Here is a 144,179-nt window from a genome sequence, read left to right on the forward strand (position 1 = left end):
TAACAATCTGTTATGAATCACACTTCACAATAGAACATGTGGTAGAACCCCTCGACGTTTTACCTCAGCAATGGCGGTTGCCCACAAGTGTTGTCTAATAACTTGTCCACAACTGGCGGATGAACATGTGTCCTCTGGTGTTGGCTGAAGCTTACGAATTTTGATTTCCAGACCTGCATTTAACTCATTACCTGTTACAAGTGTCAGGCCTTTTCCTGAGGGCCTACCTCACTTACATATCTCCAGCGTGTTCAAAACAGCAACGTAGGCGGCACGTCTTTAGACATCAGTTGGGGGAATCCCGGTTTGCAGAGCTGCAGGATGATGTGAATCCTTTGCAGCAGTCTCTCTAGGTGGAGTCCCTGCAGCTTTGTTCTCTCAGCGAGTCGGTTCTTGTCCGTTATGGAGCTGCACTTCTCAAACACGGGCTGCCTGCTTTTTTGTCCTAATGTTCCTCTCTAAAAGGCACAGATTCTCCTGGGCTCGTCCTCCACGGCTCCCCAAGCCAACTCCTCACTCCTCTGGCAGCTCTCTCTCCCAGCAATGCAGTCTCTCTAGGGTTCATTATGACTGGAATTGTTCTCCAACTTGCAGCTCTCTATGATCTCAAGTCCTCCAGATTTCTGCAGCCAATGGGAAATCACATACAACACTTCATAAAGACATACACAAACAGCAGTAATGTATGACAGCCAGTAGAGGTCCTTCTACCATCCAGATTACCATAACCATAACAGAGCTCATTACAGCACTAACTCGAACCTGGGCTCCCTCCTTACACAGCATCAGTCGTCACCTCCCATTCATGATGCCCGTTGAGTCCTGTGATTGATGAGCATTCATATGAATGATGAATGGCACCGGAGCACAGTAGTCTCTTCCAGGATTGGATTGGCAAGGACTAGAGAGACAGCGCTGGACTAGGAGGTCATTTTACAGGTTTGCCTTTTTTAAATTTATTTTACATCCTCTTCTTCCTGACAGTTTTTTTTAAATCTTGGAAAACCTCTTTATCAGAGCCAGCACTGCATGCGAACTAACAGTAAAAAGTCATAAAGTTAGTGCCGCTTCTCTGAAGAGTCACATTGTCAGGTCATTAATACAGTCTTCAGAGGAGTGGCATTAATACACCCTTTCTGACTTGATGGTCATCCCTCAGGCCAGGACACATTCTTTCATCCCTGTGGTGAGTCAACTCATCACTGAACACCGTGACAGCGCTGTCACAGTGTTCAGTGATTAGAGGACCTTTGTGGAGCCGCTGCTCCAATGAATGGGCAAAGTTTCATTCACTGTGCATATGAAACTTTGCCCATTCACGTGTTTTCAGCTTATGCGAGGAGCATATTTTTTTTTGCGCACATAGGCACGCAAAACAACACGCTCATCTGACCGCAGCCTAAGGGCGCCTACCCACTTGCGTTGCCGATTTTCGCGCGTGAAAAACGCAGCGTTTTAGCGCGGTTTTTGCGCATTTTCCACGGCGGTTTTTGCGCGTTTTTTGTGGCGTTTTTTGCAGCCCTCCATTGACAATCATGGGTGCACTAAGAGAAAAATAAGGAGACATATGCAACTGACAGTTCCTATCTGAAAAAACCCCACAAAACGGAGAAAAAAACCCAGATGGACAAGAACACATTCTATACTAATTGCTCTTGAGAAAAAACGCAAAACATCACAGAAAATAAAATCGCAAGTGGGTAGGCGCCCTAAGACTGCATAATGCCAGTGTATAAGAAGCAAGAGTCAGTAAAATATGTTAAATAGTAGAGATGAGCGAACCTACTCGGCCACGCCCCTTTTTCGCCCGAGCACCGCGATTTTCGAGTACTTCCGTACTCAGGCGAAAAGATTCGGGGGGCGCCGTGGGTGAGTGGGGGGTTGCAGCCGGGAGTGGGGGGGGAGAGGGAGAGAGGGCTCCCCCCTGTTCCCCGCTGCTACCCCCCGCTCCGCGCCACACCTCCCCCCGGCGCCCCCGAATCTTTTCACCCGAGTACAGAAGTACTCGAAAATCGCGGTGCTCGATCGAGTAATTACTCGAAACGAGTATATTTGCTCATCTCTATTAACTAGTCATATGAGTAAAGTAATAAAATAAACAAAAGCGAAGCTGAAGTCTGGTGCCCCAGATGCACGTATCGCCTTGTGCTCTTTCAAGGGATGTTCATACTGGGATTCATGCTTTGGTGTAGTGTGTTCAATTGATTCACAGCTTCTTGTTACTTACAGTCTACTTATAGGTCTATAAAACTTCATGAAAACAGTTTTTTTTTGTACGTTTATTTAGTCCTCACAGGGGACTTGAACTTGTAATCATTTGATCACCTGTACTATATACTGCAGTACTTCAGTATCGCAGTATATAGTACATATGATCAAATCACAGTATATAGCAATTTTTTGATGTTGCCACAAGCAGGGCTTGATAGGCATCTGTACATGGCAGCCCTGGCAGCCTTCAGTAGGGCTTGGGCTGCCATGTTAGCTTATCGGCACCCCCAATTGCTCTGTGGGGGGTGTAGCATGGGTGTGGGTGTGGGCGCCCTCCTGCCACTGACTGTTTAGATGCACGATCAGCTCTGACTGCGGCATCTAAGCAGTTAACTGTTGTGATCAGAGATAACTACCATCATGGCAGTTACTGGCCGCTGTCAGAAGCAGCTGATAGCTGTTGGGTGTGGAGCAGACTCCGCCCCGAGTGCCTCCATACACCCTTCAGGACCGCAGGATGTCTATATGCGTTTGGCAGTCCTGAAGTGGTTAACCAAGTCACATGCACAACAAATATAAAGCCTTTTACATAAAGTGTGGTGATGGATGGCTGATCTCACATAATCCTCTGCAATATGTTAACAAGCTACATTTTATAGAGAAATTTGTGAATTGCGAATATAATCATTATGTGAAATTGAGATAAATGGCTGACTTTCCGCGGGAGTGACAAGCGACTTTATAACAGTAGATTAAAAGAAAATAAAGTGTTGAATCTATCAGTAACAAGTTATGATAAAAGCCATTTTAATACTGCAGAAAATCAAAGCTCCCTTTCAGCGCGGGATGTTTACATATTATACCTGTCTCCTCGTTATCAGCCGCCATCCTGTAACATTAGACACTTTGCTACCTTATAAAATCTAATGTTCTGCTGTTCTCTTATCACGGTGCATCGTATCTCAGTGAGGTGATGGCTGCTGTCAGAAAGTAATAATTCAGTGACAGCATTGTGACACGACAGCAAACAAAAGTCGGAATGCTCTATTTGCATGTCATACAGGCCTTGATTCCATCAGTATTTCTTCAGGCTCTTCAGATGGATCTTCGGAAGGAGCTCCGATTCTTGCTTATTATTGACGAGGCTTTGGGAAGACTTTCAGAGAAGGTGAAGTGGACCTGACCATCAGCTTTGACCCGTCGTCTGCACTATCAGTGGCATCCTTGTATTGTTTATTCATAGAGAGATATACATCCTCATTCGAAAACCGGCCTTCAGAGAGCACTGACCTCCAACGCGTCAGACTTCTGAGAGGCGAATCGTAAAGTGGAGAACGGAGTCACAAGATGGACGGAGCAAAGTATGACCGGGGTCATACTTTAGGGTTAATTTAAGGGTTATTATTTTGGAAGGGTTGGCTTACCAGAGTAGGGTTGGGTGGTCGGAGGGAGCCTTTATTTGTAGTGGGTGTAGCATCAGGGGGCTATCTCCTGCCAGGAGCCCAAAGTGAAGCTTCCCACCCTATTTGGTCCATAGTATATTGCTGTTTATGTGTCATGGCAGCGGACAGAGAGATGTGCTGGTCATGAGAGGGATGGAGAAGTGGAAGTGGATGGTGGAAAGTGGATGGTGTCCTCTGAGCTGAGCCCAAAGGGCAGCTGAATCCATTATTGTCAGACGTATACTATATGGACAAAAGTATTTAGACGCTGCATGTTTTTCAGTAAAAATGCTTTATTCTTCTATTTAGTAAGGTGTCGGCCGTCCTTCTGCTTGTATTGCAGCGGCCACACAGTGAGGCAGACTCTCCACAAGTTCCCTGTAAGTCTGAGCAGGAATAGCCGCCATTCCTCGTGCAAAGCTGTGAGAAGAGATTGTTGTGAGGTTGGGCATGGGTGGCGATGTCATACCCGTCGCTCCAGTTCATCCCATGAGCACCCGATCAGATGGAAGGTCATTACAAAATGAGTGTTGTAACCGGGCACAGGCCTCACCATGTGGGGGAGACAGCGGGGAAGAAAGACAACTCCACTCATTAGGTTGGCTGCAGCCTGGCTCAGTTACTCGCTGGTTGCAGTTGGACATAGTCAGTAGGTCGTGACGCCAATACCCTTTTACTTAAATATATTGATAACGATGATAGAATCAGTCCAGACTGAGAATTATATGGTAAACCAAGGGGATAAAGTTTACTTAACTCTTCAACAAAGTCCATAACATTTCCAAACATTACCAGGCAAGCTTTGATCAATACAGCAAATAATAATTACTGATACCTTCTTAGGCAGAGGATACTTTACACATTTCTCTCTTGCTATCCTGAGAACGTTATTTGCAGTGGAATGAAGGGAAACTAGCGGGCACTCCCATGGACACTATCCTTCTGCTTGATCACAGGTAGCCTACTCATGCTTGACAATTGGCAGCTTTCTATTTCTCCAGGGTATCCGCGAGGTCTTGCCCAAACTTGGAATGCTTCCTCCTAGTGGGAAGGAAATTGACTCTCTGTTCCCGGGGCTCTGTATTGTTTCTCTTTACTCGTGGAATTCCTTGACTGACTGATCAACCAACTGACTGACCGACTGATTGACTACTCCCTGCGCTGCTACTTATAACGTTCTCTCCAGCTACCCCGGGGAATTCTGGGTGAAGCCCTCTACCCAATCCCAGGACTGCCTTTGGGAGTGACTCATATGAGGGTAGGGTGTCTCACATCCAGACATACACAAGTTAGATAGACATAACACCAGACAGTGACCTGACAGTGACTCTATACAGTACACAAAACTCCACCTGGCTGCTCCATTACACAAGACACACAAGTAATCACCAATACAATTACACAGACAGGAGGTAATTAAAGGGCCGTCTGGACCTAAGTCTGGGACACTACATGAGCAGCTTTTTATTTTACCCATGCCCTTCCCAGCATACCACTCAGCAAACTCAGTATTTGCATATTTGCTGATTTTCTGCGGTGTCCAAATACTTTTGTCCATGTAGTGTTTGTTGCTCAGGTGCCCTCGAGGCTGTTCAGGTGGCCTCGAGGCGGTGTTGGCGGCTAAGTGTAATAGATGGACGGCTGATATTGGGGACTTCCTCCTGACTGCATCTTTCAATTATGTACAGTTTATGCATTTTGGTTATATGCCATAAATTGTTAATATGTTCAGTTTATAATAAAGGGCTGCTGTGGCCGTTAGACCCGTTTCATGCAATATCGCCATTGCCTTAGTCATGTTGACTGTCGGCCTCATTACTCATCATCAGAGTCTATCTTTACAAATGTTATAGGACTAAATAGATCAGGGCCCGTTCCACGTTTTAACCCCTTCCAATCCACTGTCAGACGTCTAAAGACATTCTAATTGAAGGCTGTACAGCTCCGATGTCGGAAGAAGTCCGGCAGGGTATTCTTACTGTAGATTACTGGCCGCTCTGTTGTCGGGGGCCTCTCCAGCATGTCCCATACCACAGTACAGGCTCTAGCCAGCAGATGGTGCTATTGTATAATGGCAGCAAGAGAAAAACCCCTAGGAAACTCTGAATCCAAAATTGGATTGCAAAGGGTTAATAGGCTCTCGGCTTTCTTAGTGATTCATAGACCCTGCTGTGCCCACTGAGTGATGCATAGGACCTGCTTCGCTCCCTTAGGGCGCTTTCACATGAAAGATTTTGTGTTCAGTTTTTTGTGAGCCAAAACCAGAAGTGGAGAGAAAGTATAATGAAAAGATTTGCAGTGCTTCCATATTTTGGACCCGCTCCTCGTTTTGGCTCACAAAAAACTAAACACAAAACCGTTGTATGAACGCGCCCTTAAGGATTTAAAAGCCTCACTGTGCCCTCTGAGGCATTTCTATGCCATGCTGTACCCCCTTACTCATTTATATGCCTTGCTATGCACCCTTAGTTATTTATAGGCCCTACTGTGCTCCCATAAACATTTACAGGCCCCATTATGTTCACTTAACCGCTTAAGCCCTTTTTTATATTTCTTCTACTTACATTCAAAACTGATGATAACTCTTATTTTCATCATAACTCTTATTTTACTGTCAACACAGCTATCTGACAGATGGTTTTTGGTGGGATGAGTTGTACTTTACAGTGATACTATTTGATGCAGCTTGTACTGTACTGATAAACATTTCTAAGTGGAGTGAAATGGGGAAAAAAATCCAGCAATTTTGCCATCTTTGCGAAAGTCTTGTTTTTATGGAATACACACTACGGGAAATGCGGCTTTATTCTGTGGGTCAGCATGTTTGCAAGTATGACATTTAGTCAGGTCTTTTTATTTAAAAAATAAAATTTCTAAAAAAATAGATGTTTTTTTTCTGACCACCACAGCTTTTTTATCTTTCCATCGATCAGGTTGTGTGAGGCTTGTTTTCTTGCAGGACGACCTGTGGTTTTTGTCGGTACCATTTTGGAGTACATGTGGCTTTTTGATCACTTTTTATTACATTTTTTATCTTGAAAATGGGATAAACAAGAAAAAAAAACAAAAAACACAATTCTGGTGCTGTGTATTCTTTTTCTGCCAAGGTTCACCAGGTGGGATAAAAAGTGGTAGGGTACATCTGACCAGTGCTATACCAATGGTTCTAATATAGACGTGCTTTTTTGGGGCACATAGGCGCGCACAAAAAAACGCTTGTCTGACTGAGCCGTTACAGTATATGATATTACTAGAGATGAGATGAACGATGTTCGAGTTACTTTCACTTTCATCTCTGAGACGTTAGCGCGCTTTTCTGGCCAATAGAAAGACAGGGAAGGCATTACAACTTCCCCCTGCGACGTTCAAGCCCTATACCACCCCCCTGCTGTGAGTGGCTGGCGAGATCAGGTGTCACCCGAGTATATAAATCGGCCTCTCCCGCGGCTCGCCACAGATGCATTCTGACAGAGATCAGGGAAAGTGCTGCTGATGCCGGAGCTGCTATAGGGAGAGCGTTAGGAGTGATTTTAGGCTTCAAGAACCCCAACGGTCCTTCTTAGGGCCACATCTGACCGTGTGCAGTACTGTTGAGGCTGCTTTTTGCAGTGTTGCACCTTTTTTTTTTTTGTATATCGGCTGTGCAGAGCATTGCGTCCTCAGTCTGCAGTAATTTTACATAGTATAGGGCCAGTAGTGCTGAGGCAGGGACAGTGAAAAACGTGAAAGACATATACTGTCTATATAGGCAGTGGGCTTTTCCAAAAAAATTTGGGACAAAAAAATATATTTGGGCTGCCTGTGACCGTCCTGACTGTACTGCGTCTCTGCTGGGGGTAGTAGTCCTAATTAATACACAGCCAGCTAAGTGTTACAGCGGGCTTGCGCAAAATTCTTTCCTGGCTCTGCTGTGCGTTCCGTAAGCGAAGTCAGCCTCCAACCACAGGCCAATAAGCGGCACATTTAATTACAGCGTTCTGTTTTTGCACTACTGGTAATACACCATGCTGAGGGGTAGGAGTAGGCCTAGAGGATGTGGACGCGGGCGAGGACGCGGAAGCCCAAGTCAGGGTGTGGGCACAGGCCGAGCTCCTGATCCAGGTGTATCGCAGCCAACTGCTGCGGGATTAGGAGAAAGGCACGTTTCTGGCATCCCCACATTCATCTCACAATTAATGGGTCCACGCGGTAGACCTTTATTAGAAAATGAGCAGGTCCTGTCGTGGATGGCAGAAAGTGCATCCAGCAATCTATCGACCACCCAGAGTTCTGCGCTATCCACTGCTGTAACTCTGAATCCTCTGGCTGCTGCTCCTCCTTCCTCCCAGCCTCCTCACTCCATTACAATGACACATTCTGAGGAGCAGGCAGACTCCCAGGAACTGTTCTCGGGCCCCTGCCCAGAATGGGCAGCAATGGTTCCTCTCCCACATCGCCAGTGCGGTGGCCAGGGGTAGAGGCAGGGCCAGACCGAATAATCCACCAACTGTTTGCCAAAGCGCCCCCTCGCGCCATGCCACCCTGCAGAGGCCGAGGTGCTCAAAGGTCTGGCAGTTTTTCACTGAGAGTGCAGATGACCGAGGAACAGTGGTGTGCAACCTTTGTCGTGCCAAGATCAGCCGGGGAGCCACCACCACCAGCCTCACCACCACCAGCATGCGCAGACATATGATGGCCAAGCACCCCACAAGGTGGGACGAAGGCCGTTCACCGCCTCCGGTTTGCACCACTGCCTCTCCCCCTGTGCCCCAACCTGCCACTGAGATCCAACCCCCCTCTCAGGACACAGGCACTACCGTCTCCTGGCCTGCACCCACACCCTCACCTCCGCTGTCCTCGGCCCCATCCACCAATGTCTCTCAGCGCACCGTCCAGCCGTCGCTAGCGCAAGTGTTTGAGCGCAAGCGCAAGTACGCCGCCACGCGCCCGCACGCTCAAGCGTTAAACGTGCACATAGCCAAATTTATCAGCCTGGAGATGCTGCCGTATAGGCTTGTGGAAACAGAGGCTTTCAAAAGCATGATGGCGGCGGCGGCCCCGCGCTACTTGGTTCCCAGTCGCCACTACTTTTCCCGATGTGCCGTCCCAGCCCTGCACGACCACGGCTCCCGCAACATTGTACGCGCCCTCACCAACACGGTTACTGCCAAGGTCCACTTAACAACGGACACGTTGACAAGCACAGGCGGGCAGGGCCACTATATCTCCCTGCAGCACATTGGGTGAATTTAGTGGAGGCTGGGACAGAGTCAGAGCCTGGGACCGCTCACGTCCTACCCACCCCCAGAATTGCGGGCCCCAGCTCGGTGGTGGTATCTGCAGCGGTGTATGCTTCCTCCACTAAACCACCCTCCTCCTCCTCCTACGCAACCTCTGTCTCGCAATCAAGATGTGTCAGCAGCAGCACGTCGCCAGCAGTCGGTGTCGCGCGGCATGGCAGCACAGCGGTGGGCAAGCGTCAGCAGGCCGTGCTGAAACTACTCAGCTTGGGAGAGAAGAGGCACACGGCCCACGAACTGCTGCAGGGTCTGACAGAGCAGACCGACCGCGGGCTTGCGCCACTGACCCTTCAACCGGGCATGGTCGTGTGTGACAACGGCCGTAACCTGGTGGCGGCTCTGCAGCTCGGCAGCCTCACGCACATGCCATGCCTGGCCCACGTCTTTAATTTGGTGGTTCAGCACTTTCTGAAAAGCTACCCACGCTTGTCAGACCTGCTTGGAAAGGTGCGCCGGCTCTGCGCACATTTCCGCAAGTCCCACAGGGACGCTGCCACCCTGCGCACCCTGCAACATCGGTTTCATCTGCCAGTGCACCGACTGCTGTGCGACGTGCCCACACGGTGGAACCCTACGCTCCACATGTTGGCCAGGCTCTATGAGCAGCGTAGAGCTATAGTGGAATACCAACTCCAACATGGGCGGTGCAGTGGGAGTCAGCCTCCTCAATTCTTTACAGAAGAGTGGGCCTGGTTGGCAGACATCTGCCAGGTCCTTGGAAACTTTGAGGAGTCTACCGAGATGGTGAGCGGCGATGCTGCAATCATTAGCGTCACCATTCCTCTGCTATGCCTCTTGAGAAGTTCCCTGCAAAGCATAAAGGCAGACACTTTGCGCTCGGAAACGGAGGCGGGGGAAGACAGTATGTCGCTGGATAGTCAGAGCACCCTCCTGTCTATATCTCAGCGCATTGAGGAGGAGGAGGTGGAGGAGCGTAAGGAGGAGGGAGAAGATACAGCTTGGCCCACTGCTGAGGGTACCCATGCTGCTTGCCTGTCATCCTTTCAGCGTGTATGGCCTGAGGAGGAGGAGGAGGAGGAGGAGGAGGATCCTGAAAGTGACCTTCCTAGTCAGGACAGCCATGTGTTGTGTACAGGTACCCTGGCACACATGGTGACTTCATGTTAGGATGCCTTTCTCGTGACCCTCACGTTACATGCATTCTGGCCACTACGGATTACTGGGTGTACAAACTGCTCGACACACGGTATAAGGAGAACCTTTCCACTCTCATACCCGAAGAGGAAAGGGGTTCGAGAGTGATGCTATACCACAGGACCCTGGTGGACAAGCTGATGGTAAAATTCCCATCCGACAGCGCTAGTGGCAGAAGGCGCAGTTCCGAGGGCCAGGTAGCAGGGGAGGCGCGGAGATCAGGCAGCATGTACAGCACAGGCAGGGGAACACTCTCTAAGGCCTTTGACAGCTTTATGGCTCCCCACCAAGACTGTGTCACCGCTCCCCAGTCAAGGCTGAGTCGGCGGGAGCACTGTAAAAGGATGGTGAGGGAGTACGTAGCCGATCGCACGACCGTCCTCCGTGACGCCTCTGCTCCCTACCACTACTGGGTGTCGAAGCTGGACACGTGGCCTGAACTCGCGCTGTATGCCCTGGAGGTGCTTGCTTGTCCTGCGGCTAGCGTCTTGTCAGAGAGTGTGTTTAGTGCGGCTGGGGGAATCATCACAGATAAGCGTAGCCGCTTGTCAACCGACAGTGCCGACAGGCTTACACTCATCAAGATGAACAAAGCCTGGATTTCCCCAGACTTCTCTTCTCCACCAGCGGACAGCAGCGATACCTAAACAATACGTAGGCTGCACCCGCGGATGGAAGCATCTATCTCTATCACCATCAAAAACGGGGACCTTTTAGCTTCATCAATCTGTGTATTATATTCCTCCTCCTCCTCCTGCTCCTCCTCCTGAAACCTCACGTAATCACGCCGAACGGGCAATTTTTCTTAGGCCCACAAGGCTCAGTCATATAACTTTTGTAAACAATTTTTATACGTTTCAATGCTCATTAAAGCGTTGTAACTTTCACCTGAACCAATTTTTATTTTAACTGGGCTGCCTCCAGGCCTAGTTACCAATTAAGCCACATTAACCGAAGCGATTAATGGGTTTCACCTGCCCTCTTGGTTGGACATGGGCAATTTTTCTGAAGTACATTTGTACTGTTGGTACACCAATTTTTTGGGGCCCTCGCCTACAGTGTAATCCAATTAATTTTTAGCCCACCTGCATTAAAGCTGACGTTACCTCAGCTGTGCTGGGCACTGCAATGGGATATATTTATGTACCGCCGGTGGGTTCCAGGGAGCCACCCATGCTGTGTGTCCACAGGGATTTCACATTAGGGATTTGTACCTGCCAGTGTCTATGTATTAAAAACCCCGGTAAGACTGGGGCATGCAGTGTGGGCCGAAGACCACCTGCATTAAAGCTGACGTTACCTCAGCTGTGATGGGCAAAGCATGTAACCCAGGAGAAGTGGCAGCGGAGTGTCATGCAGGCAGTGATTGTGCTTTGTTGGAGGTAGTGTGGTGCTTAGCTAAGGTATGCATTGCTAATGAGGGCTTTTCAGAAGTAAAAGTTGTTGGGAGGGGGGGGGCCACTCTTGCCGCTATTGTGGCTTAATAGTGGGACCTGGGAACTTGAGATGCAGTCCAACATGTAGCCCCTCGCCTGCCCTATCCGTCACTGTGTCGTTCCCATCACTTTCTTGAATTGCCCAGATTTTCACAAATGAAAACCTTAGCGAGCATCGGCGATATACAAAAATGCTCGGGTCGCCCATTGACTTCAATGGGGTTCGTTACTCAAAACGAACCCTCGAGCATCGCGAAAATTTCGTCTCGAGTAACGAGCACCGGAGCATTTTGGTGCTCGCTCATCTCTAGATATTACCATCAGCATTCTCTTAGGACAGGCAAGAGACCCGGCAGCCTACGGGCTTTTGGAAGGTCCTCGTCTGCCATGGCAACTAAATGGCATCTCATGAATTCATCACAGGAGGACCATTCGTCCCCACAAACATTGATCATGGCATATAAAGGGTTAACTGCTGTGCTCACGCTGATCACGGCTGTTGTTGGCGGGTGTCAGCTGTCAGAAACAGCTGGCAGCTGCCTTCTATGTAGCAAGATCGGTTCCTGATCCCTCTCCATACAAACCGCAGTTCTGTGTGGCATACATGTACGTGCAAAAGTGTCAAGAGGTTAACCCCTTAGTCACAGGGCTTTTTTTTTATGGTTTAAGGACCAAGTGGTCGTCAACATCACATTGAAATACCCACAACTCATTGACATAGGCGTATGAGGGCTTGTTTTTTTTGGGACAACTTGTATTCTTTTACGCCTCCACTCTGGGGTACATAGAATGTGTTGCAGAACGTTTATTACATTTTGGGGGGATTTAAGGAAAAAACGTCCAGAAATTCCACCATCGTTTTTGTGTTTTATTTTTACTATTCGGTAAAAATAACATTTTTATATAATAACTTTTATATCTGATCGGCCCGATTACTGCGATAACAAGTTGTATATTTTACTACTTTTACACAATAAAACACATTAAAAACCCAAACAATTGACTCCTCATCGCCGCATTGAGAGATCGATGGCAGTTTTATTTTTCAGTCCTGCTTTTTACGGGAGTTGTAGTTTTTAGCAGCACCATTGTGAGGCACATATGACTTTTGGATTACTGTTTATTGTGTTTTGGGGAGCAAAAGAAAAATAGCGATTCTGGCATTACTTTTAAAAATTATTTGTACGGCGTTCACCGTGCGCGATAAATTACAGGATGCTTGTCATTTTCTGGGTCATTAAAAATACATTTTATGTGTCGCATTTCACACTTTTGGGGGTATTTTATCCATTTAAAAAGGGGTTTTGTTGGAAAAAATGCATATTTTTTTAACCTGGATCTTTTTTCTTTATAATAAACGTTATTGAACTTTGTGACACTATTTTTTAGTCCCTCAAGGGAATTTGAAGATGTGATCGTTCGATCACTGCGATAGCACACTGCATCACTACTGCAGTACATTCTACTGAGCCATGTTTTTCCAACCCCGGAGAACCCCTTTAATTGCATCCCACCCCGGGATAAGGGCAGTTAGACTCCTAGCCTGCTGTATAATGTGAAGAAGGAATTGTTCGGATCATATTTTGCACTTCCGCTATTTTTGCTCACTCAGATATTCTGAGAAAAGGTTGACTATCTGCACTCTAATACAACATCATACGCTGCCATTGAACTAAACAACACGGGCAACAAGAAGGATCTAAGATTATCGAAGGAGTTTATTATCTGTCTGGAAATCCAATTAATTCCAAGAGGTTTTCCCAGGAGACGTGAGGTTGCAGCTGACCATAGATTTAGTCTAAGTGGTTGCTACAAGAAAACTATAGTATTACATGCCAGCCATTCACAGGCCCGATCAATCATGTAATACAGAACATTGATGAGCCGGGTCTGCTGGGGGTACGGGACAGCCATGGGGATGGTAATGGGGACAGCAGCCACGGGGCAAGGAATCAGGGTCAATTGTCCAGTATGCAGATTCTGTCCCAAGTAGGGAAGGTGCAGAGAGGCAGTAATCGGCTGCACTGGTGCTGTCCATGAGATAGTCAATACTAATTCTGGAACACAGTTTATAAGTATTTGTATGTCCGTGTAACATCCATATATGTTATGTGCAACTGTTTTTAAATCTGTGTGCCACCCATGCGCCATCTATTTTTTTGTCACAGGCAAAAGAAAAATACTAAAGGCCAATTTTTTTTCTAGAATTTCTTAGAATTTAAGGCTGCATTCAGACGATCGTATATCGGCTGGGTTTTCGCGCCCAGCTTATATACGGCATCTCTCTCTGCAGGGGGAGGAGGCTGGAAGAGCCGGGATCAGTGCTCTAAGCTCCCACCCCCTCTCTGCCTCCTCTCCACCCCCTGCACTATTTTCAATGAGGAGAGGCGGGATGGGGCGGAGCTAAGTCCCAGAACTTAGCCCCACCTCCTCTCATTGCAAATAGTGCAGAGGGGCGGAGAGGGGGTGGAGAGGAGGCAGAGAGGGGGCGGGAGCTTAGAGCACTGATCCCGACTCTTCCAGCCTTCTCCCCCTGCAGAGAGAGACGCCGTATATCGGCCGGCGTGAATACTCGGCCGATATATGGTCGTCTGAATGCGCCCTAACAATGAAAATGGAGTGCAAATTAGCAGCAGTGCGGGAATCTGAACGATTCTGAACGATAATCATCCCATGTAAAAGGGCCATAAACTCAGCCGCACTCACTTCTCCTTTCACCTTCTTTACTGCTCTGCTCTATCAGCAGGGTGCTAACGATCCTCTGTTTACTTTGGTTTTCAGGGGACCAGCACTCTCCCCAGGTACCAAGGCAAATAGCTTGAATAGAGTAAAATGTTAGAAAACAGTGAATCTAATATACAACAGTGTCATCATCACCATCATCATCATCATCATCACCATCATCACCATCATCACCATCATCATCATCATCATCTGTGCACAAACAGTTACCGTCCTTTATCGTACCCCTTTACACACATGTAGTTTTGCTGCACATATTACCCCTCTTTGGAACCCCCCGTCCCGTCCCGTCCCACACACACACGCATTATATGTGTTCCCGATTGAAGTAACGCTAACTATACAAACACTTCCTTCGCTCGCTGATTGTATTATTGAAATGACTATTTTGACTCAGAAAATACTTGTCGATTCCAGAACTGATTCCCAATTAATTGTTAATGAAGTAACCGTTCTTGGACTGAAGTTAATCTATTGCTGATTCATTTTCTGCTCACATTGAATGATGAATCTGACATGATTCATGAACTGGTGATTCAAATATTGATTACTTTTGTCCCTTTCTTTTATGTCTGTCTGTCAATCAATGAAACTCAGGACTGGGAATCCTGGCGTGCTGACAGAATTCTCATTAGATCCCTTAGAAGTGCAGCTCCATCAATACGGGCACGTATATATATATATACATCTATAGATTGCTGCTGCTGTCTAGCGCAGCCTGATTAGAAGCACGGAGCTCTCTGCCGTCACCATCAGCCGCTGCATATACTTGTCATTGTTCATTACATTGTTTACAGTTGAAGCCTACTGTTCTATTTCTGTCCTTGTAGACACTAAGTTACAAATGCTGCCAAATAGTTGCAGCGATTCTTCATTAGCGGGACACAATGGGGAGGTTTACTAATCTAAGGCCGAATGCCCACGACCGGGTCGGATTCTGACTCTGTGTCCCGGCATTGACCCCCACGTACCTGCCTTGTTTCCTCCTCTCTGCTAAGAGGATATGGTGGCTGGTGCGCCGCCGCACATGCGCAGTGCAGAGAGTTGCCGCGGGACAGGCAGCTTCCATTAACTGCAATTGACTTGCGTGCACTAGAATAAGACATTCTGCGATCCCCCCACTTGTGAGCATGTCCTAAGGGCACTATTTGCTGCAGGATCCGGAGGCGACAGCTCGCTCCAAATCCCGTAGTGCAAATAAGCCCATGTGATTTGGGCCTAAATATGCCAGAAGTCTGTCTAACCCCCTAGCAACCCATGACACAGATGTCTACCCTTACCTTATCCATAATTCAGTTAATGTGGTTGTCCAGTTGTTACCTATTGATGGCCTCTCCTCAGGATAGTCCATCAATAGTAGATCATTGGGGATCAGCTGTTAGCAAGGCTGCTGTGCTCATGCACAGAGCTGATTTCTGCAGGAAGCACACAGCTCCGCTCCTACTGCAGTGGCCAGGTTTGGTATTAAAAGAAAAGTTTACATTCAGTTCAGTGGGAACTTGGGTTGTAATACCAAGCCTGACCACAGCGGAGAGAACAGAGCTATCTATTTCCTGCAGAAATCATTGACCCACTGAACAGCTTATCAGTAGGGAGTTCCTGGCCGTGAACCTCCACCAAATTACTATTTATGACTTCTCCCGAGGATAGTCCATCAATAATTTACAACTGGCCAACCCCTTTAACCCTTTGAGGACCAAGGAACATATTTGTCCCATAGTTTTAAACTGCCTCAAAATGTGATTGAATCAATTAGTTCTAAAACCAATTCCTCATGAAACCAATTCAAAACAATATTTAAGCATGCTAGTGCAGCAAGCAGGAGTTGGCGGGGATAGCTTGGCCTTGTCACGGTGGTTGCTACTCTGCTTCAAATGGTGGCAGTAGGTAGGATTGCAATGGAACTCTGGACGAGTACAATTAGTGTAAATTCGATGTGACGCCAGTGCCTTTGAATAAAGGTGTAGTGGTGACGAAATGAAGAGTCAAGTCCAATGGGCTTTAGTAAAACTGAAGGCACACAGTTTACTTGAATCCTTGGACTGGGTACAATTCACACAATTTAGCAAACAGAAAATGCTCCAATTATTTCCTAACAGTTGCTGTCCCCTAACGAATGGGGTGACCAGTTTAAGTGGCTGCTGCACTTGGAGATGATTTGTGAAGGAATGGAGGGAGTGGTGCTGGCTCTATTGTGGACACTCTGACTTCTGCCTGCGCAAAGACAAGTTACACTCACAACTGAGATGGCCGACGTCATTCCAGCACTTGCAGGGTCTGCCCTGTCTCACGCTCCTTCTGGCAGGGTTGCAAAGGACTACGCTCCCTCTCCAGGCGCTGTCAGATCACGACTCCCGACTCCTGCATTGCTTCAGCTTCTCCCTCTCTCTCCCCAGCTGCAGTCTACCTGCACTCTCTTCTTCCTCTCCGCTGAGTCACCCCAACCCTTACTTCCACTCTCCTCTTCTTCGCGCTACACTCCACTTCTCCCTCGTCACATGGTCAGTTCCCTCCAATCACATAAATCCACTCCAAAGGAGGGAATGGCCAATCAGGAAATTAGCTGACGGCAGCCCATCAGAGGGGGCGCTGTTGCTGGGCAGATACCCTTTTAACCAGAGTTCAGGGAAAGCAGGGCTTTTCCCTAAACGACTGCCTCCTATGTCTCCGAATGACTCATAGCGATGTCCCCAGGACCTATTATCCCTTCCCCTACCCTGTAGGACCCTCCAGGTCACTACACTGGGAAAAGCAGTCAATTCTGCAATCCACAAGACAACCACTAGGTGGCCACAATTGGTCCATGTAGTACAAAGATCTCTTGGCAGAGTGTCTCAAAACCATGTTGTTTTGCAAAGCTAGTCATCTCACGACACACAAATCTGGAAATGTTCATCAAAGAGGAAAAATAAGGAAGGACGCATCGGTATGTATCAATCGTAGGTCGTAAGGAGTATAAAACAGACTTAGGAGCCACTCCCTCTCCATACTCAGCAGCTAACAGCTGTTTCATACAACTGACAGCCACTGTCAATGGCCAAGTTTGGTGCCAGCTTTGATCATGGACATTTAACTGTTTAGATACCACGGTCAATGCTAAATAAGGCATCAGAGCAGCTAGCTGGGGAGGGCACTCCGGTGCCCCTTGGTCCCTCTGCTATGCCATCGTGGAGTGCTAATGCACTGCCTGGCAGCCTTGGGCCTCGGGAAGTTTCTCGGGCCTGTGGCTTAATAGGCTTTCCCAAGTACAATATACTGCAATGTTGAAATATTGCAGTGTATTGTACAAGCTATGAAATGCTTACAAGTTTAAGTTCCCTACGGCATTTTAAAATTTTCAGGATTTTTTTTAAAACATTACAAAAGCAAAAAAATCAACAATTATAAAAAACCTTCCCAGTTTTTGCATAAAAATGAATGTAATTGATGTTGTCACATCAGTAAAAGTCTGAAATATTAAAACATAACATTATTCCTCATAATAACTTTTATGGACACACTGATGCCACTTTTTGCTTTTTCATTTTTTGATGCAAGAACTGAGAAAAGGTCTTTTTTTAGACTTTAAATGTTTTTTTTTGTAATAATGAAAACGTCTTTAGACAAATAATCATGGTGGCCCTTTAGGCCTTCAGAGGGCCCCAGGCTGCCATGACACCTGGACGGCACTCCGGCAGTCTTATTGGGACATTTAATTGCCATGGTCAGAATTAATAGGGTTATCAGCTGTGCTGTGAGTTATCTTCAATCAGGCAGCTGTCGAATGTCAAAGGCAGCCAATGCCCGCTGTGTATGTAGCGGGTTCAGTTTTTGAGCTGCTGCATATATGTCCTAAATGCACAAAGCATATGCAGTTGGGATGTATTTAGCCATATGGCAGTCAGGAATGGGTTACATTTTTTTAAGTAGTAAAGCATATGAAAAACCACATAGATTTGCTATTATTTGAGGCACATCTCAGCTCCCCTGTGCCTTCCACTATACTTTCTGCCAGCCTCTTGCATACATGATAAAAAAGCTGACAACTATTGAGGCCACTCCCCTCCCACTAAGCCACAACCCCTTTTCCCAAAACTTTTCAAAAGTGTTGAGGAAAAGTAATAGTAAAAGTCATAAAACTATCAGCTCCTCTCTGCTCCATCCTTGTACATTTGGTTAGTACAGTGTTTTTCATCTCCTACCCTCAAGTATCCCCAACAGGTCATGATTTGAGGAGACCCTATAGAGACCCTATAGGAGACCCTATAGAGAGAACATATCTGGCTATATTTGAAAATGATTATAGAACCTGGGTAATACTAAGGATATCCTGAAAACATGACCTGTTGTGAGTACTGGTGACCAGAGTCATGCAAACCCTGATAAAAATAATAAAGTTACGGCTTTGGCAAAAAATCCTCAAAAAATTCTCTCATTATTAGGAACAAAATAGTCCGTGTCACTAAGGGGTTAACTATAGGCTAAGGCCAACTAATGTCAAATCTATATTTCTTGGCTCAAACGCAATTCATGGAGGCGGAATATTTAATATCTTGTTGAATTTCAAACGCTTTTCTTACCCTAACCAGTAGAATAAGGTAAGTGGCGCCGTTATTATTATTTGTTATTATGTAGAAATCGCTGCTAAACTTTTGTTTTAGTAATTATTTTATCCTTTCAATAATCACAGTAGAATTTTAAAAAGTAAATTTAGTCTCCTGTAAAAGCTTACACCCACAGCAAATGGAGTAAACAGCAGTATCCATGAAACAAGCCATAAAAGTGGAAAACAAATGTGCTTAAAGTAGTTAAAAAACAAAACAGGAAAATTTGGCAGGAAATTCAGAAAACGGTGTTTTTCGGCTGTAAGACACACCCAGATTCATATAATAAGATACAAATATGTCACACTAATTAAAATTTCCCTGCCGGACTAAAAAAGTGGAGGTTTTAGTTTTAAGTGGATGTGGGTAGCCACAGTGGCCTTATAGTAATTGTGCTCTCTTTCAGTGAGCCCAATAGTAATAGGGGCCCTCAATTATTAATAGTGGCCCCCAGTACTAAAAGTGGCTTCCAGTGGTCCCAGTAGTAATAATGCCCCCAATGGTAACAGTGCCCACAGCAATATTGCTCCCAGTACCTGTAACTGATCATTATTAAAGCAGTCAGAGGGGTAGAGCTGACAACGGGGTCTGGTGGTGGGATGTCTCCAGGTGTAGAGCTGACAACGTCGTCTGTTAGTGGGATGTCATCAGGTGTACAGCTGACAACGGGGTCTGGTGGTGGGATGTCACCAGGTGTAGAGCTGACAATGTCGTCTGTTAGTGGGATGTCATCAGGTGTAGAGCTGACAACGCGGTCTGGTGGTGGGATGTCACCAGGTGTAGAGCTGACAACAGGGTCTGGGGGTGGGATGTCACCAGGTGTAGAGCTGACAACGGGGTCTGGTGGGAGGGATGTCACCAGTTGTAGAGCTGACAATGGAGTGTGGTGGGGGAATGTCACCAGGGGAAGAGCTGACAATGGGGCCTGGTGGTGTGATGTCACCAGGTGTAGAGCTGACAATGGGGTCTGGTGGGGGGATGTCACCAGGTGTAGAGCTGACAACGGGGTCTGGTGGAGGGATGTCACCAGGTGTATAGCTAACAACGGGGTCTGGTGGGGGAATGTCACCAGGTGTAGAGCTGACAATGGGGTCTTGCGGGGGGATGTCACCAGCTGTACAGCTGACAATGGGGTCTGGTGGGGGGATATCACCAACCAATCAGTACAGGACATGGCAGCTTCTGGACCTTCCATAGTCCACTGTTGGCCATGGTTTTGGGGGATGGAAGCCATGCGATGTGTGTGGTTCCGCCACGTTCAGGGAGACCAAATGAACTGATAGAACGTGGACAATGAAACCTTGTAGGAGCTATGAAGACAGCACACACATTGTCTGCCCTCGCTCAGGAGGTCTCACAGGCCATTAGAATATCCCTTAGTACCAGAACCCTCCATAGGGAAGGGCATGTGAATTGTTACCATGGACGAGCAGCTGCACTCAACATCACAGCAGTGACTGCACAGCGGCGCCTGCAATGGTGCTTGAAGCGACAGACTGTAAGTCAGTGGAAACAAGTGTTGTGGACGGCCGAATCACAGTACACCATCTCCATCTTCCAATCGTATGGCAGCACTTCACTTGGGTGTGGCAGTTGCCTCGAGAGCGGTTTCTATGTGACAGCATTGTGCAACAGTGAAGGTTGAATGAGGTTATGTTATGGTGTTTTGGTGTTTCTGCTGGGAAGGACTGGGGCCATTGGTTATAGTGAAGTCCACCCTCAACATCATCGGGCACAGAGACATTCCAGACAATGCAGCATTAAAATTATAGACTGGTAGAGTTGGAAGGGACCTCCAGGGTCATCGGGTCCGACCCCCTGCTCAGTGCAGGATTCACTAAATTATCCCAGACAAATGTTTGTCCAGCCTCTATTTGAAAACTTCCATTGAAGGAATCACCTACATGATCAATCACCATGTCATGAACACGCAGTGTTGACGCTTGGTTTGAGGAGCAGAACATGTGCAAACTTCATTGACCGGCCCAAAGTCCGGATCCCAATCCCAATTGAGCATCTTGAAAATGAACCAGAATGCCATATCTAAAGACACCCAACATGTCCATTGTCTCCTGGAAGGATGCCTAAGAGAGTGCGGTGTTATGTTATTTGGTGCTGCCCTTTATTTTTGTTTGGCTGCTGATCGACTTGTTCCTGGCGTCTGGCTTTATTATTCCAAAATTACCATGATGATTTTTAGACTACTCTATGTACACTGAGCACTGTTGATGTATTTTCTGGTCTAAGGGAGGGGAGGAGGTGAGCTGTGACATCACCTACTGTGGATGGTGGGTCCTGTGTTATCTATATATAGGAGTCACCTCTCAGTGTAATCCTACCTGTGATGATAGTGAGATGACGGCTGGGAAGTTTTCTCTACAGATCAAGAAGTATCAGCGTATTTTTAGGCTTAAGGCCCATTTAGAGACAACGATTATTGCTCAAAATTCGCTCAAAAGACGTATTTTGAGCGATAATCGTTGTGTCTTAATGTGCCCATCTTTCACTGTTTGGCCGGCCGACAGCTGATAAGCACAGCTGCAAGCTGTGCTCTGCCTGATGACATTGTTACAGCTCTTCTCAGTTCTCAGCCCACCAGCATAATAGCTGATAAGCAGGACCACAGGCTGTGTCTGCTGTCCATGGTGCTGAATTCTCCATAGGGAGCCAGTGGCTGAACAATGGAGCTGATTACAGGGCTCAGACCTCCTGTTGAGTTCTGTAACAGCTCCCAGAAGCTCATATACATGCAAATGAAGCTAATAAGGTACTAATAGCAATTAGTGCCTATTAGTACTTTATGCAAAATGATCTCTGATCTTTCAATCTTTTGAAAGATATATGCATCTGTAAATGGGCCTTAAGTAGTCAGTGTGCAGGGAGGGGAGGAGGCCAGCTGTGACATTTCCTATTGTGAATAGAAGATCTGGTGTTATCTAGATGTAGGTGTCACCTCCCAGAGTAATCCTGCAGGTGATGATGAGATGACAGGTGAGATGTTTTCTCTACAGAACAGGAAGTGTCAGACTATTATTAAGCTTAGTAGTCAGTAAAAATTGCTGGATTTTTAAGAAATATAGATTGTGACCAAAAATGCAAAAAGCAAAAATCACCAGAAATTACTTCAATATGTTTAACACATAAATGTGATTTATATAATAGGAGTAAAGGCCTTATTCACACGGGCTACAAAATCGCACGGCTTTGTAGCGCTACAAAAGTGCATGTATGTGAAGCTGATGGTTTCCAGTGGGTTCTTTCACATGAGATGCTTTGTAGCCGGTGTGAATAAGGCCTCATGCAGAGATACAATATATCCGGTGCATGGACATGTATGAAGACAGATTGGACAGCTCACGGATGGATATCTCACCCTGGACCGTTCCCCGGGATGGATATACTTCTGTATGTGATCATATACATGCACACCCTGCTGCTGTCTTGGCGACTCACCCAGTGACGGGAATATGATGGATTCTGAAGTGGATGCCGAATGCATGAGACATGAACTGAATAAATTAAGGTCTATAGAAAGTGTCTGAGGGCATTTATGTACGCCGCTGCTAATGTATTTTTTATCCTCTTTTTCCGTTGAGCACCGATACCACTTTCATCTTTTACTCAGTGTCCTTTTTGTAGTTTTTCCTGTTTTTGTGCTTTTCTCTTAAAAAATGGAGCTTTTATATTATTCGAGAGACAATCATCTATTTTTATATGCAGAAAAACAGGTCACGTCCACTTAAAGCGCAGCTGAAATGAATTGCATAAATGGGAGTGCAGACAAAGTATGAGGTCAGCGCAAATCAAATCAGCAAAAGTGACTGCGGTTTGTTTCCCTTCTCGCCGTATCGCTCTTTTTTCGTCTGCTGTTTACCATATGATATTTAATCATGATTATTGTTTCCATTCTCTTATCTGCTGTTTTCCTCCCTTTAGTTTGACATTTAATAAGTCGCCCCTTCCTAATTCCAGGTTTCTCCTTGCAGTCTCCGTTTTTTTCCTCCTTCCAGCACTTTTGATTTCTTTCTCGCATTCCCTTCATTTCGTTTTATTTGCTTCCTCTTTAACACCCCCCACACATATATTTCTTTTTTCCTTCATGCTCGGAGTTCTGCTGATAAGAAGAAATTGAATCATAATACTAAAAAAAATATATATATATACTCCGTCCCTCTCCGCAAAGCAATGCAGGAGCAAATTTCAATGCTTGGAGATGAGTGGAGGAAAAATAATCATCTCAGCCTGAATAACCCCCTATATTTATTTAAAGAGCGCCATCTGAAGTGCTGAGAAAGATGAAGGCTCTATGTGGATTTTCTGAGGCCCTCCATGTCCTCTATTTTGCTGACATTTAAGATGGAACATTGTAAGTGCCGCGTCTTATGCTTCACTATATATAGAGAGAAGTTTTTTCATTTTTCTTTTTCTTTTCTTTGGCTTTTAAAACATTCTGTGTCTCCAGCACCAATTTGGGAATGGAAGGGAATTTATTATAGAGCAAACAATAATAAATGAAAGGCGAGCTGACATGTCTTGGAAAGCGGAGAACGGCATGACAGCAGTATTAGCGCGAGAGAACAGAGAAAGGTTAAAAACAAAAGAGGTGAAAAATTTAAAAATTGGGGAATTTTATTAGAAATCTAAAATTGAAGTGTAGAGAATATGGAAGGTGTGACAGCAAACACAAGTGCAGATTGGTGGTGGAGATATAGGGATATATGTAAGTCTGTGTACATACAGATAGACAAACAGATAGAAAGTCTCACTGCCAGTAACAGCCCCCCCAGAAGAAGTATATATATATAGATTATTTTTTCATTGAGCTCAGGAATATTTTTGATGAACCCGATCGTGAAGGTTATGCAGTCAGTAAGTTGTGAGCTCTTCGCCAGGGGCGCCAGTTGGCAGAAGAATATTGCTCTAGTTTCAGGCAGTATTCAGGTGAATTTGTATGGAACGACTGTGCGCTCAAGGATTTATTTTTGGTAGGCCTGTCTGACGCAGTAAAAGATCTATTGCTGTCCCATCCATCATCCTCTACTTTGAATCAAGCTATGGAACTGATAATCAGAGCTGATCGTAGACTCAGGTCTAGAAGGGAACCTAAGCTAGAGTACCGTCAAGAACGTGGTGCTAAGTCCCTGGTGACTGCTACAGCTTATACCCAATTGTCAACCTCCAGAGCAGATGGTATGGAAGTAGACCGGTTGAGTCCTGAAGAACGGAGGCGGTTTTTGGCTTCAAACCAACTCTGTTTCTACTGCGGCAAGGCTGCTCATCGTATCGCGTCCTGCCAGAAAAGGCAGCTACGGAAGCAGCAGGAAAACTTCAGCTCCTAGGTGACTATCAGGAGGGTCATCTAGGAGGTCAGGTACTCCTTAAATTACTGGTGCCTTGTAGTGTGTCTTAAAAGGCTTTTCACAGGGTGGGACAGGCATTTATTGATTCTGGGTCGGCTGCAAACCTTATCCATTTGCAGTTTGTAAGACCACTGTTATCAAGTTTTACCGCGTTAGGTTTGCCAATCCACTTTACCAGTATCGATGCAACCCTTCTGTCCTCAGGGGTAGTGCGTTGGACGACACCAGAACTTCGATTAATTGTGGGCGCATTACATTTGGAGGTTATTTCATTTCTGGTCATGGAGAAGACATCCGTGGATATCGTACTGGGATTGCCGTGGCTAAGGACCCACAATCCTCAGTTCGATTGGACTACTCTGGAGCTAGTTCGGTGAGGAGCATTCTGTCATGATCATCTAGTGCCTATTACATTGTGTTCCACCAATACTATCAGTATTCTGGACTTTTCACAGGATTTTCAAGATGTGTTCTCTAAGAAGCTTTCGGAGGTATTACCCCAAACTGCGAATGGGATTGTAGGATTAATCTTGTCCCGGATAGTCCCATCCCTAAGGGGGCCATATTTAATCTGTCGGGTCGGGAGCATGAGGCTCTTAAATCCTATATTTCAGAAGCCTTAGCCAAGGAACATATCAAACCATCAAAGTCACCAGCTGGAGCAGGCCTATTTTTTTGTTAAAAAGAAAGATGGGTTTTTGCGGCCTTGTGTTGACTATCGGGCTTTAAACAAGATCACCAGAAAGAATCAGTGCTTGCTCCCTCTGATCCCTGATCTGTTGAATCGGGTGGTGGGAGCACGCTGGTTCTCTAAGCTTGACCTGTGGGGGGCTTACAATCTTATACGTATTAAGTCTGGTGACGAGTGGAAGACTCTGTTCAACACCCCGTTGGGGCACTTCGAGTGTCTGGTTATGCCCTTTGGGTTATGCAACGCCCCTGCGGTTTTTCAGGGTTTTATGAACGCAGTCTTCCACGATTATCTAAGAGTTTTTATGGACAACATTTTGGTATACTCGTCGGATTGGGACATGCATGTTAGACATCTCCAGTCTTCGGGAGTACCAATTGTATATTAAATTGCAGAAGTGCTCATTTCGGGTTAAACACGTGTCATTCCTGGGGTATATCATTACTCCCACTGATGTGTGTATGGAATCAGACAAGGTTGCGGCAATCACACAATAGGCTAAACCAGATAATTTGAAGGCTCTTCAGCGCTTTCTTGGGTTTGCCAACTTTTACAGAAAATTTATCAGAAATTTTTCAGTAATTGCACAACCATTAACTTATCTCATGTGGTCTTCAGAGCAACTTAAGAGGGCTTTTTCCACTGCGCCGATGCTTGCTCAGCTGAACCCTCAGAAACTCTTTTTTGTGGAGGTAGACGCTTCTGAGGTGGGGGTGGGTACAGTCCTCTCCCAGGTATTGGTGGCTCGTTCAGGGTATAGTCCGGGTGCCTTTTTTTCCCGTAAATTCAGGAGCACCAAGCGCAACTACAATGTTGGGAACAGGGAACTGTTGGCAATAAAATGGGCATTTGCGGAATGGCGTCACCTACTTGAGGGGGCTTGACACCAGGTGACAGTCTTCACCGATCACAAGAACTTAATGTATCTTGAGAATACTAAGCATCTCAATGCGCAGCAAGCCAGGTGGGCGCTTTTCTTCTCAAGATTCAAATCTACTTGCCGGGAGATAAAAATGTGAAAGCTGACGTCCTCTCCCGCAGTTTCGGGACTCCGGAGGTTAAGGACTCTTAAGGCATCAGAAGGCATTCTCCCGCCTGGTGTCATGGTGGCAGCCTGACACGGAACCTTCCGGCTCAGCTTCAGGAATATCAAAAAAGAAGCTCCGGAGCTGGTTCTGGCAGGGAAGTTATTTGTACCAATGTCCCTGCAGTTGTTGGTTCTGGAAGAGTCTCATTCCTCCATTTTTGTAGGGCATCTGGGGGTCCAGGGGACTCTTGAGCTATGTTCCCATTTCTACTGGTGGCCCGACATGGCACGGGAGGTCCGGGAGTTCGTAAATCGGTGTTCAGCTTGTGCACATGGTAAGAGTCGCCGTAAGAGCCCTGAGGGACCGTTAATGCCGTTGTCAGTACCTGGTAGGCCATGGTCACACGTGTCCATAGATTTTGTCACTGACCTTCCCCTGTCACAAGGTTGTTCCACCATTTTGGTGGTTGTCGAGAGGTTCTCGAAAATGGCCCATTTTGTTGCTTTGGAAAAATTACCGTCTGCCGCTGAATTAGTGAGGATTTTTATCAGAGAGATTATAAGATTGCATGGAATAGCAGTCAATATAGTTTCGGATCGAGGGGTGCAATTCATGGCCCAATTTTGGAGGGCCTTCTATAAAAACTTGGGAACATCTCTGTCTTTCTCATCAGCGTTTCATCCACAGACAATTGGGCAAACAGAACATAAAATTCAAGACCTAGTACAATACTGGCGTCTTTTTGTGGGTGAGAGGGTCAGTTGGTGGGTAGAGTTTTTACCTTTGGCCGGATTTGCCATAAATGATTGTATCAGTTCTGCGACGGGGGTTTCACCTTTCTTCTGTGTGTTTCGTCGGCATCCCCGGTTCCTGACTTACATTCCAGTACCTACAGCTTGTCCCGCTGTTGATGTTGTTATGAGCGAGTTGCGGAAGATCTGCAATGGTGTGCACAAGAATCTGGAGGAAACAAGTGGTCGTATGTAACTACATAGTTGTAAAAGGTCCACTGTGTCAGAGGCATTTGAGGTCGGTCAGAAGGTTTATCTGTCCACAAAAAAATTTAAAATTGAAGCTCCCCTCGGCAAAGCTTGCTCCACGTTTTGTTGGTCCCTTTGCCATAACCCGAGTCATTAATCCCCTAGCTTATGAGTTGGATTTATCGGGCTCTTTGAGGCTGCATAGGGTGCTTCATAAATCCCTTTTGAAGTTGTTTATCCCTCCGGTTGTACCCGCCTCCGGGCTTCCTCCACCCACCCTGGTGTAGGGTGAATTAAAGATATTTTTGATTCTCGATTGGTGCAGGGCTCTCTGCAGTACTTGGTTGCTTGGAAGGGCTTTGGTCCTGAGGAACATTCCTGGATGCCCACGCAGGGGGTCCATGCGCCCATGCTCGTTCAGCGTTTTCCCCGACTCAATCCTAGTAAGCCAGCGTCTGGGCCCGAGGGCCTGGAGGTCCCCCATCAGAGGGGGGTAATGTTACCCTGAGGCTGATCAGGCACCCCGGGCGGCAGTGGCGCTGTTCGCCGCGGCATTCTGGGATGGTATTGCGCCCACGTTCGGGTCGGAGAGCCATGGATGTGTGAGACAGAAGGGGCAGAGCTGTGCGTGTGTGACACAAAAAAGCAGGGCTGTGTGTGTGTTAGATGGAGGAGCAGAGCTGTGCGTGAGAGAGACGGAGGAGCAGAGCTATGCGTGTGTGAGACAGAGCAGCATGTGATGAGTCGCCAGGGGGTGATCAGTGTGTGCAGGACTGCTTTGTCGGTTTGTAATTCCTGTTGTATGGGATGAAAAATTTATGCAGCAGAGCTCTGTGTGTGACATGCATGTACCAGATCTGTGTGTGACGTGTGTGTAGCAGAGCTGTGAGTGTGTGTGACGTGTGTAGTAGAGCTGTGTATGTAACGCGCATGCAGCAGAGCAGTGTGTGACATGGGCATGTACCAGAGCTGTGTGTGACGTGTGTGTAGGAAAGCTGTGAGTGTGTGTGACATGTGTAATAGAGCTGTGTGTATGACGTCCACCAGCAGAGCAATGTGTGAAATGCATGTGTAGCAGAACTGTGTGTGCAACATGCTCGTGTAGTAGAGCTGCATGTATGAAAGACACTTGTATCAGAGCTGTGGATGATGTGCATGTAGCAGAGCTGTTTGTGTGACATGTGTGTACCAGAGCTGTGTGTGTGAAATGCGCATGTAGCAGAGCTGTGCATGTGTGACACGCATGTAGCAGAGCTGTGTGTGTTACAGGCAGGTGGCAAAGCTGTGTGTGATGTGCATATAACAAAGCGTATGTATGTGATATGCATGTAACAGAGCCGTGTGTGTGTGAGACGTGCATGTAGCAGAACTGTGTGTGTGACGTGCACATAGCAGAGTTGTCTGACACATTGCACAACCATAAACACTGGTACTTTAATTTATATATATATATATATATATATATATATATATATATAATGTCCTCCAGAGGGAGGGGCGGCAGTAAAGTCCAAGTACAACAGAAAAGTCCTTTCAAAAATAGCAGGGGCACCACGCAGGATGCTCAGAGGCTTCCTCCTCAGGCTGTCAGGCCCTGACTCCCTGGGAGCTGCAGTATTTATGCCCCAGTAAGGGGTCAGTGCCTGCAGTTGAGGTCCCTGAGAACCAGGGTGAAGTTGTGGACTGGACTGCCACCCTGTCCAGGCTAAGAGCCTGGGAGGGTGATATACTCCATCCACAACTTCACCCTTTAATTGCCTACATATCCCCCCCCCCCCCTCTCCTCTTCTCCAGACCGGAGGGCTGGGCCTTTTCGGTGATCAGGCAAAGCACCCTAGACAAGGCATCAGCATTACTTTGTGACTTGTCTGGTCTATATTCGAGGGTGAACTTGAAGTTCTGAAGTGAAAGAAACCATCTCGTCACCATTGCATTATTTTCCTTATTTTGCTTTATCCAGGTCAAGGGGGCATGGTCTGACACCAATTTGAACTCTCTCCCCAAAGTACCTCAAAGTACCTCAACGTTTTTAGTGCTCATTTTACCGCTAAACATTCACGTTCAACAATAGCATAATTCTTTCTCCGAAGGAGATAGTTTCTGCCCCATTTATGGACTGGGACAACACTGCACCCAACCCTACATTAGAAGCATCCGTCTATGGCCCACCCCTCCTGATGCTTGAGATAGCTAAAGCTTCTCTATCCTTCCAGCGTTTTATTAAATTAGCATGGTACACCCGATATGGCATGCTTTTCTCCGGCTGGTGCACTCTATAGTTTACGTCGCCAACTTTCTCAACGATTTCGTAGGGACCCTGCCAATTAGTGAGGAATTTACTCTCTACAGTAGGCACCAAGATGAGAACTCGGTCACCGGGACTAAAAGTTCTCACCCTGGCAGAACGATTGTACACTCTGCTTTGGGCCTCCTGTGCCCTCTGCATGTGTTACCTGACAATGGGCATTACAGTATTAATGCGGTCCTGCATCTGAGCCACGTGCTCTATGACACTCCTATAGGGAGTAGACTCGGTCTCCCAGGTTTCTCTGGCTATATCCAACAACCCTCTGGGGTGCCGACCATATAGCAACTGAAATGACGAGAAGCCTGTGGAAGCCTGTGGTACTTCCCGTATGGCGAACATGAGATAAGGTAACAGACGGTCCCAGTCCTGACCATCTTTCTCTACTACCCGCTTTAGCATTTGCTTCAGAGTCTTATTGAACCTCTTTACCAACCCATCTGTCTGAGGGTGGTATACTGAGGTTCGTATGTGATGAATTTTAAAGAGTTGCCAAAATTCTTTCGTTACTTTGGACATGAACGGGGTCCCCTGGTCCGTGAGGATTTTCTTGGGGAGACCTATTCTGGAGAACATAAGGGATAACTCTCGTGCAATGTTTTTGGCAGTAGGGCTTTTTAAAGGGATTGCCTCCTGGTATCGATTGACATAATCTAACACGACCAAAATGTATTGATGCCCTCTAGCTGACTTGACTATGGGACCAACTAAATCCATTCCAATTCTTTCAAAGGGAACTTCTATAATCGGAAGAGGCACTAAGAGACTGCGGAAGTGCGACACAGGAGCGGTGCTATGACAGGTGGGGTACGACTCACAGTACTCTTTTATGTCCTTGTATACCCCTGGCCAGAAGAACCTTTGAAGAATTCTATCCTGTGTTTTATCAGTTCCTAAATGTCCTCCTAATTCATGATTTTGTGCTAAGTCTAGCACCTTGCGCCTGTACGGCTTCGGCTCGATCTACTGTTCCACCACTTTCCCACTTGTTTTTGTTACTCTACACAACAAGTTATTATTCATGGCAAAATGGGGGAACCGTTGGTGAGAACTCGGTTCCTGTAACACACCATTTATCACTACGACATTTTCTTTTGCATTGATAAACATGGGGTCCCTTACCTGGGCTGTCCCAAAGTTCCCATTCGCATCCTCCAGACCGGATACATCCTGAACTGAGGGGTAGACTTCCTCTTCAGCATCATCTCCAGCCAAGACCTGTAAAGGAAAAGTTACATTCTCTGGTTCAATGTCCACATTCACCTTGCTATCCTGCGGACGTGTAAGGTCAGCTGGCTTTGCGTTAGTCTCTTTAGAAAGGATTATCATTTTCCCCACAAGTCCCAGAACACAGCGAAAGCGCGTCCCAATATCATGCTGTGCATTAACCCTTTGACAACACCTACATCGTAGGTCACAGTTCCGACATGAGTTTCAAAGTTACACTGTGCCATAGGATACACCCTTGTATCACTTATGTGCTTACCCGGTATGAAGCCTTCTGCTATCAGGCGGGCATGCATTAAGGTGACCAGGCTCCCCGAGTCCAGTAGAGCCTCAACAGAATGGTGGTTTATACTTATGCGACACAGTTCTGGCTCAGTCTCTAGTCTCTGTAAGGCACTGCAAATAGGCCATGCGAATGCGGATCGGCACCAAGCACCATCACACTCCATAGGCTCATTGGTCACAGGGCACTGAACCAACACTAGCCCAAGCCCCTGGCATCTCAGCACCTCAAAGGCCCTGGTTTCCTCTGCTTAGCAAACGGGTTGGGGCTATCAGGGGCTTTTAACTCCAATGGTGGCCCTTCCGGTGGCCTGACCTCCTCCTCGCCATGCCATAGCTTTCCTCCGGCATCTTGTGGTCTCTTACCACGTGTAGGCCTGGAAGTTGTAGCGGGTGTTTGGACGGAATGGACATCCTGGAGATAGTTCTCAGTCGCAATATAGTGGTCGAACAGATCTACCAGCTGGCTAGCATCCTTGGGTCTTCCATGGCCGACCTAGCGTTACAGATCTGCCGGCAGGGCACGGGTAGTTGAAGATCTTTCCTTCCTTAAGGCCAGATGCTTTAGGAGGACATCCGTCAGCCTGTCCACCCGCGCCAGCAGCTCCTCCATGGCTGGGGTTGGTGCCTGCATCGCGGTCGCAGGCTTTATCCAGGACATTCACTAGGTGTCTTGCCGTTGCCCTCAGCAGTCGAGATTGCTGCCCGCATCAGAGCACCAAGTGTAACAAAGTCCCCCAGAGGGAGGCGCAGCAGAGACACACTGGAGCAGAAAAAGATAATAAAACTTCCTTCACTTTTATTTTTACGGTAAAGTCCAATCACCTGAGGATGTGGTGATGGCAAAATCCATAGAGCAGTTTAAAGGGGGACTAGATGTCTTTCTGGAGCGGAAGGATATTACAGGATATAAATCTTAACTCAATTGTTAATCAGGGGTATACAGGCAGGTAGGAACTATTAGGGGTTGATCCAGGGATTAGTCTGATTGCCATTAGGGAGTCGGGAAGGAATTTTTCCCCCAAATGGGCTAATTGGCTCCTGCCTCTTGGGTTTTTTTGCCTTCCTCTGGATCAACAACATAGGAGGATAAACAGGCTGAACTAGATGGGCATTGTCTTCATTCGGCCTTACATGCTATGTTACTATGTTACAACAGAAAAGTCCTTTCAAAAATAGCAGGCGAAGAGCCTGGGAGGGAGATATACTCCATTTACAACTTCACTCCTTCATCAACTCTAGACTCTTCAGTACTGCACCTAGTTCCTGCTCATTCTCTGTACTCAGAGCAACGACAGGAAGAAGTCTCCAGATTGCTTTCCTCTGTTCACCCCACCACCTGTGCTAGGGGCCCTCTTCCCTCACATCTTCTCGGGTCCCTCTCGTCAGTCATCATCTCCCACCGAACCACCATATTCAACCTCTCTCTGACCTCTGGCATCATCCCTTCTTCCTTCAATAATGCATTAATATCCCCACTGCTTAAGAAGCTGGCTCTTTACTCAAGTGATGCTGCCAACTACCGACCCATGTCAAATCCTCCTGGTCTCCCACACTGATCTTCAGATTCTCTTCTGGCCGGGGATTGAAAAATCCCCACCTCCAGGAAGCACTGGCTGTGATTGGATAAGGGCCTCAGCTCAGCCAATCAGAGCCAGCGCTGGATGCACCAATCACAGCCATTTCAATCCCCAACCAGAAGAGAAGCTGAGGACCAGTGCCGAGGACAAGGAAGAAGATGCGCCCGGGCTCACAGTGCTTCCAAGGTGATGTATATGTTTTTTTTTTTCCTGCAGATAGGGCTTAGTTTAGGGCTCTGATAGTAGGATTACCTACTGTCAAAGTTGCATCGCATCGTTCAAGAGCCATGTTTTCATGCGATGCAATGTAACACATAGGAAGCCTCCATAGGGGAGCATGGGATACAAAACAGTGCAAATTGTGGCTGTATAGAGCATCCTGCGATTTTGCAGCCTCGCAATGATACAGGCTACAAAACATTGCACTTTTGGAAGAATCCATAGGGAATCATTGGCTTCTCATACATGCGATTCGTAGCACTGTCGCATTGTGAGACAGTGCATTGGGATAATGCAGCCTTAGGGCGCCCACCCACTGGCGTTTGCGTTTTCCGCGGGGAAAAAACGCAGCGTTTTCCGCGATTTTTCCGCGCGTTTTTCGCGGCTTTTCCGTTAATTTCCATTGACATTCATGGGTGCATTAGGAGAAAAATAAGGACACATATGCAACTGACAGTTCCTATGTTAAAAACGCAAACGCAACGCAAAAAAAACGCCAGTGGACATGAGCACACTTTATCTCTATGCCTGTGCAGGAAAAACGCAAAACGCAAAATGCAAAACGCAGGTAAAAAAACGCCAGTGGGTGCTCGCCCTAAGGGAAATGATTTGTATACTAATGGTAATCTACCTCGCCTCTATGTGTATATACTGAGGAGAATCTAACTGACCTCTATGTGTCTATACTAAGAAGAATCTACCTCACCTCTATGTGTGTATATACTGAGGAGAATCTACCTCCCCTCTCTGTGTATATGCTGAGTAGAATCAACATTACCTCTATGTGTATATACTGAGGAGAATCTACCTCCCTTCTGTGTATGTATATACTGAAGAGAATCTACCTCACCTCTATGTGTATATACTGAGGAGAATCTACCTCCCCTCTATGTGTATATACTGAGGAGAATCTACCTCACCTCTATGTGTATATACTGAGGAGAATCTACCTCCCTTCTGTGTATGTATATACTGAAGAGAATCTACCTCACCTCTATGTGTATATACTGAGGAGAATCTACCTCCCCTCTATGTGTATATACTGAGGAGAATCTACCTCACCTCTATGTGTATATACTGAGGAGAATCTACCTCCCCTCTATGTGTATATGCTGAGTAGAATCAACATTACCTCTATGTGTATATACTGAGGAGAATCTACCTCCCTTCTGTGTATGTATATACTGAAGAGAATCTACCTCACCTCTATGTGTATATACTGAGGAGAATCTACCTCCCCTCTATGTGTATATACTGAGGAGAATCTACCTCCCCTCTATGTGTATATACTGAGGAGAATCTACCTCACCTCTATGTGTATATACTGAGGAGAATCTACCTCAGCTCTATGTGTATATACTGAGGAGAATCTACCTCACCTCTATGTGTATATACTGAGGAGAATCTACCTCACCTCTATGTGTATATACTGAGGAGAATCTACCTCACCTCTATGTGTATATACTGAGGAGAATCTACCTCACCTCTATGTGTATATACTGAGGAGAATCTACCTCCCCTCTCTGTTTATATACTGAGGAGAATCTACCTCACCTCTGTGTGTGTGTGTATATACTGAGGAGAATCTACCTCACCTCTATGTGTATATACTAAGGAGAATCTACCTCCCCTCTCTGTTTATATACTGAGGAGAATCTACCTCACCTCTGTGTGTATATACTGAGGAGAATCTACCTCACCTCTGTGTGTATATACTGAGGAGAATCTACCTCATCTCTATGGGTATAGACTGAGGAGAATCTACCTCACCTCTATGTGTATATACTGAGGAGAATCTACCTCACCTCTATGTGTATATACTGAGGAGAATCTACCTCACCTCTGTGTGTGTGTGTGTATATACTGAGGAGAATCTACCTCTCCTCTGTGTGTATATACTAAGGAGAATCTACCTCCCCTCTCTGTTTATATACTGAGGAGAATCTACCTCACCTCTGTGTGTATATACTGAGGAGAATCTACCTCACCTCTGTGTGTATATACTGAGGAGAATCTACCTCACCTCTGTGTGTATATACTGAGGAGAATCTACCTCACCTGTGTGTGTATATACTGAGGAGAATCTACATCGTCAGTAACACCTTTTGCCTGGAAGTTGTCAGATGAAATGAAACTTCCTCTGTGTGATTGTAATGTTGATATAAATAAGTGATTACAATATCAGAGCAAAAGCATCATTTATTATGGAGAACTGATCCCTTGTAGGGAGGCTCTAGTTCCCTGTTGTACCGCCTCTAGCTTGGATACAAGATATGATATGGAGGTTGACATAGATATGAGATAGATGGATAGATAGATAGATAGATAGATAGATAGATAGATAAATAGATAGATAGATAGATAGATAGATAGATAGATAGATAGATAGATAGATAGATAGATAGATAGATAGATAGATAGATAGATAGATAGATAGATAGGACAGGCACACACAAGTTGGCCACCTTCTAAGTCCACCCATCTAGTAACGTCTTGAACCTCCTTTGGCCTTCAGAGCTGCAACAATTTGTTGTGGTTCAGTGATAAAATCGTTCTGCAGGAATGTCGGCCCCTGCGGACAGGAAGCTGCTTGTAGTTCCCGCAGATGGTGGTGCTGACATGTTCTGACCAGCTGACCAGAAGGGAGCAGCGATTCATGCTTCTTGCACCAAATTCTGACCTGCCATCAGCACGGAGCAACGGAAATCTGGATCCATCAGACCACGAGATGTTTTTCTGCTGCTCAGTAATACAAGTTTTGCGCTCATTTGTCCGCTAGAGTCTCGCCTTTCTTTTTGTCTTCCTTGAACCCAATTGAGTATCTGTGGAACCACCTCGATCATCGTGTTCGCTCTATGGATCCTCCCCCATGCACCCTCCAGCACTGCAGTCAGCATGGCTCCACATACCTGAGACAACCTGCTAGCACCTTGTTGAATCACTCCCAGCCCGTCTAGCTGCTGTCCGTGTGGGACACTGCGGTTACTCATATTATATATATATGAGAGGGAAGAAAGGAGCGGTATTGTTGAATTTGTTCAATTTGGGATTCTGTACTGACAGAATATATGAAGCCGTTCTCCTTTACAAAGCAATGATTTGCAGCCAGAATAGTGCGATGGAGCCGTATGAGTCACGTCTTGTAGTAATACTGGACACTGTGGTGCTTTTCACAATCGGTACTTTGCTTTTCAACACACAGAACTTCAAAATAGATTCTTATCTTATTATTTTTCATTGCCATTGATTCTGTCCTCAGATGATAATGTTCAAGACTTCAGATTTAGCTGAAAACAGATTTTGCCATTTATACTTATTTATCTGTTTCCTATGTCATAATAATAATTTGTACATTTCCTTTAGGGGTCCAGTTCTGAGCAACAGCAACAGGACTTTATTGTACGGTTCTCTGACTTCGAATATTTCTGACACTTTGCAGTTGTTTCTCTTACAGTAGCCCTGCAGAACTTTGGCCCTGGGCCCAGCCATAGATTCCGAGTCCTGTAGCCCACCTGTCAACTGGTGTCTATGGACTCCAACACCCGCCGAGGTCTTTGTTGACCAGGGTGATGACTCATCTGGTATGGAGGCCCTACTGGTAGTATACACCACCATAAGAACAGCTCTCAACATCATGAGAGCACTCGACGCCTCCCAGGATGTGAACCCAGTGCTCATGAGGGCACAGATTGGGTACAAGGACACAATTGGGTGGAAAAAAATATTCATTGGAACCTCTGTAAAAACTACTATTTGCCCACAACAAAGAACTGGTAGCACCATAAATTCTAAAAAGAGATTCAAAATGAAGTGGGTAAAATACTATGTAATTTCCTTATACAAACAAATTCTTGGCCCATAACACACCCGATTTGACTATCATTGAAAAGAAAAGAGGGTGTGGCTCATTGCTATATTGGGGGATGGCAGGGTCAATGAGAAACAGCGACAGAAAATGAGGAAATATGAAGATCTGAAGGTGGAACACAGCGTCTATGGAAGAAGCCAACAGTGGTGGTCCCAGTGGTAATCGGCACACTGGGTGCCTAAAGACTGTGACGGCACCTGAAGCAACTCAATATTGATAAAATTACCATCTGTGAGTTATAAAAGGTGACATTGCTGGGTTCTCACACTGACTGATGCATAACATCATCCAAGGTCCCGATGCATTCTGAAGATGAACTATTGAGTCGTGATCTCGCGCTCGTGTTCCAATCCATGGTGGTAATAACACTCTTTATTATTATTTATTTAAAAATACATTTCTTAATTAAGTCATAGGAATATTACATTAATCATATTATCATGATCCTAATATCAGTGAATATGATTAACTTTCCTAATCACCCATCTCAACAGTACACACAAAAAGGTGAAAATGTAAAGCACAAAATAAGACTAAAATTGTTCCCCTCCCTCTCACTATCCTCTCCCAAACTACCCTTCAATCCAGACTTTTCACACCCTCTGGAATGGGTCACTTCAGCCAAAACACATCTTCCATCCCTCAACCCACCACTCCAAACCAACGGATCCCAAGGTCCGGCATTACCATGTACCAAGAAAGAACAGAAAGGGTAGATGATGCTTTATTAACAACTGTGAGTATGTAGAGCAGAAAAACTTCCTTCAGCAGGGTGGTGTGTGGGAAAGATAATGGCCACCACCAATCCCTCTAGATCTGAAAGAGCCTGTATACTCAGTGCAGATGGCCTGGAGAACACGAACAAGCAGACAAATATTTCCTCCAAAGTTTTTTAACCAGATCAATAAAATCACAGTATGAGCTCTGAAACGCGTTTTAGGGATTAAAATCAAAGCCCCCCCCCCCCCCCCCCATCTTTATCAAGCAGTTATACACATGTACAAAGTCAGGGTTTATATAATAAATATAAGTTGAATTCAAGTCCTTATCATTTTTGGTGACAGAGGTAGGTGCACTGGGGGCCAGCCGAAACCGTAAGTGATCGGCAGAACAAGGCCACTGACAGGACCGTAAGTGACAAAAGCCCTTTGTCGGCCTTCGGTCTGCAATCCACAGGCCGGAAACAGCAGAGGAGCAAACCAGACAGTTTCCTAAATTGGGGGAACCAATCAGCATTAACCAATTTAGCAGGGCAGCGAATGCCCAGATAAATAATATGAATATACTAAGAGGGTGGCAAAGCTGCTGAAATGGTGTTAACAGATTTTTGAAAATATTGATAAGGACATAGCGAAATGCCTGCAAGCCATTCACAATATTTGACATGTTCACTTGTCCTTTCCCGTAGAGTGCTTATAGCACGGTCTGCTGAATTAGTCTCTTGTGGTGAGAACAGAGAGACAAGTAATTCCCAGGTGATCACATGACCCATCTGAAGAGAAGGAGTCCATGAATATTCAGATAGAAATAACTAACCAAGGTCATACTAGCCGACATATTTACAGAGCGACTGGTTACATAAGGAATGAAAAATGCATTAGAGCGGCGCTTTAATCCAAAGGGTTTTAGAAGGTTCCTAAGGGCGCCCACGGACGTGTCACATCCCATCATTATTTCATATGTGAAACAACCTGTTTGGGCGTGTTGGATCCGGTATTTGTCTATGATCAGTTCCAGCACCCATATTTTTCCTGCAGCAAATTGCCATAGCTCCCAGCCATTAGCCACTTTGACCCTTTGAATTTTCCAGAACTGGAAGGGAAGAAGAAAAGATATCTTAATATTCTTCAGACACTTTTCCTTGAAAACCCCATTTTAAATCTCAATAAATAGATTACTGCGATACTTTTTTTACCCCAAAGTGGGGATTTATTTTTTAACCATTTTTATAAGAAAGAAAGAATTTCGAAGTCCCCAATACAAGATGAATGAAGTTCAAAACTAGAGAACCTGGCGTAAGGTACAGCCTTCAGGCACGCAGTTTCCAGCAGCTCATAAATCAAATATCTTCTATATATTGGACATTTCATTTTAAATTCCTTATACATAAATTATATTTTCTCGCTTCAAAGCCTTTTCACATTAGGTATAGCCAGAACACCAAAGTGCTTAAACTTATACATTTCTTCAATTTTCAATCTTGGTTGTTTTCTTCTCCAAACAAACCAGACTTTCAATGATCGTAAAAATATAATCTGGTGCCTAATATGGGAAAATTACCATAAGACACACCCAGGTTTAGACAACATGACATAGGATAAAATACACTATGTTGAGAGAAGTATTGGACGCACATACAAGGTGATGACATTCAATTTTGTTCACATTTTGGTGTTGGGCCGCCTTTGGCCTCAATGACTGCAGTAACCCTTGTAGGCTTTCCACCAAATTCCCATAGATGTGTGGAGGGATTTGCCTCTATTCCTGGAGAAGAGCTTCAGATAGTGAGGTAGAGGATAATGGGCATGTTGGACATGCAAGGATACGGCATTCTAGTTTGTCCCAAAGATGCTTGATGGGATTGAGATCCGGACTTTGGATTGACCAATAAAGATTAAAGACGTTCTGCTCCTCAAACCAAGCATCAATACTGCGTGCTGCATGACATGTTGGTAAGGACACGGAGGTTTACCAAAATAATGCCACAGGGTTTGTCGTGTCACATTGTCTAGAATGTTTCTGTATCCATTGCTGTTGAGGGTGGACTTCACTATAACCAATGGCCCTAGTGCATCCAAACAGAGCCTCCCCCACACCATAACAGAACCTCCTCCAAACTTCACCGTGGGACAATGTAGCCATGTAGAAACTGCTCTCCAGGCAATGGCCACACCAAGTGGAAGCTGGAAGTCCACAGCTCTGCAAGATTTTCAGTGGCCAGGTATTGTATTGTGGACATACCTTTCATTGAAGTGCACTGCAAAGTGTACGGAGCTGTGTGTGATAGCCAACTAGTGGAGATTTGCCCTAGCACCTCACCTCCAACACAAGCTTAACTTCACCCAGGGACCATGCCCATCTGCTACCTATACAGGAGCACCTACTCCAAGAGCATTCCTCACTGGTTATATAATCATTTGTGGAGTGTAAACAGCAGTGAATAAACATTCAATGGATATGCTGTGTCAATCAGTGCTCTTTACGGGGTGCGGATTCTTTGTCCATGCAAATGCGCTTTTAGTTCCCTTTGGGTTTCCAATCATCGGCATAGCAACTGCTACCCAGCCCCGAGCTTGGGGGGCCAAATGCCCCCCTCACCATAGCCACAGTCCCCCACTTTACTTTGACAAGGAAAATTTCAGATTGTCCCATTGCTTGGGCTGCCACACCATAGTCTGCAATAGCATCTTGGAGCATAGCACAGACCAGCTCCCCCTCGCGCTCCAGAGTATATAAACAGTACTGGTAGCAGGGGAGTTTATGTGCTCTGGGCAAGAGCCAATCAGTACTATGCCTCCAGAGATGCTGACAGGCTGCGGCAGCATGAGTAATGCAGCAAACTGTAATCTACCTGGTCTGAGCTTTCAGGGGGCTGTGTGACTGCAGAAGAGAAGGGCAACCTCAAAGAGCATAAAGCGAAGCACAAAAGAGAGGCCACACTGAGCATGGGGGGCAACATGACAACACGGAGGACACAGAAAGCTGGCCTGTTACCATGCGGCGGTTGTGGCTCCTCCCTGGGCGACAGGGTGCTGGGTGCCACGGTCGGGACGCATCCCCCCGGCTTGTGGTCTGGCTGACAGGGGCATGGGTGCCTGGCCGGCAGTGTGCTGGTGGCTCGCAGAGCGGTGTGAACGCGCACTGGTGAGTGCAGCTGCCTGCATGAGCTCCCATTTTATGTGCTGTTGGGAGTTGGCTGCCTCCCTCTCTCCACCTTTGGGCGGAGCCTTTGGTTTAAAAGTTTGGCAGTGACTGCAATCACTGCTAGTCATTGGTTTCCATCAGAGAGTGAGCTAGTCTGCTTCTGTACGTCTCCTGTCTTTGTCAGCTTGTCAGCTTTCTTGTTTCTATCTGCCAGCTTTTTTCCATCTGCCTCAGTATTATCAGTGTTGTTTCGTGTTGGTATTATCATCTGCCTTTCCTGTCAGTATTCTATCCAGATAAAGTAGGGACCACCGCCCAGTTGCCCGTCTGGGGTTAGCCAGGAGTGGAGGCAAATAGGTAGGGACAGTGGTTGCGGGTAAGATCCAGGGCAACCCAGGCTGGCGTATCCAGGGTAGTATACCGTAACATAATAACTGATCCTTAAAATTTCCCAACAGGTTTTGTTTTTTGCTCTCCAGTAGAGGCCATGAGTACCCTCGCAGTCAGTTGCAGTGTTTAGTGGGCGTGATCCAAGACCTGTCCGGTCGTATGGTGGCCCAGGAGCAGCGGGAGTTAGTGCATGTTTCTGCTGCCCCTTTTTTTCTTGAGCCCAACTTTCCTCTTCCTAAGGTGTTTTGAGGGAAGAGGAGCAGGTTTTTTCTTTTCCAGCATGCATGTAGATTGTACTTTCGGATTCTGCCTCGCTCATTCGGCTCAGAGTTCCAGAAAGTGGGATTGATTATGTCCTTACTTCAGGGTTCTCCCCAGACATGGGTCTACTTGATTTATTTTTTCAGGAACTTGGAGGTATTTTTGATGAGCCGGACCGTGTGGGGTTGGCGGTGTCTCATCTGATGTCTCTACATCCGGGGCAACAGTGGGTAGAGGACTGTTGCTCTAAATTTAGACAGTATGCAGGTGAAACCTCTTGGAACGATGGCGCCCTTAGAGACGTGTTTTTGTTTGGGCTTTCTGATGCTGTCAAGGATCTGCTCATTTCCCATCTCGCACCCGTGACACTTAATGATGCGATGGAATTGGCAGTTAAAGCTGACAGGAGGCTGAGATCTAGAAAAGAGGAACGTCAGGCCAGTAAGGCTAGAGAATCCAGCAGACCCGCTCCCACTTCTCCCATGTCAATTTCTGGTGCCAAGTCTATGGAAGTGGACCAGCTATGTACCGAGGAATGGCGACGGTTCAGCATCTCTGTCTCTATTGTGGGAAAGCCGGACATCGGGTAGCGACCTGTCCTCAGAAAAGATGCAACATCAGTCTGAACCGACAGAAGAACATCAGATCCTAGGCGACTGTCGGAAGGGTTGCCTAGGATTATAGGTACTTCCTAAGTTGTTGGTGCCTTGTCAGATTGGCTTTTGGAATTGCACTCGGTCCGGTCAGGCTTTTATTGATTCGGGGGCTGCCTCCAATTTGAATCATTTAAATTTTTTCAGACCTCTTATAACTGAATTTTCAGCATTAAAGATTCCCATACGCTTCACTAGTATTGATTCTACCCCTCTGTTTGCAGGGGTTGTACAATGGAGGACTCCCATGTTACAGCTCACTGTGGGTGTTCTCCATTCAGAGATTCTGTCATTCCTAGTAATGGAAAGGAAGTCTGCTGATGTAGTGCTAAACCGTACAGGATGGGACAGAAGGTATATTTGTCTTCTAGAAATCTCAAATTAAACGTTCTGTCATTGAAACTGGCACCACGTTATGTGGGTCCCTTTGTCATCACGCGGGTAGTAAATCCGCTTGCTTATGAACTTGATTTGCCAGCTACATGGAGGGTTCATAGGGTCTTTCACAAGTCATTATTGAAACCTTTTGTCCCTTTGGTGTTGGCTGCCTCCCTCTCTCCGCCTTTGGGTGGAGGCTTTGTTTTAAAAGTCTGGCAGTGACTGCAATCACTGCCAGTTATTGGTTTCCTTTAGAGAGTGAGCTAGTCTGCTTCTGTAGGTCTCCTGCCTTTGTCAGCTTGTCAGCTTTCTTGTTTCTATCTGCCAGGTTTTTTCCCTCTGCTTCAGTATTATCAGTGTTTTTTCGTGTTGGTATTATCATCTGCCTTTCCTGACAGTATTTTACCCATTCCACCCAGGTGCGCCAGCCCAGTTGCCCGAATGGGGTTAGCCAGGAGCGGAGGCAAGTAGGCAGGGACAGGGGTTGCGGGTAAGATCCAGGGCAACCCGGGCTGGCGTATCCAGGGTAGTATACCGTAACAGGGCCACTCTGATCATGATGGGGACTCAGCATGGAAATTAGTTCTTGCTGTGCGTACTAGGGGATAAATATATAGATATTGACATATGATGGATTTTTGTGCAGATTTGGGCATGGACTTTGACAGATTTGGGTCAAGTTTCTGCAATTTGCTACATGTAAAGATAGCCTTACTTTATTGAGGCACTATTACTTTGCAGGGCGCAACAGGAGACATTCGTATAGTTTGGGATACAAACGCAAGAATTATTACTATAGGAAGGCACTGAGAGGGGCATTAAGAGTAGTGGTGGGATGAGGAAAGTGCGCAGTGATGAATCGTTTTTACATGAAGGAAAAGTGAACAACACCAATCAGAGGAGATGTCATCTGTAATCACTGGGAGTAACTGCACTGTAATCACTATCACTGCGTACAAATGGTATCTGGCTATTATATGATAACTGCATTATTTAGAGCTATACTAGAGCAGAGCTGCTGTATCTGAGCCCAGAAACTGCAGGGTAAACCTCCACCCTCGATGTCCTCAAGAACCCCCAGGAGCTTATTGAATGAATCCATGTCCTCTCAAAAGGTAGGTGATTCCTCTTTTATTGTTCAATATTAGGGAAGGTAAAATACCACATGCAAGTGGCCAAAGAATGTGTGTAACGCGTTTCGGCCGCCTGGGGGCCCTTTTCAAGCATACTACAAGCATAAACCTAACGGTATAAATAGTGTAAAGATCTACTAACCGGGTGCGTGGCATCCCGCGGTGCTCCAGTGGCTTGTTGTGATGCATTAGGATTAGACGTGCGTCACCTCACTGGCAGCCATGCTGATGGAACGCAAACATGCTTTCCACTGAATGATGCAATGACGTCATTCTGCAGTCTCCTTCACAGTTTTTTTTATGAAGGTTTATTGACATCACAAATGTGTCACAGTCAAAAAGACTAAGGGTGCATTTACAAAAGATGGCTTATGAGCGATTATTTTGCATAAACTACTACTTGGCACTAATGCCTATTAGTACCAATTAGTAGTGTGTGAGCCGCCTGGATCTATATTTAGGAAACAGACCTCCCGCTGTTTCATGATTACTTTTGCTTTGATAGCTGAGAACAGCTGATACAATGTTATCAGCTGTAATCAGCGGTCCCTGGGCAGAGTACAGCATGCGGTCCTACTTATCAGCTATTCTGGCCAACAATGGTTTTCAAGCAGAACTAAAACCATTGTTCAGCAGAAAACTGAAAGATGGGCATATTTACACCCAATGATCATCGCTCAAAAGCCGCCTTTTGAGCAATAATCGTTGTGTCTAAATGGGCCTTTAGGAGAGATGTTCATGATTAAATGAATGTATATATTATATAAAATAAAATATGTATAGGTAATGTGGAAGTCGTAAACACTGTTTTTATAAAAAATGATAATGTACAAATTTTTGAATACTGTAGCAATAAAATACATTGTGTTGTGTATTGTGCGTCCAGATGGTGATGTCATTGTGTCATTCCACAATTATGGAACAAACTTAATGAGAGGAAATTTAATTCAACTTGGTAAATAATAAGATCCACATAGATATACTAAAATGGAGAATTCCAGTCAAATGCCATCTCATATACATATAAATGTATGACAATAAAATGCATAAAACAGGGTAAATCTAATATAATCCCGCAGATCCTAAAATACTATACTAAACAAATAATTGAAATACATAGTCATGTGGGATCCCACAGACAGCAGTAATGGGGTGAAATGTGTAAAAAATGTATTTCTCCATAATGATTACATATCATAAATAATAAGAAGTAACAATAAATAATTCTCTATTATAACACAATCTCTCAAGTGCCGATGAAAATAATCTTGGGTATAGTGGATCGCACCCATCCACATTTCAGATGTGATTCAATAAGATAGTGCTATTCATGAATGAATAGCTAAGCACTAGGGATGAGCGAACGTGTCCGTTACGGACACATCCGCACCCGGACACCGGCTTTGCCGAACACTGCAGTGTTCGCGCGTAAGTGTCCGGGTGCCGCCGGGGGGCGGGGAGATGCGCGGCGGCGCGGGCGGCAGTAGCGGGGAACAGGGGGGAGCCCTCTCTCTCTCCCTCTCCCCCCCACTCCCCGCCGCACCCCCCCGCGCTGCCACGGCGGCCCCCGAACTTTTTCGCCCGAACACTGAAGTGTTCGCAAAGTTCGGTGTTCGGGCGAAAAAGGGGCGGAGCTGAACGTGTTCGCTCATCTCTACTAAGCACTATCTGTAATTGGCTGAGCGCTCAGCCAATCAGCACAGTTGGACAGCAGTGTCGGGGAGCCAGCCGGAGGACGTGTCTGAGCGGCGGAGAGGTGAGTAATTTTTTTAAAACTTTTTTTACCACTTATTGATGATTTTCAGGGAAGGGCTTATGTTTCAAGCCCTTCCCCGAAAATCATATTGCAGGGTTTGCCAAAAACCACTGCTTTCAATGGGACCGGCAGCAGCACCAATCCCATTGAAAGCAGTAGGATAGCATGCTGCACTTCTGCCACAGCTGTCACAGCTGTGACAGCTGTGGCAGAAGTCCGCGGTATTCTCCATATCTTTTCAATGGGGCTAGCACTGCTGCCACTGGCGCCATTGAAAAGACTGACAATATCCCGGTCTCATGCCGGCGTCTTTCTTGCACTGCGAGGTGAGTGCTTTCACCTGCTCTCGCAGCACAAGATAGAAAATATTGCCAGTGGGTATCCGCCCTTACTGAGCTTTTCCTGCTCCATTTTCAATTAGGTTTCAGCATTATTCCAGGTTCAGGTACTTCGTGAACTGGAATATACTTGTGATCCGGACAGCTCCTGTCTCATGCAAACTCCGGAGTTATATCCCGGAGTTTAGTAATCCCCATGGCATATACACACCATCCAGGACTTGCCCCCTTACTTCACTACATATATATATATATATAATTTTATTTATTTATTTTTTTTCTAAGGGAGAGGGGCTTAAGGCACACTGCTGGCATCATCCCCGGCTGCTGGTACGATATCAGTGGGTCACTTAAAAGATCCAGTGACGCAGCGTAAAGTTCTTTGCAGAGTTGTGAGGGGGGAAGCAAGCTGAACTTTCGCAGCCCGGCCCGTGAGCCTTTAGCTCTGCTGCCCTCAGTTCCATTCTTGCTTCTGGCTTGTAAATCAAGCAGTTTCAGACATTTCTGTGTATCTTCTTTCTGTAAGTTAATTTTAAAGCAGTTCATCTTGTAAGAAGTCTTCATGTCTAACGTTAATTATTTTAAAGAGGAGAAACTGTCCATAAAACAATCGACTTTTTAATGAGTGGTAGATGAAATCTGCCAATGTTCTGACTGAGACCTTGTGGAATGAGCTCTATAAATTGGAAGCCTCGCTGGCATGTTTCTTCTATGAAACAGTCATTTTCCTGCACCGGTCCTATAAATCATCTCACTAGCAGCTTATTGACTCCATTTTTCCTGAGACTACTTCTTATTAACAGAATCTCCAAGACAGGTTTTACTGATCAGGATCCTTCTCATGAGCTACAGCTGACGTCCAGAGCGGTGGTCTGTAAGATGTGAGACCAGCAGGGTGGCGCAGATATAATGGCAGGTGAAGGAGCATCAAGTTCTTTGCAGCACAACAACTTTACTGCACAGTTTAACCTGACTGATTACTGTCTGTGATTGGGTGTCATAAGACATTGCAAAGCTATTGTTAACTTTTTTAAGACTGTGAAATCCATTGCAAAGCAATTGAAAGGGCAGATGAACTGTAGGGTAATCAGGAGGTTTTATAGTGGTCCATACCGTGTCTGTTATTACATTGTTGCTGTCTAACAGGTGACAAAAACAGAGGAGAAGGGTGTGGAGAGATTTAGACATGAAGGAGAATGGAAGTAAGTCTGGTGCAGGATGTTGTAACGAGAGCAACGCTGAGCTGCGTAAGCGACAAAAGGGTCCTAAGGATCATTGAGCCACTGTGAAAGCCATTGAGTGATGCTACCGTGGTCACCCAAACATTTAGATTTACCGACTCCTCTGTTCCCTCAACTACTTTGTAAACAGATCAAGAGAAGCGAGAACGATTAGTGTTCTTGTTGGAATAAAAGAGTTACACTTTGGTTACTACTAATATGGCTTCCCAGTTTTCCTGCAAGTCTTTTCCCCCGGACCCTCCATTGTACTCCATGCAGCCAGCCCTGTTCCAGACCATGCCCACAGTGTGCCCGGTGTGGCCTGAACCTGAGCTGCAGCTATATTCTACAGTAGTGCCCGCCATGGAGTAGAGACACAAACCAATTAGCTGAAGTAAGCCTAAACAAGAGGTGCTTGAACCACCACAGTCTACTGAGTCTGTAACTGTAGAGCCACCTGACACCGACTCCTCATCACTCTCTTCTTTGGGTTAATAAATAGAGATGAGCGAGCACCAAAATTCTCGGGTGCTCGTTGCTCGAGTCAAACTTTTCGTAATCCTCGAAAGCTCGTTTCGAGTAACGAACCACATTGAAGTCAATGGGGGACTCAAGCATTTTTGTATGTGACTGATGCTCTGTATAGGTCATGTCTTGTGAAACACCTGAAAACATCAGAAAGTCATGGAAACACCACAGAAACAGATAGGAAAGGGCAGGGGCAGCATGCATGGCTGCATCTGAGGCTCCCAGGTCCTACTATTAAACCAAAATGGGGGCAAGAGTCTGGCATCACCCCCCTAACAATTTACTTAGGACAAGAGACTTAGCTGGAGAGACTGCTACAAAGTATTCACATCGCTCAGTATCTTTGTGAATTGGGGGAAACCAACTGATGTCCATTATGGTACTGAACACACTGGAGATACGTAAGTGAGGTGGGTCCTCAGGAAAAGGCTGGACATGTACACAAGTAGTGACTTAAATATAGCCCTCCCAGTTACAAATATGTGGGCTGAAACCAACACCAGAGGAACATATATTCATCCTCCGTTGTGGACAACACCTACATTTTTTTCGTGTGTGGATACCCGCAATTGCTGGGGTGAAACGTTGGGTGGCACTATCATGTGTTTTACAGTGGTGTGTTGCTGATCTCTTGTCATGTATAACAGATTGTTACCATCCTCTGGTGTCTGCATCGTACCAATTCCTGTGTTGCCTGTCCGTACCGCAACAGCTGCGTCCTCTTCCACCTGGACCACGACGTCTCTCGCCGGCAGTCTGGGTACTGAGGGAGACTGCTTTTCCTCCGATATGCACTTATCAGCTTGCTTGTTTCATACACCCAGGGTGTAGCCCGGTTGCAAAAGGTTGCGGCAGCTATATTGCAGTCATCTGTCTTCCAATTGCAAGAGGTGCCCTCTGTGCCAGGCAGGTGGCTCTTTGTGTGACAGAATCTGGATGAAAAGCACTGTTCGGTTGGGCCGACGACCCTGTTCCCCTTCACCCTAATCCTGCACATGCCCCACTTCCCCCATAGCAATGCCCCTGGGTAAGCAGAGGCAAGCAGAGAGCTGCAGGAATGTTCAGCATTATGGAACACTTCATCCATCTGCAGGAAACCGGCAGCCATTGCAATGAATCTCGCTGTATTAAAATGAATGACTAATTAATCAAGTCAATGTTTAAACACTTGTGGAGAAGTGATAGAATTCCCAACTGTGCACTTGTCAAGATAGTGAGCCCGTACATCAACGGCAGCAAGGAAAAACATGTTAGTGGGGATAGAGCAAATAATAGTATTTCTTGCGGAGCCGAGATGAGTGTGTGATAGAAGACTGTTGTTCGGTGAGTGATAACCCAAGCTTGCTGTAAGGCTCCCGAAAATGAATTCCGATTCAGCTGTGTACATATAAATCCGTTCAGCGGGCTCATAAAGTGTGCGTGAGCCCAGACCCTGCTGAATACTCTGTGTGCATTCTCCATAGCAACAGCATTTAATCAACTCCTCATATTGCTCTGGTAATTGTTGTTCAACTAAAGTCATAAGACGCATTATGGGTTTGCAGAAGATGTTTGTTTTGCCGGCGGTTTATTAGCCTGTTTATTGAAATAAATATTGATTTTACAAAAGTTCTCTGCTTGCTGATGATACAGTTACATCAGAAAAAAGTAGAAGCAAACATTGCGCCGTGATGGCAAAACTCAATATGTGGGGAGCTACATACTTGTTTACTTATCCGTCATCCTCATCTGACCATGAACCCTGTCACATCTCTGTATGGAGCCGAATGAGGCTGACTCTAAGGTTGTGGATCGTCTTCTCTCCGGGAGCCGGGAGTGTCTCGTCCTCAATAGACCCAATATGGGGTTTCTCTAATAACCTTTTCCAATGTTTACTTTTCTTTAAAGTTACTTTTGCAGGATTTCTCCAGTATGTTATTCTATACTTCTTACAGCAATGCTGTCTACTGATCTATTTATCCATGAGGTTTTGAGCCCTTTTTTTTATATCTAAGGTGACATTATGATCTGTGGATCTACATTGTTTAATAATATTATAATGGGATCTATAGCACATGGCAATACCTTTATCTAGGAGGACTTTTTGTTCTTGTTGAAAATGTGAAAGTATTGAATTATATTTTATGCGTAGCAAGAGGTATGTGTACAAAAGACGCACTGTAGGTGAAGTTTTACTAATGGGGTCCCAGATGCAGAGCATGCAGCGTTATCAGAATTAACTTTTGTAATGTTTAACTAAGAGAGAAGTATCACGCATGCTGTAGACTTTGATTTGTTAGCTTTGTGGGGGATGCCACACTATATAACCTCTTGCATTGGAACAATAAAACAGAAGAGCTTGATAACGTCCCTTGAGTGTTCCTCATTGTTACCTTCTCTGATGCATCATCTAGGCATACCTAATTGATGAGGCTATGATACCCCTTGAGTATCACCTAAATTAAGTGACTTCTTCAACAAATGTATTATCTACTTGAGGTGGCATTTTGACTCTACTTAGTTACTGTGAGGCTGGTCTACAGCTTGGGTTCCCAATGAGCCAAAGTAATTGGTGAAACACAGAGGATGTTTCTGATAATTGCACTACATATTTGTGCCATAGATTACACTGGGGAACAAAAAAAATACATTTTTCATGACGCCTGGAATTTTAGACCTTATTCTTGGTAGTTTTGTGCCACTGATTCTGAAAATACCATTTATTTTGTTCTAGGAGCTCTAGTTTTTGAGATATTCCTGATGTCATTATCTTTTCTTAGATTTATTTTCCCGCCGGCATCTGCTTACTATCAGTACATATGGTACATATCGCCACCGCTGGACGTCACACTTGGGTTGATGAAACAATGTGCAATGTGACCTTGAAGAGAAATGGAACGTGCTTCAGCTATAAATGTAGAAAATTCCCTGCGATGAGCATGGAGAAGCTAAAAGCAGGTCAATTCGATGGACCACAAATCCGGGAACTCATGAAAGACCGGCGTTTCCAAGATTCTGTGGACAACTTTGGGGCGCATGCACGGTCGTTGTTTTGTAGGGCTGTAAAGCTTTTCCTTGGGAACTATAAGGGCTCAGTCAGACGGGCAAGTTTATGTACGGATTTCTGTGCACAAAATCGCATGCGTAAAAAACAATTTGCGTGACCGAAGCCAACATCACGCTGAAAAAAACGCACTGGGCAGTGTTTATGTGCACATAAAGTGCGCTACCCGCTATCCTCTGCTGCGGCTGTGACAGCTGCAGCAAGGGATTCCTTGGATGTGAAACCCCTGGATGCTGTCACATCCAGGGGCTTCACCTTTGGTCAATGGAGCTGGTGGCAGCAGCGATGGCCCCATTGACATACAGAGAAGAGTGCACTCCTCTGCCACAGCTGTGACAGTGCTGCTGCCACCATTCCCATTGAGCACAAGGTGAAACCCCTGGATGTGACAGCATCCAGGGGTTTCACATCCAAAAAGACAGATGCCGCAGTTACCTGTATTTTAAAATCCGCTGCCCTATATTTACCACTTTGCATTTTTGTGCGCAGGTAAAAATCGGGCATCTGACCGCTGCCATAGAAAAGCATTGGTTCTTAATAGATGCGGATCGCAAACGCAAGTAGCACGCACACATAAAAACGCCCGTCTGACGGAGCCCTAAGGCTGCAAACGCTGGCGAACTTGTGAAGAGTGTGATCTCTTCTGGTTCTGAATACTTGGGTATAGCACAAGCATCAGATTGCAGGACCTGCAGTCATTTTGGATGGACTTCCATATTGTCTTGGTGATGTAAGTGATGAACAGGGAGAACGATCTCACCAGGAAATAAGGATGGTGGAAGAACAGGACTGCGGACGATGGGAGACGCATATGACGGCGGACTACTGGTGAAACATCCAGCGTGAATGTCCAGGAACATCTCATCGCAGGGAATGACAGAAATGTACTTTCATCAATATCTCAATGAAGAAACCTAAGTTTTGTCGGCTTCTTGGGATTTGTCTTTGTACCTTCATCTTTTGATTGGCAGTCATTATATGTATAATACAATCTGTACATGGATACATTTATATGGAGATATGTCATATCTTGATAATCAAACCTGATGCAGAAAAAGGAATGTCATTTTCAGAATCAATGACCCCAAAATAACCCCAAAAAGTTCTAACATCTCAGTCACCAAAAATGGTGTTCTCCATCATACGAAGTGCATTATGGTCATATGTGAATATTGTTCCTGCCTTATAACAAGGCCATCCTGAGATATTGGAAATACTCTGCACAAGGCCGGTCTCACACGGATGGATTTGAATTGCGAAATCTACGATCGGCACCTGCGTGGACGATAAACGATAATATTCGTCCATTGGAAGGCATGAATGTCCGCAGCTTTGCTCAGACGTGCAAATGTGAATAGTGACTACCGTGAGCAGAAAAAAAAGCCAGCATGCTCTGTTTTAGCGTGTATGGGCTCCTTTGATCTCTATGGAAGCGTTGGAATCACAGTGCATCCGCAATTACATTGTGGATGGGCGCAAATTTGTAGGCAGATAGTTCGCAGGTTGCTAGGAGACCAAATAGCAAAATAAATAAAAGGAAGCAGAAATGCGGGGAAAGACAGTGCTGGACAGAGTTTTCCCGAGCCGCACACATCATTGTCCAGTGCAGCTGTAATGGCATTCGATGGGGGTAGGTTCATTGCTCTCATGCACGACTTTTGGGTGATGTGGAACAGCAATCGAAGCGACTACCTGGAAATAAGCCTGAAGGACAGGAGCTGTGAAGAGCTGGCATCCCAGACCCATGGAGAGCAGTGGACCTCTGCCACCATAGACACTAAAAAGAATCTCTGCAGGCATTGTCTGCCGGTATTTTTGTATGATATTGGCACATAGTAAATGGAATGCTGGGCGTGTTTGCAGTACCGTTCATATGTTGTGTGGTTTGGGAGCACTGAAATACTTATATCTCTCTTTTTTTGCTGTGTTGCAGTGGATGAAATCAAGCAGAAGTAGCGAAGCGCCGAGGATCAGTTCCGGAAGGAGTACACAACCACTCCCAGAAGTGGTGCTGAAGGTAAACGGAAGAGGTCGTATGTTTACTTCAGCAGCTGATGTATCTGGCACCAACTATGGAACTGCATCCGTAAGTACAATGTAACATAATAAATGTACTACCAATAATGCCAACCTGCAGATGTACAAAGCTTGCATTATGACCTGCTGCTAAGTTAAGGAAATTTGTGGTCAGTGTAGATGTGAATGTGACACTCAAGCACTGGGTTGGAGCCATAGGTGTTGTAGCCGCAGGTCTGGAGAATGATCAAGGAAAGCCAGGAGTCAGTAACTGTAGATCTCGTGTCGTGGTACAAATGGAGGAGGCGGGTAGCATTGTAAGGAAGGAAGCCAAACATCGGTATCAGGAGGTCTTTAGTTGAAATAGAGGAGTAGGAAGGAGTGAAGCTTGATCAAAGCAGTGGAGCACAATAATCATGTGCTGGTGTAGTCGCACAGGCAGGTTCTTATAATGAGCGTGATTAGAAGCAAGGTGGGGCCAGGACAGGGAGGCAGGAACTAGTTTAACAGGGACATGGAACAAGGCTAGGTTCAGCAGGGAAGCTTGTCCAGCAAGCTAGATAGCTCACTGGGAGAGACACCATCCAGAACACAGGAGGTCCGGGTTTGAATTCTGACAGTAAATTTATTTGCCTCAACATTTTTTGATTTGTAAAGAAAAGACATTGGTGTATATGTCCTTTTCCACGAATGATATATGTGTATCGCACTGCCTTCTCCAACATTGTTGCGCCATAAGTAGTATTTGTTTTATGTTGCCATATTGCTGTTGAGCTCTTTGAGATGCATTGAAGGACACTGCAAATGATGTGATTGCATGCCGGTGTCCAGAGCTGCTCTACTTTCTAGAGGCTCAGAATGGAGAATTTAGTGGCCCTGGATAGCGGTGTTTAGTGCTACTCACGTCATACTGTAGTATTGCTTCTATATAGTTTGACGCTTCCTCTCATGGTGTCATGCATGCAGTGTAAAAAGCATTATGATTACCAAAATGTCATAATTTGTCTAGTAGTGAAACTGTTCTATTGTCTGAGGTGAGGGCCTGCATGTCCAATCTCACCTTGTGTCTCAATCCCACCCAACATGGCTTTTCGTCTGGTGTGTCCTGTCTCTCTGCTGATAGTGATAAGTTTACTCTACTGATAAGGGTACTATATGACTGATAAGTGAGTTAAACTAATCAAGGCTGTATCTCTTTGGTCACAGCTCATCTGATAATTTGGAGACTGTTGGTAATGAAGAGGCGGAGGAGGATAAGACTCTGTACTGGTCATTTCACCAACAGAAGAGTTGCAGTTGGGACCTTCATAGATGGCCTCAGCATCTCCAATGGTTCCTCGATCCCAGAAACAGGGCAGGCCAACAGCTTCAGCCACACAGTAAACAGAAATGCAGTGGTAGGTATTTGCACTTCTACAGCAGCAGATCTCACTGCAGGACTCATCTGAAAGCTTTGGACAGCATGTAGTCATGCTTCTCTGTAGGGCTCTGGAGAATCTGTGACTTGCAGTGCAGAACTACATGCTGTATCTGCTGGAGTTGTCCTTACCACCGAACTCCCCCTAAAAACTGCACTACGCCATAGACCAGTACAGATGCCGACAGTTTCAGGAGCAATTTACCACTACCCCGCCAACCCCACCCCAACACCTGTAAAATAGTAGTCATGACTATTTGCCATTTAGCCATGGCTGCCTGGAAAACCCAAATGCTGGGTATGATTCTCTACCAGCCCAGCAGTTACCCCGACCCATTACTCTGATATCAGGCCTTATTAAGTGCTGCACTGGCATGCCTTTGGTCTCACCCAGCAGTGCTCCTTGGCCCGGATATATTGTGATTTGTAGCTTGTTGATATGTTTGACAAAAATTTTATTTCTATACATTTATTGTTGCTAATAAATAATTTTTTATGTTCGCGAATTGTGGGTTTGGTGTAATTTTTATGGTTTTATCTCAACACTTCACACATGTTAAAAGTAGTGCTGTGATAAGTTATTGCATACAAAACGCAACAGATAAATTAGCATTCTGGCGCACTTTACACTATTCACCCAGTCTGTACCACCAGTACAAAGAAGGCAATGCACACAATGTTTTTTCAAAAAACATGTAATGTATTTACATTTTTATAGGAACCAACCACAATGAGGTATTAGTTTATAATACCGCCAAATTATTAAGAATACTTGAGCAAAGTGAGCCATATTATATAAGCTCGCAACCTGCGTCAAGGGTCCTTATTGTCTGGAGGTCCCGAACTAAAACCACTACCTAAAAAATAATTTAGAAGCCGGTAAAAATAAACAATAACACAGTTTCAAGAGTCCTGATTCTCAGGCTTCGTGGATAGAGTTCAGCTGCATGGAAATTCTCCCTGATGAGTCAGGAGATAGTTTGCAAAGAAGTCTCTAACTTGAAGTCCAGAAGATGCAGGCCTATGTAATTGGTTCAGATCCATGCCTGCAACTGCTGCGGTTGTTGGAAGTGGATCATCCGCAACTGCTCAACCTGCGTCATTGATCTGGCAAAAAGTATGCAGAACTATTGCGGTTTTAATTACCGAACAAGCGTTTTGGGGTTCCATGTAAATGGTGCCAATGAAACATCGACACTTACTGGTAAGAATTCCAAAGGCACGTTCGACAAAACACCTAGCCCATGTGTGATGTTAGTTAAAGACTCATCTTCTGGTGTCCAACCCTCTGCATGGAAATGGTCACAGAACATAAGTTGACAGGCCAAAGCCCTCATCCATGACAATTACAAATGGGGCAGCTGGACCTGAAGAACCAGGAAGCAGTTATGGCAGGGCCAGCTGGTTAGAAAGTAGCCCCATTTTGGAAGCCCTGGAAATGTGAGCATCCTCAGTGCTTCCAAAGGCCCCAATATCCACAATTATAAACTGGTAGTTACTGTCAGCTATGGCCAACAGAACTACAGAACAGTACTACTTATAGTTGAAATATCTGACAGCCTTGAGTGTGGTGGCTTCTTCACATGGATGTGCTTACCATCCATGGGTCTCAACGCAGTTCAGAGCCTGTGCAGCAGCTTGGAATCCGTTGGCGATGTCCAGTCAGTCTTGCGGAAAGGGTGGTGACATCACAAATGGCTTCAGCCGCTCCCAAATAACATTGCAGGTCTTCCTAATGATTCAACTGATGGTGGAGTGGCCCAACAGGAACTCAAAATGCAGTGTTTTAAAAGAGTTCCCGGTGGCAATAAATCTGTAATGACAAGACAGATGCAAATGCTTAAGATATTACTAAAAAACAAAAGAAAAACACATTTTAGGAGAACAAATGTGTTTATACCACAAAAGCCACATGCAAACCAGATTGCTCTTACCTCAGGGTGACCAGCAGATACACCTCAGGTGTGGGGTCTTACTGATGCAGGATTGGAGCGGCAGGTGTAGTAGCTAAGCTGGTCACTGGAGAAGAGTTATAATAGCAGGGAGTTGTTATTGGGAAGTCACGGTATGCAGTACAAATGGATAAGACAGAAGCATAGTCAATGAAAGCCAAAGGTCAGCTGCAGTAGGTATTGATATGCAATACAAATGGGATGAGATGAAAGCATATTCAATGGAATCCAAAGGTCAGCAGCAACAGGTATTGGTATGCTTGTAGAGGAGCCAGGGAAAGAGGAGCTTGATCAAGGTGGTGGAACACAATAATCACACACTGAACGAGTGGCAGGACTAGGCTAATATAGGAAGTACAATCGGGAACAGGGGCGGGGTAGGGGCCAGGGAGCAGGAACTAGGTAACTGAGAGATACAGTACAAGGCTAGATTTCAGAAAGGCAACTGTCTAAGTCCTGGATACCCTAGCAGAGGGCTGCCGACTGGAACACAAGAGGTTGTGGGTTTGAGCCCTGACAGCAGGAGATATACACTGGTGCATATTACTGCTGGCATAGCACAATCCGGAGCACACTTCCTCCAGCAGCTTGTCAAATGATGATACGGCAGAAGGATGAGAACTTTTCTGGATGTCGTAGTAAAGGCTGTTGAAGTCACCCTTACTGGGTGAACGCCCCAGAACCTCTGCTTCTTTCTTCTGAGCTCTTTCTCCAGCATCGGACGCGATACTTCAAAAAAAGTTGTGTAAACCAACCAAGCCAAGAGAGCTGCATCCCATTCTGAAGGCATGTTTCTAAGAGCAAATTCAGTAGCTCTCACCAGGACAAAAGCACAAGAGAATGCCATCTAGGCATTCAGCTTTTTTATAGGACTAGTGTACCCGTCGCGCGTTGCTGCGAAGACAGACATACATACAGTACATACATTCGTTTTTATATATCTAGATAACAACCAATCACAGCGCAGCTTTCAAGTTACCTCAGTGGTATAATATATAGCAACCAATCACAGCACAGCTTTCATTTTACCTCAGCAGTATAAGAAATAGCAACCAATCACAGCACAGCTTTCATGTTACCTCAGCATTCTCAATATCCAGCAATTGTCTTGCGAAACGTTCGGCGGATGCATCATTTTGTAGTTGAACACACATCCTGTTGCTCGTAATGCCTTTTGTTTTTGTGCTTGAGATGGAAATCAAACGATCTTTGTCTGGGGGGCATAACTGTCGACGATGCTTGCACGCGCGCCATTTATCATAGGATAGTTGTACTATGCCAGTAATCATCCCAGGAGTGTACTCAACAACTTCCCAGAGTTTTATGGCGATTAGATGAATGGTGTAGTAGCGCCAAAAGGACAGACAGACAGATATACATTCCTTTTTATATATAGATGACATCAGGAAGTGAGAGAATTAGATTCCGTACGTAAAATTTGGACGCTAATTCTTTGGCACATAGAATTGAATAATCGAGTTGGGACCCATTAACTTTTCCTATTTATGACATAATCAATGCTCGTGCCAAATTTCAAGTTTCTATGACATTGGGAAGCGAGAAAATTAGATTCCGTACGTAAAATTTGAACGCTAATTCTTTTGCGCTTTGAATTGAATAATCGAGTTGGGACCCATTAACTTTTCCTATTTATGACATAATCAATGCTCGTGCCAAATTTCAAGTTTCTATGACATTGGGAAGTGAGAATATTAGATTCCGTACGTAAAATTTGGACGCTAATTCTTTGGCGCTTAGAATTGAATAATCAAGTTGGGACCCATTAGCGTTTCCTGTTTATGACATATTCAATGCTCGTGCTAAATTTCAAGTTTATAGGACATTGGGAAGCGAGAAAATTAGATTCCATACGTAAAATTTGGACGCTAGTTCTTTTGCGCTAGAATTGAATAATCGAGTTGGGACCCATTAACTTTTCCTATTTATGACATAATCAATGCTCGTGCCAAATTTCAAGTTTCTATGACATTGGGAAGTGAGAAAATTAGATTCCGTACGTAAAATTTGGACGCTAATTCTTTGGCGCTTAGAATTGAATAATCAAGTTGGGACCCATTAGCGTTTCCTATTTATGACATAATCAACGCTTGTTCCAAATTTCAAGTTTCTATGACATTGGGAAGTGAGAAAATTAGATTCCGTATGTAAAATTTGGACGCTAATTCTTTGGCGCTTAGAATTGAATAATCGAGTTGGGACCTACTAGCTTTTCCTTTTTATGACATAATCAATGCTCGTGCCAAATTTCATGTTTCTACGACATCGGGAAGTGGGAAAATTAGTGGCAATGATGGAAATTGAACGATCTACGTGGGGGTGGGGGGCATAACTGTCGACGACGCTCGCACGTGCGCCATTTATCGTAGCATAAATGTACTATGCCTATAATCTTCCCAGGAGTGTACTCAACAACTTCCCAAAGTTTCATGGCGATCTGATGAATGGTGTAGTAGCGCATAAAGGACAAACAGACAGACACACAAACAGACAGACAGACATACATTCAATTTTATATATATAGATTTTTTCCAGGGGGTTGAGCAACTTCGGATGTAATTACCTGCATGCAATCTTTTTTCTGTGTGGACGATCTGCTGTGCATACGCTCAGGTATACCCCTCATATACCCCTAAAGGTGATGGCAGAATAAAACTTTTTAGGCCTCCTTTAGCAAAACTGTCAAGCAGTTAGAGGTCCTTGTTGACCAACCAATTACAGCACAGTGCTCATCTTACCTCAGCAGCTTAATAAATGAACGCTTAGCTGAAATTGGGGTGCAATGGGCAATGAGGAGGTCAAATTTCAGTATCTAAGTGTCAATAAACGGGGTTCTGAGGGTTTCAATTGGAACAACCCAGTAAAAGAAGGTAGTTTATAATGTGTAAGTTGGAACCGGTGAATAAACCCTTTGTGTGTTGTGCAAGCGGCTGTCAGTTGCTGTCAGTTGATCTCAGCTGCTGTCAGTCGCTGTCAGTTAATCTCAGTTGCTGTCAGTTGATCTCAGTAGCTGGACTCTAGTCTCTGATTGTTATTGAAATCAATAAATAAAATGAATGGATATTTAAATATATTCCAGAAATTGTCAAGATTGTCAGACAACAGGATGCATGCCTTATTCCTCCCACCGTTCTGATTATTTATATCATGATGGAACGATAAATCACATTGAGTAAGTAAGTAAAGCTGCCTCTCTGCTGTACATTATGTTTATGATGTAGAGAGTTCTCGTATTGAAGGTGGTTCGTTGCTGTAATAGTTTTCTCACTGCGGGTTACATAGATCTATCCTATGATTACATTTCATTGTAGTAGCCCATCCATTATAAAATTAGAGCGGGCGGACTACTTAGCAGCGCTGCTTAATCCATTGAGCGGCAGCTTTCAGTGTTGACACGGGGGAACAATGGGGAAGGTAAGTACATCACTTACATCCCCGGACTCAGTAGGTCACCCACTTTCAGCGCCTAAGCTTAGCTCATAGAACTAAAAGTAGGTGACAGAATCTCCTTAATTTAGGGCTCCTCTGTTCAGGATCCTCCTTTCTTGGACAGAGGAGAGAGTGCTGCTCACAAAGAGGGTCTTTTGTTCTTTAGGACTGTCTTTTCCTGTATTACATAGACAATCCATGGATGTAAATGGACAATGTGTAATTCCTCATTTCCCCAGTGGCGGTGCTGTTTGGATATTAAACACTGCCAGGATTTTCCTACAGATTAAAGCTGATCACTGGGGGTCCTAGCATGGGGGCTGTTAGAGTTTCTCCCTCTTGGTGGCTATGGCACACATACAGTGTTGATCTTCAACAGATGCCCTGCTCCAGCTTCTGCCTGCTCACTGACCGGGCTCAGAGGGTGTGCATGCACCTAGTGCCACCAGGTATATCAGGCATGCTCCCCCCATGGAGGGTGCTTGTGTCTGTGGTCTTTTCATCCTAAGGCGCTATTTCAAGTGTGCTCTGATTTTCCGGTTCCTGACTACGTTACCATCTCTGCTCCTGACTTCAGCTTGTTATGCGACCATGCTTCTGTCCATCCTCTGTCCTAACTGTGTCCTGTTGTACAGATGTAGCATCATCAACAATGAAGTTAGGCATGCTACTTAAATTAAATAGCTTGAATCTACTAAATGCAGCTACGCTATTTGCGTAGCTCACCTGTTGCCATTCACTTTGGATGGCTTGGCATGCTATGCAAATTGCATAGCGCACCACGATATCAGCGGACATGATAATGACACAAGATGCATAAACTCTGCTATAACGCTGCCACGCTTAACCCGTTCTGAGTGTCCTGACCTCTAGCATGTTACTTGTTTTGAAGTTGTGTTGCGTTCTCTGGCCTGGACTGTCTGACTACACTCCTGTTCACACCCTCAAATACCATGTCTTGGTCTATAGCAGCAGCTGCCACATTACTGGAACCACTTCTAGTTAAATAGACTGAGGACCCCGCAGTGAAGCCGACATCCCAACTGATATGGTTAAAGGGTGAAAATCAGGGTTCCCCAAATGCTGCCTCTGGATTTGGCCATAAGCCAATCCAATGTGTGGAGCAACGAGTCTACATGCACTGAACCTAACAAGGGAATACTTTGTGATCAGCAAGGTGGAAAACCCATTAATGTTTTATATTCATATACATCAAAAGTAATTGTAATTGTTCTTTAATGCGTTGTAATACACTGTATAGTGTATCAGTAGCCGTACAGCTCCAAACTTCAAACATGTGTCAGGAGAGTGACCATCATGGTGAGATGAGGCTAAACATGGTGGTAATGCTCCATTACATCGAAGTCAAAAATAAGACAACTTGGCAAATTGTATTAGTTAGAAATGTTCTGATTGTTTTGTGCTACAACTCCTATGCAAACTCCATGCAGTCTAAGGACTTGTTCCCATCTATCCATCCAATCTTTATGCCCCTCTGGCATGGTAGAGAAATGCTGGAGGGGAAGGGGAGCTGTTGCCAGAATTGATCCCATAATTTTCTATGGGACTGTCCATGGCATCCGGCGCATCACTTGTGACAAGTCATCTACTGCAACTGGAGAGGAGAGAACTTTTCAAATGTTAATTTCAGCTGATTTGATGAATTTCCAAAAAAAGTTGGTTTCAGTCCAAATTTTACTCCAGAAAATGGTTATAACATTGCTGGTAGTCTTGTAGCTCAGTTACCTTGCAGCACTGGGGTCATAGGTTCAAATCAGACAATGCCTGCAAGGAGCTCGATGGTCTCCCTGTGTTTCATAATAATCATTTGTACGGCACAGCACTAGAGATGAGCGAGCGTACTCGGAAAAGCACTACTCGCTCGAGTAATTTGCTTTATCCGAGTATCGCTGTGCTCGTCCCTGAAGATTCGGGTGCCGCTGCGGCTGACAGGTGAGTCGCAGCGGGCAGCAGGGGAGAGCGGGCGGGAGAGAGGGAGAGAAAGATCTTACCTCCGTTCCTCCCCGCTCTCCCCTGCAGCTCCCCGCTCCGTGCCGGCACCCGAATCTTCAGGGACGAGCACAGCGATACTCGGATAAAGCAAATTACTCGTGCGAGTAGTGCTTTTCCGAGTACGCTTGCTCATCTCTACACAGCACTTTATATCATGTGATATCGTTAGTCCCCATTGTGGCTCACAATCTATAGTGACCTATTAGCATGTTTTTGATTATGGGAGAAAACCTATGCAAACACGGAGAAAACATACAAACTCCATGCATTGTTATCCTTGGTCAGATTTATACTTAGTACCTCAGTGCTGCAAGACAACAATGCTAACCACTGAGCCACCACTAATTCCCCTCTTCTTCCTCAGCTTCATAAAGGTGATTATTATAATGAACTCCATGCAGATATTGTCAGATATGAACCTAAGACCCCAACGATGCAAGGTAACAATGCTAACCGCTGAACCACACACCCTTCTTCTTTTGTGGGTGCAGCCAGAATTAACCTCCTGAAGTTTGGCTTCACTGCGAACCAAAGTTTTAGCAAAGTTTGACCCAAAACAGGGTGTGACTGGTTTGTCACTATCTAACACACTGCATGTATGTCCGGCTACGGATGCCAGAACGATGTACAAAGTGCACAACAAACGCCATCCGTTGTGTCTGTCTCAGATTTAACCCTTTCCAATCCAATTTCCTTGCCATCTGCACACCCCAAGCTTTTACCCTGTTTCCCTGAAAATAAGACATACCCTGAAAATAAGACATAGCATGATTTTCCAGAATTTTTGAGGATGCAAAATGATTTTTCAGGCTTTTTAAGGATGCTTTAAATGTAAGCCCTACTCCAAAATTAAGCCCTGCTAACAGTTAATTTAAAAAGTCAATTTAAATAGTGTCCAGGCAGCTATACATGGGAAAACGTTAAACCTTTTTGAACAAAAATTAATAGAACACTCTGTCTTATTTTCGGGGAAACACAGTATTTATTTGGGGTGGGAAAGCGCATTGTGGATTCCTTGGAATTATTAAAAAGAAACACATAAAAATGATGTCATGATAATTTTATTAGCAATTTTTTGAAAATTAAACGTGAGTTATGAGAGTAGATATTGTACATACATTTATATACTAAGACTCTATTAATTTCTAAGATAGATAGATAGATCTCCCTCTAGTACAGTGCCATCCAGAGGCATCCTATAACTGCATACAATGTGTATAGCTCACGTTTCTAACACTATGCAGGACAGCGCTCCAATGTCAGAAACTGTTCTACATATGTATGTTACAGTATCTGATGGAGCGCTGTCCTGCATACTGCAACAGGCATATGAAGAACAGCTCCTGACATTGGAGCGCTGTCCTACATAGTGTTAGAAACATGTCGGACCTCGTCTGACATCAGAGCGATGCAGGAAAGTCTTACTGTCGGACGTGATCTGACAATTCATTGGAAAGAGATAAAACAACCTTTCCAGATGCTACTGATGTGAACCTGGCCACATCCCTCAGTTATACTCCCTTTTACCTGGATGTATGTCAGAAAAGACTAGAGGATGGATAGAAGGCAGTTTGATTGCATCCTCAGACAATAGATAACCCTAAAGCATGAAGACAAATAGGTCTGCGCAGGAGCTATAGGCAAAATGGACAACAAAGGATTTGCACCTTATAAAATTAAGTTATTTCAGCCTAAATTTTAAGGGCCACTCCAGCAAAAATACATTTTTCCAAACTCTTTATTAAAACACAGCTAGTGTGCCTAGGCATTCAATATAACAATTGTCAATTGACAATTACTAAGCTATACAGACCACTACTGCAGATAAGTCATAATGTGGTGCAATGACTGCTATTAACATTTTATTTACAGAGACCCCTCCCCCTTGACAGGTTTTGTAGTTACTGCAGCATCATCGAAGGGTCAGGCTTGTAGGAAGTCCGGCCCCTAACTTCTTCTGTTATATGCCTTCCTTTCCGCATCAGGTCTCTGTAGCCAATTAGAATGGGCCCCTTGATTGTTGGGTAAACACATTCTAGGCAGGCTCCACATCACAATAATACGCCAGTCAGCCAAAGGGCCGGCGCAATTATTCTACATCATCAGTTTTCACACGACAGGTCGCAATCACACGATCATACCGCAGGGGCTCTATTCCTCCACAGCTGGCTTCTCTGATGGTTTTATCCATTACATGTCCAAGATGTATTCAATTTTTAGATCTAACTGATAACTTCACCATTATATATCCAAGACACCTTCTACGTATGACATGCCACTGTGATGTGAGTTTTTGATTCCTATTTTGATGTTCACTAATGTTACTCATTAGTCTATAATGAATTCACATTATCATTTCATATTAGTTTTTCTTTCTTTAAGTTCAATTCTGGACTTTTTCAATACATTTTTTGCCATTTATCGTTCAACCTTTGCTTGAGGATTTTTTATATACTGCCTGAAGGAAGGTATATGGAGGAAGGGGTGGGGGTAGGGGTATTACAATAAATAATTGTATTATATCTTTGCCTATTTGTTTTTCGTTTGTTGTTACATAAAGCGTCAGACATCGCCCAGCTGTCAGAGTCCATACTGCATGCACACAAGGTAGGAGAATGACCCACAAACATGAGAGGGCGTGGCATGAATATACAAACAGTATTGGCTGATTGGTCAGCCAGGGGACACACCTCCCTGTCAACTAATCACTGCATTCACCATAGGAGATATTGAAGCTGGGAAATGAGGAGGGACCTATTAAGGAATTCCCAACAGATGACACCAAAGGGACCTTCTGCAGTGATGAGTTTCCTAGGGATTCCTAATGGGACAACACCAAAGGGAACTTCTGCAGTGATAGGGTACTCTGAGAAATTCCTGACAGATGACACAAAAGGAATCTTCTGCAGTGACAGGCAAGAGGCTTTCAACCATGCCAAAAGCATCGTCACATGGGCCAGGCTGAAGTAGAAACGCCATTCCTGATTCCACCACCTGTTGCGAATAGCAAACTGTAGCAACTATCATCTGCTTCATTATAACTGTGTGACAAGAGCCTCTAATTAGCAGCAGTAACTATGCTATGACTTTCTGTCCCCCTCAAGAAGAGCCAGTGTGGCACAGTCCATGCAATTTCATCATGCAGGAAGTTCTGGTGACTTCTGGAGAGAACAGGGAGACAGGTAATTTCCAGGTGATCACAATAAGATCACATGATCCTCTTGAATAGAAGGAATGCAGGAACTTTCAGATAGAAACTCGTATTGCAAGCCAATTTATACATACTGAATGACTTGTTACATAATGAATTATGTTCTTTTTACCGGAGTCGCCCTTTAGCAAATCTTAAAAGTCAGTGGCACCTTCTCTCACATAAGTCTCCTGCTGACTATTGCCACCAACATCCTCCGGCCCTTCTTCTTCTTAACATTAGATACTGCACATTTTTCTCTCTGTGTATTGACTGTCTCTTGCCTGCCCTGACCACTTGCCTGTTTACCATATTTATCGTTCTGCATGAACTCTTCCTGCCCTGACTTCTGCCTGTTATCTGTTGCCATCCTAGCCTGATCCCTTCTTACCATTCTCTGGTATATTTTAACCCACCTATGTCAGCTGTCCCTATACAGAGACTATTCATGAGCAGGGGCGTAATTATAGGGGATGCAGAGGATGCGGTTCCACTAGGGCCCAGGAGCATTAGGGGGCTCAGAAGGCTTCTGTTTTCCATATAGGAAGCCCAGTATTATGACTAAAGCATTATAGTTGGGGGCCACATTACAGATTTTGCATTGGGGCCTAGAAGCTTCAAGTTACGCCTCTGCTTATGAGGTAACATCTAGGTGGTTCTCCGTAGTGAAGACCACATCCCTCTAAAAAGGAGTTAAAGAGTGAAGACCAGAGAAGCCTCTTGAAGCAGCCCTTGGGAGTAGCCCTAAGACAAATCAGTCAGTGACACAATGAGTTAATTCCAAAATAAACAACAGCAGTTCAGAAAGCGCCTCAGGGATTATTGGTGGGTTTTCCACTTTAACATTTCAGATCCTCTAAATGGAGAGCTGCAAAGACAGTTGGGGGGTTTTCTCGATAGAGAATATCCCCCAATCAAAGAATACAGAGAAAAGAAAAAGTCTGCGCTCTTAGAATATGCAAAGCGTTGACCCAAATTACTCATCAATCCAGTAAAAAGAAAAAGAAAAAAAGAAAAAGGGGCGGCACTTACTCCGGAGGAGGGGGGTATGACTAGCAAAAAAAACTCTCCTTGAAGTGCCGACTCCTCAAGTTGTTCCGATAGCAATTACGTCACGGGGTCGGGTGAATTCAATGTTCTCTTTATTCCCAAAAGGTATTATAGGCAACGCGTTTCTGTGCACACAGGCACCTTTCTCAAGCCAATATTACCCCAAACATACATACACATATATATATATATGAAAAGTAAAAAATGTCTCTTACATTCAATCTGATCCCGCTGGCGTCCTCCGGTTCCAATGGGGGGGGGGGGGGGTGAGGCGTCACCTCGCCAGTCATGTGACGTCATCACATCATTACGGAGGTCATGTGATCATGAAAGCGTCATCACGTTTCAATCACGTGATGTAACAGCGTCATTACGCCTAGTCATGTGCCGCCTTAGCGTGCCGTGCCGCCATAGCAACGGCCATCCAGTATCATCATGTGACCATGCTTTATACCATACTGTGGCACTATATAATGTCCACATGTTACAGACTGTGTGGCATATCGGTAGTGGGCACAATCTATGCCCACAGTTATATTAATAGCTTAGTTTGGATATCATTTAAATAGATATGGTACATGATCACCTACCTCCACTTTAACATCAAAAGTAGTTCATTATCTAAAAAGAGATATAAATACATATAGTTTAAAAATAGTAGTCGGATGCTTATTTAAAGGGATCATTAAAAATATATCTTATGCAACTGTATAAATTAAAATATATTAAAGTCCTATTTGGAGCAGGGTGACCCTTTACAGGTCAATAAAGACGTTACATATATTCATGCCGCTGTTGTTCTTTATAGGCTGCATATACTTTTATTATTCATCACATGGTACATAAAGGGTATTCTCATTCTTTTTCCTTTAAAAAGTTCTTTTCTAGGACTTCGCCAACTCCATGCGGGATTAATGTTTGCATTTTAACAATCCAGAACATTTCCCTTCTTTTTAATAGAGAGTAAAGGCCTGGTTTGACTTTTTCCAGGGGTGTCATTTTTAATCCTGTTGCATCCTTATTATGTACTTGTTTATTATGTCGGGAAACACTGTGTTTATCAAAACCCTTAATGATGTTATTTCGATGTTTGTCTAAACGTATCCTTAAAGGATTGATGGTGCAGTGTATATATTTAAATCCACAGGGGCATTCTAGCAGGTAGATGACATACAGGTCATTAGAGAATTAATTTTATGGTTTTTCTCATTTTTTGGTAGGGGAACTTCTTTCCTACCGTTTGTAATGGACGCACAGCACTTGCATCTTGATAATTAGTTTATGCCCTCTGCAGGCTGTATATTTATAATTTTTCAGTTGTCTCTGAGCTGGTGGATGGATTCTGCTGTTATGTGTAGTACACACATGTTATTCTGCTCTCTGTAGTACACACATGTAGAAAATACTTGTATGATGTAGGACATTTTACAGGAGTACTGAGCAGTGTAGGTGTGATTATGGTAGTCATGAGAGACTAAATCATCCACCATTAGCTCTAGTAGCCATATATGTGTGAGTCTCTTACTCCATCCCCTTCCTCTTTCCTCTTCTTCACTTCTATTCTGTTCTCTAAAACACACTTATAAATAATTGCATTGAAAGAACACTAGAGAAGTACTGAGCAGTGTGGATGTAATTTTAGTATCTTCAGGACAGTAGATCACTCACCATTAACTCCAGCAACCACGTCTGTGTGACTCTCCTTCTCTTCACCTCCCTCCCCTTCCCTTGATAGAATTCTATAGGCAGTATGAGTCATCACCTTGCTCCACTTTTTGTACTTAGTCTTGTTATCTGTTACTAGTGACAGACTTCACTTGACAACAGGCAACAGGCAGCAAATTAGAAGGAAGAGAGGAACCCCTTTTGGCCAACACTTTCAAATGATTTTCCAGCACAAAAACATTGTTTTAGAACAATAAAGCAATTAGCATTTTTGCTAAATATCACATTAACTATCATATTAACAGGGGTGCCCCAAACCTTTATGCTGAGGTGAAGTGTGAAATGGCGCCCCACCTCACAAAACCCCACTCATTTTACACTTACTTGAACCATTGAGACTTGTCTGAATTGGAAGAGTAATAGTTTCCTCAGTTGTGGCCCCAATAATGAACCCCTTAAAGTATTAGTTATAGCAACCCCATTAATGACACAATAAAAGTAGTGCCCCCATTATTAGCCCAAACAGTAAAGTGACTCCCTTAATGGCGCTAGTAATTATAGTGACCTTGTTAGTGGCCCTTGTATTAATAGTGACCCTCATGGACCCAAAAGTAAAAATTTGACCCAATAAAAGTAGTGTCCCCATTATTAGCCCCAACAGTAAAGTGACCCCCTTAATGGCACTAGTAATTATAATGACCCCTATAGTGGCCCAATAGTAATAGGGTCCTCCATAGTGCATCTAGCTCACTCAGTCTGCAGCTCTGGTCCTGTGGTGATTGCCACTGCCATCATCAGTCTGCACCCCCTGACCTCACCCCCTCTGGATGTCTGTATTTGTGCACAGGATGGCATCAGTATGCAGGAAAACAAATGCTGTGGGACTGGAGCTGTGGGGTGAGTGAGTTGGATGATTGTCGGGTCACTGCCCGGCCAGCTCACAGCTGGCAATAATTTTGATAGCAGCCATCAATAGGATCGGTAAAAAATAATTCCCAGCTAGGTCACAATGTACGGCCCTTCGGAGGTCCTGCAGACTGCCACCTAAGGCAGCAGGCTCAGGTTCCTCACGGTAGGGTCACCCTTGCCTATTAACTCAGGTTGTCTCAAAGTGCAGTAACTATTTATGGTTCAAAAGAAATTTATTTGAGCTGCAACATTCAAAACCGTGTGTACAGAATTATCATGAGAGGTCAATAAAATATATCATTAACACTAAGCCGCTCTGTCTTGCTTTTTTTGCCGATTAACTATTCAGCGATTTTTATTAGTATCTCCAGCATTGGTCTAAGGTCAAGAACCAATAGGCTAGAAACAGTGGAGATAAAAGTAAGAAAAGATGAAGACAGAGCAAAAAAGGGAGGGAAAAGACTAACAGGGAGGGAGGGGTGGACAAGGGCAGCAAAGGAAGTTTGTACAGCAAGCATAGGAATCAGCTATAAACTCGACATTCCCTCATAATTGACATAATACAAGTGGCTTGGTCAACTAAGGTGGGATAGTGCCATTGACAAGCCAAGCATCTAGACCTATAGAGGTGCGAAACCAAATCCACACCAGCCATGTTGAGTAAAATTTAGAGAACCTCAGTACATCTTTAGCGCACAGCTCCTCCATGTATTTCAAGCTGACCAATGACTCCAGGCACATCAGTCTTGAAGGGGGTAGTGGATTTCCACTTCCTGGGGATAATCTGCCTGTCGGCCAGTAAGAATAGTCTCAGCAAAGGCCCCTTAGTACTGGCCAATATGCCCAGAATCATCAACAGCAAGCCTATTCCGGGTGTCAGACTGATCGGCCTTCTACAAACTGATGCATAAAGGGCACCAACTCCCTACCAAAGAGGGTGGATAAGTGGACGGGACCACCATAAGTGGATGAAAGTCTCCCTGCCGTAGGGTCTTAAGTCCTGTACCAACAATCAGGTCCCGAACGCTAGGAACTGGCTCCACTATCCTGACTGTCAATGGAAGAAGGACGGGGCATCTGGGTTACCCACTAAAGCAGTCAAAGGATCCGGTTTAGAGATAAACCTTAATTTGGTGGTGGGACCAACCCAGGCTCCAACCAAATTATCAAGGAAAAGTGATAGCCCAAAGTTCCATTGACTCTCCCTTTCTGACAGCCAGCCAAGGCCGAGCCCCGTGAAGGGGACTGAGTCCTGTTCAGCTTCCACTGCCTCTTTATCTATATAAATGAACATGGCACTTATCAGCATCAGGGCTTCTCAATCTTTTTTTCCACTGCCTTCCAATTCTAGTAAATGCTTGTAAAAAGTTTTATAAAATGGAAAACGGAATATAATTTCCAGTGATTTGTAGCAGCTGACAGATGCTTGATCAATATGCCTTTTTATCAGTTTGCTTAATCCAGGGGCCTGATATGTGGTCCCTCAGTCAAATCTTCCATTATGAATTATGCATGAATAAGTGATGAATGAACTGCTGAATATATGGAGGAGCTCAAGAATTCTGATTTTAGATGTTATTTTGAAAATCTGATGAGGGATAAGATCTCTTATTCTTTCTGTTTCCTGTGGTCAGATCAGACAGAGGTGCGTTTGTAGTGTCAAGATCTCATGTATAACTCCAGCACATTCTTTTCAAGTCAGAGAAGGAAAAAAAAGGGAAAAAGTTGGATTTTTCATATTAAATAGAATCATTTTTTTAATTTTAAACAATCTAAATAGAAACATTTTTGAGACATTGATGTTTCCGGAATCGTCTGGTATTTGTATCTTTATTCTGTAAACATGAAATCATTTTATGTTTAATGAAGCTTTATTAACCTCTTAGTGACCAAGCTTACTTCTGCCTTAATGACCAACTAATTTTTCAGTTTTTTTCATCGCTGCATTCCTAGAGTAATAACTAGAGATGAGCGAACGTACTCGTCCGAGCTTGATGCTCGGGCGAGTATTAGGGTGTTCGGGATGCTCGTTACTCGTAACGAGTACCACGCGATGTTCCGGTTACTTTCAGTTTCCTCTCTGAGACATTAGCGCGCTTTTCTGGCCAATTGAAAGACAGGGAAGGCATTACAACTTCCCCCTGTGACGTTCAAGCCCTATACCACCCCCCTGCTGTGAGTGGCTGGGGCGATCAGATGTCACCCGAGTATAAAAGTCGGCCCCTCCCGCGGCTCGCCTCAGATGCGTTGTGAGATAGCTGAGGGACAGTGCTGCTGGTGCCGGAGCTGCTGTAGGGAGAGCGTTAGGAGTTAGTGTAGGCTTCAAGAACCCCAACGGTCCTTCTCAGGGCCACATCTATCCGTGTGCAGTACTGTGGAGGGTGCTGTTAGCAGTGTTGCAGAAATTTTTTTTTTTTCAAAATCGGCAGTCTGCAGAGCATTGCGCCCCGCATTAATAGTCCAGGGACAGAAGTGGTGGTTAGGCAGGGAGAGTGTTAGGAGTGAGTGTAGGCTTCAAGAACCCCAACGGTCCTTCTTAGGGCCACATCTATCCGTGTGCAGTACTGTGCAGGCTGCTGTTAGCAGTGTTGCATATTTTTTTCTTTTCAAAATCGGCTGTCTGCAGAGCATTGCGCCCTGCAGTAATACTACAGGGAGAGAATTGTGTACGCAGGGCCAGAAGACATATATTATTGATTGAATATAGTCAGTGGGCCCTCCGTTTCCCAAAAAGGGAAACATTCTATTTGTCCTGCAGGCTTGCGCCAATTTATTTGCTGCCTGGGAAAAGTAACCGCTCTGCTGCACTTCATATAACTGCATTTCTGTGCAACACATATCTTATCTGATTGAATATAGTCAGTGGGCCTTTTCTTTTTTAAAAAAGGGAAAAATTCTATGTGCCCTGCCTCTGTCAGTCCTCAGCGTTCTGTGTACGTGTGTGGTGGCTGGAGATAGTAAAAAATTCATACGCAGCCAGCTACGTTTTAGAGCAGGCTTGCGCCACTTTCTTTCCTGCCTGTGAAATTCCTTGCTCAGCTGTAGTTAATAACTCTGCAACACTAAAGTTCTGTGACACATTTGCAGGGGCACAACACAGTTATTAAACTTATTATTCAGTGAATAGACGCAGTGGGCCTTTCCTTTTACAAAAAAGGGAAAAAAGTATATTTGGCCTGCCTCTGACAGTCCTCGGGGCTCTGGGTACGTGTGTGCTGCGTGGAGAACGTTAAAAAATCAGACGCAACCAGCTACGTTTTACAGCAGGCTTGCGCCACTTTCTTTCCTGCCTGGGAAATCAAATCACTGGTAATACACCATGCTGAGGGGTAGGGGTAGGCCTATAGGACGTGGACGCGGGCGAGGACGCGGAGGCCCAAGTCAGGGTGTGGGCACAGGCCGAGCCTGTGCGGTGGCAAGGGGTAGAGGCAGGGCCAGACCGAATAATCCACCAACTGTTTCCCAAAGCGCCCCCTCGCGCCATGCCACCCTGCACAGGTCAAGGTGCTCTACGGTGTGGCAGTTTTTCACAAAGACGCCTGACGACCGACGAACAGTGGTGTGCAACCTTTGTCGCGCCAAGATCAGCTGGGGAGGCACCACCAACAGCATGCGCAGGCATATGATGGCCAAGCACCCCACAAGGTGGGACGATGCCCGTTCACCGCCTCCGGTTTGCACCACTGCCTCTCCCCCTGTGCACCAACCTGCCACTGAGATCCAACCCCCCTCTGAGGACACAGGCACTACCGTCTCCTGGCCTGCACCCACACCCTCACCTCCGCTGTCCTCGGCCCCATCCACCAATGTCTCTCAGCGCAGCGTCCAGACGTCGCTAGTGCCACAGTTTGAGTGCAAGCGCAACTACGACGCCACGCACCCGCACGCTCAAGCGTTAAACGTGCACATTGCCAAATTGATCAGCCTGGAGATGCTGCCGTATAGGCTTGTGGAAACGGAGGCTTTCAAAAGCATGATGGCGGCGGCTGCCCCGCGCTACTCGGTTCCCAGTCGCCACTACTTTTCCCGATGTGCCGTCCCAGGCCTGCACGACCACGTCTCCCGCAACATTGTACGCGCCCGCACCAACGTGGTTACTGGCAAGGTCCACTTAACAACGGACACGTGGACAAGCACAGGCGGGCAGGGCCACTATATCTCCCTGACGGCACATTGGGTGAATTTAGTGGAGGCTGGGACAGAGTCAGAGCCTGGGACCGCTCACGTCCTACCCACCCCCAGAATTGTGGGCCACAGCTCGGTGGTGGTATCTGCGGCGGTGTATGCTTCCTCCAGTAAAGCACCTTCCTCCTCCTCCTCCTCCAACGCAACCTCTGTCTCGCAATCAAGATGTGTCAGCAGCACGTCGCCAGCAGTCGGTGTCACGCGGCGTGGCAGCACAGCGGTGGGCAAGCGTCAGCAGGCCGTGCTGAAACTACTCAGCTTAGGAGAGAAGAGACACACGGCTCACGAACTGCTGCAGGGTCTGACAGAGCAGACCGACCGCTGGCTTGCGCCGCTGAGCCCCCAACCGGGCATGGTCGTGTGTGACAACGGCCATAAGCTGGTGGCGGCTCTGCAGCTCGGCAGCCTCACGCACGTGCCATGCCTGGCCCATGTCTTTAATTTGGTGGTTCAGCGCTTTCTGAAAAGCTACCCCCACTTGTCATACCTGCTCGGAAAGGTGCACCAGCTCTGCGCACATTTCCGCAAATCCCACACGCACGCTGCCACCCTGCGCACCCTGCAACATCGGTTTAATCTGCCAGTGCACCGACTGCTGTGCGACGTGCCCACACGGTGGAACTCTACGCTCCACATGTTGGCCAGACTCTATGAGCAGCGTAGAGCTATAGTGGAATACCAACTCCAACTTGCGCGGCGCAGTGGGAGTCAGCCTCCTCAATTCTTTACAGAAGAGTGGGCCTGGTTGGCAGCCATCTGCCAGGTCCTTGGAAAATTTGAGGAGTCTACCCAGGTGGTGAGCGGCGATGCTGCAATCATTAGCGTCACCATTCCTCTGCTATGCATCTTGAGAAGTTCCCTGCAAAGCATAAAGGCAGACGCTTTGCGCTCGAAAACAGAGCCGGGGGAAGACAGTATGTCGCTGGATAGTCAGAGCACCCTCCTGTCTATATCTCAGCGCGTTCAGGAGGAGGAGGAGGAGCATGAGGAGGATGAGGAGGAGGGGGAAGAGACAGCTTGGCCCACTGCTGACGGTACCCATGCTGCTTGCCTGTCATCCTTTCAGCGTGTATGGCCTGAGGAGGAGGAAGAGGAGGAGGAGGAGGATCCTGAAAGTGATCTTCCTAGTGAAGACAGCCATGTGTTGCGTACAGGTACCCTGGCACACATGGCTGACTTCATGTTAGGATGCCTTTCTCGTGACCCTCGCGTTACACGCATTCTGGCCACTACGGATTACTGGGTGTACACACTGCTCGACCCACGGTATAAGGAGAGCCTTTGCACTCTCATTCCCGAAGAGGAAAGGGGTTCGAGAATGATGCTATACCACAGGGCGCTGGTGGACAAACTGATGGTAAACTTCCCATCCAACAGCGCTAGTGGCAGAAGGCGCAGTTCCGAGGGCCAGGTAGCAGGGGAGGCGCAGAGATCATGCAGCATGTACAGCGCAGGCAGGGGAACATTCTCCAAGGCCTTTGCCAGCTTTATGGCTCCCCAGCAAGACTGTGTCACCGCTCCCCAGTCAAGGCTGAGTCGGCGGGAGCACTGTAAAAGGATGGTGAGGGAGTACGTAGCCAATCGCACGACCGTCCTCCGTGACGCCTCTGCCACCTACAACTACTGGGTGTCGAAGCGGGACACGTGGCCTGAACTCGCGCTGTATGCCCTGGAGGTGCTTGCTTGTCCTGCGGCTAGCGTCTTGTCAGAGAGTGTGTTTAGTGTGGCTGGGGGAATCATCACGGATAAGCGTACCCACCTGTCAGCCGACAGTGCCGACAGGCTTACACTCATCAAGATGAACAAAGCCTGGATTTCCAAAGCAATACGTAGGCTGCACCCGCGGATGGAAGCATCGTTCTCTATCACCATCCAAAACGGGGACCTTTTTGCTTCATCAATCTGTGTATAATATTCCTCCTGCTTCTCCTCCTGAAACCTGACGTAATCACGCCGAACGGGCAATTTTTCTTAGGGCCACAAGGCTCACTCATATAATTTTTCTAAACAATTTTTATACGTTTCAATGCTCTTAAAAGCGTTGGAACTTTAACTTGAACCAATTTTTCGTTAAACTGGGCTGCCTCCAGGCCTAGTTACCACTTAAGCCACATTAACCAAAGCGATTAATAGGTTTCACCTGCCCTCTTGGTTGGCCATGGCCAATTTTTTGGATGTACATTAGTACTGTTGATACAGCAATTTTTGTGGCCCCTCGCCTACAGTGTAATCATAGCAATTTCTATGTTCTTCGCCTGCACTCATGGTACAGAAAGGTGTGTGGGGTTGGCCTACACTTTAGCTACATAAATGTAACTTGTGCCTTGTCTATACTGCAGCTACTGAAATGGAACGAAGACTGCGCTCCCACTATACTGCTGCTTCGGAATTGTTACTGCGGCCTGTGTAGGCTGCTACTATTACTGAAATGGAACGCATACTGTGCTCCCCCTATAATGCTGCTAGTGATATGTTAGTGGGGCCTGTCCTAATGCTACGGCTGAAATGTTACTAATTCTGGGCTCTGCCTATACCGCTGCTAATGGTATGTCTCTGGGGTGTGGAAACAGAGGCTTCCCAAAGACATGATGGCGGCGAGGCCATTTCCCACCAACGCTGTTACTGTTAAGGTGCATATAACCACGGACACGTGGAGAGGACACGTAGTGCCTCAAAAACATCCCCCGCCACAGCCCACTTAATCCTGGCCACATTCCGAAAACCAACAAAATAAAACCGCGCTACCAGGTCCGCAGTCACCACCACATTACCACCAACGCAGTTACTGTTAAGGTACATATTACCAGTCTGACTGGGGCATGCAGTGTGGGCCGAAGCCCACCTGCATTAAGCACGACATTACTACCTCAGCTGTGTTGGGCAATGCAATGGGATATTTTTATGTACCGCCGGTGGCTTCCTGGCACCCACCCATGCTGTCGGTCCACAGGGACTTGTAAATGCATCTGTGTCCACTTGTAAAGAACCCCAGTCTGACTGGGGCATGCAGTGTGGGCCGAAGCCCACCTGCATTAAGCACAACATTACTACCTCAGCTGTGTTGGGCAATGCAATGGGATATTTTTATGTACCGCCGGTGGGTTCCAGGGAGCCACCCATGCTGTCGGTCGACAGGGACTTCACAATAGGGAGTTGTACCTGCCTGTGTCTATGAATTAAAAAGCCCGGTCTGACTGGGGCATGCAGACACCTTGACAGAATGAATAGTGTGTGGCACATAGGTTCCCCATTGCTATGCCCACGTGTGCAGCTCCTGATGGCGGTGGCACAGGATTCTATTTCTCATTGCTTCTGTACAGCATTGTGGGCTATCGCCCCGCCCCTTTTAAAGAGGGTCGCTGCCTAGCCGTGCCAACCCTCTGCAGTGTGTGCCTGCGGTTCCTCCTCATGGCAGACGCACTTATAAATAGACATGAGGGTGGTGTGGCATGAGGGCAGCTGAAGGCTGCGCAGGGACACTTTGGTGTGCGCTGTGGGGGGGAGGGGGGGGCGGTTGGGCAGCATGTAACCCAGGAGAAGTGGCAGCGGAGTGTCATGCAGGCAGTGATTGTGCTTTGTTGGAGGTAGTGTGGTGCTTAGCTAAGGTATGCATTGCTAATAAGGGCTTTTCAGAAGTAAAAGTTGTTGGGGGGGGGGGGCCCACTCTTGCCGGTATTGTGGCTTAATAGTGGGACCTGTGAACTTGAGATGCAGCCCAACATGTAGCCCCTTGCCTGCCCTATCCGTTGCTGTGTCGTTCCCATCACTTTCTTGAATTGCCCAGATTTTCACACATGAAAACCTTAGCAAGCATCGGCGAAATACAAAAATGCTCGGGTCGCCCATTGACTTCAATGGGCTTCGTTACTCGAAACGAACCCTCGAGCATCGCGATAATTTCGTCCCGAGTAACGAGCACGCGAGCATTTTGGTGCTCGCTCATCTCTAGTAATAACTTTTTAATTTTTGCATCGACATTCTCTTATGTCGGCTTGTTTTCTTGTGGAAGAAAAATGTATCTTTTAATGACATCATTTTGGAGAGCATATAATGTATTGTTTAACTTCTTTAAGGGGGATTGGGGAAAAAAGAAATCCTGCTATTTATTTTGTGGATTTAATTTTTAAAGCATTCAGCAGCATGCAAAATAAATAATGTGATAACATTTTTCTCTCATTCAGCACGATTTCTGTGATACCAAGTTTCTACAATTTTTTAAACACTTTTTTAAGGTTTGCTTTTGTGTTGCCTCATTTCAAGAGCCATAGCATTTTTATATTTCATGCACAGAGCTCTCTAAGGGCTTGGTTTTTGAGGGATGAACTCTTGTCTTCATTTATCAACTTTTTAGGAACATTTAACATTTTGGGCAACAGTACACAGAAGCTTACATCTGTCTGTACATCACATCTGCAGCAGGTCATAACAGGAAAAATGTCCATATGATGCTCTCTACTTGATATCTACTCGCCTTTGGTGTCCATGCAATGCTCTCTTCTTGATATCTAGTCGGCTTTGGTGTCCATGCAATGCTCTCTACTTGATATCTGGTTGCCTTTGGTGTCCATGTGATGCTCTCTTCTTGATATCTAGTTGGATTTGGTGTCCATAAGATGCTCTCTACTTGATATCTACTCACCTTAGGTGTCCATGCAATGCTCTCTACTTGATATCTGGTTTCCTTTAGTGTCCATGTGATGCCCTCTACTTGATATCTAGTCGGCTTTGGTGTCCATACGATGCTCTCTACTTGATATCTAGTCACCCTTGGTGTATTCTACTGGCTACTGGTGACAGGTTCCCTTTAAATTAATGTTAAGAACAATACCTGCTCGTCTGTCTGGTTCTGTGCTCAGATGTTTTTTATACACTGGGAAGTTCCCAGGATGCAACAGAAACATTTAATAAGATCAATGGCAGACTCCTTAGAAGAATGCCAGTATATTGAAAATCTCCCATCTGTGCCTCCATTGGAATTCCTGCGTGTGAGCATGAATAGAAAATGCTGGGCGAACAGGAGCGCCATCGTTTCATAACACTATGTTCAATTATATTGTGTTTAATAATTGTAATGAATGTAGATCACTTTGTAGAGATTTCTTCCCTCTGACATTAAAGAGTCTTCTCCTATCGATCAGTGTCAAAAAAGCCTAATTAAATCCACTGTGATTCAGTGTTGTGAGACATGAAAAAGTCCGAGGAGAATTAATAATTTTTCTAAGTACTGAAGATTACAGCGGGTGGTAACATGCTAATATAACACTGCGCTGTGTGATAACACAAAGCCGGCACATTACTCTAGTTTTAATCTACGCAACTCAAAAAAATTAAGGAAACACTTAAAATGATTCTCCGGTCCTGAAGAAACAAAGATGGCCACACCGCTTCTCTGACTACCTGATGCACACTGTGTATAGTATGTATTGGTAGTCTAAGACATGACATACTGCTCTGACTGGTCAGCACGTCTCATGTAGACAGCCCTGGCCAATCACAGCAGGTGTTCTGTCTTAGACTAATGATGCATACTAATATGCATACTAATACACAGCGTGTATCAGGCAGTCAGAGAAACTGGTGCATCCATCTTTGTTTCTGCAGGCCAGAGGGTTGCTTTTAGCATCTTAGTATAGCCCAAGTCACTTCAGAGGTATCATTCTGTCCAGTTAGGCTGCTATTACATGAGCGTCAGCACAGCCACTAGTGCTCGTGCTTTCCTGACAAATGCTGGGCTGCTCCTGTAAGAGCAAGTGCAGCCTGGCAATTAGCTCTATTACACAAGTGAAGCATAGACTTATAGACTGGTAGAGTTGGAAGGGATCTCTGGGGTCATCTGGTCCAACCCCCTGCTCAGTGCAGGATTTACTAAATCATCCCAGACACATATTTGTCCAGCCTTTGTTTGAACATTTCCAATGAAGGAGAACTTATCACCTCCCTTGGTAACCTGTTCCACTCATTGATCACCCTCACTGAAGTGCTTGCATCACACATGTAATAGCAGCCTTATGAAGTGGAAACAATTATTAATCCTTTTCACCTGCTTTTATGCAAATGAAAGTGATAACAGGAGCACTGAAGAGGTGACAGCAGGAAACCCCAAAAAGGGATTGGAAACAATTCTTCTCTCCTTCTTCTTCCTGACTGATTATTCTCTAGTTCTGTGTTGTGCTGGTGTCCTTGTCACTATTGGCCAAAAAGAAAAGAGCCACAGCACTCACACAACCCCCACAGAAAGGACTTCTTGTTACTATTGGTACATGAGGCGCCACCTGCAGCCCAAATCAGTGTAGCATTTTCCGTCACTGGATAGGAGCCACGGATGAAGTAACCATGCAGGTCACCAGAGAGTAGACAGGATTGCCAGAAGTTGTTATTGGAAAGTCTCAGGTGGCGGTGCAGATGGAGGAGGTGGGTAGCATTCATGGAAAGAAAGTCAGGAGCAATTTTCGGGAAGTCTCAGGTCACTTGAAGATGGAGAAAGAGAAGAGGAGCTTGATCACAACCTTAGAGCACAATAATCTGGTGCAGTGGCCTTGTCAGGCTTCATAATGAGCCTGATTAGAAGCAGGGCGTGGCAAGGACAAGGAGACCAGAACTAGATGAACAGAAGCATGGAACAAGGCTAGGTTCAGCAGGGGAACTTGTCCAGCAAGCTGGATAGCTCACTTGGGAGAGACACCGTCCAGAGTATAGGAGGTCCCAGGTTCAAGATTTGACAGTTGCCCCCTCCTTTTAGGGCAGCCTCCAGTCATCCCAAGGGCCAGTTTCCCTCTATACCTGCCAAGGAATTCCCTTGTTAGCCTAGGGGCAGGGACATTAGAGGCTGGCTCCCAGGAATTCTCCTCTGGCTTGCATCCCTGTCACTGCACCAGGTACTGCAGTGTTCCTCGATACCTTCAGGAGTCCAGGATTTTTTCTACAAAAAATTCATCTTGCCCTTGTACTTTTACGTGAGCAGGAGGTGGTTGCTGTCTTCCAGTGAAGGTATGCTGTTGATGGATAACCACACCTTATCACCCACTTGGAAGGTAAGGGCCAATGGCTATTCCTACCTGCCACCTTCTTGTAAGCATATTGGGCTCCCATAAGGGTTCCTTTAACTTCTCTTGTGTTTCGAACAATGCCTTCAATCTGTGATTGACCATTGGACAGGAGTGTTGATCAGAAGGCCAAAAATGAGTACCATAATTGGCGTGGAACGGGCTCTGGGGGTTGAGCTGTGTTTGGCATTATTGTAGGTGAACTCTGCCATTGGTAGATAATCCACCCAGTCACCCTGGAGATGAGAAATTAAACAACAGAGATACTGCCCTAGGGTCTGGTTCATCCTCTTAGTCTAGCTCTTAGACTGGGGATGAAAGGCAGAGGAAGGATCTATGGTGGTTCCCAGAACTGTACAAAAGTGTTTCCAGAATAATAATAATAATCTTTATTTGTATAGCGCCAACTTATTCCGCAGCGCAGAATTTTGATGTGAACTAAACCTCATGGTCAGAGACCACATCAAGAATTCCATTTAGCCTGAAAATCTCCTGGATCATCAACTCTGTGGTGTGCTCAGTGGTGGGAATTCCTTAGATGGGGATGAAGTGGGCCATCTTCGTAAATCGGTCCCCGACAACAAGAATAGTAGTCATTCCTTTTGAGAGGGGCAGATCCACAATGAAGTCCATAGATATAGACCCCTATGGTCTGGATGAAACTGGAAAGAGCTGTAGAAAGCCCAGAGGGCAAGCTCATGGCATCTTGGTCCGAGCACATACTTCGCAAGAGGTGACATACCTCTTCACATCCCTCCTGCAGTCGGACCACCAGAAGGAACAAAGCAAAAGTTCCAAAGTCTTGGTGACCAACAAGTTTGGAATCATGAACTAGTTTAAGGACTATGAGTTGACCTGGCTCGGAGACATATAGTTGGCCTCTTCGCATCCATAGTCTATTCTTAAAAACAAGCTCCACATCTTTGGAGGGATGACTCAGGAAAGGGTCATTTTCTTATCGTTCCTTAACCGTAGCTAGCAGTTTTTTTAAGTTCACAATGCCCAAAAAATGTATTGGGGGGATAATTGTGCAGTCCGTGTTTGACCCTCCTTCAGGATCCCAAAAAATCCAGGATAAGGCATCCGCCTTTCCATTTCTGGAAACGGGTCAGTAGGAAACAACAAAGTTGAACCTGGAGAAAAACAGAGCCCATCATGCTTGCCTTGCTGATAACCTCTTGCTGTATGGGGAAATTTCAAGTTTTTGTGGTCACTAAGGACTGTTACTGGGTGATGGGCTACTTCCAGGAGGAGTCTCCGTTCAGTGAAGGCAACGTAGATGGCCAGAAGCTCCTTGATTTTGATGTCATAGCTCTTCTCTGCAGGTGACAAAGTGTATTACAGAAATGTACAGGGATGTATGTAACAATAATAATAATCTTTATTTGTATAGCGCCAACATATTCCGCAGCGCTTACATAGACAGGGGGAATACAGAAAGACAAAAGTACAAAAAATTACAGAACCACGGTTACAATCGTAATCAGTTGGTGGAAACAATAGGGAAGAGTCCTGCTTCAACGAGCTTACATACTACAAGTAATGGGGGGATACAGAAGGTAAAGGGCTGGAGATGTGCACGGTATGGCGGGGTGGAGAGTGAGGGGTTCTATGCACAAACAATGGTCAGATGTTTGGCCGTGTGACGGCAGAATTGGTATGACTGCAGGAGCGGTTTATGACAGCTAGCAGGGATTGCAGTCAATAGGTCAGGGAGCATGTTATCAGGTGGCATACAGAGGAGTCGGTTTAGGGAATGCGGTATGCCTCCCTGAAAAGGTGCGTTTTTAGAGCACGCCTGAAGTTTTTCGAGTCCTGGATTGCCCGGGTATCCTTTGGTAATGCGTTCCAGAGGGCTGGTGCTGCTCTGGAGAAGTCTTGGAGGCGGGAGTGAGAAGTTCGAATAAGAGGGGTGTGCAGTCTAGTTTCGTTTGCCGAGCGGAGAGCCCGGGCTGGGTGATGGATTGAGATGAGGGAGGCAATGTAGGGGGGCGCTGTACTGTGGAGGGCTTTGTGGATTAGGGTAGTAAGTTTGAATTGAATTCTGTATTTAACGGGCAGCCAGTGCAGTGACTGGCACAGGGCAGAGGCGTCCGAGTAGCGGCTGGACAGGAATATCAGCCGGGCTTCGGCATTCAGGATAGATTGGAGAGGGTAGAGTCTGGTGCAGGGGAGGCCAATCAGTAATGAGTTGCAATAATCAAGTCGTGAGTGGATGAGGGCAACAACAAGTGTTTTCAGCGTGTCTATGGTGAGAAAAGAGCGGATTCTTGCGATATTCTTGAGGTGCAGCTGACATGTTCGGGCGAGAGATTGGATGTAGGGGGTAAATGAGAGATCGGAGTCGAATATGACCCCAAGGCAGCGGGCATGCTGTTTGGGAGTTATGGTGGTGCCACACACTGAGATGGAAATGTCAGGAGGAGGTCGGTTTGTGGAGGGTGGAAATACCAGTAAGTCAGTTTTAGAGAGGTTTAGTTTTAGGTAGAGAGAGGACATGGTGTTAGAGACAGCGGACTGACAGTTAGTGATGTTTTGGAGGAAAGGTGCAGAGATGTCACGGGAAGAGGTGTATAGCTGGGTGTCATCAGCATAGAGGTGGTATTGGAGGCCAAAACTCCTGATGGTTTGTCCAACAGGGGCTGTGTAAATAGAGAAAAGGAGGGGGCCAAGGACTGAGCCCTGGGGGACCCCAACAGCAAGGAGAAGAGGAGGGGAGGTAGAGCCAGCAAAGGAGACACTGAAGTAGCGGTCAGATAGGTAGGAGGAGAACCAGGAGAGAGCAGTGTCCTTTAGGCCGATGGAGCGAAGCATACTGAGGAGGAGTTTATGGTCGACAGTGTCAAATGCTGCGGAGAGGTCGAGGAGGATCAGTAGGGAATAGTCGCCCCTCGATTTGGCTGTCAGTAGGTCGTTTGATACCCTTGTAAGGGCAGTTTCTGTAGAGTGTTGGGGTCGGAAGCCAGACTGTAGGGGGTCGAGGAGAGAGTTCTCTGATAGATAGCTTACAAGGCGGGAGTAAACCAGCCGTTCAAGTAGTTTGGAGATAAAGGGGAGGTTTGAGATGGGTCGGTAATTGGCAACGTCAGTCGCGTCAAGAGTCGGCTTCTTAAGCAGTGGGGATATGATGGCGTGTTTGAAAGAAGAGGGAAAGATGCCAGAGGTCAGAGAGAGGTTGAATATAGTGGTGAGATGGGAGATGACCACTGGGGAGAGGGGTCGGAGGAGGTGTGAGGGGAGAGGGTCGCTAGCGCAGGTGGTGGGGCGAGCAGAGAAGAGCAGTTTGGAGACTTCTTCCTCTGTCGCTGGTCTGAGTACAGACAGTGAGCAGGAGCTAGATGCAGTGCTGACAAGACTAGGGTCAGGGCTAGTCTGGGATTGGGACGTTAGTTCCTGACGGATGTCATCAATTTTCTTTTTGAAATAGGCAGCCAGCTCTACAGCACTGAGATCCGTCACAGGGGGCTGCGGTTTAGGGCCGAGAAGGGAGTGAAAAGTATCAAAGAGCCGTTTAGGGTTGTGGGATAATGAGGAGACGAGAGAGGTGAAATAGACTTGTTTGGCGTGATGGAGGGCAAGGTTGTAGGTTCTGAGCATGAATTTGTAGTGGAGAAAGTCTGCGGATGTTTGCGACTTCCTCCACAGCCGTTCAGCACTTCTAGAGCACCGCCGGATGAAGCGCGTTTGAGGCGTGAGCCAGGGTTGCCGTGGTCTACATCGGATGGCTTGGATCCTGGGGGGAGCCGCTTCATCCAGGGCGTGTTTGAGAGCGGTGTTGTAGCGATCGGCAGCCAGGTTGGGGCAGGAGAGGAGAGAGATAGGGGACAGAGAGGACTGTAGGGACTCAGCAAAATCTTGGGTGTGTATGGCCTCAAAGTTCCTATAGGTACGGTAGGTAGGTGGGTGTGGAGAGATGTTAGGGAGCGTGACAGAGAAAGAGAGGATGTTATGATCTGAGAGCGGGAGAGGGGAGTTTGTGAAGTTGGAAGCAGAGCAGAGACGGAGGAAGACCAGATCCAGAGTGTTGCCATCCCTGTGAGTGGGAGAGGCTGAGAGTTGAGAGAGACCAAGGGAGGAGGTGAGCGATAGAAGCTGAGAGGCAGATGGGGAGATGGGGTCATTAGTGGGGATGTTAAAATCGCCTAAGATGAGGGTTGGGATTTCGCAGGATAGGAAATGGGGGAGCCAGGCAGCAAAGTGGTCCAAAAACAGGCGAGCAGCACCTGGGGGGCGATAGATAACTGCTACTCGCATGGACAGTGGGCGGAAAAGCCGTAACGCATGTACCTCAAATGATGGAAAGGTGAGTGAGGGTACAGGGGGGAATGACCTGGAAGGTACAATTTGGGGAGAGAAGAGCACCTACTCCTCCACCACGCCTGTCATCTGGTCTCGGGGTATGGGAGAACTGCAGGCAATTGTAAGACAGTGCAGCAGGGGAGGCCGTGTCAGACTGCTGTACCCACGTTTCTGTGAGAGCGAGCAGATTAAAAGAATGGGCAGTAAAATAGTCGTGGATGGTGGGGAGTTTATTACATGCTGACTGGCAATTCCAGAGGGCACATTGAAAGGAGTCAGGGTAGGGTTCGCGTGGGCTAGCAGTTGGGCTTGAGGGGTGTCTTAGTGAGTCAGGTAGGGAGTAGTAGTTAGGAGCAGTGGAGGGTGGGCCAGGATTAGGAGAGATATCCCCAGCTGCTAGTAGCAGCAAGATAGCAAGCGTGATCAGATGGTTAGGAGATTTATGGGGGTGGCAGTTATATTTGTTAGTGGTATTAGGGGGTGTGAGGCGTAGTAAGAAAGTATAGAGTGCATGTGAGCTGTGCATAGGGGAGGACAGGAGAGAGGGGCTAATGTGAATAGTGCCCCCTGGAGGTGGGCACTTGAAAGAAGTACTCAGACTGAAAGCAAGGATGAGAACAGAAGTGACAGCATTAGCGATAGCTTTGAAGTGAAAAGCATTTGAACAGAGTTTGTGCCCTACCTGTCTCCTACCCTGTTGAACTGCCATGTTAAACTGCATGGAAGTCACACTTAATCACGGGCGCACTTCGTCACAGGGACCACATGCGTGTCAGTGAAGGGATACTACTTTTAAAGCCAAGCTACAGCCAACACCTGGGAGGGACTAGTTCAATTTAGGTTCGTTAGGCAACTGGCTAGTGACCCACCCAGAGGTTTTATGGCTCGCTTACATAAATAACACCTCCACACTAAAAACTGGACATTGAAGTGGGGGATGATACTATATGAGGGGGGGGGAGATGCACAAATATGGCCAGTAGTCAAGCTAGGCAAGAAACACATACCATAAGCATAATAGTGAAAAGATGCAAGAAACTAGCAATGGTGCAGGTTAAGCAGAGATGAAAGCAGCAGGGGGGTGGGTGGACATCAATTGCAGGAGAAAGCACATACCTGTTGAGAAGGAAAGGATAAGCAGATATTAATTCATGCCATGTTAAACTGCATGGAAGTCACACTTAATCACGGGCGCACTTCGTCACAGGGACCACATGCGTACACTGCCACATGCGTGTCAGTGAAGGGATACTACTTTTAAAGCCAAGCTACAGCCAACACCTGGGAGGGACTAGTTCAATTTAGGTTCGTTAGGCAACTGGCTAGTGACCCACCCAGAGGTTTTATGGCTCGCTTACATAAATAACACCTCCACACTAAAAACTGGACATTGAAGTGGGGGATGATACTATATGAGGGGGGGGGAGATGCACAAATATGGCCAGTAGTCAAGCTAGGCAAGAAACACATACCATAAGCATAATAGTGAAAAGATGCAAGAAACTAGCAATGGTGCAGGTTAAGCAGAGATGAAAGCAGCAGGGGGGTGGGTGGACATCAATTGCAGGAGAAAGCACATACCTGTTGAGAAGGAAAGGATAAGCAGATATTAATTCATGCCATGTTAAACTGCATGGAAGTCACACTTAATCACGGGCGCACTTCGTCACAGGGACCACATGCGTACACTGCCACATGCGTGTCAGTGAAGGGATACTACTTTTAAAGCCAAGCTACAGCCAACACCTGGGAGGGACTAGTTCAATTTAGGTTCGTTAGGCAACTGGCTAGTGACCCACCCAGAGGTTTTATGGCTCGCTTACATAAATAACACCTCCACACTAAAAACTGGACATTGAAGTGGGGGATGATACTATATGAGGGGGGGGAGATGCACAAATATGGCCAGTAGTCAAGCTAGGCAAGAAACACATACCATAAGCATAATAGTGAAAAGATGCAAGAAACTAGCAATGGTGCAGGTTAAGCAGAGATGAAAGCAGCAGGGGGGTGGGTGGACATCAATTGCAGGAGAAAGCACATACCTGTTGAGAAGGAAAGGATAAGCAGATATTAATTCATGCCATGTTAAACTGCATGGAAGTCACACTTAATCACGGGCGCACTATGTCCTCTCTCAGACTCGCTGTGACAGCATAGCCCCTACTACAGAGTCGGAGGTGCCAACAACAAACAGCAATTCTGGTCTTGGATGGATCAGCAGTGGATGGTGCCAAAGTGAAAAGAGTCTTTAGTTTCTTTAGGGTGGTTTTTGGCTCCGGGGAGCATAAACATACTTGCGCTTTTTTTTGTGAGGGAGGTAATGACCTTTGAAATGTCCTCAATAAATTTTCTGTAGAAGTTTACAAATCCAATAAGGTGCTGTACCTCCTTTGCATTTCTTGGAATGGACCAATCCAAGATGGCTTTAATCTTGCTGGGGTCCATTTTCAGACCATCTGGAGAGATAATGTATCTCAAGAACTGCACCTGGGTTTGTTCAAACTCCCACTTCTCCCATTTGATGTAGAGATGGTTCTTTTGGAGTCGTTCCAAGACCACCTGAGCATGCCTGATGTTCTTCCAAGATATCAGAGAGGTAAAGATGTCATCAAGATATGCCACCACAAATTAGTCCAGCAGGTCTCGAAATACGTCATTAATAAAGTGCTGCAAGGTGTAAGGTGAAATGGCATCACCAGGTATTCAAAGTGACTGTTCCCTGTTCTAAATGCAGTTTTCCACTCATCCCCCAGACATATCCGTATAAGCTTATAAGCCCCTCTTAGATGTAGTTTGGTGGAGCTCTTAGCAGAACGGAGTCTCCCTAGCAATTCTGTAACATTATCCAGCATAACTGTTTGGGCAGTGGGTTGAAAGAAAAACAGTTGGGTATGGTGTTCGCTAGTAGAATATAATGTTAATGCTCTCAGTAAGAGAAACCAAATAATCCTGTACATACGATACCCTTCAATGGCTAACGAAAAAATGTCACGATGAGCTTTTGAGGCTACTTAGGCATCTTCATCAGGCTTATAACAGAATATATCCAAAGAAGCATATATGTGTATAAACACACACAGGGGCAGAGACAAGGTATGATTAATTTGCATTTAAACAATAACAAAACAGGATGCATCAAAGAGTAAATCCTTAATTAGTTCACAGATAAGAGTGAGAGAGTTTTATGGTCTCTAAACTGATGTTGGTTTAGAGATCTGGTGCCCCTCTGTCCCTGGACAAGATCTCTCAGGTGTTAAAGCCCATCAAAAATCCCTGATTGATATTCAGATTTGTGCTTGAGATTATCAAAGATGGTCATAAATTTGTATTGCTCGACCCTCCTGTGTCTTTGGGAATTGACTTGTTTTTTAATATAATAACCCTCATCTGTTTGTATCCTATTTCATGTCTTTAAATTCTGGTTTTCAGGTGCTCTCCCACATTTTTCTGTATAGTTTTTCTGTCCAGCTGTTTGCAATCCACTTTCAAGAAGGTGGCATGTAAAAGGTGTAGCATTTTGCAAGTAGTTATCTATCCTGCACTTCCTTGCCCTCTCTTACCATGCTGCACTACTAAGTCTGTGGTCTAATCAACAAGGGGCCTGCCCCTCTGCTTTGCCAGCATGATTAAAGGGGTTTTGTCATTAAAAAAAAAAATCTATACTCACCTATTCCTCCCCCATCAGCCTCCTTACCAGATCTTTTCCTCACTGAGCTTCTGCAGTGCCCCGGGGCCACCTCACCACACGCCGGCTGGCTTGTTTTGAAGGCTGCATTCCTCACATTCTTCTCTCGGACTGGTCAGTGAAGGTCACATTGTTCACTGGCTAGGGAGGAATGGTAATCTATTTCAGAGACAGATTGCATGAGCAGTCTCTGAAGTAGATCATCACTCCCCCTGCTGGCCTGTGAGCTGTGACGTAATGTACATTGGCTGGCAGGAAGGAGATTGCCAGCAATGTATGTAAACCTCACAGGAAGCAGCAGAATCAGCCAGCTGGGGGTGAAGTGACCTCCCCCCAGACTGCAGGAGACATGAGAAGATCAGTGAGGTTAAGATCTGGTAAATTGACTGACAGGGGAGCAATAGGTGAGTACACTTAGTAACAAGGGCACTAGTAGACTCAAGAACATCCCCACTGTCATGTCCTGATATCTTCTGTGCAACATTATCATCTTTGACACCTCAATCTCCTCCCACACTCTGTGAGGAAGTTCACCCCAAGCAACTGGCATATTCTCAATCAGGTGTTGCTCTTTGGCCCCAGGTCATCAGGGCATGCTAGTAGTCTCTCTACACCTAGGGGCCCTGTTGCTCAGCATGAGGAAGCTGTCTGCTGCATTGCTCTGGAGAAGGCCTCCACCACTTTAAAAGTCTCTGCCGTCTCAGGCTCTTAGGGCTCTCTTACATGACTCTATTTCAATTTTGTATATTGCAATACCAGGGAGTATTCTGCACACATTCTTGATGATTCTGGAAGATGGGCGGGGCCTAGCCTCCTCACTCTCAGACCTGCTCCCAGAAGTGATATCATCTGGGGGCGGAGCCGAAGCTCCTGTTCACTGTATTAGAGCAGAGCTTAAGGTCCTTAAACACACAACCAGACAAAGCCAGCAATCAAAGGGTTAACCTCTTACAACTCTCATACTCACCTTCCATGCCGTTCCCCTGATAAGCTTTTCCTGCATGAATCCCACAGACTACTTATGTGCGTGTACATAATAAGTGGACTAGTTCTCTTGCTGTGAGCATGCACCCAATACTCTGTGGGGTTCATGCAGCAGCGGCTTTACAAGGAAGTCGCTAAAAAGGTAAGTATGAGAGTCCCATTGCTGGGTTCAGGCTGCAGCGCATATTTGGTATCATCGTATCCGTAACGACCTGTACAATGAAATTGACACAGTGTTTACCCTGAATGGCAAAATGCTTGTTTTGTTCACTATGCCACCCAAAAATGCAATAAAAGTAATCAAAAATCTGCATGTACTCAAAAAAAAAATGGGTTATGAGATTTTGGATGCAACAATTTAGAGTAAAAAAATCCAAGAATAATATTTTATTGTGCAAATGTGGAAAAACCTTTAAAAAGTTTTTGGGTATCGTTCTAATCGTACCGATCCTCAGAAAGAATGTATCATGTCATTTATGCTGCATGGTTAAGGCTAGCTATCTATGGGCGATATTTCATAGATGCACGCGGATTACGCTTGAAACGCTTTCCATAGGATAACTATGGAAAGTGCAGCCCGATGTGGGAAGTGCATAGCGATTTTCCATTCGTGTCTAAAAATCACAACATACCCTGATTTGTTGCGATTCTCGGCGATGAACCTATCATTACGATAGGCTCATCGCGGTGACCTTTAGTGCTCCCCATTTTCATCGCGGCCGTGAAATAAAAAATCAATGGTAGAAAAAAAAAAAAAAAAAGTTCCACAATGCACTATATGAACTCCAAAATGGTACCAATAAAAGCTACAGATCGCCACGCCAAACGCAAGCCTTTATACGGCCGCGTCAATGGGAAAAAAAGTTATAGCTTCTAAAAAGTCAAGATGAAAATAAAAAAAATTGTTACATCCCTTGAGCCAAAATAGGCCGCATCCCTAAGGGGTTAACCATCAGCTTTGTCATGGCTTAATCTTTGAAGTCTGCCTAATAATTGCCTCTGGGGTATTGATCGTGTGTTTTCAGAAGATGTTTCTTACAAATTACCAAATGTACCGCCAGTACTTCATTGTATTTGATGGTCTTCTTGACGCTCTCGGCGGTATTAATAACGCTTACTTTGCTATTCTCTCCATGATGAATGCTCGGCAATATATTCCTGAAATAAGAATTTATTTGATCTTCTGATATAGTTCCGTAAAAGAAAAAAAACATAACTGCCCACTTTTCAGATTTACACTATTACTAGGGACTTGACATGCTGATTGGTTGTTAAATATAAAAAGTTTCTGAACTTCCATAAAACAGTGCTTATGTGAAAAAGTAGAAACAAAGGAATGTGTCATCAGAAAGTGTCCTATTGTTTTCATCAAGTTTGTATGTCAAACATTTTTATTACTTTCATCTTGTTATATATACTCTTTTTGTCAAAAACAGTCCGGCCCCTAGAAGAAGTTGTTTTGCTGCATAACTCGGCATGAAATTACATCTCAGGCAGATATGTAAATGATTTGAGTTTAGATGAATGGCCTTGCCACCTGAGGCCGTAAAAGTGCTTCCCCCCTTGGCCTATAGAAAAACTCTTTGAGGTTCCTTGTGTGTAGTGACCTATTCTTCCGCTTGTGTAGAGCTTGTTGACCACTAGATGCCTCTAAAACGCAGAGAAGAGATCTCAACCCGTTACCAGAGTCTGAGAGGGGCGCATTATTGGGATGCAAGAAGCTGGATGCTCATATCAATGAATTGTCCCCTACCTGAGCCATTCTGACCTGACTGTTAGGAGGTGCTAGGCCAGTGGTTGTGTGAGGACACACATGGCGACCGGGCTTTGAACGCCCTTGACAGACCACCAGTAGAGAGGAGCATATGATCGTCCGACAAGCACCAGCAGCTTCAACTGTTTCATTGTATGCTATCCAGATACAGGTGGTGCTATCGCTACATATAACTGTGTCTGTTAGAACAATTTCCAGGGGCATGGCTGAAGGGCATTTGGTCTCATAGTGCCAATTACATGTACAGCCTTTGTCACTCACCATCACCTCAATTTTTAGTGGTGTCGTGAATAATGAAACTGGACTGCTAAGGAGTGGAACCGGGTTGTCTTCAGGAATGTCCAGTATGTCATACTTCCATGGCTGCCTGGTCGCCATATTTATCGCCAATAGAATTTGTATGAGACTATCTGGGATGCCAACTTCCACAACCTACTATTTTACAGGATCTAGAGGCTCAGTTACAGCTAATATGGAGCAATATTCCATAGGATTCCATACGGAACCTGTATGCCTCCATGCCCCCTCATATAGCATCTTGTATCCAAGCTAGAGGCGGACCAACAGAGGACTAAAGCCTCCACGCCCACCCGTATCAAATCTTGTATCCAAGCTAAAGGTGGTACAACAGAGTAGCGTCTTACCGGCGCTAGATAGGAGCCTCCTTTGTAGCAACCGGAGGTCTGGAGAGTAGTCAGATGGAAGCCAGGAGGCAATACTAGGATGTCTCAGTTTACAGTATAAAGGATAAGGTGGGTAATGTAGTCTGGAGGAAGTCCAGGTTGTAGGGTGTGCTGCTGGGATCTGTTGTTCTACACGGGTTTCTAGCAGCATATCCATAACAGTGAGTCATCTTTGTAAGTCGGGCTACAACAACAAGAATGGTGGTCATTCCTTTGAAGAAGGCAGATCCACAATGAATCCCATAGATATAGACTCCCTATGGCCTGGCTGGGACTGGAAGAGGTTGGAGAAAACCCAGAGGACGACCACGCTCTTGTTCCGAGCCCATCCTTCGCTAGAGGTGACATACCTCTTTACATCTCTACTGCAGTTGGGCCACCAGAAGGAATGAAGCAGGAGTTCCAAAGTTTTTGTGACCCCAAGGTGACCAGCAAGCTTGGAATCATGGTGTAGTATTAAGATTTCGAGTTGACCAGTATCAGGAACATATAGTTGGTGGTTTCGCCTCCAAAGTCAATAGTTTAAAGAGAGTTTCACATCCTTAGAAGGACGATACCCCAAGATACCCCCCAAAATTGGGGGGGGGACTTAATTTTGTGGTCTGTATTTGATGTCTCTTCAGGCTCCAAAAATACCCTGGACAATGCATCTGCCTTGCCATTTCAAAAAACCCGGGAGGTAGGACACACAGAAAATTAAACTTGGAGAAGAACAGGGTCCATCGTGCTTGTCTCACAGATAACCTCTTGGCAGTATGAAGAAATTATAGATTCTTATGGTCAGTAAGAACTGTTACTAGATGATGGGCTCCTTCCAAGAGGTGAATTGCAGTGGCAGAAAAAGTCCTTACTATATATATATGAGCCCTGACCTACCATCAAGGCCGGAGGCTATGCATCTTTTATTATTTTCTGCCACACCTGGTGCTCTCTAGCACTAAAATCAACAGTGTAGACTGGGAATGGCGATTGCCTATGATTAACAAACAATATAGTAAAATAGCTCCATCTCGGAGCAACAGTATAGTGGAAGATTGACTGAAATAACAGATCTATTCCCAGACCTACGTAGTAAGGTGGAAGCGCTCAATAGATACATTTCGCTCGTGTTATCGAACACGAGCCAATAATCTGATCTGCATATTAGTGCATAAAACCTGTATCTGTATGACTTACACTCTAATTAGGCTCATTTTTTCTGTCGATCTGCTAAACGAACAGCGGTGAAACACAAACTGACACTCTAGATATCAGTGTAAAATCTGTATCCATAAGAATTACGCTCTAATCAAGCTCAACTCCTTTCCTGATGAGCCACTAAATTAAAGCGGTGAAACGCGTAGAAGTAATATCACCTTTGAGCTTTGGTATGATATATCCGAGAGTGTGAAGACACAAAACCTTGAGCCTTTTTGTGGGGCGCATAAGTGCATAATCTTACACCATATTTTCTAGCCAACCAGTATATGGCAGACGGTATAATACACAATTGAGCTGTGATTAGGTGTACATGAGCACGTACTAGCGGGGAGAAAATCTTGAGCTACTGCAGGTCCTTGAGTTACGTACTGTCTGAGTAGTTCATGCCTCCTACAATCACTTAAAGTTATAACCCGCCAATTAGCGAAGATTGAAAATACCCATTATCCCCCGGAATTAACAGGAAAAGCATTAGTTGTTCTCTGATCGCATCAATACGCAAACCTTACTATAGATGGGCTTCTGAATGGAGTATTTATCAGAGCACATAGGCTATTATACACTACTAATGAGCCCATACCACATGCCATGCCACAGTACCCACTCTTGATATGCCAAGAGATTTCTCTAAGATATAATCAAGATAGTTATCGTTGACACACTATGTTATTGGCCGATAATTTGATATATGTTCTGGTATCTGTGTAGTATGTCATATTTGTTCTAGCCCAGTTTAGGATCAATCACATGATAGCTATTACTGTGGCTATTGTGCCCATTGTGTGAATGTTTTTAAGAGATATTTAATAAAGCTTACTATTTTAATATAAGCCTTTTTTTTTGTGAAGGGCCTTCCAAGAGGTGCCTCCATTTGATGAAAGCCACCTTGATGACCAGAAGTTCCTTGTTCCGAACATCATGTTTTTTTCCGCAGGTGATCGAGTGTAATACAGAAATGCACAAGGATGTAGTTGCATCTTATCTCTGATTTGTTGTGATAGGATAGCTCCCACAGCATCCACCTCCACGACAAAAGGCAATGCTGCTCTTGGGTCGATCAGTACTGGTGCTGAAGTAAACTGAGCTTCTCCAAAGTGACTTGTGCATCCGGAGAGCAGGAAAATGTGTGTGCTTTCTTTATGAGAGAGGTGATGGGAGAGATGACTTTTGAGAAGTCCTTGATAAATTTTCTGTATAAGTTTGTGAAACTGATCAGGTTCTATACTTCCTTCAAATTTCTGGGGAATGGGCCAATCCAGGATGGCTTTAATCTTACTGGGATCCATACTTAAGCCACCCGGGGAGATAATGTATTCCAGGATTGCATTTGGGACTGTTCAAACTCACACTTCTATAGCTTGATGTAGAGGTTATTCCTTTGGAGTCATTCCAAGACCACCGAAATGTGCCTGTGATGTTCCTCTAGATTTTCAGAGAAGAGTGGGATGTTGTTGAGATATGCCACTACAAATTGATCCAACAGATCTCAAAATACGCCATTGATTAAGTGCTGGAAAATAGCTGAGGTATTGCAGAGACCGAAAGGCAACACTAGAGATTCGAAGTGTCTATATCTTCTTCTGAAAGCCGTCTTCCATTTGTTATCGGACCACACCGGTACCGATCTGATGACCTCGTTGCCAGGTGCCAAATTGGTAGATATGGAAGCCTGTGATGAGAAGATTTGCTAGCATTATCTATCAATAGCATGAAATCACTCCATGTTATGTCAAGACACTTCTCCATGAGGACTCAATGAATTCTACTTTATTATCAACATTACCAACTTACAGAAAGACGAGGGCGTATACACAAGTTACTTGGTACAAAGATTAGTGTTACATAGGTGACAAAGCTTATTGATCATAAGGCTTATTGACATCTACCAAATAGTCTCAAAGCTCTTAAGGCTCGTCCTAGACATGGAAATCAGTACAATCAGGATATTGCTGTTGCATTAGAAACTATTTCTGCTCTAGTTGTGTGTTCTCTCTGTTAACATAGCTTAGCCTTATTTAATTTGTCTGTTGACTTCTTATCTTAAAATCCTAGTTCCCGGCACTACAAAGCATAGGTTTTAGTCTTCTATTTAAGGGCCAATAGTCCAATACAAGGTAAGAAATATACACTTATTGCATTCTGAAACTTGACACTTTATATTCCATGACACATTCATCTCTGGGGTGGATCTGTACCAGCTTATATGCTCCTTTAAGTTCCAGTTTAGCAATGAACTTGGCTGCCTAAATCCTCTTCAGCATTTCTGGGATTAACAGAAGAGGGTAGGGATTCTTAATAGTAATCTTGTTTAGTTCCCGGTAATCAATGCACGGTCAAAAGGAGAATCGTTCTTTTCAATGAAGAAAATGGGTGCTTTATTTTCAATTGAGAAAAGGGCTGGATGAAGCCCTCCTTTAGATTTTCATCCATATGTTCCTGAAGGGAACATATGAACATCTAGTTCTGAGATGTTGTAGATATGCCCAAATAAAATAGACGATTCAGGGAGCAACTCAATAGGACAGTCATATGGCAGATGAGGGAGCAGCTGGTCAGCTTTCTTCTTGCTGAAGACATCGCTGAATATCTGATAGAGAACTGCTAATACCTGTGCTGAAGAGAATGATCCTAACAGCAGTGTGATCGCCTCGATAAAGGTGGCCCTACACTGGAATCTCAGCTCTAGCTCTCCTAGAATAGGTGGTGCATGGAACCAGGTCAAGTACGGACCACCCAAATACACAAACAGGAAACTTATGCTTGGTAGCAATATCTTTCTCAAGGGCCAATTTTAAGTCCATGACATTTTTCTACTCCTGAATCCAACATTACTGAGCATTGTGTCTTCTAAATACCCATTAAGATCTCTATTGGGAAGACAAAGTGGTGGAGTGGGGAAAAGATTTTCATACCGTCTTGAACTACTGGTGCAAAGGTGTGTTTGGTGACATCTCCTTGTTTTGCAACAGCTGGATTGGTCGTGGTCTTGACGTTGGCTAGGGTGAGAGTCTTTTGGGACTTATTTGGACAGTTTAACCCCTTAGTGACCACCCCAAAGTGTTTTTTTTTTGCCCTGGACTGCTGGGCTTTAATCTCCGAGGACGTAAAAACATGCATTTTCTGGGGATTAAAACCCTGCAGGCTCTGGATGTGATAGCTCCATGCTCTTGGTTACCGGAGGTAGCAGACATCCTGAAGCTGTTATCCCGGGCTGCGCGGCACCGCCCCTGGTCATGCGATTGCCAGTATCAACCGAATTCCAGCGATCACATTAAAGTGAATGTAAAGTAAATAAAAGTTAAAGTTTCAACTCCGCTTACGGATTGGATCTGTAAGGGGAGCTGAGAGTATTCACCCTCGTCCTACTCCTCCTCCAGGACCTGATGCTGGTGTCATGCATGCCAGGCGGCATTACGTCACATGCACGTGTAGAGGGCCAGAAGGCTGGGGAAATTTAAAAACTCCCTGCTCCTGGCTAGTATGAGTAGCCGAGAGCAGGGAGCTGTCACTGGGAGCTGCTGTATGCGGTTCCTGAACACATGATCGCTGCTATCCAATGGACAACTGTGAACATGTAAAAGTTGAAAAAAGTGTAAAAAAAAAAAGAAAATCATATCCGTGAGGGGAGATGAAATTAGGTACCTAAGGCCCCTGGATTTATCCGTGGACCTTAGCCTGGATTGTGTGCACGTGCCCGTCGCTAAAATGGTGGCTGCATGCGCAAGAGCCACAGATTCCCAGGACAATTTAAAATCTTCCCGCACCTGGCTAATAAATGTAGCTGAGAGCCTGGAGATTTCACGGGGGTTGCAGTGCATGGTTATTGGTCACGTGTTCGCTGATATCCAATGGATAACGGCGATCACGTAAAATTAAAAAAAAGCTAAAGTTTCACCTCCCATCACGGATCTGAACCGCGAGTGGAAGTGAGATTACATAACTAAGGCCTCCGGCGATGTCCCCTGATGGTATCGTTATCCGTGGACATTTCCCCAGCTTTGGCGCATGTGCTCGTCGCTAAAATTGCAGACACAAATGCAGAAGCTGGAGAGGTCCCAGTAAATTTAAAATGTCCTTGCTCCTGGCAACTAAAGTTAAGCGAGAGCTTGGAGCAGTAACCGAGGGGTGTGGTTAGTGGTCACCGGTCACGTGACTGCCCTTATTCAATGGATGATGGCCATCATGTAAAAGTAAAAGACAGTTAAAGTTTGATGTTCCATCTAGTTTGGGCACCGTTGTACATATGAACAGAAGATTAGGACCACAATGGGTATCTTTCTGAACATGGGACAAACGGGGATATCCATTTTGGGGTGAAAGTCTTCATTTATATATGCGCTATACAAAAAAAACTATTTTTAAAATGATACAATTGTCAAAAAAAACAAAAATCATAATTTTTCCCTTCTGCTTTGCTTCAATTCATAAAAAAACTTTGCAGTCAAAATATGCAGTAGTTTCCAAAATGGGGTCATTTGTGGGGATTCTCCATCATTTTGGCGGTTCTATGGCTCTACAAGTGAGCAATCGGGCCTAAAATGCCTTCAAGAAAATGTCTGTTCTGAAAGCCACCGGCTGCTCCTTTCGGTTTGGGCCCTGTTGTGCATACAGACAGAAGATTAGGGCCACAATGGGTATGTCTCTGAACACGGGACAAACGGGGGGATCCATTTTGAGATGCAAATCCTCATTATCATGTGCATTATAGAAGAAAATCCTGTCTTTAAAATGAAATTTTTGCAAAAATATGACATTTTATTTTCTCTCCTGTAAATTGCATTAATTCCTGAAAATAAACTGTGGGGTCAAAATACTCCTGACTAAAGATGAGCGAACGTGTTCGGCTCCGCCCCTTTTCGCCCGAATACCGAACTTTGCGAGCAATTCCGTGCTCGGGCGAAAAAAGTTCGGGGGTCGCCATGGCAGCGCGGGGGGGTGCGGCGGGGAGTGGGGGGGGAGAGGGAGAGAGAGAGGGCTACCCCCTGTTCCCCGCTGCTGCCGCCCGCGCCGCCGCGCCTCTCCCCGCCCCCCGGCGCCCCCCGAATCTTTACGCGCGGACACTGAAGTACTCGGTAAAGCCGGTGTCCGGGTGCGTAAGTGTTCGTTAAGAACACGTTCGCTCATCTCTACTCCTGACCCCCTCAGTGAATACATAAAATGGGGTCATTTGTGGGGGTCTCTACAATTCTGACACCTATGAGCCTTTACAATCTTGGCTTGGTGCAGGAAAACAAAGTGTTCCTCAAAATGCTGATAATTAATGTTAACCCTTTCCAATCCAATTTGTATCCTGGTTTTCTTAGGGGGTCTTACTTTTTTTCTGCTGTTATACAATGGCGCTATATGCTGGCTAAAGCCAGTACTGCTTGAGGGGACACATTGGATAGGCTCCAACAGCAGAGAGGCTGGCAATATACAGTAAGAGAACGACGGACGTCTTCCAACATCAAAGCTGTACAGCCTTAAATCATAATGTCTTTAGAGGTCAGACAGTGGATTGGAAAGGGTTAAATTTGTACATCTCCTAAATGGTTAAAAAAATGAAAGTTTTTCCAATGTGCTTCCAGAATAAAGTAAACAGATGGAAATATATATCTTATTAAGACTTTGTACAGTATGTCTGCACATATTTGAAATATTGCAATTGAAAAAGTGAAAAAATAACAAATTCTATCTGTCTATTTTTACCGCCTAAATGAAGTACAATATGTGGCGAAAAAACAATGTCAGAATCGCTTGGATCTGCAGAGCCTGTACGGTGTTAGTCCATGTTAAAGTGACACATGTCAGATTTCCAAAATTTGGCCTGATCATTAGGGCGCAAACAGGCTTGGTCACAAAGGGGTTAAGGCATAATGTCCTGAGCTTCCACAGTAAAGGCACAGATTTTCAGCCCGGCGCCTTTCTTTTTCAGTGGTGGAGAGGGGTTTGCGTTTTACATCAACCTTCTTTGGTTCTGGTGCAGCTTCAGTCCTCAGCTGAGGACTCACCGTGGATTGACTGAAGGGGTAAAGGGTGTTGGTGCCCAAACCCCACAGTCTCTTTTTTTCAACGCTTAGAAAGTCTCTGGTCAATTCAAATGTAGAGTTGGATGAAATCTTCTAGGTTCTCGGGGGTCTCCACTCTGTCAAGTCAATCTTTTACCCACTCAGATAAACTCCAACTAAATTGGCTCTGTTGTGCATCTGGGTTCCACGTGGTATCATTCACCCAGCAATGACATACTGCCATATACTCTGCAATGGAACATCATCCTTGTCATAGGTTATGTAACCTCCCTTCAGCCATGGCACAACAGTTCGGGTCATTAAAGATTTGGCCCATAGCAGTCGTGAAGGCATCGAGGCTGTCGAGGAGTTTACTGTTGGTCTCAATATATGCTGATGCCCATGTGAGCGCCTCATCAGTGAGGAGGTTAATGAGGAATAACACCTTTTTTCTGTCGCTGGTAAACAAGGTGGGCTGCATCTGGAAATAAATCTGACATTGATTAATAAAGCCTCTATACTGAGTCAGCAACAGAAGTCTTGGTTTACAGTACAAAGGATGAGGCAGGTAACATAGTCAGAAGGAAAGCCACAAGTCAGTAACGGGAGGTCTTGGTTTGTAGTAAAATGAATAAGGCGGGTAACGTTGTCAGGAGGAAAGCCAGGAATCAGTATTGTGAAGTCTTGTAGCAATAGCAGGCACAATAGAAGCTGGATCAAATGCTTCAGAGTAGAATAATCTGGCACTGAGAGAGTGGCAGGGACAGGCATATATAGTAAGTGCAATGAAAGACAGAGGCAGGTCAGGACCAGGAGGCAGGAGCTAGAGAAATAGGATCCGGGAACAAGGCTGAGAGTCATGCAGGGGCACTGTCCACAGGCTGGATAGCTCAATAAGAAGGGCTACTGCTTGGAGTGCAGAAGGTCCCTGATTTGATTCCTGACAGTACTAAAGCCTTCATGACCACCTGTATCACATCTTGCATCCAAGCTAGAGGCGGTACAACAGGATACTAGAGCCTCCATGCCCACCTGTATCATATCTTGTATCCAAGCTAAAGGTGGTACAACAGAGTACTAGATCCTTCATGCCCACCCGTATAACATCCTGTATCCAAGCTAGAGGTGGTACAACAGGGTACTAGAGCCTCCATGCCCGCCTGTATCACATCTTGTATCCAAGCAAGAGGCGGTCCAACAGAGTACTAGATCCTTCATGCCTGTCTGTATCACATCCTGTATCCAAGCTAGAGGTGGTACAACAGGGTACTAGAGCCTCCATCTGTATCACATTTTGTATGTAAGCTAGAGGCAGTACAACAGGGTACTAGAGGCTTCATCTGTATCACATTTGGTATGTAAGCTACAGGCAGTACAACAGGGTACTAGAGGCTTCATCTCCCGTATTACATCTTTCATCCAAGCCAGAGGTGGCCCAACAGTGTAATCCTGTGATGATAATGAGATAACGGCTGAGAAGTTTTCACTATAAAAAAGGAAGTGCCAGACTATCATTAAAAGAATAAAAAGTTTGGCACCGGGTTATCGAGGTGAGAAAAGTGTTTTTGCTCTCGATAAGAGAAACAAAATAAAATTCTTACAGATATGTAATGGTTGCTAAAAAAAAAAGAAATGATGTTAAACAGCAAGCTTTCAAGACTACTTGGGTTCTTGGTTCGTTCACAGGTGGCACATTTAAACTGGACACCACTTAGTGTGAAGTGTGAGACAGATCTTCAGCAGACGTCACCCCTTCAATTGGAAAGGTGAAGTCTACCGCTGATCTGCATCAGCTTCCACATGTTAAGGCAACATTAGGGCATTTGTTGAAGGGTACAAATATTTCCGATGTGGCTGAGTGTGAGAACAATATAATTAGAGAAAGAAAATGACACGCCCTTTATATAACTGACAATCATGATGGCCGCCCGGCAGGTAAGATCCAACATGACCTTTATATTAGAATCATCCCTCTCTTCTGTTCTGAGCGCTCTGCTTTTGTTTTCACATGGAATTAAACATGCAGAAGGAAATGCCACTTAAGACATGCAGCAAACTTCAGAAGTCTATTCCCATTTATCATTTTAATTCTTGTTCTGTGACTGGATTGACAATTGAGAGATTAAACAGCCGCTCCCTTCTCCTGGTTCCTGAGCTCCATCTACAAGATATGTAATGAACAGGACGCGGAGCATGCCACAACCCCCTACACAGGGTCAATGGGTCCATGGTGTATATGGTCCAAGAGGCTACAGTAAGCATCTCTCACTGCTGTTATCTGCGGCTCAGATACTCGGGTACAGAGCATGGAATACAGAATCTGCAATCAGAGAATAAAGCAGATTAGAACAATGGAAACTGCTTCACTGTCTGGTTTAAATGAGTAAATTACGGCGTATATGGAACACATACTGTATATAGTGCTATGTATCCATTTTAGGCAGATGAGGAAAAAATGCTACAAAGAAAGAATTTGTGATTTTTCTTGTGTGTGTATAGGATATTGGAGCAGCGCATTGTGCGCCCCAGAACCAGTGTGAATTTTACGCAATTGCCATATACTTGTGTGAGACGTCCCTTAATGGGCTAGTAGACTCTATTATCCAAACTGCTGAATATTTTTGTACCATTTAGGCTAAGAGTACAGCAGCTGTTTCTCGGTACTGTGCTGCTCTTAGGTATAGGGGCAGGCATACTCAGCTTCACAGAGGCCTCTGACGCGCTGTTGGTCCTCCTCCCATGTAACTCTAGCCAGGCTTCAGTAACACCATCCAGCAGTACTACACTAGAAGTCTCTTCATCACACAGAGGACTGCCTGATGCGTAACCTGTGCAGCGCGCAACAGCTGACTCCTCCCCTATCTGCAGACGCACTGCACTCAGAGCTGCAGGTGGGAACAAGAATGAGGTTCTGCTCTGTGCAGAGCGCGGCGTCCATCCAGTGCGTGATGAAATAGCCCCTACTGCAGTGTGAATAGACAGCGTTACTGGAGTCTGGGTATTGCAGTGGGACATGGAGGGCACTATTGAGATCACACTGGGGAGCATTATAATTGGGGCCACAGAAGGGAACACCAGTAAGTGGAGTCAAAGAGTGGAACATTAGTAAATAGGGCCATAGTGCATTATCATTATAAGGCGTATTGAGAGGTTCATTGGGAGCTGTGGCGAGAGGAAGAGAGTGTGCAGAGGGAAATTGTGCTAACAAGATGTCTTAATGGTGGTCTAAACCCAGGTAAGAAAACTCAAAACTAAAGTTACCTAACACAGAAAACACCACCTGTGATTACTGGAGGTAGCTGAACTGTAATCACTATCACTGGGGGGTAACTGCGCTGTAACTTTCATTTTAAAAATGATAAAAAGATGGAAAAAAGCGAACCAAACTATAACAAAGATTACATATTTGTAATATAACAAAAGGAGCACAGCAAATCAGTAGCAAAAACTGTACATGTTAATGTCCGCTGGGCGCACTAATGCATCGCACCCACATGTATGCAAGATGGTGGCCTTCTACACTGCAAACACACTCATAGTAATTGTTAGGACCAATTACACCACTCCAGCCAAAGATGGAAGGAAAGCTGTCCTTTACTAATCAGGGAAAGTGGGGACCCCTGCCTAGAAGCAAGGTAGGCGCCCTAATAAGGACGGCCCGACTGTCTTTATCTGGGACCTGGCTATCCCTGATTAGGAACCTGGAGAGATGCACAAAACACCGGACACAACTTCACACACACAGAACACAACTGTTCATAAAGCACATCTGGCCACCTGCACCGATATACAAAACATGTCACTGTTCACAACAACACACAAAGTAATGCATCACACATAGGACTGCAACCCGACCGAGAACTCACATGCATACAGATAGCAAACTATAGCTAGTCCAAGTGTCCTCACACCAGGGGGTAAAATGGTCAGCCACCGTGCTGACATAAAGGGAACCTTGTCAGGCATCACACATTTGACCATACATGACATCAGACATCTGGAGGCTGCAACTATCAAAGGGGAAGGGAGAGGGGGTCTGCATAATATGCAGACGGGGATAACAGGTGTCCAGACTGTCCTCAGAGAAGGAGAAAGAGACACTACAGAACAGCATGCATAACACCAAGCTCTGAGTGGGAATAGAACAGAGTAAAATGACCAGCATCCTCTAATCAGAGAAGCTGGTATTTATGTGCAGCAGACCAGTGGGGATTGGCTGGCTGGAAAATACCACACCCAGCCAGCTCAATTACCCCACACCTGTGAACGTATGCTCATGGAAACCATTAGAACCACAGGTCCCAGCAGCACAACCTAACGGTACATAGCCAGAAGTGGACTAATTACTCAGATATCTTACCTACTGAGGAAAAGCACAACTAATAGCACAAGTCATAATACAACAACATAACGTGTCATAAAAAGAAAAAAAAAAAGTGCAGCTACAGACATGCATACTCAAAAGTCACTGACAACACCTGCCAGAATACTCTATCTGCTGCAAACCAGAGAAAGCCCTGATTTTTTATTTTCACTAAATCAAAACGTGTTATAAGTATAACCAATGTATCTGATGGGAAATGGGAGCGTCAGGGTTAAATCCATGACTTTAACCAAAACGCCATACACATTAACCGCATGACTGGCAGCCTGTGCGTCAGGTGGTGAACTACAGGTAGGCATGGAATTTAACTCTCTAGGTGGGAATTTCAATAAGTGGATCCGCTAACTGCATATAATGCGGCGCAATTAGTAGAGCCCGATAACCCGATGACAAGTACGACCATTAGAATATGGAAAAAATGTAATAAAAAATCTCGCCTGACGCGACAATAAGCGGATTCACTCCCTTCAGTTTCTAAAAGTAAAGTCCCCGAGTGATGTCACATCGCGATGTTTTCTTCGCAGACTGTTTTTGCCATTGCCTTCCCCGGTCATATTTAGCCCCCACCTCATTTTACCGACCTTGGAAGGATAGAAGGCTGAGTCAACCTAAAGCCGGCTACCAGAAACATGTGGGGATCACAACCTTCAGGTCGTGAGTGAGAGCTTAGGACTGCATTCTGCTGCCTTAACACTCTGCGCCACACGAGGTTCTATCTTCAAGTTCTAATCTAAATCTACATGACTCAAATGCAAAATCTCAGGCCGCCATTTTGACCTTTCTACAAAGCCAATATTTATTGAATCATAAAGTCCTTCTTCCTAAAAAGGAATCTAATAAGGAGGAACATTAAATTATCAGAGAGCCGATTCTTACGTTGTGAACGTATTAAATACTGAGGCCGGCTGAACATGAATGTAAGTGAAGTTGTGCATGTCGTAGCATTCTGAACACGGCTCTGCTGCACGGCGTTGGCGTATCGCACTGCACTTCCTCGCCCTGTTAGGCATGTTTATTTGCACGCAGAACACAGACTCCCGCAGTGTTTCACACACTTCCTTGTATATTGCGCGCACAGTTTCGCACCCCCATTGAGTTCTATAGGGATCTTTCTTTGCAAATACGCAGAAGGATAGTGTATGTTCTATTTTTGTGCGACTGACATGCGTGCCAAAATACACTCATGAGAACGGAAACATTGAAATCAATGGTTTCTATTCTCCGTGTATTGCGCGAACAGATATGTCCATGTGAAGCCGCACTAGGAAGGAGCTCTGACTCCAATAATGAATATGGACAACTCATCAGATGAAAGGTAAAATCTCAAAAGGACAGAAAGTGCCAAGAAACTAAGAAAACCCGTCTTATTAGCCGCGGGGAACAAGACTGAACATTACTTTTACTGCAGATGAAATTAAGCAGATTTTGACTAATTTACACTCATTTTTTTTTTTTTTTTTTAAATCCGATTTTTATTAACATTTTTTGAAATTTTTTACACTTCAATCAGCATATTATAGATCGTAAAAATGTATAACATTTTCAGTAGAATGGACAATGTGTCCCATAGATTATGTCCCAATCCTCCACACGTCAGTCTTCCTATCTCTCAATAGTCCATGAGCTCTCAACCGGGGGAGTCTGGTTTGAAATTAGATTTGGGTGGCCCCCTGCCCAGATAATGACGTGGGGATCCTAGTTCGGGAGAGCCCCTCTGATATTAATTGGTCTATTTTTATTGACGCGTTGGAGGATGGGGACCTCCAGAGATCATCTTTCAGTAAAACATAGCAATGCATAAACTAACATGCAAGGTGCCTAGTAGACACGGTAAAATAACAGCTGGATAAGGAAAGGAATGGGATAAAAAGAGTCGGATTAAATTAAGCTCAAATGAAAAATTAAAAACTCCAAACAAAAAAAAAACAAAAAAAAAGGAGGGGCTTGACTGGTGGACGGGTGGGGTAGAGAGGGGAAGTGAGGTAGGTTAGTGGGGGGGGTGGGGGTTTTGTTTAGGCTCCATGCGGGTCAAATGCCCCCCTACCTCCTCTGGATCGTTGCCTGTCTTTTGGAATTGATGCTGCATCTGCGTTCAACGTCCGAGGCCCAACATCATCTCCCCGTCTCCGCTTATCTGAGAGCTACTTCTTCCTCTTCCAGTTGGTGGGTGAGGTCAGTGCTGCCAAAATTTTAGTGTTCACTCCTGGGCCCTCATGTCTCGTTAGGACTCAGCTGTTGCTGATCACAGGCATTCCTTCTCAAATCGCTCCAGGGGAACCAGGTCAAGATAAAGTCCTCATGTGTACCCCTCTTCCAGCTTGTGAGCTCCTCTAGGCTGCAGATCATATCTGCTTTTTCTCTCCACTGTTTTGGGGATGGTGGGGTTTGTTGTAGCCAGTGTAGTGGTATTAATGCTTTTGCAGCGTCTAATAAATGGGCTATTAATTTGTTTTTGCGAGGATGGAATAGCTTGGATGGTTTCCACAGGAAGACCATATCTGGTGTGATTGTTAGTGCTGGGCAGAATGCAGTAATACCTGGACATTCCCACCATATGTGAAGGAAGGACCCTATTTCAACATCGCATCTCCAGCATCTGTTATGTGGGGCTAGTTTGTAATTGTAAAGCCATTGGGGGGTTTTATACCACCTGACTAATAATTTATAATGGCTTTCTTGCATAAGTACGCAAGGTGAAAATCCGTAGGCCAAGTCCAGGATTAATTTAGTGTCCTCCGTTGTCAGGGAGATCCCCAGTTCCTTTTCCCAAGAGATTAGGAAATTAGGTTTGGTAAATATGGGGGGGGGCTATGAAACTTTTTCTTATGGTGGATATTTTTCTGACGTTGGGCGTAGATGCACCCAGGCTGTTTTCAAAACTTGTTTTGGGTCTGGTTGACTTGTATGTGCGCAGGAATTCCTGCAGAACTCCTTTAACGTGTGCTGCATGTAGAGGGGTGAGCGAGTTGTTGGGCGCCAGCTCGATTAATATGGTTTCTAGGGGTTTGTGGGCTTGATTTTGGACGTCCTCTATCCTATTATTTTCGAATTGTTTCCATATACTGGATGATCCTGGGTTGTAGTGGATCCCCAATATCCTGTTTAAGCCACAGATTGGTGTCATCGGGGAGGGATCTGGAGCCAGCGATTTTTTGAGTCTATCCCAGATCTCGCAGGGGCCTCTCAGTAGGGGGTTGAAATTTTTCGCTCTATATTGGTTTTTAACTGGAAACCAAAGGTCCTCCAGCAGGGTGTTGCCATATAAGGCCATCGCCAACTTCTGTAGCAGGAGATCTCTGGGTGGGTGAGTCAACTCCATCCAGTAGCTAAGCTGGGTAGCCTGATAGTAGTCCTGGACGTTCGGCAAGTCCACCCCCTCTGCCCTTCTTCTCGTCATCAAGCTATAAGCGAGCCTGGGTTTTTTTTGTTTCCAAACAAAGCTCGTGAACAGAATTCTCAAGGATTTGAAGAAGGAGAGTGGTAGGTGGATAGGAATCATACGCAGTCTGTATATAATTATAGAGAGTACGTATAATTTTAGGATATTCTTCCTCCCAAACCACGACAAGAGTGGGAGATCGTATGAGCGCAGAAGGGATTTTATTTGGGGAATCAACGGTTGAAAGTTATGCAGGTATAAGTCTTCAGTTCTTTTAGTGAGCTTGACCCCCAAATAGTCTATCGCTGTCTCGGACCACGTGAAGGGTGAGCTGGACCTCAACGGCGCACCTTGCGCCTTTGGGATTGAGATATTGAGAATCGTGGACTTGGTGAAGTTAACTTTAAAGTTAGAGAGAGAGCCAAAGTCCTCCAGAAGCGTAGTGAGTCTGGGAAGGCTTTTTTCTGGTTTAGTGATTACAAACATTATATCGTCTGCAAATGCTGCCGTCGACAATGTATGTGAGTATACGCTTAGGCCTCTAATGTCAGGGTCCTGCCTAACCCATTGAAGAAGGGGTTCTATGGTGAGAATAAAAAGCGAAGGGGAAAGAGGGCAGCCCTGTCGTGTTCCATTGCGTATGTCGAATGGCGGCGAGAGTGCTTCATTTACTTTTAATCTCGCATGTGGTTTTGTGTAGAGAGAAAAGATAGCTGTAATCAGGGGGGTGGGAAAATTGAATCTGTGAAGCACTCTTTCCATGAAGGTCCAGCTCACCCTATCAAACGCTTTTTCCGCGTCGGTGCTAACGAAGGCCATTGGGATTTTACGAGTTTGGGCATATTTGCGGCATGGAGTAATCTTACACTATTCTCCCTACCCTCTCTGCCTCTAACGAATCCCGCTTGTTCCGGGTTTATCAATGCCGGGATAAATGCTCCTATTCTCCCAGCCAGGAGTTTGGCCCAGATTTTGATATCTTGCTTTATAAGTGATATAGGCCTATAGCTACTGCACTGTTCCGGATCCTTGCCCTCTTTCAGGATGAGAGTAATATGCGCCTCTTGCGCTTGTTTGGGGAGTTTCGCCCCGCTTAAAAGGGCATTAAATAATTCTGTTAGTCTGGGAACTAATTGCGCCTTAAAAGCTTTGTAATATGACAGTGGGAGGCCATCCGGTCCTGGGCTTTTACCCTGTGGGAAGGAGTTTAGGACTTCCTCTATCTCTTTTTCTGTAATCGGGGACAACAAACCCGACGCCCCTGCCTCGTCAAGTTCTGGTAGGTTTAGGGAGTTCAAGAACCCGTCTATCTTCCCAACAGTGCTCTGTCGGGTTACGGGGTTGCCGCTCCCCTCCAGGTTGTATAATTTTGAATAGAAGGATTGAAACTCCTTGGCAATTTCATCAGTGGAGGAAACCGTATTCCCCATCTGTGTTTTTATAGAGAGGTATAATGAAAACAAAGATCTGGTACCGTGTTAGCCAGTAGAGCAAAATGTGATTGTTCTCAGCAAGAGAAACGACCAGCAAGAGAACCAATCACATCCATATCTGTGCCTTGTCATAAGTATGTATGTTATAAGTGTGTATAAATATTCATGCCTCTTCAGATCCAATCCATAAGCCTGAAGAAGTACCCTGCGTTGGTACGAAAGCTCGCTATTATGACATCATGTATTTTTGTTAGCCATTAAAAGGTCTCATATCTACAAGATTACGTCGTTTCTCTTGCTGAGAACAATCACATTTTATAGAGAGGATCGCATTCCTGACCTTAGCTTTCTTAAGCAATGTTGTCATAAGCCTCCTGCCTCGGTTGCCGTGGGCATAGTAGGCTTGTTTGAGATGCATGTGCTTTTTATTAAACTTATCTGTAAGAATACAACGCAACTGGTGTCTAAGGGAGGCTAGTTCCTCTAGGTTGTTTCTCTTTTGCGAGAGCTTAGTGACTCGTTCAAGATTTGCTATCTGAGCAAGAATTTTGTCTATTTTTTTCTGGTTCTGTTTTTTGACTCTCGAGCCGAGTGCTATTAAGAGGCCTCTCAGGTAGGCTTTGTGAGCCTCCCATACCATGGGTGTTTCAATGCTTCCGTCTAGATTGTTATTGAAATATTCTTCCAGTAGGGTTCCTATATTAATTCTTTCCTCAAGGGGGTCTAGGAGGGAGTCATTTAGGCGCCACCTCCACTCGCGAGGAGTGGGTTGCGGTAGGCACATGTCAATGTGTATGGGGGCGTGATCCGAAACAGTGACAGAGTCTATACTAGCCTTTTTGATACATTTTAGAAGATCAGGCGAGGTACACAGATAGTCGAGTCTCTGGAAAGAGGAGTGCACTTGGGAGAAGAAAGAGTAGTCTTTAGATGTGGGGTGTAAGAGTCGCCAAACGTCCAGGACTCCTAGCTCCTGCATAGCTTTGTGCAATCTTTTTAGCTTTGTCTGCGAGATCTGTGAACGCCCTGTTGTCGAGTCAAGCAATGGATTTAGAGTCACGTTCAAGTCGCCCCCAAGTATAATATGTCCAACCGCGAATTGTTTAAGGGTCTCCAGCTGTTGGATTAGCCAGGGGATTTGATCGGAATTTGGCGCATACAAGTTTGCTAGTGTTAGTTTTGTATTATTGATTGAGCCTTTAAGGAAGAGTGCTCTTCCCTCGCCATCCTGAAGTGTTGATTCCAATTTAAAGGGAATAGATTTGTGGAACATTATGGCCACCCCTTTAGAAGCGGAATGCGGGTGGGTGTTAAGAAATTGTTGCTGGAGACCCATTCCCGGGAGAAGGAAATGTTTTTCCTTTTTGTAATGTGTCTCCTGTAGCATTAGAATTTTCGTCTTGCATTTTTTGAGTAATTGTGCGACATTGTGTCTCTTACCCGGAGAGTTGAGGCCTCGGACGTTGAACGACGTGATGCGTATAGGGGTCATTTCAATTCCGTTTCTTCGATCCAAGTACTAAACCTGTGGGTACAAAAAAGGAGAAGGAGAATGAGGAGAGGTCGTGATCCCGCAGAAGCCCAGACTTGGGGCCCTTAATCAAGCCCCCTTTTTTTCCTCTTTTTTCTCCCTTTTTCTTTCTTTCCTCTTTCTCTAGTGAATCGGACCTCAGTCAACGCGGGGGCCGGGACGGATGGGTAAGCAGGGTTACAGAAGGATTCTGAGTAAAAGGTAGGAATTAGGTTAGACGGGGAGGGAGGGTGTCTGTGCGTCAAGTCTATTGAGGTGCCGTTGAAGAGGTCACGAAGCGCGTAGGACCGTCAGTGAGGCCCTAGGGCAGCGCTTGTCAAATCAAGACTCTCTCTCGGCTCCTCAATATAGTGAGGCGGGGGAAAGAATACTCATTAACAAAAACAGGTTAGTAACAATTTGAATGAGCCAGGTCCCAGAGGGACGAGCCCCATCACAAAGACTATTCAAATTAGTATTGTAGTTGCGTTAGATAAGGTTGCCAACTCGGTGGGCGAACTAAGTAATCCTTTGAGTCCTTCATACAGGGTTACAATTCTTGGTACTCAAGCGAATGTTAACCCTTTAATTTTCAGGTGTTCTCTTGTTGGGATCCAGCTCTGTTTTTCTTTCTCTTTTCTCTTGGGGATCTGGTGTTCCCCGGGATCTGCTCCACTTCTGTTGATGCTAGTGTGGGGAGCGTGGGGAAGTCCGGTAGCGGAAGCCATGAAGGAATCTCGATGGGCTCCATTTCTAAGATATGCCAACACTTTTGCAAGTCCTCTGGCGTGCGGATGTTGATTCGGCGGCCCTTGAAATTTACCCCCAGCCCGAAAGGGAAGAGCCAGGAGTATCTAATGTCCCTGGCCCTTAGGGCCTCAAGTAGGGGTCTCATTAGGCGACGTTTCGCTAGAGTCGTCGGAGCCTGATCTTGAAATATTTGGATTGGTGTTCCATCGTACTGTAGCTCTTTGTTATTTCTTGAGGCCATCAGTAACGCGTGCGCATCTGGGAACGCCAGGAGCTTGCAAATCACATCTCGTGGCGGGTCCTGCCCAGTGGGTGGGGGTCTTAGGGACCTGTGGATGCGCTCTATGGAAATTTGTGAGGCTCTTTCCTGGCCAAGGAGAAGGACGAACAATTCTTGCGCTATTTTGGTTAGAGTCTCTGTGGCCCACGTTTCCGGGAGTCCTTTAACTCTTATATTGTTCCGCCTATTGCGGTTTTCTAGGTCCTCTTGTAGGGTCAGGGCTTGGTTTAATTGATGGTGCTGCTCTCGGACGACTTGCTCTAACTCTGTGGAATGTGAGATTAAGCCGGCTGTGGTCGTTTCTAGAGCCTCAACTCTTCTGCTAGTGGATTTAATCTCCTCTTTGATCTCTGAAAGGTCTGATACAATCGGCTGTATTAGTGTTCTCATAAAGCTTCTGGATACCTGTTCACTTTCCTCACCTTCCGAGGACACCTCCTCCCCCCTTTCTGTGCTGGATGGTGCAGAAGCTGCTAGGTTTAAAGACTTTTTGCTAGAGAGATGCGGGGATCTGGATACCCTTTCTTTAAAGAATTTTTGCATATCAGGTTGGCTTTTTGCTGTACGGGGCGTGCTTAGAGAGTCACTGCTTCTATCTCTATTGTTTTCCCCATTATGCGTTTGAGTTGGTTTCCGACTTAAGTCATACGATGGGGCCCGTCTCCTGGTGTGTCTTTTTATTTAGCCATTAGACGGTTGTGACTTTGTGGCTTCACCCAGTATTTAGTTTTGGTAGTTGTTGTCTCCTTTCAGGGGGCCGCTGATCTCCCTTCTCTGGGTATATAATATAGATGGCGGATGGTCAGCCTCTTTTATGGGTCCTAGTTGGCTTTTCAAGGGCAATAAGATCCCCCTGTATGTTAGGTGTAGGTCGTGGGGGCTCTCAGTCAGGGCCCTCTGGCAAACTTCAGGGTGTGCCTGTATACAGTTCTTGGAGATCCCCCTAGGGGAGGGGGAGCTTGGAGCTCTGGGTGGTGTGGTTAAGTACAGTTCTATTATATGGAGCCTGCAAGTGGGGCCAGTCACCAATAATCCTGTTCTTCTCTATATGAGGCTTTTCAGGGCTACGGGCGGACCTGCAACTGTATCTTCAGCCTCCCTCCACACTTTCTGTTTCTCTCTCTGGGAAGGGGAGGGGGGGGGGGCACCGTTACTGCGCCGCTCCGGTCCGGCTTGTTCTCCCTGCCCCCTTCTCAAACCTTGTCCGGGAGGCCCTCTCCGGGCTGCCAGACCACCGCTGTCTTTCTGCTTCTCCGGGGGTCTCCGCCGGCAGCACTCCTTCAAATCGGCGCGAAAATGCAGGAAGGGGCGGGGGGGGGGGGGGGCGCCTCCGCCACGGCGCTCGGGCTCAGCCCGCTCCCTCCGGTCCTACCCTGTCCGGGTGATCTACACCGAGCTGTCGGACCGCCGCTGTCTCCCCGCGCCTCCGGAGGTCCCCGCCGTCAGTGCGCCCCAGACTCGGCGCGAAGGTGGAGAGGGGGGGGGGAGAGGGGGGTCCGCCGCTGCTGCTGCTGCACCTCTCCGTCCGACCCGCTCCTCCTCCCGTAACCCTGCTCGGGCGGCCCTCTCCGGGCTTCCGGGCCCCATTTTCAATTTTAACACAACTTCAAGAATTAAATTACAATAGAAGGGCTGCGGTTTTAGCGCTCTATAGGTGCGTGAAGAGATTGCGGCTATACTGCGCTAAAGATCGCGTGAACGGGTGATTTCCAACTATTAAGTCTTGAGCTAAACTAGCAGTAACATTGCGTTCACACGATTGGAGGTGTGTGTTATCCAGCTCCCATAGGAGTCAATGGAAACTCCTGCGCATCACGCCCCAAGGATAGGTCAGGTCCTATCTTTTCTCGCAGCACGGACATTAGATGTGAGCTTTGCACACGCATGTTCTATCTTTCTTAGGTGTGAGTATTTTGCACATCTAAAATTCCTTCATGTGAACTTTTCTATAGGAACCGTTGGCTGTAATAGACGCGATCTTTTCACGCACTTATACTGCACTAAAACCCCTGCTCGTGTGAATGAGCCCCAGCTTCTGGATGGTACAAAACCCAGAATTACTACATAAATAGACCCCAATTCCTCCCCCTTATGTTGGCCAGGAACTTACATATATGGTTTTCCTGCCCTTTATACAACCATATTGGAAGGATCAACAGCAGATCTTCAACCTCAGGCCTGTTTCACACGGCGGCGCCGACGCCGTAAGAACGCATGAACAAGCATACAAATCTAACATTTGTGTGCCCATTCAGACGCCACAGGCCCTGGCGCATATATGCCGAGGCCACAATGCCATTGCCTCTCCTTTCTTCCCGCTGGCCAGCTAACCTCCTCTCTCCTTAACTCCGGCTGTTTGCAATGGGAGTGGGTGGGATGGGGACAGTGCTAAGTACCCGCCTCCTCCATGCCTCTTGTCAGCAGCCAGCAATGGGAAGGGCAGAGCTTAGCACCGCCCCCTTCAATTGCAAACAGCCGGAAGAGAGGAGAGAGGTGGAGAGAAGAGGGAGGAAGTTTAGCAGTCACGCCCATAGGAGCCCATGCAGCGGCCGACGTATTCCGGATGGTCAGCGTTATTCACGCCAGCGTTAAAACGCCCGAGGCTATATTGGTCCATCTGGGCGCTTTTACGCTGTGGGAATACGGCCATGTTATTTGATGCATTGAAATCCAATGCATCAGATAGTAGCGTATATCGGTCCGCCATGAAAACGGCGTCTGATATACGCTTGTGTGAAAGAGTCCCTCATAGAGGGAAGTAATATAATATTCTCCCCAAAACTCTTAAATTCTGATCCATCTGGTAATCCTGTCACTAAATCCCCATTATTCCCTTCTCAATGCAGCTACAGCTCTAACAGCGAGGCATTGGAAAGAGACTGGGTCACGGAATGGTGTAATGAAGCAAATATCATAAGCTCTTGTGAGAAAACTAGAAACCTAGGAGACAGGAGTTTAGAGAAATACCTGGATACATGGAATGTATGCTTTGAGTTCCAGGACAAATACCAATTAGTCGCACGCTAGGCCTCATTCACATGAGCGCTGTTTTTGCGCATTAGAGGCAAGTGAAAAGAGCGCCTCTATTAGAACCAATGGTTTCCTTTAGATGCACTTAATACTCGCACCAATCAAAGATTTGTGCCTGCAAAGCTTACAGATAAGGTCCCTGGTGTGAGAAGAGATAGGACCTGACCTATCTTTGGTGCAGGGCTTTCCATAAACTCCTATGGGAGCCGGAGTCTATGGAAACTTCTGCGCAGGAAAATAAGACTACAAATCTCATTAGGAGGGTTTCTGCCAACAGGAGGAATTCCCAGCTGCTTACAGTGGGACGTTTAAAACGTGCTGCCCAGAAGCACATTTTAAATGTTCCGCTGTAAACTCCTGTTAGTCCCCGTGAGGATGAGGGGACTCCCCGAGGGTTCCGTTAATCCCCGTGGGGACTAACAGAAATTTACAGCAGTACATTTAAAATGCGCTTCTGGGCAGCACGTTTTAAATGTGCTGCTGTAAGCAGTGGGGTATTCCTCTTGCCCCCCCTGCTGGGCAATTTCTAAGTAGGGGACTCCCTCCACCTCTCTCCCCAAAGGATTTGCCTATAGCAGGGAGAGAGAGGGGGTCCCTGGTACCGCGTATTCTCCTGTTGCCGACCCGGACTTCCTGACTTGCCTCTGTGCCTGTTTGTCTCTGTATTTGCTTGTAAGTCTGACCCCCTGCTCCACTTCCCTAGTGAGTATAGGGACCGTTGCCCAGTTGTCGCCCTGGGGCCTAGCCCAGGGGGGCAAGTAGGTAGGGACAGAGGTTGCGGGTAGCTTTTAGGAACTTCCAGTACCTGGACCCTAGTTCCGTGACAAAAACTGTCCCGATTTTGCCCTACAGGGTATCCTGCTGTCTTTCCCAACACTGCTTATATAGAATCAAAGGGTTTAAAAGTAATCTACAAAAGTAGAGACATATGTGAGAATATTTTGCATCCTATTTCAAACCATAATTAGCTTTCTGCGCTGCTCGATGTGTTCCCTGAAAAAGCCATTTGGTTAAAATAAATTCAAGCTATTGTTGTGTTTTAGGATAAAATTTCATATTATTTTTATGTTTTTAACTAACTTTTGAATAATTTCATGTTATTTGCTGGACTTGAACTGTGTCAAAAATAACTGGAGAAATGTAGGTGTTCCCGAACTTTTGAATAGTAGTGCGTCTATATAATATTCATTCACCCATAAAAGCAGACCACATTATGTGCCGACACCCTCTGTATTCTGTCCTCCTCCGCTTCGGCCACCCACTTCCATTGCCATCAACAGGAATTTCTTCATAGATTGACAACTGCCTGTTTACACAAGCTGAAGCAGCGGCAGACCAGCAATGATTTTTGGGTCTGCATGAAGGATTTGATTGATCGTTCTTTTACTGCATGTGTTTACACCTTACAATTATAGTGCAAACTGTGTGATCTATCTAGAGGACCTTAAGCCGTCAGTCCTGATGGATCTTCTACTGAGGCTTAGAACTGTATATAGACAATGCATTTTATGTAGAAGCTGCAGAAGACAAACCATGCAACAGATTTAATAAAACCCCATCACAAAAAAGATTGTTAGCCAAAAATACATTAATTTACGTGGAAAAAAAAAAAGAATCCCCCGAGCCGCCCAGAGCCTTTAAGAAGTGAGCTGTTAATATGCCTTCCCTTTTATATGCCAGGATGTTTTTTTCACAAGCCCAGTGTAGATGCCTCAATGTTTTATAGTAAATAAGCATTTTGTTCTCCTAATAGCAGAACAATCTATTCATTTGATTCACTTAAACTTGCCTTATTTGTTCGGCAAAATACAAAGTGTCAAGCTGTTCTACAAAGGAGACGAATATTTAGGCCCTGGAAGCACGATCTCCGGAACATTGTGTTCTGACTGCAGCATGCGGGTAATTGAAACAATTTTTATTAAATGTTTCTTCAACTTAATAATACATAACAATAAAGCGCTTCTAGCCGCGGGCTCTGCGCATCCACAATCAGATCGGCGGTAATATCTGCAGAGTAAATAACATCAGCGCTTTAATTATACGATAATAAATGCATTAATTTTATTGTAATTCCATCCCAAATGGATATTGTGAAAAAAAAGAAACAGGTGCGCGCCCACCGACGATAAAACACTCATTCTCCTCATTCTCGGCTCATTTTATGGATCACTAGTTACTTTTTTATTATTCTTGTTAAACTGATGTCTTTTTTAGTGCGGCGGAGCGGCTCAATGTCGCTTTTTTATTTTTCTTTGTAACAACTGCTCAAATGTTTTAAAGGGGTTGTACCAGAATTTCAAGTTCTCCCACTTCACAGGATATCCACAGGATAGGTAATAACTTACTGATCGGTGGGGGTCTCACTGCCTGAGAGCCCGACGATCTCAGATTGCCAAGCTCTCAGAGAAGCCCAACATAGTGATCATGGGAGATTTTACCAATCCAGACTTTTGTTGGGAATCTCTCAGGTAAAAGTAATGGATCCAACAGATTCTTATCCGCTCTTGCTGACAACTTTATCTACCAAAAAGTCAAAAAGAAAACAAGGGGATCTGCTATATTGGCCCTAATTCTTACCAATAGGGAGGGAATGGTCGGGGAAGTAAGGGTGGCTGGGACCTTAGGAGGCAGTGATCATGATATCCTTGGATGTTGGATAACAAGGGGAGGAAGACCTGAGAAGACTCAGACCTCAAGGATGGATTTCAGAAAGGCAAATTTCAATGAACTCAGACAGACCGTAGGAAGAATCCAATGGCGGGATGTTCTGAAGGACAGAAATGTCCAAGGAGGTTGGGAAATATAGTGGTACAGGAGGTACAGGGGGAGGGAGTTAAGGCATGTGGGAACATAGCTAGTATGGGAATTACACGTGGAAATCAGTTATTAGGAAGCAAACGGGGTGGGGCAGTAAGAAGGTGCAGTCTCCAAGGAGCGGGTCCACAGCCGAGGAGATAGCGGGGTAGATAAAGGTGTCTGTCACGGTGGTTCTACCATCTCCTCCCCTAGGGGTAGCTCGGGACCTGTCCAAGTTACTGCTGGGGGAGGTCACAGGGAAAGGGCAACTAGGGGTTACCTTAAAGTCCATTGTCACTCGTGACATCACCGTTCCATCCTCTGCAGTGAATCTTGAAGTGAGAATAAAGCAGACCACGCACAGGGATAACTTTCTGGACAAACCGGGAATGGCCGGTAATGTCCATTTACTTAACTCCAATAAAGTTCCAATACAACAATAACAGTTCAGCACAATTTACACTCCCAGAAGATGGTGTCACAGGGAGGATTCTCGGGGTAATCCAGACAACCCACAGTCCTAGTTATCTGTGAGATCCCGCTCCCGGCCACTCTCTCTTTCTCTCCAACTCTCTATCGGTCATCACTCACTCTTCTGGTGTCCTTCTCCTTCTCTCTCACTCTCAGTGATAGCCGCATTGTCACATCCTGGGTGAAGCAGTCCCAGGCCACGCTGAGCAATACCTTTCAGTCTCTTCTATTATGGACCACAAGGATCAGACAATGTCTGTGTGGCTCACTCCCTTGCAGATTTTGCAAGACTGCTCCATTTACTGACTACCTAACTAACTAGCTATCTGACTGACTCTCTCTCTGCATCCTTACCAACATATATATGGAACACAGTCACATGACATACAACATGATACATTTCTCAGACATAACCGGTATGTTAACCCATTCAGTACTGCAAAGGTACACATTAAATGCATACAACATGGAAGATACTGACAATACCATTGCACAAGACAAACATTTAACATTATGGAGGGGCAGGGTAGAGGTCATATGCGACAGGCAGGAAGTAAGGTGTGGGGAGCCTTGGGAAGGGGGAAGGGGGAAGGGGACTAGGTCAAGAGATTTGGTATGCCTCCCTGAAGAGGTGCATTTTTAGGGCGCGTCTGAAATTTTGTGCATCAGGGATTGTCCGAATGCCTTGGGGTAGTGCGTTCCAGAGTATCAGTGCTGCTCTGGTGAAGATCTTGAGGCAAGCATGTGAGGTTCGTATTAGAGGGGTATTTAGTCTGAGTGTGATAGTGGATTGGAGTATGCGGTCTAGGTGGTGTACGGACAGAGGTAAGAGATGTATGGTGGCACAGCGCCATAGAGAGCTTTGTGGGTGAGGGTGAAGAGTTTAAATTTCGTTCTGCAGTGGATGGGCAGCCAATGCAGAGACTGGCATAGTACAGAGGTATCTGAGAAACGGCTGAATAGGAAGATGATTCTAGCTGCCACATTTAGTATGGATTGGAGAGGGGAGAGTCTGGTGTGGGGAAGGCCAATGAGCAGCAAGTCGGGAGTGGATGAGGGTGGCAACGAATGTCTTTAGTGTGTCCGTGGTGAGGAACCACCAGATTTTAGCAATATTTCAGGTGGCATGTTCAGGCCAGAGATTTGATGGGGCGGTAAAGGAGTCCAGTGTGACCCCAAGGCAGTGGGCATGCAGTCTAGGGGTTTACGGCGTTGCCAGATACTGATATGAAGATGTTGGGGGGAGGTCAGCTGGTTCGGGACAGAAAGACAAGGAGGTCAGTTTTTGAGAAGTTAACTTTGAGAAAGAGGGAGAACATGGTGTTAGAAACAGCAAACATTTGGTGATGTTTTGGAGGAAGGGTGCAGAGATTTCATGGAAAGAGGTGTATAGCTGGGTGTCGTCAGTGCAGAGATGGTATTGAAGGCCGAATTTGTGGATGGTTTGTCCAATTGAGGCTGTGTAGATAGAGAAGAGGAGGGAACCAAGGACAGAGCCCTCGGGGAACTCCGACAGAGAGAAGAAGTGGAGACGAGATAGAGCCAGTAAAGGAGCCGCTGAAAGTGCGGTCAGAGGGGTAGGAAGAGAAAAGAGAGAGCAGTGTCCTTTATGTTGATAGAGCGAAGCATAGTGAGAAGGAGGTCATGGTCAACAGTGTCAATGCGGCTGAGAGGTCAAGGAGGATTAGTAGGGAGTAGTCGCCTCTCGACTTTGCCATCATCAGGTTGTTTGATACTTTTGTGAGGGTGGTTTCGGTTGAGTGTATGGGGAGAAACCAGACTGGAGGGGGTTGAGGAGAGAGTTGCCAGAGAGAAAGCATGTGAGGCGGGAATGAAGGGGAGGTTTGAGATGGGTCGGTAGTTAAGAACGTCTGTTGGGTCAAGGGTCGGTTTCTTTAGCAGAGGGTATTGATGGAGTGTTTGAATGAGGATAGGAAAATACCAGAGGTCAGGGAGAAGTTGAAGATGGTGGAGTAGTGGGTAATGACAGCTGGGGGAAGGCAGCGGAGGAGGTGAGAGGGAAGAGGGATGGGAGTTCACAGGATAGGAAGTGAGGGAGCCAGGCAGCGAAGTAGTGTAGGAACAGGCGGGTGTGGGCTGGTAGATGATTGCAACATGCAGGGACAGTGGGTGGAAGAGTCATAGGGTGTGGATTTCGAATGACTGGAAGGTGAGTGACGGAAGCTGGGGAATGACCTGGAAGGTACAGTTTGGCAAGAGGAGGACACCTACTCCTCCACCGTGCCTGTCATCCAATCTGGGCGTGCTGGAGAACTGCAGGCCATCAAAGGCTAATGTAGCTGAGGAGGTGGAATCGGACTGCTGTATCCACGTTACGGTGAAGGCGAGGAGGTTAAGGTGTTGAGTGGTGAAGAGGTTGTGGATAGTTGGGATTTAGTTGCATGCAGATGGGTAGTTCAATGGGGCGCATTTGAACAAGGGGGGGCACATGAGCTAGTGGATGGGCTAGTAGAGTGGTTTGGTATGAGGGGGGGATGTTACTAACAATGAGTGTATAAATATAAACTCCTTCTAGTGGAGGGATTGGTTTTCACAATGAGTGTATTTTCTATCTTGTAAAAGTTTGACTATATAAAGAAGTAAGTTTGACTTGTTATTAGTTGTTTATAGAGTTTGTACCAAACTCCCAGATACATTTGGCAGAGGACCAATGAAACATGCGACATTTTCAAAGATGAGTATCAGACAAGAACATTTTATTAATAATTGCACCCCATTGTTTAGTGCTCTTCTTGTAGATGCACGATTAAGTATTCTGAATCTGTGTAGGAAGGAATCCAAACAGTCTTGATGTGCCAAATTATTACACTTCTGTCAGTCTCTTGTCAGTATATCACATTATCTACACATTTTTATGAATATTTTGAGACATTTGAGACAAAATGACGGGTATGTTGACACTGTTTGTAATTATAAACACATACTAAACTTCTAGGGGAATGCCTGGCAAAGCAAAATTTTATTTAAACTAGTGGCATTTATGTAAAAGAGGGGGAGGGGTGAAGAGGTAGACACCCCCACCTCCAATTGTAACATTGGGGATTTACTGTTCCTTTATGACGTCGGGGCTGTCTTCAGGTTTACATGGGCCCTTCGGTAATTGATTCTCACAGGGCACTCTTAGAAATTCATAGCCGCTACTCTACTTGTTTAGTAATCTATAGGCCCTGTTCTGCCGTCTGATGTTTTTTGTAGGACCCACTTAGGCTGTCTGTCCACAGGCATTGCATTGCGTTCCCTGCAGCGATAATCCGGCCGGGGGGAACGCAGTGCATGCTTTCCATAGCTTTGCTATGGATAGTGCAGTCCCCCTGTCCATGAGCGCAGAATCATAGCAATTCTCCACTCGCAGGCGGCAAATCGCAGCATGCTGCAAATTGCCGCGATTCTCTGCAGTGAGCCTATCTGTCAGATAGGCTCACCGTGGAGATCTGTCTGCTGGCTCCTGCTCTCGGGCAGCAGCTCGGATATTGCAACGCCCATGGACAGGCAGACTAAGCCTCCTGAGTCATTAATAAGGGCCTAGTATGGCCCTGTGTCATTTATAGGCCCCAATGTGCCCACTAGTCATTTATAGGCCCCACTGCGTCCCCAAGTCACTTATAGGCCTTATTGTGCCTCCTGAGTCATTTATATGCCCCCCTCTGCTTTATGAGTCATTAATAAGGCCCTACTGTGCCCACTGAATCATATATAGGCCCAATTGTGCCTCATGAGTCACTTATAGGCCTCACTATGCACCCTGAGTCATTTATAAGGACCCAATGTGCTCCCTGAGTCATTTATAGGTCTACTGTGCCCCTTGAGTCACGTATAGGCCTCACTATGCACCCTTAGTCATTAATAAGGCCTAAATGTGGCCCAGAGTCAATTATAGGCCCTCTGTGCCTCATGATTCATTTATAGGCCCCACTTTGTCTCCTGGGTCATTCATAAGGCCCCAATGTGCCCCTTTAGCCATTTATAAGCACCACTATTCCTCCTGAGACACACTGTCAGTCAAGAAAAAAACCTGCGCTCCTGGAATGTGTGCAGTAGCTACCAAAAATGATGCAGATAAAGCAACAGATTGATACTTACTCTGAAGAAAGGGGGGGGGGGGTACTCCTTCAGAGTAAGTGTCAATCTGTTGCTTTGTCTGCATCATTTTTGGTAGCTACTGCACACATTCCAGGAGCGCAGGTTTTTTTCTTGACTGACAGTGTGTCTCTTTGTATTCTTTTCCCAGGGGAGTTTTTTCTAGAAAAACCGCCATTTATCTCTGCGGATCTCCTCCACCCGAGAACGGATGTATGTGGTGACTTACCATTTGAAGAACCCTTAGGCGCTCTCCATATTTTTTCCTGTTTGGACTATTCCTCTTGAGTCATTCATAAGGCCCCACTATGTCTTCTGAGTCATTCATAAGGCCCCAATGTACCCCTTGTGTCATTCATAAGACCCCACTGCGCGTCCTGAGTAATTTATGGATCTGCAGTGCCCCCTGAGTTATTTATAAGCCCCACTATGCCTCCTGAGTGATTAACAAGGCCGCACTATGTCTTCTGAGTCATTCATATGACCCAATGTGCCCCCTGAGTCTTTTATAGGCCCTGTGCTGCAGCAATAAAATAATAAACTCACTTCCATTATGCTCCCAAACATCTTCCATCATTTGCCTTAGCCTCTACTGGTGATGATTATGCAGAACAACACAGGCAGCACAATGACATCATCGTGCTACTTGTGTGACACGATAGCGCTGGACGGCCGCTGTCGTAGTGATTCAAAAAAGCAGATATAAATGATTTAAAAGAACGAGGACTGAATGAATCCCACCCCTGAACAGATTTCCCCGGCCTCAGTGGGCCCCAGTACCTGCCTGGGATTGCTGGGTGCTGACACCAGGGTCCAGGGTGGTGTAGTTCTGGATGTACAATATGATGGGTGAAGAGGTTTTTCACTTTGGTATGGTGGCCAGTTTTGTAGGTTGTAGGTCACCTAGCTAGTATTAGGGGGCCTGGCGGTATGGACAGCCTAAGGGGGAGGAGTGAATGAAGTGCATATTAGGAGTATGCATGGTGCAGGAGTTGCCACGGCAGTAATTACATTGTTGAGTGCTAAAGTTCTGGTGGAGTTGGATGAGTGGAACTGACCAGCCGCCATGATATCTTCTAGGTTGAGTGATAAAGTGTGTCACCTTCCTGGATTGTAGTAAGAAACCTTCATTTGAAGGACGACTGTATGGACTGTGCAAGATATTGGTGAGTGAACCGCACCACTGTGGTTAGCCTCATATGTGTTGAACTGCATTGTGGGCCGTATGGCTATTGACCTTTAACAATTTTCATGGTACCTCCCTCAGGGAAGGGTAAAGTTTGTTAACTGCACCATCTTGTTCCATGCCCTGCTTCAATATTTTGGGGAGTACCCTTCCCCCTACATAAAAAAGCATCAATAGGACATTTGGTTTGATCTCCCATGAGTAACAAGTTATGAATATATATCTTTGGCCACATTCACATGCAACACCTTTGTGGTGGAAAACTTCTGCAGCAAATCTTCAGCTATTCACAAGGAACTGCACTAAATCTGCAAAAAGCAGTAAATTCAGCATTTTTTATGCAGATTTAGTTGTGGATTTCCTTTACATGCAGTGCAGATTTCTTGCTGCAGATTTTCTATAAGCACATTAAATAAAGATTATAAAACACAAACAAGGGGAAAAAATCATTTCAACTTACTTCCCATTGTGGTACGAGGATGTATAAGTTATTGTTTCTCAGTTATCACCCCGAAGTCTGAAGCATATTATATATTGTTATGTATCTACCAAATTAAATGTAGCTACTGTATACTAACTTTACTTTTGCTTAATTTCCCTTGGTATAAATGTAATTGTCTGCGCATGCAGTCTGCTTTGCTATGTATGTAATCCTCAACTATGTGATACTAGTTGTAGCTGAGATACACTGTGTAACCAGATACCAGGAGCCTGTACTGGCATTCACCCACTAACCCCCCTCACACTCTCTACCCCTCCCCTTCCTAAACTCCCTAAAGTGAAACTTGTAAGTGAAAGTAAAATATACTTCCTGCTTTTTTTTGTCTGATAATAAAAGATAAGATGAACTAATAAGTGTTATCTTTTACTAAGCCTGCCTACTCACTATATAAAGCTCTGTGTGTGATGTAATAAGGCAGTCTGAGGTTTGTGAACACTGTTCCCTCAGGCTGAATTGTGTTGACACAAATAAATCTTTGTTCACTTCCTGTGTGCCCTGGGTATCACATCACCATGAAATATCTTGTCTTACGCCTCTGCTTGGTGTGACACATGATATCCACATGTTTTCTGAGTTCTCATAATGGTGGCTTATGCTATTCCCAACGCTTCTTTCCCACATTTTGTTTTGAAAAATCTGCAGGAAAATTTTGCCTAGATATACTACGGAATTTGTCTTCGCCATTGAAGTTAATCATGAACTTCTGCACTAAATGCGCAACAATTTTGCATCCGAAATTGAGATGCTGTAAAAATCTGCACCGCAAAGATTCCCATGAGGGAATTTCATACGGCACCTAGATGAGATGTCTTACAAATCTCATTCACTTTTCTGCTGCTGGATTTTACTATGGATTTTCTGTGCATGATTCCACCATCTGTGAACGAGTCCTTTACGTCCTGTAAACCCCTTTACACGGAATGGAATTGTTCCACAAAATGCTGTGAAATTTACATGGCTTGGGACTGATTAACCCAGGCGTGTGCGCATTTATGCATGCTCTTCCACTGCAAATTTGTGCATCAGGCATTGCGTTTTTGCGTGCACCTCTGTGTTTTTACTGGATTTTTGCGTGCGCAAATCGTGCGGATTTTGTGAAAAGAAAAAGCGAGCAATCATAGCCCAGCCATTAAAATTAGTGAATGCGCAGGAAAATAGAACATGTTGCATATTTTTTTGCACAGTGGAATAGTGCACGCAAAATATGCGCTTATGAATGAGCCCATCGAAATGAATTCTATTCACTGCATATTGCATGCTCAAATTTTGTGTGCGCAAATGTGATTGTGTGAATTCAGCCTCAATGCTGATTGTAATGCAGTATTGCCTGCATTCTGCATCAAAATGCGCACATTAGCCGTGCTGTTTTTACTGACGTTTTTTTTTTTCAGACTACAGCACCTTCGGCTGCATCCTGCGAGCCGTGTCATCGGTCTGAAAGGTCCTTGGGTCATCTCCAGCTACCGGCAGCCGATTGGTATTTTGTATCAAGTGTTGCAATCAGGAGCTTGGCTTCCTGCAGAGTGTCATTAGCGCAGAATGCTTCACAGCTGCTGGACCAGATAAGAGAAGTCACAGGGAGCGGGAAGTATGTTAGATCACTGACATAAAGATGGCCGCTGGGAGATGAAGCGCTTTGTTTAGAGCATAAGAACTTCCATATTCCTTCTCCCTGTCGCGTCCCTCCCAGAATCAAGAAATAAAAAAAGAAATATCGTGAATGCAAAACAATGAACTGCAAGAAATAGATGACTTATCTAAATTCACGGATGCGCTAAGGACTCGTTAGAATAAACAACAGTTACGCATCTCTAGGCAGATATTGCGTGTGTACGATTGCTGAAGCGTATTTGGCGCAGCCATGACTTACGTGCACCTTCACATTTGTGTGTTGGTTGGGCAGACTTTTGCTTTTGTCTGCTTTGCATCTGTGTAGAAGTGGCTGCCTGCACTTTTAGCACTCCATGCACCCATCTCCCCCAGCTGCTGCAGGGAGAGTAGTAGCAGGTATCCAGCTTTCCCATTAATGTGGAGGCTGTCTGTGAGAGCAAACACCTGCCTGTAACAGCCATGATCAGCGCTAACGTTGATTGCGGCTGTTAACCCTCTAAATGCTGCTGTCTATGCCCGATGGTTGTTCATAGAGCCCAAATGGCCATAATGTGATAGTCGGTTGCCACTTAATTACCATGGCAGCCAGAGACCTATTGAAGACTCCAGGGCTGCATAAAAGAATGATTAGACCGCTCGTCAAAATGCAGTGTAATGTAATACTGTGGTAATACTGTATGAGCAATCAAATGATTGCAGGTTCAAGTCCCCTATTGGGACTAAAAATTAAAAGGAAAGAATAAGCAAAAAAGGAGGTAAAGATAAATTTCCCATATTAATAGCAAATAAAAAACATTAAACGCATATTTGGTATTGCAGCGTCCATAAAAATTAAAAAGACACAAATTCCACAAATGGTACCAACGGTGGTGGATTTGTTCAAGTTATGCACTAAGAACCTGGCATATTTTATGCAATTAGTGAATGCTCTGCGTGTTCATGGACCAAAACTCTGCTTATTCGCTGCATAGTTTGATCTTTTTTCCATTTTTTTGTGTGCATAATCACTGCGTACTTACACACGGAAAAATAAACCTCAACCACATGCATGAATTTTGCATATTCACTGCATGTATACTGAATTCTATTGACTTCAATGGGCTATTGTGGTGCTCTATATGCACTAAAATAAGACATGCTGAGTGTTTTGTTTTTTTTCACATGACTTTCGGTGAAAATTCCCTCGACTGAATATCCCAATGTAAATCAAAGTGAATTTAGCACTCCATATTATGAGCGCAAAAAATATGTGAGTAATATGGAGACTATATACACCCGTGTGAATGAACCCTTAAAGCGATCCTCCAGTGCTTGAAGAGCAAAGATGGCCGCACCAGCTACTCTGACTGCTTGATTCACACTGTGTATTATAGCCTGGCCCTCTGATGATGCTGCTGCAGTGAAATATGTCAGGGGGGCTATAGCAACCCTTGACCCATCTGATGCTGCCAACTACTGACCTATCTCTAACTTCGGGCAGGCCTAAATACCAAATTTAGCCAAATCGCACCAAATTGGGGTGTTGTTGAAAGTCAAGGCAGAAATGAGCGGTATTGTTAAACACACTTAGTCAAGTGAAGTTTAACAATACCCATCTTGACCAGGTTGCATGACCCTTTTAACCTTGTCCAGCATAACCCCAATGTTGACCCCCACCAAATTGGGGTGTTGTTGACACTCAAGTGGATTAAGTGAGGCATTGCTGGAAAGGTCATGCCCTATAGCCTGTAACAATACCCACCACATCCCAGTATCCCCACCGCAATATTTGGGATTTCCTAATTAAAGATAATACGCGTTACATGCACCCAATTAGGACAATGTAGACAATGAAACATGTCGTGTGCCACTGTTGGAAAGCTCTTCGCTTGCTGCGTCCGACAATTCCACTACCAAGATGCCACTACCTCGTACAACCCAGAAACCGGTATTTTACCCTCCAGCTTACGACAAGTGCGGTATTGTTGGAAAGCCTTTCTCTTGATGCGTCGAACACCAATCTCATGAAAATATGCTATCATTTCATTGGTTAAGGTGCCATAGTACCGGAAATTCGTCAACCTATGGCATTCTAATAGAGATGAGCGAGCGTACTCGGAAAAGCACTACTTTGCTTTATCCGAGTATCGCTGTGCTCGTCCCTGAAGATTCGGGTGCCACTGCGGCTGACAGGTGAGTCGCAGCGGGGAGCGGGAGGGAGCGGGCGGGAGAGAGGGAGAGAAAGATCTCCCCTCTGTTCCTCCCCGCTCTCCCCTGCAGCTCCCCGCTCCGTGCCAGCACCCGAATCTTCAGGGACGAGCACAGCGATACTCGGATAAAGCAAATTACTCGAGCGAGTAGTGCTTATCCGAGTACGCTCGCTCATCCCTACATTCTAACAATACAGCATCAGGTGAAATGAGGTCTTATACCTGTATTTTTAATTCAATTGTGCACTTTATTAAGTAATTTAAATTGTGGCTTTATCTAAAACTCAGCTTGTGAAAGAAATAATAAATATTGTTAATCTGTGCAAAATGTACATTATCAGTCGTGCTTTTGTTGTCCAAAAATTTACAATATGTTGTTACGATAACCAAAACAAAAATAAGGCCTCCTGTCCACGGACACACAGAATTCCACATGGGGAATCCCCCTGCAACCCTGCGTACCTGTTTCTCTTCTTTTTTCTATACCGCAGATATGTACCAAAGTGCCAGCCGGCGCACATGCGCAGTGCAGTATTTTTCTTTTATACTCCTGCTTTCCCGCGGAATCCGCAGTCTGTCCGCGGTTTCAACTGCGGACAAGCCGCGGATGAGAAAGCTTCCATTGACTTCAATGGAAGCCGTCCATGTGGCAACCACAGCAAAATGGAGCATGCTGCGATTTTGGCCTCGTGTGGTGCAGAGTGTTAAGGCAGCGGTACGCAGTCCTAAGCTCTCGCTCACAACCTGAAGGTTGCAGGTTCAATCCCTGCATGGTTCAAGTAGCCGGTTCAAGGTCGACTCAGCCTTCCATCCTTCCGAGGACGGTAAAATGAGTACCCAGCTTGCTGTGGGATAAAAAATAAATTACCTGAAAGCTGCGGAATAAGTTGGCGCTATGCAAATAACAAGTCCCTTTCCCTTTTTTCATTCGTGAGCGGTAACTGCAATTCATTTCCACTCATGTACATGAAAAATCATTTTTCCATGGCATGCTATGGAGGGTTATTGCTGCGGAAACCAGAGTGGAATGCCTGCTCCAGAATCCGCAGCAAGAATTCGCCCATGGACATTGGGCCTATCAGTGCTTAATAAGTAATAATAAATAAATTATATTGAGTATCACTATTAGTGATGAGCGAGTATACTCGCTAAGGCACTACTCGCTCGAGTAATGTGCCTTAGCCGAGTATCTCCCTGCTCGTCCTTAAAGATTCGGGGACCGCTGCGGCTGACAGGTGGGTTGCGGCGGGGAGCAGGGGAGAGCAAGCGGGAGAGAGGGAGAGAGATCTCCCCTCCGTTTCCCCCCGCTCTTCCTCGCAGCTCCCCGCCCCGCGCCGGCACCCGAATCTTTAGAGACGAGCGGGGAGATACTCGGCTAAGGCACATTACTTGAGCGAATAGTGCCTTAGCGAGTATACTCGCTCATCCCTAATCACTATATACATACAGAAACACGCCTTTTGCATGAGAAGCATTTCAAAGTAGTTGGCTGATTTGTACACTCTTTGTGGTACCACTACCTACAATTAACACAAAATATTTGCCAGTCCTTGCAATTTAGATTATTGGGACAAACGGGGGCCACACAACCCTGCCATTGGCCTTTGTCTGTCGGTACAATACTCTCATGTACAATTTCCTTGGCATCCAATTTTAGGATGTTAAAGTTCTCAAAACAACTGACGGTCTTAAACAATTAAATGGCTGGTAGCATGATAGAATATTTTCATGAGATGGGGGTAGATGCTTTGACTGAAAGGCTTTCCAACAATACCCGACTCAATCAATTTTAATGTTACCAAGACCTTGATTTCGTAGGTTACTGGGTTTGCCATAGGCTAGAGGGTAAAATACTGGTTTCTGGGTTGTACGAGCTAGTGAGATCCTGGTAATGGTATTGTTAGACGCAGCAAGCGAAGGGCTTTCCAACAGTGTCACACAACATGTTTCATTGTCTACATTGTCCTAATTGGGTGCATGTAACGTGTATTATCTTTAATTGAGAAATCCCAGGCATTGCGGTGGAGATAACGGTATGTGTTGGGTATTGTTACAGGCTATAGGAAATGGCCTTTCCAGCAATACCTCACTTAACCCACTTGAGTGTCAACAACACCCCAATTTGGTGGAGGTCAACATTGAGGTCATGCTGGACAAGGTTACAGGTCATGCGACCTGGTCAAGATGGGTATTGTTAAACTTCACTTGACTAAGTGTTTTTAACAATACCGCTCATTTCTGCCTTGACTTTCAACAACACCCCAATTTGGTGGGGGTCAACATCGGGGTCACACTGGACAAGGTTAAAGGTCATGCGACCTGGTCAAGATGGGTATTGTTAAACTTCACTTGACTAAGTGTTTTTAACAATACTGCTTATTTCTGCCTTAAAGGGGTTGTCCCACGGCAGCAAGTGGGGTTATACACTTCTGTATGGCCATATTAATGCACTTTGTAATATACATCGTGCATTAAATATGAGCCATACAGAAGTTATACACTTACCTCCTCCGGTGCTGGCGTCCCCGTCTCCATGGCGCCGACTATAGCTGCCTTCTCCTTCCATTAGACACGCTTGCGCTGTCCGGTCTTCTGCTCTGTTGAATGGGGCCGCTCCGGAGTGCTCGCGCCGCACATGTCTTCTGCGCATGCGCAGACCAGCTCTCCGGCGCGAGCACGCCGGAGCGGCCCCATTCAACAGAGCAGAAGACCGGACAGCGCAAGCGCGTCTAATGGAAGGAGAAGGCAGCTTTAGTCAGCGCCATGGAGACGGGGATGCCAGCACCAGAGGAGGTAAGTGTATAACTTCTGTATGGCTCATATTTAATGCACAATGTATATTACAAAGTGCATTAATATGGCCATACAGAAGTGTATAACCCCACTTGCTGCCGCGGGAGAACCCCTTTAAGTTTCAACCACACCCAAATTTGGGGCGATTTGGTCAAATTTGTGTTTAGTCCTGCCCTAACCTCCTCTTCATCTCCAAACTACTTGAACGCCGGTCTATACCCAACTTACTTGCTTTCTCTCTGACAACTCTCTCCTCGCCCCCCTCCAGTCCATCTACCGCCCTCTACATTCGACCAAAAACGCCCTCCAAAAAGTGTCTAACGTCCTGATAATGGTGAAGTCTAGTGGTGACTACTGTTGACCATGGTCTCCTGCTCACTATGCTTCACTCCATCGGCTAAAGGACACTGCTCTCTCCTGGTTCTCCTCTTACCTCTCTGACCGCTCTTTCAGCGTCTCCTTTGCTGGCTCTATCTCCTATCCACTTCCTCTCGCTGTTGGGGTCCCCCATGGCTCAGTCCTTGTCCCCCTTCTCTTCTCCATCTATATAGCCCCAATCAGGCTAACCATCAGCAGATTTGGACTCCAACATCACCTCTACGCTGACGACACCCAGCTATACTCCTCCTCCTGTGACATCTCTGCATCATTCCTCCAAAACATCTCTGACTGTCTGTCCGCTGTCTCTAATAACATGTTAAGATTCTGCTTTTAACTGTCCATCTTGTCTCCAGTCAGCCATCTTATAAGATTCAGTTTAATTCTCTTTCTAAACTAGCTAGTGTCTTATTTCACCATCTCATGCCCTTTAGCCCAATTCTCTTTATACAACTTGAGATATGAATTTTCTAAGCATACAGCCAGCATCACTAGTGCAGTGTTTCTCATGAAATTATCTAACTGTTTTGTCTTAAGTTTAGTGAGAATGTATATTGTTTGTCTGTTTTTTTTAATGAAATGTCTGTTTTTCATGACTGCACTTTCTATCCATGAGAAATAACTTGTATACAGCTTTGGCATAAAGCTACTCCCTTACTTTCTCCATAAAGCTCTCTTTTGTAGAATAAACAGTAGAATTTTTTGGAATACAACATGCATGGCTGTGTCACATTGACTTTTCCAGGCCTTAAACACTTTACTAATTCGGAAGTTGGCAACATATTAACTGAGGGGTTCCTAGAATATCCCTAACACATGTCTTCACTTTTTCTTAAACTTAACCTCTTAAAAACTGACCTTCTCGGGGGGCGTGGCCTGGAAGGAGCTAAGGGCGGATGTGCTTTGAACAGCTCTGTCACCTCCATCAGCCAAAAAGCAACCATAAGCAAGCTGAGGTCACCAAGACAAACATAGAAAGCAAGGGGAAGCTCACCCGCACTCAGCAATGTTCCCTAGAAGAACGGGGAAGCCGGGTCCGAAGCGCTTGACCGACTTCTACCCAGCGCGCGGCCCTGAGGAGGAGAGAATGGAGGCACCCTCATAAATTGCAGAGGGAGAGCGGGAGATAGAAGCGGAGAGTACGGAAGATACTGCAGAGAGAAACAGCGGTAAGCCAACTGCATCAGACCCCTCGCCCTCGCTGCTCACTCACCCTAACAGCTGTTCACCACTCTCCTCTCACCCACAAAGCCCGGCAGAAGTGCAGATAGGGATAAAAGAGACAGCTCCCAATCAGGGCGCAGCAGAGGGAGGGGGGAGCGCAGGGGGGATGTCGCCATCTTCTCTCCCACTGCAAAGCTCTAACACAGAAAAAAGAAGCATCTGCTCCCCTAAAGAAAACCCAGGAATATGGCGTCCTAGAAAAGATAACCCTTCTAACCCCCTAAATCCAGAGATTTCAAGCTGGTTGGAGGAAGAAGAAACTCCAGACCCGCTTTTCAGTTTCCAATGCTCCAACCAAACTGCCTCTGAATGTTTCATCAGGGACATGGTAATCGCCTCAAAGGGCTCAATCAGGAAAGACCTAGCTCAAATAAATACAAAAATCTACAACACTATTGAAGAATTAGGTGATAGAGTAGATCACCTCGAGAACAAAACGGGAGAAAATTACCAGCTCTCATAACGAGCTCATTGATGCTTACTATAAGCTAGAAGAAGTTACATCCCTCAAAAACAAAATGGCAGACCGTGAAGACAGCAACCGCCGAAACAATATAAAGTTTATGGGTATAGCTGAATCCGTAAAAACAGAAGATCTAAATAAGTATGTCCATAATCTTTTTTAAACCCTCCTACCAAAATCTAACACTGAAGAATGCATTTTGGACAGAATTCACAGGCTCCCTAAGCCAAAGAGCGTCCCTGAAAATGCACCCAGAGATGTAATAACAAGAGTACACTTCTATTACATCAAAGAAAACCTGATGAAAGCAGCGAGGAATTTCAAAGTCCTACCTCCCTCTATGGAAATATTAAACTTTACTCCGATTTCTCACAGGCTACGATGACAGCACGTGAAAAGCTCTCCCCTACAACAGCGGCCTTAAGAGAAAACAACATCCCTTATAGATGGGGCTTCCCCACCAAGCTCTATATTAATAGAGAAGGCGCCATCTCCACCATAGTAACACCTGAGGATCGCCTAACTCTACTTCAGAAATGGAATCTTCCAATACCCAAAGCTCAAAACACCAATCACATCCCAAAAGATTGGTCACGGAAGCAATCAAGCAGACCAAGCAGGAGCACAGACCCAAACCGCTGAGCTGCCTACGCAAGACCTCATCGCCTCACACTTTTGACCTCACGCTAATTTGAACAGCGCCCAGTACACAGGCTGAACTTGTTAAACCCCCAATTAAGACCTTTTTCCAAGTACTTTCAGACCAACAACTGGAAAGGTCCCTCTCAGTTGCTTGTTACGTGTGCTGCTGGGATCTGTTGTACTATGTACTCCTAGCAGCACAGTCAGGTGGTTGAGGGTTAATTTAGCTGGCTGGGTGTGGTACTTCCTGCTAGCCAATCTCCTGGTTTTGTGCTCACATATAGCCCAGCTCCTGTCAGTCTCTGGCTGGGATCCCAGGGTGAGTACTCATGTTAGTTCTGTGTCTTGTAACTTGTTATCAGTCATGGTCTGTCCTGTTCCCACTCTGATCTGTGTTTGCAAGTATGTCTATTGTGTGGTTCTGCTTCCCCAAGATTGTCTGGACACCTGTCGTCCTAGTCTGCAGTACATGCAGCCCCCCCTTCCCCCTGTTCAGGTGCAGCCTCCAGAAGTCTTATGTCTTACTCCGGGTGTCAGTTGGTGTAACTGGACACTCCCTTATGTCAGCTTGTGTAGCTGACTGTCTATCCCCCCCCCCCCCGGTATGAGGACACATAGACTTGCTGTGTGTACATGTGAGCACGGATCCAGGAGATTGGCTAGCAGGAAGTACCACACCCAGCCAGCTCAATTAACCCTCAACCACCTGACTGTGCTGCTAGGAGTACATAGTACAACAGATCCCAGCAGCACACGTAACATTGCTAAGTTGCAACCCAAGTTTTGTTGATCATTCGATTAAGAAAACCATCGTTGCCCCCCCCCCCTTTTTTCTTCCTCCCTTCTTTGTCTTCTCCTTCTATCCCAAAATAGGATGTCTACACAAGCTGCTGGATCAACTCTTCCACAACTCCGACCGGACAGAGAAAAACCTCCCGCATCAGCATACAAACAAGGTCAGTTCATTCCTGCTACTACACCCCGGATTCCCATAAGGATATATAATTAATCTCGCTAAACGTCAAGGGACTGAACTCCAAGAGAGACGCTCTATTGAAAGAAGATCTCTCATCTGAGGCAGACATCTTCTGCGCCTAGGAGACACATATATCTAAACTCAACCCATCAAAGGTTTCTCACCCCAAGTTCTCCAGAACGTTTATGGCAAACGCTGCAAAGAAAAAGTCGAGTGTCTTGATTGCAGTCAAGGACTCAGTAAACTTTCACCTGATAGAGAAGATCGAGGATGTTGATGGCAGATACTTAATATTAATATGTAAAATCAACAGTTTTCTTGTCACCCTGGTCAACATCTATGTTCCCAACTCAAGACAGCTAGGATTTTTGGGCAGAGTGGCAAGAAAAATAAGAAAAGTACAACGGGGTTCATTAATCTTATATGACGACTTTAATGCTATAGGAGATGAAAAATTAGACTCGACCCACACAGAAAGGGGTAGAAACCTCAACCTATCATCCTGGTTACATAGCACTGGGTTATTCAATGCCTTTAGGGCCCTAAATGTGAATTCCAGAGAATATACCTTCTATTCATTCAGGCATAAATCATTCTCAAGAATCGAGATGTTTCTGGTGGACTTTCAAATTCTTAATAAAATACAAGAAGCAAAAATAGGTGTGACCTCATGGTCTGATCATGCTCCAATCACACTGAAACTAAGATTGGGCCCAAGCACCCCTCGCTTTAATAGTTGGAGAAACAGCACCTTCCTTATGAAGATTCCTAAATATCAAAAGAAAATTAAAGAAACGATTACAGAATATTTCCAAAAAAACGATACCCCAGAAATGTGTCTATTCACACTCTGGAATGCCCACAAACCAGTAGTAAGAGGTGTAATGATACAACAGGGATCTATATATAAAAGAGAGAAATACAACCTTCTCAGAAAGACCATAGAAGTCCTGAAAAATCTAGAACAAACTATTCACACCAACCCTATCCAGCAAACTAAGAGATGCCAGGCTTAAGATCCGTAATATCCTGATAGACGAACATGAAAGAAATTTAAAATCCATTAAAACAACTTATACACAGCCAACAACCAAAACACCAAATGGATCGCTAATAAAGTTAAACAGAAAAGGAATAAGGCAAAGATCCCTTGGATAATCGACCCAGTCACCAAAAACAAAATTTCTAACCCCATTGCTATAGCTGAGGAATTTAGAAAGTTCTATGAAGCACTATACAACCTTGATAAGGATCCATCTGTAGCCCAACCAACAAAAGCAAACATAAATAACTTTCTAACCTCTTTACAGTTGCCCAAATTATCAGACGCACAACTAGGCAAATTGAATTCACCTATTTCTACCCAAGAGATACTCCAAACCATTAACAAAGCAAAAAAAAAGACAAAGCCCCCGGCCCTGATGGTTTATTGTATGAATATTTTAAACTATGCAAAGACCTTGTAGTAATCCACATGAGAAATCTATTCAATAAAGCAATGCCAAATGGTTCATTACCTCCAGAGAAGCTTCAGGCAAATATCGTAACAATACCCAAACCAGGTAAAGAGCCCTCATCCCCTGCAAACTTTAGACCTATATCACTTTTAAATAATGATACAAAAATTTATGCAAAAATCATTTCTGAAAGGCTTTTAGAGGTCATTCACAGCAACCAAGTTGGCTTTGTTAAAGGGAGCACCAACGGCACCAGACAGGGCTGTCCCCTCTCACCCACGCTATTTATCCTTATTATGGAGCCATTAGCGGAGGCAATTCGTATGTCTGGCGAAATTATAGGAATCCCCCTAGCAGGTAGACAACATACAATAGGTTTATTTGCAGATGACATTGTACTGATGATGTCTTCCCCTTTAAACTCACTCAGAGTAGCCTCAAATCTTTTGAAACAATTTGGGACAATTTCCTATTATAAAGTCAACCCAACAAAATCAAAAGTATTACCAATGAACCTTCAGTCTGAACTCCAAGAATCGATAAAAGTAGAGTTCCCTTTTGAATGGGACCCTCTGGGCATCCAATATCTGGGCACCACAATCAGCCTAAGACTAAGCAACATAATGGACCACAACTTGGCTCTTCTAATAGAAAGCATCCAGAGAGATCTGATTAACTTTGATAAAGTAGAACTTTCTTGGCTTGGTAGGATTGTCATCTACAAAATGATGATCCTACCCAAAATGTTGTGCATTTTTAGAACAATCGCCTTAAAATGCAGCCCTAAGCTACAGAAAAACTTACAAAACCAGCTTATGTCCTTTATTTGGAATAACAAGAGACCAAGAGTGTCCGCAGCTATCTCGCACAAACCTAGGAAAATTGGCGGTTTAGGGGTGCCCAACTTGTATGCCTACTACAAAGCAAATATCATTTTCCAATTGAGATCTTGGGGAAATCTCCAGGGAGGAATAAGTTGGCCTACCATTGAGCAAATCTCATTAGGAAACAAATCTCTCAAAAACCTCCTATTAGCTGCGAGCATCAACATAGAAATAAGCCCCATGAGAAACCCAATAGTACAAAATACCATTGAAACATGGAAGCAACTATTACATATTTCTAAGCACCAACACCCCAGAAGACAGATCCCTCTCCCACTGGAAATCATAGAATTCTGCACAACAAACAAAAATACAAAAAAATGGAAATGGAGAGGCATCAAGACGATCGCGAACTTAGCTAACGGTGCCAAAATAAAATCATTCCAATGTCTCCAAGACGAATATGGACTCCAAAGCGGAGACTTCCTTCTATACTCCCAAATTAGAAGCTGCTGGCCTATCGTCGGACGTGACCTCCCTACCCACTATCTTAATTAAAGCCATCTTTAACCCTTCCCCTTATAAAATCCCTCAGAAGGACATTTATGAAATTTTCTGTGACCTGGGAACAGTCGCGCAAAGTCCCCCCAAAAAAGCCCATTTCCTCAACTGGGAGAGAGAACTGGGAAGATCCTTCCCATCATCTGAGTGGACTAAGGCGCATAGATGGGCAAAGGACGCCTCATTATGCGCCTCTCTAGTCGAAGTTCACTATAAGACATTAACTCGCTGGTACCGATCCCCAACGAGACTAGCTGACTTTTTCCCAGGGGTTTCTGATAAATGTTGGAGGGGTTGTGGGGAAAGGGGGTCCTAATTACATCTATTATGGAGCTGTCCTAACATCAGCTCAACCTGGTGGGAATAGAAACAATCCCACGGTGTTACAGGAAGCTTGTCACTCACGGTCTTTTGGCCATAAAATTATTAATCACAAGGAACTGGAAATCCCAATACACCCCATCCCTAACAAATATTACCCAGCTCCTACCTGACCACATGTCTATGGAGAGGATATTTGCCATTAGACAAGATAAAGTCACCAAATTCAGAGAAGAATGGGCCCCTTGGCTAACTCACTTCCAGCTGGGTCACACTAATATCAAACTAGATCCCTAAAAAAGAACAAATCTAACCTTGTTATATGTACATTGCACTACAAATAAGATGTGGAATAGTTACAATCTAAACCAGTGAAATGTAATGCATATCCTATATCCCCTACCCCCATCCCCCCTGCCCCAAACTTTCCCTTCTCTATCCCTAACCTCTCCCTCCCTCTTTTCCTATCATTAAAGTTATAAATTGAATATGTTATTAACAGGCATTGACATTGTAACATTGTGCATTTCAGGGAAGGTTAATCCCAATTTATATACTGTCTTCCTTTTTTATGTGAAAGATGTTGTATACACAAGCTTCTATTTGCCTAAACTCAAATAAAAATAATTGAACAATAAAAACTGACCTTCTCGTTTTTCCACCCTCTACCAGCCAACCTCCCCCCAACATCTCCATATCAGTATTTGGCACCACCATAATCCCCAGACCACACACGCCCGCTGCCTTGGGGTCACACTGGACTCTGACCTCTCTTTTATCCCCCACATCCAATCTCTGGCCCAAACATGCCACATGCATCTCAGGAATATTGCTCAAATCTGGTCATTCCTCACCACAGACACGCTAAAGACTTGTTGTTGCCTTCATCCATTCCCGACTCGACTACTGCAACTCACTGCCCATTGGCCTTTCCCATACTAGACTATCCTCTCTCCAATCCATACTAAATGCAGCAGCTAGACTTATCTTCCTATCCAGCTGCTTCTCAAATGCCTCTGCAGTATGCCAGTTGGTGCACTGGCTGCTCATCAACTACAGAACTCAATTCAAACTCTTCACCCAGAAAGCTCTCCATGGTGCCGCACCACCATACATTACCTCCCTGTTGTCCTTATGTCACCCAGCCCGCGCACTCCGCTCTGCCAACACAGTCAGACTAAACATCCCCCTAAAACAAACCTCACAGGCTTACCTTCAGGACTTCACCAGAGCAGCACCGACCCTATCGAATGTTCTACCCCAAGACATCCAGACAATCCCTGGCAGACAAAATTTCAGACGTGCCCTAAAGACCCACTGCTTCAATGAAGCATACCAACTCTACTAATTTGGTCTCCGCCCTCAAATGACGCCCTCCTGTACATTCCCTGCCCCATACCTCCTATACCACCCTAACCCATCCTGATTGAGCTCTCGCATGCATAGTGCTGCGGAATAAGTTTTCGCTATACAAACAAAGATTATATTATTATTACATTGAGATACAAAGGTAATTCGGTAGGTCACTGTTTACTTTGGTTATGCAGATGCCTTTAGGGGTCTCTATTCGAGTACATACACTATCTGCAAATTTTAATAGACACATATGAGGGGGTCCTAAGTTATTCAATACAACTTAAGTTTTATGTGTGATGGGGGTTATATCAGGCTGATGGCCCTTATGGGCTGTGTTTGTAGCACTGGGTATTAGTATGTATCATCAGTCTAAGCCATCAAACCTGCTTTGATAACCAGTGCTGCCCACATGAGGAGTGACGACCAGTCAGAGCAGCATGTCGTGCCTTAGACTATCAATACATACTATACACAGTGTGCATCAGGTAGTCAGAGACGTAGTGCGGCCATCTTTGTTTCTCCAGAAACAGAGGGTCGCTTTAATTGGGATAAGACTCATCTTTTAGCCGTTGATTGAGCGGCGCTCTGCTCCTTCTACCTGCCTCTCTGACTTGGGTGGATGGGACAGCTTATGTGGGTATACAGGTAGCTATAATCATTATGGTTTGGCTAACAAGGCCCCAGAAGCAAAAAAAAAAAAAAACTTTGAGCAGCGCTGCTTCAATATGATGAAGGAATCCTAAATAATTAAACTCTACTTAAGCCGACTTAATTATTTGTGGAGGTTAAATGCTTTGTGTATATTAGTAACACAAAAGCTTCATCATTTTATAGCCAAACCCGAACATTTTAAGAGTTTGAAGAGGTGAATAATTGATAACTCTAATAAATACTGCTTAAGTAATTAGGTAAATCAGCAATCTATATATGCTAATTAGCGGCAGTAGTCTCCGGAGGAACACTTTCCTTATCAGACTGGAAGACAATTCTGGCTGCAGATCTTGTTGACACGTACGTTATGAGCCTCTGGGTAGCACATTGCTCACTGCAGTGTGACTGCAGGACGGTACAGCGACGTATCAAACACTCAGCCGCTCTCGCTACTTTTTCATTGTTTCAGCACAGGCTCTCAGGGAAAAGGAAACATAGTAGCGCAGCTGGAGATGATTGTTCCATGGCACACTTGGCACAGTTAAGCACAATGTTATTTAGCTGACTGCTGAGTCCTGGACGCTATCGATATTCTCTTCTGTTTTCTTTCTATTTTATTAGAACGTGATACCTCACCCATGAGTATTTTTAGCATAGAAATGGCATTTGTGGACTTTGAAAAGAAGCACATAAACATCTAGAAATTAGCGACATGCTAAAACGATATTAACTGTTTATTTCAGTGTAGCTAGATATTCTATAAAATGTGTGCTAAATAATTACTAAATCTAAATCAGGCTTAGCTAAACACATAGATGTGTCCATTAAAGCAGTCATTTAAGGTGACTTTTCAGAATAAGCTGCCATATGTGTACATGGGAATAGCACCATATTTGGCCATTATATGACTTGTATTCTGTATGCATCACCAATTTTCCCCTCTGCAGGCTGTGTATCTAATTCTCTTTCCACCCTGAGCTGGTAGGTGAGACTGCTGATATGATATCTCCATACACTGCACACATAGGAGAGCAAGATCTCTTCTCTATCTCTGAGCTGGTGGGTGTAGACTGCTGCTATGATGGCTCCATGTACTGTACACAAAGGAGAGCAGGATCTCTTCTCTATCTCTGAGCTGGTGGGTGTAGACTGCTGTTATTATGTCTCCATACACTGCACACATAGGAGAGCAGGATCTCTTCTCTATCTCTGAGCTGGTGGGTGTAGACTGCTGCTATGATGTCTCTATACACTGTACACAGAGGAGAGCAGGATCATCTTTCTATCTCTGATCTGGTGGGTGTAGACTGCTGCTATGATGTCCCCATACACTGTACACATAGGGGGGCAGGATCTCTTCTCTATCTCTGATCTGGTGGGTGTAGACTGCTGCTATGATGTCCCCATACACTGTACACATAGGGGGGCAGGATCTCTTCTCTATCTCTGATCTGGTGGGTGTAGACTGCTGCTATGATGTCCCCATACACTGTACACATAGGGGGGCAGGATCTCTTCTCTATCTCTGAGCTGGTGGGTGTAGACTGCTGCTATGATGTCTCCATACACTGTACACATAGGAGAGCAGGATCTCTCCTCTATCCCTGAGCTGGTGGGTGTAGACTGCTGCTATGATGTATCCATATACTGCACACACATAACAGGATCTCTTCTCTATCTCTGAGCTGGTGGGTGTAGACTGCAGCTATGACGTCTCCATACACTGTACATATAGGAGAGCAGGATCTCTTCTCTATCTCTGAGCTGGTGAGTGTAGACTGCTGCTGCTATGATGTCTCCATACACTGCACACATAGGAGAGCAAGATCTCTTCTCTATCTCTGAGCTGGTGGATGTAGACTGCTGCTATGATGTCTCCATACACTGTGCACATAGAAGAGCAGGATCTCTTCTCTATCTCTGAGCTGGTGGGTGTAGACTGCTGCTATGATATCTCCATACACTGCACACATAGGGAGCAAGATCTCTTCTCTACCTCTGAGCTGGTGGGTCTAGACTGCTGCTATGATGTCTCCATACACTGTACACATAGGAGAGCAGGATCTCTTCTCTATCTCTGAGCTGGTGGGTGGAGACTGCTGCTATGATGCCTCCATACACTGTACACATAGGAGAGCAAGATCTCTTCTCTACCTCTGAGCTGGTGGATGTAGACTGCTGCTATGATATCTCCATACACTGCACACATAGGAGAGCAAGATCTCTTCTCTACCTCTGAGCTGGTGGGTGTAGACTGCTGCTATGATGTCTCCATACACCGTACACATAGGAGAGAAAGATCTCTTCTCTATCTCTGAGCCGATGGGTCTAGGCTGCTGCAATGATGCCTTATACACACTGTACACATAGGAGAGCAGGATATCTTCTCTATCTCTGAGCTGGTCGGTCTAGGCTGCTGCAATGACGCCTTATATACACTGTACACATAGGGGAGCAGGATCTCTTCTCTATCTCTGAGCTGGTCGGTGTAGACTGCTGCTATGATATCTCCATACACTGTACACATAGGAGAGCAGGATCTCGTCTCTATCTCTGAGCTGGTGGGTCTAGGCTGCTGTAATGACGCCTTATATACGCTATACACATAGGGGAGCAGGATCTCTTCTCTGTCTCTGAGCTGGTGGGTGTAGACTGCTACTATGATGTGGTGGGTGTAGACTGCTACTATGATGTCTCCATACACTGCACACATAGGTGAGCAGGATCTCTTCTCTATCTCTGAGCTGGTGGGTGTAGACTGCTACTATGATGTCTCCATACACTGTACACATAGGAGAACAGGATCTCTTCTTTATCTCTGAGCTGGTGGGTGTAGACTGCTACTATGATGTCTCCATACACTGTACACATAGGAGAACAGGATCTCTCCTCTATCTCTGAGCTAGGGGGTGTAGACTGCTACTATGATGTCTCCATACACTGTACACATAGGAGAGCAGTATCTCTTCTCTATCTCTGAGCTGGTGGGTGTAGACTGCTGCTATGATGTCTCCATACACTGCACACATAGGACAACAGAATATTTTTTTTTCTCTATCTCTCTGTATCTCACCCTCAAAACTAACTGCATCATGAAGGACTTTAAACAGCAGCACTTGGCGGCATTTATAAGTTTCCAGTAGTTGATAGGCACTGAAGACTTACTAATAGCTGCTGCAGCATGTCTGTGTGGGTCTCTCTCCCTCTGCTGCACCTTTCTCATCTTCTCTCTCTATAGACGTCTATGAACACAATGAGATTGTAAGGTTCCCTTTGGTCACCATGGCAGCTGGATATCTTCCTATTCAACCTAGCCTGTCCCAGGGCTTAATAGAATGCTCAAATATTACAGTATATTGCACATGTGCTCAGATGATTGATAGCTCAAGCCCTCAATGGCGACTAAAAAGGAAAATATACTGAACATTTTTTTTTGTTTGTTTAAAGTGGTACAAAATAAAACAGAAAAGTTAACATGTTATTTTAGTGTACCGAGCCCTTGTGTTGCTATGTCATAGAATAATTGAATAGAACCATAGAATGCCAGAGATGGAAGGGACCTCCAGGGCCATCTGCTCCATCCCCCTGCTCAGTGCAGGACTCACTCACTAAATCATCCCAGACAGATATTTGTCCAGCCTTTGAAGACTTCTATCAAATGAGAACTCCCCACCTCCCGTGGCAACCTGTTCCACTCATTGATACCTCCACTATCTAATATCTAATCTGTGTCTCCTCCCTTTCAGTTTCATCCCATTGCTTCTAGTCTTTCCTTGTGCAGGTGAGAATAGGGCTGATCCCTCTGCAGTGTGACAGCCCTTCAGATATTTGTAGACCGCTATTAAGTCTCCTCTCAGCCTTCTCTTCTGCAAGCTAAACATTCCCAGATCCTTTAACCGTTCCTTGTAGGACATGATTTGCAGACCCCTCCCTATCCAGGTAACTCTTCTCTGAACTTGCTCCAGTTTGTCTATGTCTCTTATAAAGATGAGTGCCAAGAACTGGACCCAGTATTCTAGATGAGGTCTGACTAAGGAAGAGTAGAGGGGATAATGACCTCACGTGATCTAGACTCTATGCTTCTCTTAATACATCCCAGAATTGTGCTTGCGTTTTTGGCTGCTGCATCACATTGTTGACTCATGTTCAGTCTATGATCTATTAGTATACCAAAGTCTTTTTCACATGTGCTGCTGCTTAGCCCAAATTCTTTGGGTCCTTTTTTATTTTTCTTGCCCAGATGTGGGACGTTGCATTTTTTTTAATGCCATTTTGTTAGTTGCTACCCCCTTTTCAAGCTTTTCTAGATCTTTCTGAAACTTCTCTCTCTCTTCTCTACTATTAGCTATCACTCCTACCTTTGTGTCTTCCTGCAAATGTAATCAGGTTTCCCTCAATTCCCTTATCCAGATCATTTATAAATGATTCTGTCATAAAATCATTTAGTCTGGTATGACTTGTTTGTTACAAACCCATGCTGGGACTTGTATACATGCTGTTTAATAATCTGTTCAGAAATCTTTCCTGGTATAGAAGTCAGGCTCTCAGGCCTGTAGTTTTCTGAGATCACCTTCTTCCCTTTTTTGAAGATAAGGACAATTTGCCCTTCTCCAGTCTTCTGAGACATCATCGGTTCTCCAGGCACTAAACATAGCACAGCATGCTGCACATTTTTTTTTCCTGTAAAATTCTGGAAAAGACAGCTGGATGGTACCCTTTTAGTCAACAGGTTCCGTCCAGTGCTACTGGTTTACATCATTAAATAGATTCAGGATGCCATAATATTTTGTTCTACAGTTCCATGATGCAGCTGAAGAATGGAGAATAGTGAGTGGAGCCTTCCATAGAAAATACACTACTAAATGTAAAAAAAATGTTTTTCTATGTGGTTTTTAATGCATTTTTGAACACAGAAAATTAATTTCACCCCAAAATGAACTGAACCCCAAGGGTCTGGAAACTGGCACCTAGAGCAATAGCTGTCATCCAGGGAACAACCTGTCAGTGCATTTACATTTCTTGTGAGAGAAATACTAAACAAAGCCTATAGAATTTGTCTAGTGATAAAGTAATGCTGACAGTATATAGGGTGGTAGAACAATACCTGCTCCATCCAGAGAACGTCTCTTTCTGGGAAGGCCTTGTATATTTTACCAAAACAATGCTAAACCCCAGTCTGCATCCATCACAACATTGTGGCGGCAAAGGAGAAGAGTCCGGGGTGAACCGGCCGCCTGCAGTCCAGACCTTCCACCATATACTACATCCATCACAACAGCTTCACAGGAGAAGAGTCCAGGGTGAACCGGCCGCCTGCAGTCCAGACCTTCCACCATATACTACATCCATCACAACAGCTTCACAGGAGAAGAGTCCGGGGTGAACCGGCCGCCTGCAGTCCAGACCTTCTGAAACTCCAGTGAATGGTCTCCTTATTTCCATAAGAGGGGGTGCTACACAATGGTGGACACGGCCCCGACACAACTGTTGTGAGATGTGTTGCTGCCATCAATTTCTAAATGGAAGAATGTCTCCTCCCTTCTGATATCTGTTTTATGTTCTGTTGTGAATAAGATATGGTTAGATGAAATTGCATTTTTTTTCTTTACATTTTCCACAGTCCCAACATTTTTGGAATTGAGGTTGTAAATCCGCAGCATGTCTATTTATGCCACAGGATCGTGCTGCGGAATTCAACCCTTGAATCATAAAAGTTACATTTTCCATTGGATCCGCAAGTAAAAACGAGGCCAAATCTGCATTATTTAGGCGCAGATTTGGTCACTGTGGAATTCTTGCTGAACTGCTGTGGGTACTCCATTGTAGGATGCCCTCAGTGACCCTGCCTTGTGAGAAGGTGGCCTTGGGCTACATTTACCCTGCTGCAGGAGAAGTGCACATACAGCGTCTCAGAGCAACAACAGCTGATCATTGGCGACCATACAATCGGCTTACCAGCTTCTTTGTAAAACGGGATCGTCTTCATGAGACAGACCCGTCAGCGTGAATGTGTTGTGTTTTCCTGTCTACATGGATAAAAATGAAGATGTAATACTTTGTTTTATTGGAGTCCTTCTTGTGTTACCAGTATATTCTTGCAGAATTTGATAAACTCAGATTTGTGCTTAAAAAATATCCTCTCTGGATTATAAACGACTCCTTATAGAATGAAAATCCATTATGCTATGTGCTCAGAAAGAAGAAATTGGCTTAGAGAAAGACTTTCATTTCTATTGTATTGTTCTGCTGTAAGGACAATTAGTTTTATATGAATGGGAGAAAACAAATAAAGATTCCTATTTTGAATGATGTTTTAACCCTTCCCAATCCAACACCCCTGTACCGCTCCGATGATGGAAAAACGTCCGTAATGGTTCTTTTGTTGCGTTTGTTCACTGACTCCACCGTCAACGATTGTCCGACACTTTTCCTCATTTAGAACTGATTTTACCTGGCAGATAGCACAGGCTGTACTCTGTTTCTCGGTAACCATGTGAGCGTGTGTTATATTCTCACGGTTGTGCTTGTAGGAAAATGGCAGGGATGAAGCGCGTAAGTGATGGGGCTTTTGTTGGGTGGAGTTTGGAGGACGTGAAGGTGAAGGAGAGTTTAGTGTTGGAAGCATGAAGAAGCTGGTCCTGCAGGCGGTGATATTAGTACCAGTGAGTCTGAATCTAATGAGGAAGAAGAAAGTGACGATAATGGTGATCTTATAAAGTTCCCATACAGGGATTCGCCCTTTCTCGAAGTCCTCGCCCAAAAACTGAGCTTGAATGTATCCAGCACTTTTTCTCAGATAATCTTATTAGCAAAATTGTGACCTCAACAAATATGTAAGCAGCGGAGAAAATACAGAAGATGACTCCAACCAAATACTCAATATGGCACTCATGGAAGGATGCTTCATCAGAAGAAATGAAGGTGATCTTTGGTGTAATACTGACATGGCTCTGAATTTAAAGGTCCAGTTAGTTGACTATTTTACTAAAGATTGGCCGCACCGAGCGCCATTCTTCAAGGACATTTTCTTTCAACTCCGTTTTCTACAAATATTTTGGATGCTGCATTTAGTTCCTTTGGTCGCAGCTTAAGGGAGGGTGCATACACGAGGGAACAAGGTGAAGAATGTGAGTATATTGACAAGAAATGCAAGGAACTTTATGTACCGGGATGAAATGTGGCTATAGATGAGAACACAGTAGGTCTCAAAGCAAGGATTCACCTCTCATGCTACAATCCGAAGAAGCCTACAATGTTGGCTCTACTAATTGTGTGATTCAGAAAGTAGTTGTGTTTTCTCACATTTCCTATTATGGCAAGACAGCAACAAAAAAGTCTTATTCACCCTAATTTGCCATTTACATCTCATACATATAACAGGAACAGTTTCGATTTCTAGGAAGGATTTTCCAAGTGATCTGAAGAAGACGAAACCTCAGGAGTATCCAGGATAAACCTAT

The sequence above is a fragment of the Eleutherodactylus coqui genome, chromosome 6, assembly GCF_035609145.1.
Source record: "Eleutherodactylus coqui strain aEleCoq1 chromosome 6, aEleCoq1.hap1, whole genome shotgun sequence".
NCBI lineage: Eukaryota > Metazoa > Chordata > Amphibia > Anura > Eleutherodactylidae > Eleutherodactylus > Eleutherodactylus coqui.